Source organism: Enhydra lutris, unplaced genomic scaffold (genome assembly GCF_002288905.1).
Source record: "Enhydra lutris kenyoni isolate GAN:26980312 unplaced genomic scaffold, ASM228890v2 scaffoldscaffold48, whole genome shotgun sequence".
In the NCBI taxonomy this organism is placed as follows: domain Eukaryota; kingdom Metazoa; phylum Chordata; class Mammalia; order Carnivora; family Mustelidae; genus Enhydra; species Enhydra lutris.
Genome location: NW_019154132.1, coordinates 10,886,265 through 11,030,443, shown reverse-complemented (window position 1 = coordinate 11,030,443; position 144,179 = coordinate 10,886,265). Strand labels below are relative to the sequence as shown.

The 144,179-nt window shown below is 40.9% G+C and overlaps 3 protein-coding genes and 1 pseudogene across 3 annotated transcripts in view; 2 read left to right on the top strand and 2 right to left on the bottom strand.

Moving 5' to 3' along the window:
* Positions 1 to 1,359: 1,359 nt before the first annotated feature.
* Positions 1,360 to 27,672, bottom strand: LOC111156698 (small integral membrane protein 13). Its single transcript, XM_022517732.1, has 2 exons — positions 27,224 to 27,672; positions 1,360 to 2,990 (listed from the first exon to the last, which is right to left on the bottom strand). Exons 1-2 carry the CDS (start codon positions 27,297 to 27,299, stop codon positions 2,803 to 2,805), a joined length of 264 nt encoding a protein of 87 aa, XP_022373440.1. The 5' UTR covers positions 27,300 to 27,672; the 3' UTR covers positions 1,360 to 2,802.
* LOC111156697 lies at positions 12,512 to 12,779 on the top strand (annotated as a pseudogene).
* A 27,947-nt stretch (positions 27,673 to 55,619) lies between the features above and the next one.
* LOC111156730 (ELOVL fatty acid elongase 2) lies at positions 55,620 to 116,033 on the top strand. Its single transcript, XM_022517781.1, has 8 exons — positions 55,620 to 55,682; positions 98,609 to 98,672; positions 103,053 to 103,240; positions 107,038 to 107,115; positions 110,453 to 110,624; positions 113,069 to 113,193; positions 113,660 to 113,794; positions 115,551 to 116,033. The coding sequence occupies exons 1-8, from the start codon at positions 55,680 to 55,682 to the stop codon at positions 115,674 to 115,676; spliced, it is 891 nt and encodes a 296-aa protein (XP_022373489.1). The 5' UTR covers positions 55,620 to 55,679; the 3' UTR covers positions 115,677 to 116,033.
* Positions 116,034 to 142,252: 26,219 nt separating this feature from the next.
* LOC111156687 (synaptonemal complex protein 2 like) overlaps positions 142,253 to 144,179 on the bottom strand; it is a 105,798-nt gene continuing 103,871 nt past the window's right edge. Inside the window, exons 29-30 of the mRNA XM_022517716.1 lie at positions 142,416 to 142,515; positions 142,253 to 142,315 (exon numbers count right to left, since the gene is read on the bottom strand). Of these exons, the coding sequence (XP_022373424.1) occupies positions 142,253 to 142,315; positions 142,416 to 142,515 (163 nt within the window). The remainder of the gene's footprint in view (positions 142,316 to 142,415; positions 142,516 to 144,179) is intronic.

The window sequence follows — 144,179 nt, the reverse complement described above, 5'->3', positions numbered from 1 at the left end:
AAAACACTGTACCACACAGATAATTGTGTTACTATTCCTCTTGCCTTTCTCAGTGGCCATAGGAATATGTACTATGTTGAGTGTTACGGGGGGGTAGGCAGGGAGTCCAAGAGAACACCACACGTTTTAAACGAAGAAGTTCGTTTATAGAATTTTCATATTGGCATCAGTGTTTTGACTCTCCGAGGAGAAGTTAAAACATGGTGGGGTGTTAGAGATTAACATGCTTTTGGATTTATTTCCCAAACAAGTTAAACAGGACATTTCCTTAAATTCTACTAAAAAAGATATCCTTGAAACATAAATGTTAATAAATAATACCAACACATACCCGCCCCCCCGTGGATTCGTCTGTAGTTATTGTGATGACCCTTGCAGGTTGTGTGGGGTTAGAGAAACCATCATTCCTTAATACTGAAACAGTACAGAAGCTCACTTGTTATTTAAGGTTTTTCAACCACTATTATCACCTAAACCCAAGGTATCCCCTATAAAGCAGAATCCAGAACTCCAAGTTTTAGACTATGAAAGATCTAATTAAACAGCCTCCTATACCAAGAAGACTTTAGGCATTAATTTTTCTGGGGATCATTTTAAATTTGATATCCAGGTGGTATGAAGCACTAAAATGCATGCTTGAAACTTGGGTCACTGTTCTATTAATCCCTATAGTCACAGAATAAGAGAAAAATGCATCCAGTAAGGAAATGACAGAAAGATTATGCCCCACTCTGGGCTGCTGGGGATCTTTCCCCAGCAAATGTTTAAAACTAAGTGCATGCTCTATAAATTCCCTTTCAGTGTAAGACCAAAGGACTAGTGACAGCAGAGGCATACCTCAGGAGTGCAAGTGGTCTGTTGACAAAACCATCAGCATGGAGTAGGAGGTATCATACACCGTCATAACATAGAGGTAATACCCTGTGATGGCTAGTTCTTAAGGAAAAAAAGGGTAAACACACACACACAAAAAGGAACTTGGATTCATAAAAGAAATGGGCTTTGCAATCCACTCTTGAGCAGAGTGGGAACACTGAACAGGAAGGGTTGTTGAATCCATCTCTCTCTTCCCTGGTGAACATTCAGTCCAAAGTTTAGTGAAGACAAACACGGGTACCTGGCAAGTTCTTTTCCAGTGAAGTGGGCATTTGCACCCATTCTGTTTTCCTCAGTACCCAGGACCTCTGAGGTCTCGTCACTGAATTGTCTGTGAAGAAGAACCTTCTCCACAACACATGCCTTGAGCGTGAAGCCCTCCCATACAAAGGGAGAGTCGAATCCTGCTCTCCTGAAGTAGAAGACCATTCTTAGGCTAAGTCACTACTCTAAAATCTTGAATATGTTGCAAAAAAAAAAAAAAAACCAAAAAAAAACTATCTCATAGAGGATAACTATTTTAACAGCATTGTAAGAGACAGGATTAAGTGTCCCAATAAATAATTGCTACCTCACAAGGAAAAATAAATTTACAAACTCTTTTTTATCTAAGATCCCATCAACTGTAAGATGCACCATATGCATCACTAAGAAAAAACACAGGCGATGAAACTGACACGATGCTTTCATAGTGTGTAGAATGTTTGTATTTATTGAAATGGTTTTTAGAGTTAAGCAGATTTTTAACACATCAATCTTGTGCATACTGAAAGAAAGTGTGAAGTAAGTGGTTAGGTTGTAACTATAACCTCATATTCGGAGTCCAACTCTTCTGAATCACTTCTCAGACCACAGCCATCGACGTCCACATTCTTCCACAGAACAGCACTCTTGGTGTCACCGAGCACACTGGGGATGCCGCGTTTCTTGAAAGAGTGCCCCACCCCCGTCTTCTGTTTAGTGTCAGCAGAAAGTCTGGAGCAAAACGATGTTTGATGCCTTAAAGATAACCCTGCTCGGCGCATAAACCGATCGCACCAGCCTCTTGTCGCTTTGAACTTTGTTTCGTCTACCCCCAGGGTTCTGGCAATTTCTCCTGCCTTCAATCGCATTGCTTGGCGCGTGACAGGCAATCCTTTTGCACGCATCTCACTGACAAAACAGAGTACGGCTTCATCCACTTGTGGGTATCTTCCTTTCTTGGGTCCCGTAAAGCATTTTGTTGTCGCTTTACAAGAAAATATGGAATGGCGGTCATTCCTCCAGCGCCGGACGTTTGCTTCACTAATTCCGAACGTACACCCCGCAGCTCTGTTTCCATGCTTTTCTGCGTACACAATCACTTTTCGTTTCAATGCTGAATCATAGTGCAATCTTTTTGAAGACATCTTTAAATGCCAATTAAACCTGACACATTTGGTACCAACAATACCGTGACGATGCTGGGACAAGCTGTTAGTAAGTTCACACACACACAGGCTGGGATAATCAATCACATCATGACCCTCTCCTGGTTCACAGTAATTATGAGATACATCCCAATTTCGGACAAGGTAAAATGTGAAAACAAAACCAAAAACACAACATACATTACAGAATCAATAAAATACGATTTTTCAAGCATGTAATGTTTACCAGATACACACCAGTGCAAGATAATAAGCTGGGAGCCAGAGAGTAAGTATGCAGGTAGAAAGCTAGTAAAGCAAAAGATTACCTTTAAGATGAAGTCTGCAATGGTCTGATTTGGTTTTAATTCCCTTTATTTTCATATGGCTTACATAGAAATCTTTTTTTCTTTTAATTGGACTTAAAATCCAAGTAAAAATGTTCTTCCATCTTTTACCAAACTGCATAGCCCAGTCATTAAAGACAGAGGCTCTCCACTGCCTTTCATCCTTCACTGGTACAGGACTAGAGCGAGGGTCAGTGGCCTTCATCAGCAGGTGCCCTTCTTTGCCGAGCAGATCTGATCCTGTGAGAAGATGACGAAGTGTCTTCTTCCGTCTCAGAGCCCGACGGCTCGTGATCTCCCTCCTGAGATCCTGTATCTCCCACCAGTTCCCGCAGAAACTTGAATTTTGATAAAAATAGATGCCATACGAAATACCAACCTAGAAAGAGACAGAAACATTAAGAAAAATTATTACACACACTATTATCAATGGAGGACATGCCAGTTAATTGGGTATGTGTCAGGGATATATTATAAAACAGTATAGATAGTATCAACAAATAGGTGATTGTAAATGTATTTTTTACTTTTTTTTTTTTTTTTTTAACCATGTTCAAGGCACAAGAGTAAACTATGACATTACACAAGAATGGCAAAAAGTTTCTGCCTTCGAGGAATTTAGAACCCAAGCGTGGTCCATCTACATTAAAATTATGATGACATTATGATATCTAGGCCCAAGTGTTTATTATATTAAAATCAAATCTCTGAGAGCACTTTATTGGGGGAAAAAGAAGATACTTTGCATTTCCCTGGGACAGTTATGTCTCAGTGCTAATACTTACTGAAAGAAAGTCTGATCTGACCGCAATGTGAAACCATTATGCGGCAGAGGTCAAGTACACTTCTCCAAGAGATTCTGTCAGAATCAAGCTATTCGTAAGTTTCTAGAAATAATACATTTTTCAAGGAAATTAATACATTTTCTTTACTTACATGATGAAAGAATAAAGGCAGAGCACCACTACCTAAAGTTCAAGATTTTTAAAAATACAGTATATTTTCAAGTCAGAGTCATTAAAAAGTCTGAACTCTCCTTAAAAATAAAAATTACTGACCATGTTTTGTTTCTTTTTGCAAGGAGTCTGAAGTTCACTACATTTCAGACACACACGAATAAGGATCAATCAATAAAATGAGTAGACAGGATAAAACCTCTGAACCCATGACTAGTTGCTCTGAAATGTTAAGCGCCTATTAAAGCAAACAAAAGTAACCACTGTGACAAAGTTTTCCACGCTGGTGTTGCCTTCTACTTTCAACTCTCTAGTTTAATAGAAAAGCAATGGACCATAGCATGTTCTGAGGAGCAGCATTTTCCGAAGACAAAATCCAAGCAGCTTTTCTACCCCTGTATTACACCAGGTCACCCTGAATGACCACTTAAGGACGTTCTAATTCTACTTGTTTCTTTCTTGCAGTCTCTGAAGAGAAAAAAGAAAAAAGATCTACAGAAGCTCCTTGGTGTTAAAAGACTAAAACTTCAGGGGCTTAATGCGATTTTCTCAAGGGTTTGCTTTCCCTGAAGCTTGAGCGCTGAATGCTAACTGAACCACACCATAAGTGAACTTACGTCAACCATGTGAGTAATGCACTTCACTTCATCAAGTAGTATTTTCATAATATTCCAAGTCAGCACGCTCTTTTTTTCACCCACAACTCTTCGTAAAAGTGGGCACAGCGAATTAGCAGAAAGAACTCTGGAGGCGTCAGGAGCCCCGGTTCTAAGAGAAGATCACAAAGCTACATTGGGAACCAAATGAGAGGGGACCTACAGAGCTACGGCCCCTGGCACTGAGTAAGCATTAGTAAGCTGTGCGGGTCCCTGGGCAGTGGGATCTGACATGGCTTCTATTTTGTTAATTATCTTTTCTTTTAATTGAGATCCAAGTCACATAGCAGAAAATTTGCTTTTAAAGGTTACAATTCAGTGGTTTTGAGTATATTCACAAGGCTGTACAAGCATCATCACGATCAAAGCCCAGAATATTTTCATCAACCCCAAAAGAAACCCCACATCACATCAGCAGTCACTCCATTTCCTCCTCCCCCACCCCTGGCAACAAGTAATGGAACGGTCTCTATGGATTTGTCTATTCCGAGCATTTCCCATCACAGCATGTCATCTTCTGGGTCTGGCTCCATCCACTTGACCTATACTTTCAAGGTTCATCATCCATGTCACAGGTATCACTTCATTCCTTTTTATCATGGAAAAATATCCCATTGCACAGACACATCACATGTGGTTTAATCATTCAGCAGTGAAGGGCCGTTGGGGTAGCTTCTCCTTTGGGGCTGGTATAAAAGAAAACAGTTTCTGCTGTTTGGCTGCAATGACCATTTGTGTACAAGTTTTTGAAGAGACAGATTTTCATTTCTCTTGGGTATATCCCTAGGAGGACAACTGCTGGATCACGTGGTAACTTGATGCTTAACCACTTGAGAAATTGCTAAACTGTTTTCCAAAGCAGCTGCACCACTCCACATCCTGACATCTGGAGCTGCACGAGGCGCCAGTTTCCCTCATCCTCACCAACTCTCTCCATTGTCCACCTTTCCGGTGACAGTCATCTGAATGGGTGTAGCACTGTGGCTTTTCTTTGCATTTCCCTCGTGACTAAAGATGGTGAGCATCTTTTCACATGTTGATTGTCTACTTATATATCCTCTTTGGAGAATTATCTATCCCAGGGGCACCTGGGTGGCTCAGTGGATTAAGCCTCTGCCTCGGCTCAGGTCATGATCTCAGGGTCCTGGGATGAGCCCCAAATCAGGTTCTCTGCTCAGCGGGGAGCCTGCTTCCCCCTCTCTTTCTGCCTGCCTCTCTGCCTACTTGTGATCTCTCTCACTGTCAAATAAATAAAATCTTTAAAAAAAAATACCTATTCCATTGCTTTGCCCATTTTTTATAGCAGGTTGTCTTTTTATTATTGAGTTGTAAGAGCACTTTATATATATACATATATATTTTTTAAAGATTTTATCTATTTATTTGACAGAGATCGCAAGTAGGCAGAGAAGCAGGCAAGGGCGGGGGGGTGGGGCGAGGGAGGAAGCAAGCTCCCCGCCTAGCAAGAACCTGATGCGGGGCTCAATTCCAGGACCCCGAGACCACAACCTGAGCCGAAGGCAGAGGCTCAACCCACCAAGCCACCCAGGTGCCCCAACCTCTTTATATATTTTTGATACTAGACCTTTATTAGATATATGATTTCCAAATATTTCCTTCCACTCTGGGTTGTTTTTTCACTGTCTTGACAATATTATTTGAAGTATAAATGTTTTTAATTATGATGAAGCCTAATTTATCTTTTTCTTTTCTTTCATAAAACCCATCTAATCAATTTTTTCTTTGGCTGTTTCTACTTTTCGTGTCATATTTAGGGAACCACTGACTAATCTAAGGTCAAGAAGTTTTACACCTATGTATTCTTCTAACGGTTTTACTTGTAGCTCTTATATTTAGGTCTGATCTATTTTAGCTAATTTTAGCATGAGAAGATTCAAATTCATTCTTCTGCATGTGGATATCAAGTTGTTCCAAAACCTTCTGTTGAAAGACTGCTCTTCTCTCCAATAAACTGTCTTGACACCTTTGTCAAAAATCAAATGACCTGGGCACCTGGGTGGCTCAGTCAGTTAAGCATCTACCTTTGGCTCAGGTCATAATCCTAAAGTCACGGGATGGAGTCCCACATGGTCTCCCTGTTCAGCGGGGAGTCTCTGTCCTTTACCATACTTGTGCTCTCAAATAAATAAATAAAATCTTTTAAAAAGTTTTAAAATTGAGAGTTAAAGTCTACCATCTTTGTTTTTTTCAAGACTGTTTTGGCTTTTCTGAGTCCCTTGCATTTTCATATAAATTTTAGAATTATACTGTGGATCTCTGCAAAAAAGGCTTGGTGAGAATTGATAGGGATTACAACTGAATCTGCAGATTAATGTGGGGACCCTGCACGGGTTTTTTTTGTTATTTTGTTTTTTTAAATACTTCCCTGTACTTACAAGATTTTTCCACAATAGACAAACATGACTTTGATAAATAAAAGAATCAGGAAAAACAAGTCAGAAACTAATAAGTAAGTCATGAATACTCTATAAACTTACATTGTTTTGAATATGGCTATGCCATTAATTGGCCTAAATTATTACAGCCAGCTGATTTCAACAAACAAGAATGAAAACCCTTAACTCAGGTGAGTTTTGACTCTCAAAGACGACAGTCTTGACCTCATAAAGAACAAACACTCCAACTGTGGCTACAAGGTGTGAAATGACTGTAAAGAAAAATAGGGAGGGGCACCTGGGTGGCTCAGTGGGTTAAAGCCTCTGCCTCTGGCTCAGGTAGAGATCCCAGGGTCCTGGGATTGAGCCCCGCATCGCATGGGGCTCTCTGCTTGGTGGGGAGCCTGCTTCCCTTCCTCTCTCTGCCTGCCTCTCTGCCTGTTTGTGATCTCTGTCGATCAAATAAATAAATAAAATCTTTAAAAAAAAAAAAAAGTAGGGAAGTACTCTTTTGACTAAAGAGACTATGGTGAAGGGCTGGGATGACTGGAGTCCCATCATAAAATTACTAGTGTGCCCCTGTGCTGATGGTTAAGAGAAAGCAAAGTCTCCTAGCACTGAAATCTACACAATAAGGAACTCATAAGGACACCTGTTGCAGTCCGTTTGGGACGGTACAAAAGCATTCAGCTAGATCACAAACTCTCTCTTTCTCAATGTTAATGAAACAAAAAAAAAATTTTTTTTTTTTTAAATCACTGCCAACAACCTATACAAGGGATTCAATCTCAAATCAAAATTCGGAATGTGGTTGCCAATGAGATGCTTGAGTTCAGAGCAGTTAAGTCAGGCTACTACTACCTCCACACTCACACTGCCTCCCCCCACCCCCCACACAGCGCTAAACCACTCCTTTTCGCACCTCTCATTTGTATCCCCAAACCTGGGATAAGAAAACTTTAAAGGCATACTAATCCCCCCCCCCCACCATTCTGAACTATCAGGTATTAGGATATGAAAGGGCTGGGAGTGGAAGGGGAGCATGTGGGCTGTCACACTGCTTCCACAAAACATCATGAAACAGAGAATTCCCCTGACTGAGATACAGAGTTCATCTGCTGGGCAGCCAAAAAGAACAAATATTCACCGTGCTTGTTTTTTATGGACTTAGTGTAATGACAGGGTAGGAATGCAAAGCTAAAAGATAAATTGTAGTGTTGATAAGAACTGCAGTGGTATTTACTAACCTGAGGGAAGTTCAACAAGTTGTTCTCCAAGTAAAATGACTTAAGTTCTAACAGAGCTATAATTTTTCCGAGACAGATGGCAGAAGGAAGTGGGAAAAGGGAGTTCCCATATCACAGTACCTACATTAGTAAGATGTCATGCTTCTACAAAGAGTATTACTAGTCTGAACAAAGGATGATTCTCAACACTCCAGGCAGTTTGATTAAAAAAAAAAATTACACATGTGCTCACTTATTTTAGAAAAAGAACCATTATTAAAAACCCAATAGGTATATACCCAAGGAAACCACGACAGTGCCAGATAAAGCTGCTAGTAAGACAGTTACTACGATGATTATACATTTTTTTAACTCTGGGACAGGTACTGAAAGGAAATGCTTTGCACTTATCATTTAATGGTCAAATTTCATTCAGTTTAACGAAACTGTCCATTCACATACTTCTGGTAGCTACTCTATTCATCTATAGTATTTAAGTTATACTGGTCTTATGATAAAAACAAAGTAGAAAGTCATATACATGGTTCGTAACAGAAACCTTGACTTATCTTCACCAAAGAGAGGGAATTTACTGTTTGCTTACAGGAGAGTAAGCTTTACAGACTACATGGAGCACAACTACAGGTTGCTACAACTAGGAGAAGGCTGTTATGAACCGATGTCATTCTCACAGCAGTATCTGTTTCTCTCTACACACTTGCTTCACTTTCTTCTGCTTCCCCTGCACATAGCTGCTTCTTCCCTGTTCTATGAAAGGCTTTTCAGTTCATAACCTCAAAAAAAACAAAACAAAAAAAACCCAAAACCTGGACTTCCATCCCAACTTGGGTCTAGTGTCAGACCCAGGCCCAGCGTCAGGGTGCATCACCTGTGTTAGGGATCGCGAGCATGGCTCCAGAGAGCTGGAATGCGATCTTAGAGACTGCAGGAGAGTGGAGAGGAAAGCCTACAGAAACAATCCAGGAAAGTGGTCTCCTCTACTTTTTTTTTTTTAGCAACAGTCCTGGAGGATGGTCCCCACGAATGAGTCACTCAGAAACAAAACATCCCTGAGCTAGGCAGGCAATTCCTCTGTTGGATAAACTCTTCAATCTTCTTGCCTTGATTCCTTCAAAACCACAACACAGTGTAACCTTTAATGAATGTCCACACTGCAAGAGGTCCTGACCTCCTGAACTAAGAACTATTTCCGGGGGGGTGGGGGGTGAGGTGAGATCAGAGGAGGCTGGGAGTCACAGTCTCCCTTTTAGGGTAAAGAACACAAATAAATGTAAGGCCAGTTCAAAAGTATTTATTATCCAATGGAATGACCCTAAAGATATGTAATTACCACTTTACAACCATGTACAACAAAATCATTCCAACTGGCTACTCAACATAGTCTACTAGAAAGCTTTGAGGAGTACAACTCTAACTTCCCCTATAACTAGACCAGCTCAATTTGGACTCTGGCCCTGAGTGAGCAACTTCTACCAGGTATGTGTATGTATCTTTGTGGGTCAGTGGGATGAAAAGAATAATAATCACTAAAAAAGCTACCTTTTACTGAAAAGGTCTTACCCCTGTACCCTGCATGCCTACAGCCGACAAGACTGTTGGGAAGTAGAGCTCATTCAGTTCCTCCCACTGAGACCAGATACAAAAACAAGAGAAAGGGCTTACCTGACGTTCCTCTACGGGATGTGTGTCTCCTACCTCGTCCTAGGATTTAGTAAGAAAGAAATGGGAAGGAGGAAGTGGGAGAAGTGGGGAGAGGAGAACTGTCCACAATTTTATGTATACAGAATCAGAAATTTACACTGACTGACGAAAGCAGCCCTGCAGTTTTCCACAGTTTAAAAGGCAATTGAGTGCCTTGCTCCAGTCTCACAGTGGTAAGCACCGTATGTCAGAAACACTGGCTGGCAACAGAGGGTGTATATTCTGGGATAAGCGAAGGAGCATTCACTTGTGTGTGCCAATAACAAAGCATTAGTTCAAAGGATGAGTTTCATGAAACACACTGTACATTATTGTTTTTCTCTGCAAGATAAAGGTGCTGGCAGTGGAAGGGTAGTGATAGCAAGATGAACCCGAGAGATGAACCAACACCATCAACACAACCCAAACCCAAGGGACAGCTGTAATTATAGAGCTCTCAGTTTGCAAAGTGCTTTTCTATTCAACAGCTCCTGTAATCCTCCCAACTGCCCTCTGAATTAATGAGACAGGAATCACTATCACCAATTTCTAGATAAGAAAATAAAGGCTCAAAGCGACTCAGCCATTGAAGAAGGCCAGCTAGGTAAGAGAGCAACAAATTTTAAGTGTATCTAATTTCTCAGATCTTCATGGTGGAATTATGGCTAAAACCTAAAACTCTAAGTAGACTGAGAATTTGACTTCACTCCCCAAGATCTTCTTGGGTCAAAAGCCCAGCTACAGTATAAGCACAAATATCTGTCTTTGGGGCCTCATTCCAATGGAGTTACATAATCCCACCTTCATAACGGCACCTAAGTGGTTAACTAACTGCCTCCATACCAATGTACAAAGCTCTTTTCCATTTTCAATCCTCTGATTTTTATTTTTCTCTCAAGGCAGCTAAGGCTCACTTCCAAGATAATTTATCCAAGGCCACAGACAAGGCGAAGTAAAAATAGAGCCATGCTCCTCTTGCCACAATATCCCCTCTACTGCACGCCCCTTTCGTAATGACACACTGGGCAACACTGGATGATGAGCCCCTGGAGATACCATTACCGAATCAACACGCTGAACTGTAACACACCTCCACATCCAAAACTCTCTGATCCACAAACAGGACATTTTTTAAGTTGCCTCTTAAAACCTCTTCTCTATTTTCTTCTCTCTTTGGTGACCACAACGCACCCACAGATCAAAATGTTACCTCTATGACAAATGATAACCCCATCTTCCCTCCATACCTCCCACCCTTCTTGAACCCCAGACAGGAATCGGCTTGGTTGGCTTGAAGACACCTTTACAAAGTATATATATCCCGCAGCTCCTTTGATTTTCAAATTTCTGTTATGGGTATTACATCCTCTCCCCATCTCTCTGGTGAGAAACAGTTCCTTTTCAGCACACTGCTCCCTCCTCTCCCTTACTGCTAAAGATTCTACCTCAATAAGCCCTCTCCCATCTGTTCCCTTCTCTACATTCCCAATGCCATTTCTAGCCTACACCAAATCCTTACTATCTGTCGACTGGGTTATCAGCATGATGGCTGACAGCTCACATGCAGGCTGGAGCCATGAATCCCAACTCAGCAACTCACCTGCACCTTGAGCCAGTTAACCTCCATGTGCCTCAGTTTCCTCCTGCATTAAATGGAGATAATAGTACCCACTCTCAAAGGGTGACACTGAAGAGAATGCATGGCACGTTAAGAAACACATATCAAATGTTACCCACTGTCACTGTCTCCTAGGTTCCAGTCCCTTCCTCTCCCGGGCTCACTACAGACACAAGGCTACTACCACCGTTATTAAGAATTTTGAACGTCATTTGTACATAACTTCTATACCTTTCTACTGCACTCTCTTCAGTATAATGTTGTCTTGGGCGACTGCTTTAGCACTTCACACTCACTTCCACCCTTCACTGCATTAATAACTGTCTCCCATTCCCCCCAAGACACAAGTTTCTGAAGACAAGGAAATGTATGGTTTATCAATGTCTTCCACTTTGTTCCCTATGTCTTCAACAGTACCTGGCACAGAGGAGACACTCAAATCAACCAACCTCTATGGTCTCAGACCCCCAACACACAGACAAAACTACCCATGAACTTAAGGGTATAATGACTTTCACCAATTAACCCATTTCAGAGCCTGAAGATGCCTGCTACATAATATAGTTATAAATGGAGAGAACTGCTTTAAGACACCAAGCAACCTTATCAACCAAGTTGACCTGACACATACATTCTATTCAATAACTATAGAAGAATCATTCTTTTCAAGTGTACATAGAACATTTACCAAAATATACCATTAATCAGTCTCATTAACTTTAAGGGTAAACCTTATTTTTTTATACAAAATATATTTTCTGACCACAACAAAATTAAACCAGAAATTGATGACAAAATAGTATTGGGGAAAAAATTCAAATATTCAAAGTTTAAACAACATACTCCTAAATAATCCATTCCAAAGAGAAATCACAAATGAAACTAAAAAATAGTTTGAATGGAATCTTTTTTTTTTTTAATTTAAATTCAGGTTAGTCAAAATATAGTGTAGTAGTATTTATTTCAGGAATAGAATTTAGCGATTCATCACTTACTTACAACACCTCATGCTCATCACAACAAATGTCCTCCTTAATGCCCATCACCTACATAGCCCATCCCCCCATCCAGGACTCCTCTCCCCCACCTCCCGGAAAAAAATTTTTTTTTTTTTTTTAATTTTATTTATTTATTTGACAGACAGAGATCACAAGTAGGCAGAGGCAGGCAGAGAGAGAGGAGGAAGCAGGCTCCTGGCCAAGCAGAGAGCCCGATGCGGGGCTCGATCCCAGGACCCTGGGATCATGACCTGAGCCGAAGGCAGAGGCTTTAACCCACTGAGCCACCCAGGCGCCCCCTTTTTTTTTTTTTTGATCAAAAGCTATACCCATGACTTCCGGCATAGCCATGGCAGCAAACACTACCACTTAACCCATTGCAACTGCTGCCTCTAAAGCTTGTGGACAAAAGTATAGGATGAAGAATTCACTGTGATGTAAAGTGACAAAGAAATGGTTGGCACTCTTGGGATTTAAGGACTTTGTCAATATGGTACTGGAGGATGTCACTGAGTGAAATCACACCAGAGGGAAGAAGGATCACTAAATTAGATCAAATTCTGCTAAATGGAAATAATACAACAATGCTGGTTCCTAGAGAAGGTCCTGAAGTATGAATGGATTTCCTGGACTTACTCTGTTTTGTCCTATAATAACAAAATAGAAAAAAATTTTTTAACCTTTTACTGTTTGGATTCTATAAAGCTAAGTTTCACGTTAAAGGGAAATATTTTGAAGATGCATTTGTAAATGCCCATTTTTGTAAATTAACCACTATTATCTTGGAAAAAGAAGAACAGTTTGTTCTTTGAAGACTAAAATAAAAATGTTTTGGGTTAAAAAAAACATAAAATAACAAAAGCAATATCCACAAAGAAATTTATTAACTATTTAAAAAAAAAATGGCCTAAAATCAATATCCTAAGCTTCTACCATGAGAAACTAGAGAAGTACAAATTACACTCAGAATAAGTAGAAGAAAATAAAGAGAAAAGCACGAAGCAATTAAATAGAATATGGACGAATAATAAAGGGGGAAAAAACACAAATCAAAGTTAATTCTTCAAAATGATCAGTAAAATGTATACACCTCCAGCCAAACTGATCATGTGGGGGGGAAAAAAAAAAAGGACACACAAATAAGGAATGAAAAGGAAGACATCACCATAGATCCCACAGATATTAAAAGGGTAATGACAATATTATAAACTTTATTCTTAAAAATTACACAATTCAGATTAGAGTGCTTGAAAAGCACAAACTATGAAAACTCACAAAAGAAACAGATAACTAGAACAGCCCAGTATCTAGCAAAGAAATTCAATGTGTACTTAATAAAAGAAAAGTCCTGGCCCAGATTAATTCTACCAAACATTTAAGAAAGAAATCATACAAACTGTGGCAGATATAGCTTAGTAACCTCAATGAACCAAGCTATGTGTACCTTTTGTGTGACCTTTTCCGTGAGTGTAGACGGAACCTGTGATCTACTTCCAACCAATAGAATACAGCAAGGGTGATGGGGCAGGTTATGTGATAAACGTAAAAGGATTTTGCAGATAGAATTAAGGTCTCCATCAGTTGATTCTGAGTTACTGAAAACAGAAATTACAGTAGGTAGACCCAACTTAATTAAGCATAAATCTTTAAAAGAGAGACCGAGACCTTCCTTGGTATCACAGAGATTCTCCTGTTGACTTTATAAAGCAAGCCACTCTAAGTCTGAATTCTGTCATTAGTCCTAAGAGACAGGCTAACACTCTGAATGCACTTGTGAGATGGAGAACAGGGGACCCAGCTTAAGCCATATCCAGACTCTCAACCTGCAGAAACTGAGCTAATAATTATATGTTGTCATAAACTGCTAAGTTTGTGGTAATTTGTTATGCAGCAACAGAAAACTAACATCCTAATTCTGAGCAAACTCTTCCAAGAAATAAAAGAGGAACACTTCCCAACTCAATGATTAGGTCTTACATGACCTTTATGACAAAACCAGATAAAGGCATTTAAGAAAGCTACTAATATTCCTCATGAATGTAAATGGGAAAACCTTACATTTTTAGTAAATCAAATACTGCAATATATGTAAAGCATAACCCATCAATATATAAAAAGGGTTTATCTGAGGAATGTTGTAACATTCAAAATTCAATGTAATACACCATACAAACAGACTTAGAGAAAAACACCATGATCATTTCAATGCAGAAAAAACATGTGAAAAGAAATCCAACATCCACTGCTAATTTTAAAAAAAATTTCAAAGTAAGAAGGAAAGTTTCCTTTTCTGACCTGATAAAGAATATCTACAAACTACAGCTAACATTAAACTGAACAGTGAGAGACTGTTTCTCTACAAAAGATCAAGGAGAAAGATCTGCTCTCACCCATTTCTTTCAATGAGGCAAAAACTAAAAGACATAGGCACTGAAAGGAATAGGTAAAACAATCTTCATTTGCAGTTGGTATAAACCTCTGGGTAGAAAATTCTATGGAATTTACAAAAAAATAAAGGTCATAAGTGAATTTTGCAGTTTTGTAGAATATACTGCCAATACACAAAAGTCATCTGTATTTCTACATATTTACAGCAAACATTAAATGAGTACCACGTACAACAGCATCAAAACTATGAAACCTTTGCAGTTACATTTGACAAAATTAGTGCAAGAACTGTATTATATACTGAAATACATAAAATGTTGCTGAGAAAAATTAAAGTCCTAAGAAAAAAAAACAAAATAAAAATAAAGAGATACAATATGGCCATGGATTGTAAGATTAACATGTCTATTCTCTCCAACTTCAATAGATCTATTTTAACAAGCTGATTCTAAAGCTCATAAGGAAATGCAAAGGATCTAAAACAGTAAACATTTTGAAAACAATAACACTGCATAACCTACACAATTGGCATAAAGATATATATATGTCAGTGGAAAAGAACAGTCCAGAAATAAACCTATACAGAGATGATCAAATGATTTCCAACAATTGCCTTTTCAATAAACGATGCTAAAACACCCTTATGTAAAAAGAACCCTGACCCTTAACCTATACCAAACACAAAAAAATCACTTCAAAGAAAGTATCTACAAAACATATATCTGATAGAAGACTGTACCCAAAATAAATAAGAACTGTTACAACTTGATAATAAAAAGACAAATGCAATTTCTTAAGCGGGCAAAGAATTTAAACAGACACTTGACAACATGGCTGTTGGCAATGGAAAATAGTTGGCAATTTCTTATAAATTTACCCAAGAGAAATGAGAACATATATCCCCACCAAGACTTATAAAGGAATGCTAACAATAGCAGTAATACTTGTAACAGCCCCAAACTGAAAACCCTAACATCCACCAGTAAGCAGCTGGATTAACAAACTGTGTATACCCATCCAATGGGATATTAACCATCAATTAAAAAAAAAGGAATCACTGATATATACAACAATACAGATAGATTTCAAGAGCATTATGCTAAGTGAAAGAACTCAAACACCAAAGACTTGCTGCATGATTCCATTCAAATTAAATTCTACAAGAGGCAAAATTATGGTTATGGAAAGCAGGGCAACTGTTGCAAGGAGCTTGAGGATGGACTGCAAAAGGACATGAGGGAATCTTCTGGAGTGCTCAAAATGTTCTGGTATCTCGACTGTGGTGCTGGTCACACCACTGCATAGACTTGCTTAAACTTACCAAATTTGTACTTTCTCTCCACGCTTTTCTGTGATGAACACATTTTACCTTATTCTCTCGTTATCTTTGAAATGTGTATCATCCATATTGAATTAAGGACAGCTTCTAAGACCAGATTTAATCTTTGAAAAACTATTTTCCACACACCAGTTAATTCCTATTTCTTCACTTGTACCTGAATGTGAGCTACATAAGCAGAAACACATCAACGTTCAGTACTCCCAGGTTCTATCACTTGCATTTTTCTGCAGGCTGAAATTAAGAGGTTGCGCGCGCTGCTCAAGTCACACAGCTAGTAAGGGGCAGCGCTGGCAGTCCGTAAAGCTAGATCAGCCAGAGTGCAGCTCTGGTCACTAACTCCCTGACCCTGTTTGGCACAGCAGGAACCCTGAACCGGGCACTCAACAAGGCCTGCAAATCTCAGTCTGTCCACAGTCTGGTAAGCCACGTTGAACTAGGGAGCACAGCCTCCCCCTGGAGGAGGGGGAATTTGCACACCAAGACAACTACTTCTCTCTCATGTAGGCCTACATGGATGCTCTCCTGTGATTTAAAGACTTCAATATCCTATGCTCTGTAGACACGGGGGCAGGCAGAGCAGACAGAAATGGCAGGCGTTGCTGGGTCAGGCTACAGTCTGACCAACACCACTCCCAGCCCCAACACAGTTACCTCCTTGTTTCAAACTCTGATCAACCTTAAGACCAACCTACCTGGTTTCCTTGCTTCTAGCCTCCCACTCTTCACACTGTATGAAGGTGAGCGTACAAAATTCTAAGTTCCTGATAAAAACTCTTAGCTCCCCACTGCCTATCAGAAAGCATAAATTCTGCAGGAGATGCGTATAAAATGCTACAACCTTTGTGCTTCCTGCCTCCATCTATAACTTGATCTTAGCCAATTCTTCAAGGACCAAAAATTCATTCATCTGAATATTCAAGCAGCACCTACTATGTTCCAAATACCAATCTCACTGAAACGTATTTGCCCCTTAAGTTAGAATTCTAGGCAAAAATAAAGCATTGTAAGGGGAAAGGGGGCAGATATATGGGAGGCTTGTGTCTTACAGAGAGGTCAGGGAAGCCTCAAAGACAACTGGAATGGCCGTGACAAAGTTGCCATTTACCGAGATGGAGAAGGCTCCTAGATCAAGAATATGGCTTTAGATACGTTTATTATACTTATTCTTCAAGAGTGTTTATAACCCCATCTCCAGACCCTCTCCCTCCCTGGAGGTCAGGGGATGGAGCTGAAACTTCTCATCCTTTAATCCCGTTTAGTCTTTTTAGCGACTAGCTCCAATCCTCAAACCACCTAGGGGCCCCACCCTGAGCCACAGCCTGAGCAGAAATCCAGGCATGGTCGGAAGAGGCTTGCTATGAATAACGGAAGACACTACTATCACTCAGTAAATTCTTTTTCTTTAAAGATTTTATTTATTTGACAGAGATCACAAGTAGGCAGAGAGGCAGAGAGAGAGAGAGAGAGAGAGAGAGAGAGAAGCAGGCTCCCTGCTGAGCAGAGAGCCCCATGTGGGGCTCGATCCCAGGACCCTGGGATCATGATCCAAGCTGAAGGCAGAGGCTTAACCCACTGAACCACCCAGGTGCCCCTCACTCAGTAAATTCTAAGGGTTTGGGGAATTTTTTGCCAGAGACCAGGGACAAAGACCAAATATAGCATTATCCCACAGAGATGAAATCAGTACTTGATGATTGCTCCTGAAGCCATGGGCAAAGAAAGTTTGTTTCTGTTTAAAATAAAGGTAATTGTATCATAAAAGCCATATACAAAAAGTTCACAGCGAATATCATTCTCAATGGGGAAAAACTGAGAGCTTTGTTTTAAGGTCAGGAACACAACAGGGAGGCCCGCTTTCACCACTGTTGTTCAACATAGTACTGGAAGTCCTAGCCTCAGCAATTAGACAACAAAAAGAAAACGATCTGAATAGGCAAAGAAGTCAAACAGATGACAGGATACTCTACCTGGAAAATCCAAAAGACTCCACCCCAAAATTGTTAGAACTCATACAGGAATTCAGCAAAGTGTCAGGATACATAATCAATGCATAGAAATTAGTTGCATTTATATACACAAAGGAGAAAGAAGAAAAATTTAAGAGTTGATCCCATTTACAATTGCACCCAAAACCATAAGATACCAATGAATAAACCTAACCAAAGAGGCAAAAGGATCTGTACTCAGAAAACTACAGAGCACTCATGAAAGAAACTGAGGAAGACAAAGAAATGGAAAAACATTTCATGCTCATGGATTGGAAGAACATTGTTAAAATACCTATGCTACCTAGAACAATCTACACGTTAATGCAATCCCTATCAAAATACTATTAACTTTTTTCACAGAGCTGGAACAAATAATCCTTAAATTTATATGGAACAGAAAGGACCCCAAATAGCCAAAGGAATGTTGAAAAAGAAAAAACCAGTGGAATCACAATTCTAGACTTCAAGCTCTATTACAAAGTTGTCATCATCAAGACAGCAAGGTAAATGGCACAAAAACAGACACACAGATCAATGGAACAGAATAGAGAACCCAGAAATGGACCCTCAACTCTACGGTCAACTCACCTTCGACAAAGCAGGAAAGAGTATCCAATGAATCCAAAAGAAACAGTCTTTTCAACAAATGATGTTGGTAAAATCGGACAGCCACATGCAGAAGAGCGAAACTGGACCATTTCTTTATACCATACACAAAAAGAGACTCAAAATGGTTGAAAGACACAAATGTGAGAGATAGGAATCCATCAAAATCCTAGAGGAGAACACAGGCAGCAACCTGTGTGACTTTGGACACCAACTTCTTGCTAGCCAAGGGAAACAAAGGCAAAAATGAACTATAGGACTTAATCAATATAAAAAACTTTTGCACTGCAAAGGAAACAATCAACAAAACCAAAGACAATCAACAGAATGGGAGAAGATATCTGCAAATGTCTTATCAGATAAAGGGCTAGTATCCAAAATCTATAAAGAATTTATCAAACACCCAAAGAACAAATAATCCAATTAAGAAATTGGCAGAAGATGGGAACAGACATATCTCCAAATACGCCCAAATGGCCAACACGCACATGAAAAAGTGCTCAACATCACTCATAAAACCACAATGAGATACTACCTCACACCAGTCAGAATGGCTATAATTAACAAGACAGGAAACAAAAGACGTTGGCAAAGATGCAGAGAACGGAGAGCCCTCCTAGGCTGTTGGCGGGAATGCAAGCTATGGAGGTTCCTCAGAAAGTTGAAAATAGATCTACCCTACGACCCAGCAATTGCACTATGGGGTATTTTACCCCAAAGATACATAGCAGCAATGTCCACAACAGCCAAACTACAGAAAGAGTCCAGAGGCCCAAGGACAGATAAATGGGTAAAGAAGATGTGATAGATATATACATACATATCCATATATACACACATGTACGTACACAATGGAATACTACTCAGCAATCAAAAAAGTGAAATCTTGCCATTTGCAATAACGTGGATGGAACTAGAGGGTATTATGCTAAGTGAAATAAGTCAATCAGAGAAAGACAACTGTCATATGATCTCACTCAGAGACAGAATTTAAGGAACAAAACAGGATCATAGAGGAAGGGAGGAAAAAATAAAGTAAGACAAAATCAGAGAGGCAGACAAACCATAAGAAACTCTTAATCACAGAAAACAAACTGAGGGTTGCTGGATGGGGGTGGGGGGATAGGGTAACTGGGTGATAGACATTAGGGAGGGCACATGATGTAATGACACTGGGTATTACACGAGAGTGATGAATCACTGAACTCTACCTCTAAAACTAGTAATACACTATATGTTAATTAACTGAATTTAAATTAAAAAATGATGGAAATTCATTTAAAAAAAGGAATATAATTACCAGGGAATGAATACACACACCTAACTTGATGAATTTCTCATAAAATACAGTATACCTACATTAGTAGGCTTTTCTTAGATTCTTATAAATTTGTTGTTGGAAGTAACTACTAAATTGTATCCTCTTCCAGGATTTGTGATTAAGTGGTAGAACCAGATTTTCCTTATCTTTGTATCTCAGAACCAAGCTTCTAAGAGATGCTCAAATATTTGGGGGATGAATGGGTATATGATATACGGCCCAATAACTGGGAATGAATAAGAAGGTAAAACAATGCCCAAGATTTCACACATAACCTAAAAACAAGGAGTTGTTTTAGGTAAAGATTCTGAGCTTCCCTGTGAAACAAGAAAAAGGAGTCGAGTCGTGTATGTGAAACTGGAGCTCAGAAGCCTAGGTTGTACTGAAGTTCCCATGTATGTACCTTCCTTACTGGAGTATAAGGTCCTCAAGAACATGAATTACACTTGTTAATTTCTGGGTACCCATGAGCACCGCCACAGCATCTGATCATGAGTGCACTGAGTAATATAAAAGTCATCCATCTTGAGACAAACTTGGTTTGTACCACACTTAAGACTTATTTGTAATGTGTAATGGGTATTGAATAATTTGTACTGAGGAATCTTTCTTCGTTCTTCCTTCAAATATGAGGACCTACTAGATGCCAGGCACTACTCTAAAATCCAAGGACAGAGCAGTGAATTAGCCAAACAGGGTCCCTGTCTTCATGGAGCCCATACTCTGATGGGGGCAAAAACACATCAACAGCTCATTTCAGAAAGGGCTGAGTGCTCAGAAAACCAAGGGTCAGTAAGATAAAGAGTAACTGGATGAGTTGCCCTCGGTGGACAGGGCGGTTGATGTGAAACCCGACTGAAGAAGAACCAGTCACATGAACAGCCAGAGGAAGACTGAGGGCAAAGGCCCTGGAGAGTACAAGGCTGGCCTGTCAGTGGAACTATGAGAGTAGTTCGTGGGGGGGAGGGGCATGGAGAAGCAGGAGGGACTCTATCACTCAGATCCTTGTAGCCACAGCAAGGATCTAGATTGTATTTCAAGGGAAATGGAGCCACTAGAGGATAGGTGTTAAGCAGGTTTAAAAGAGTGGTAAATGATCTAGCAGACCAAAGGAGACAAAAGTCTGGATGGCAGGAAAAAAGGGTAGCAACTGGAGCCAAAATCCAATCGAGAACTAAGGAAAGATCAGGATTTCAGGCAGGAAGAAGGATTGAGAAAGGAAGAAAAAAGGATTGGCTGAAAGTCTATTTACAAAACTGTCATGCGGGCAGCCAAGCTTGTAACACCCGAAAATGAGAGGATTCCACTCTGATAAGATGGAGTAACACTGACATTTCCAGATAGAGGCCAACCTGCCGCCAGAATTGACAAGGGAATTTATTACCATCTTTTACTCCCTCATCCATAAATATGAATACAGAACAGAGCACTGGCCATTTGTAAGAATCTTGGCCTGGGTGGCTCAGTGGGTTAAAGCCTCTGCCTTCGGCTCAGGTCATGATCCCAGGGTCCTGGGATCCAGCCCCACATCGGGCTCTCTGCTCAGCAGGGAGCCTGCTTCCTCCTCTCTCTCTCTCTGCCTGCCTCTCTACTTGTGATCTGTCAAATAAATAAATAAAATCTTTAAAAAAAAAAAAAAAAGAATCTTCAATTACAAAGAGTCCAAAGCAAACAAACCATAAGAAAATAAATGGAAGAAACAAAGCCAATTGCGCAGGGAGAAGAAAAACACCTTATTAAAAACTACAATGGACCCTTAAACAACACAGGTTTGAATTGTGTGAGTCCATTTACAGACAGAATTTCTTCAACAAATATAGTACAGTACTATAAATGTATTTTCTCTTCCTTATGACTTTCTTAATAACATTTTCTTTTCCACTTTATTGCAAGAACACATTATATAATAGATATATAAAATTTGTGTTAACTCTGTTCTCAATAAGGCTTCCAGTCAACAGAAGACTATTAGTAGTTAAGTTTTTAAGAAGTCAAAAGTTATCCATAGATTTTTAACTGTGCAGGGGTGGGGTGGGGGGGGGGGGGTTGGCATCCCAACCCTCATGTTGTTGAAGGGTCAACTGTGTAACTAATACGGTCATAGAAACAACATATTACATAATGCAAAACAGATGCTGGCAAAGCAATCAGAAAACAAAGTTCTGAAATTAAAAACTGGATAAATAAAAACGTAAGAGAAGCTAAAACCCAAAACGTATGCCAGAAGGGAGAGGAGACATATGATAGAAAATAGGAGATAAACCGGTCATACTAGAGAAATCAGCCCATAAGGTCCAACCACCAACTAAAGTTAAGTTTTTTTATGGGCGCAGGAAAACAGAAGGAAGAGAAATATACAAAGACATATCAGTATGATATTTCAGAATAGCAATGACAGAAAAAACTACCAGAAAGCATCTAGAAAGAGAATCAAGTTACTTATAAGGACAAAGAAAGAGAAGGCATTAGATTTCTTAAAATCAGGTCCAGGAAGTGAGATATCAGTGAAGTTATCATTTCTAAGTTCTGAATGAAAATTATCTACCACTTGAAACTTATTCAAATTATCAATCAAGTACAGAGGTAGATTTTTCTAGAAACTTTGACATCAGTAAAAGACATCTGACATCAATGAAAGACATTTTCAGGTAAACATTAGCTCAAAAAATCTTTCACGCTTTCTCCCGCAGAAAGCTAACAGAAAATGTGCTCCTGCAAAACAAGATTATAAACTGAGCAAAATGATGAAATGAGATACAGAAAACAGGGTCTGCAGCAGAGAAAGTGAAGGGCAGGCCGAGAAGGAAGGAGAGCTCTAGGATTGGGCAGTGGAATGGGACCAGGGAATCAACAAGGGGCAAATACAAAAAAGTAATACTAGGTAAATTAAAAAGGAAACTGTTAACTTCAAGAGAAATGAAGAACCACATAAGTAAGTGTAGTCATGTTACACTGCTTAACCAGCAGGGACTATTTACACAGTTAAAATATAAATCTTGGGGCGCCTGGGTGGTACAGTTGGTTAAGGGTCCGACTCTCAAGTTCATGATCTTAGGGTTGTGAGACAGTCTCACAAATGAGCTCCAAAAGCGCATGGAGCCTGCTTAAGATTCTCTTTCCCTCTGCCCCTCCCCACCTCCTGAAAAAAAAAAAAAAGAAAAAAAAAAAAAAGGTAAAATTTAAATCTTGACTCTCCAGTGAATCACAAGCTGTCATTACTTATGGCATGCAGGTAAAGAAGCGGGGACTCCACCACAGTTAATAAATAAAGTCTAAAATTGCAAAATCAAGAACTAGCTGTGAATAAATTATTTACAAATATGGAAGTAAATAGGTAGAGGAAACAGTGGAGGGGAGGACTGAAGGGAAATACTTTATGCCTTTGCTACTGTTAACTTTTTGAAATTTTCTTTCATTAAAAACATTTGAGAAAACCCGGTCTTAATATAAGAGTCCAACTAATATGGAATATAGGTGAGGTTGGGTAGGGTGAGGTTCTGAGCTAAGCGCCAAAAAAGAACTCTTGGACGTCTCTGATGCAAAAAGATGGTTTTATTAAAACATAGACAGGACCTGAGGGCCGAGGAAGTTGCACTGGGGTTGTGAGGAGCAATTGATGATATACTCTGGGTTGGGGGAGGTAAGGAAAAAAGGCAGGTTTTCAAAAGAACTTTCATATGCTAAAAAAGACCTGCGAGATACCTGAGGCCTTGCCATTTTCAAGTTAAGCTTGTTTTCCCCTCTAGCAAGGTATTAACATTAAGATAGCTGGGAGCTTCCTGGAAGAATGTCACACACACCCCATGGCGGGGGACGGGTTGCAGAGTGTCAGCTTCTGCTTTGTCTTTAGCTAGCCTTCTGCTCCCTCATCATAAAGAAAAGAGGGGGTGTCAAAGGACACTAGTTAAGAAACCAATGCAAGCCGGAGATGAGGATGGTAGTGGTGATCACAGACATGGAGAAGAGAACATATTTGACATTTCTTAAAGACCTAAAACTGAAGACACTTCCAGATAGAGCTGGTATTTGTAAGGGAAAAGGGATGGGACCAAAGGAAAGGGCAAAACCAAAGACACCCACATCCTTGGGTGCTGGTAACATCTGAGACAGGAAGGGGGCAAAGGAGAAAACAGGGGCCAGAAATCAAGAGTTCTGTTTTAGGGGTATAAAGTTTGAGATGCTTTTTATATCTCCAAGTGGGGCTATCAAGAAAAAACGGTTGATACATGCATGAGCCTAGGGTACAGGAGAAAAGTGAGAGCTGGAGATGTCAAATTGAGTCATTAGTTACAGTTAATATTTAAATCTCCAGGGCTGGATAAGATACCATGGGGAGAGAAGAGAAGGAAAGGGAATAGAAATATGTATTTGTATTATAATGTTACAGAAATATAATGGAAAATTATATCTCATGGAATAAGGGCAAGTACTAGTCCATAAAATTTTTATTTCAGAGACAGAAAGATGATAGCTAGATTGATAGATGTATAAATAAACAGTTATATGTAATTTATATACTTAAGAATGTACTGGGGAAAATGTATTTCCTATCAAAGACTGTGGTCCAAAAACATTTAACAAAACGTTCTAGTGAGGGGCACCTGAGTGGCTCATTCGGTTAAGCGTCCGACCCTTGGTTTTGGCTTAGGTCTTGATCTCAGGGTCATGGGATCAAGCCCCATGTTGGGCTCCATGCTCGGTGCTGTCTGCTTCTCTCCCTCACCTCTCACTTTCTCTCTCTCTCAAATAAATTTTTTTTTTTTAAATAAATAAATTCTAAGGGATGAGAAGCCAGGAAAAGATAAACAATTAAGCACTATGGGACTAAGGTTTTATTAGACAGTAATAAATGACCTTTTCCCAACCAAATGTAGCCCCCTCAAGGTCCTGGAAATCTTGCCTCCAAAATTCCTTAGAGACTTACCTATCCCTAACCCCTCCCAACTTCAAAGTATATGATGGAGCACCCTTCCTGACCCCAGTGCAGCTCTTTCTGCCCTCAGGTCCTGTCCCCGTGCTTTAATAGAATCACCTTTTTGCACCAAAGACATCTCAAGAATTCTTTCTTGGCTGTTGGCTTCGAACCCTAATGTCTTTCCTACATCAGGAAGATACTATGAAAACACAGTGTACAAAAGCCAAGAGAAATACTTCATAGAAGGAATGTTCACCTGTACAGAATGAGTATGAGAGGTTAAATACAATTAGGACTCAGTGACCACAGACTTGGTAATGTGGAGGCCAGTTGTTACTGACCTTGACAAGGGCCACTTCAGTGAATGGTCAGAGTGGAAAGCATTTTAGCATGGACAAGAGGCAAGAAAGTACACACAACCAATACACAAAAGAGAAAGAAAACCTCCTGAGAAACCTGAAAATTTGGAAGTCAGCACTGACTGTGTCAAAGAGACAGTCAGTTCCACAATAAAGTAGGTAATGAGTTTCTCGGGGCAGGCCTGTGTCACAGGTTTCTAATCTCCAACCTGACTGTATTTGGACAGGGCTTTTAGAGCGTTAACTAAGGTTAAAAGAATTCATAAGGGTGAGGCCCTAATCCAATATGACTGGCACTCTTTAGAAAAGATTAGGGCACAGGCACACAGAAGAAAGACTACATGAGGACACAAGGACAAGACAGCCATCTTCAAGCCAAGGAGAGGCCTCAGAAGAAATTAACCCTGCTGACACCTTGCTCGATCTTGGACTTCTTGCCTCCAGAACTGTGGGGACATACATTTCTGTTGTTTGTATTTTGTTACGGCATCCTCGCAAACTAACACAATGCCCGAGATTCTCCAGTCTCAAGTCTAGTTGGAGCCTTCCCTCCACTCCCCATACCCCAGGTCCAACCCAGTCAAAACATGAAACTACTCCATCATTAGCTCTCCCAACAAAACAGTGCTTGAATTACTTTCTTCATTAGGTCTGGACCACTCCAATCAAAATAAAATGTGTTTTACTTACCACACCTCACCTCTCATTCCACAATATTTTCTGAAACCAAAGGCAAGGCATTTTTAGAAAAATGAGTAAAATCAAAGTTAACTAGCTATTGGGAGCTGAGAGAACAAATAAGATGTTAAGTAGCAACAGGGAATTTGGGTGCCCCCAAAGACAGATTCGGCAAATATTCTATACAGGGTTCTGTATGATCTACACGCCACCCAGATCCCCACCTCCAGGCAGCTCGCATCCTCCTTCCTCACAGGCAAACAAATCACACAGATCTGGTTTTCCTTACTTTCAGCATCCTACATATCTACAATTAGCCCCAAATCCTGCCCTCACAAGCAGGAAACGGAGAAAGACGTTCAATTGTTTTGTCATCAGAAAAGAAAGGCTGTTAACTCTGGTTCCTTCCCATGGCAAGAAAATTTAAAATACACATACAAGTATGTAAACACAAATATATATAATAAAATGCAACAGTAAATACAAATATATATAAAATGCTTTTGCGTAAGTGCACACATCTTTTCCAAACACAGCTGATACTGAGCAGTTAGTACATTAACCATGAAATGAATAAGCCCTACAGTATTTACTTTTATTTCTGACAAATTATTGCATCGAAGGCTGAACTAGCCTTCAATACATACTGGAATTGTGAAAAATGAAACTCACTGACACCGGGTTCTCAATACTTCCCAAATTTTCACAATCCCCCAGTCATTCTGCTATGGGACTTGTGGTTATTGGTTACTGTATATAAAGAAATCAAGAAGGTCTAAAATTGTGCTAATATTACCCTGAAAAAGTTTTACATCCTCCCATCCCGAGAAAGAAAGAAAGAAAAAAAAAAAATCACGGCAAACAAAATAGCACCATTATTACCAGAGTTAGGCTACCTGACCCTGTAAGTTTAATATACCCGGTGTATTTTAAATTCTGCCTTGCCTCGACATTTCTGCCTGGAATTCAGTTTAAGCCTGAACTCGAAGTAAACAATTTCCCGGGCGCTTTCAACCCAACTCTGTCCCTACCCCTGATTAAGTGAAGGAAGGGAAACCTCTCATCATCAGGGTCAGAACCTCTGAAAAAGGAAAAGGAGTAACCAATCACTTCACCTTCGAATACAGGCCAAGGTTAAAATCTGGGCGGCCAGTGTTAAGAATGGCAATCAGGGGCAGACGCTGCCCGTGAAGCAGTCTCTGGCTGAACCCCGAGTCAGGATGCCCAGCCATGGATCCCGCTCCTTCCCTCTCCAGGATGCCGGCGGGCCTCTCCTAGGGAAGGGACACGTCTCCCCCGGCTCAGTCCTTAGAGCTAGGTGGACAGCAGACGATTTTAATACAATTTTCCGTCCACGCCATTAAAAACAAAAACAAAAAAAAAAACCAGAACAAGTGAGCACCCGAGTCGCGCTGGCGTGTGTACTGGCGTGTGGACGTGCCCCGCGGCGGATGCCCCACTCACCGCACACCATCAGCAGCAGCACGATCACCAGCGTGGCCACGAACACCACCAGGGTCAGCCCGATGTTGTGCCACATCTTGGGGGAAGGACGGCGGTCGGCGCCTGGCTTGCCGAGCGGCGGGCACGGGCGGGCCGGTGGCGCGTGCTGGGCTTCAGCGGCGAGCGCCGGGGGCTGCTGGGCGGCAAGGGCCGCTGGAGCCCCCTCGGCAGCGCCCCCAGGGGGCGGGATGGGGGCGGCGCGGGGGCTGTGCGGGGATGGAGGGGGCCCTCCTTCGCTCCCCGGCCCGCGGAGCGCGCGGCAAGGCGCGTAGTAGGGCGTCCCTACCCCCTCATCGCTCCGGGGAGCCGGGAACGCGTAGCCCGGAGACCCCGGCGACAGCCGGATGTGCTTCCATGGCGGACGCCGTGCTCCCGTGGACGGGAGAGAGGGCGAGCACAGGGACGCGCGGCGGCCACACGGCCCTAGTCGTCGTCCGCCCGGGGCTGATGAGGATGGGAAGTGGGAGGCCCCTCAGCTCCCTGAGACAGCTGCTAACGTCTCCGGCGGCGGCCGCCGCAATTTCTCGACCCCAGTCCCCTCCCCCAGCAGTAGCTCAGCACCGAGCACGCCCACCGCTCTCCTCCTCCGCGGTGCGGGGCTGGCTGGGAGACGAAGTGCAGAACCCAGTGGAGACTACTGGAGGCCGCCCCGCGGGGACTACAACTCCCACAATGCACCGCCAAGTCGGACGCTTTGCTTCTCCCTCCCTGTGCCTTTGGTTTTTCTGGAGCCACAACCTCTGTCTACCGACTGCAGTTTGGTCTTCTCGGAACCCGCGTTAATTGGCTGACTGTGCTGCGCTGTGCGAAAGCGCCCTAGTGATTGCAACCCTTAACCCACAGATGAAGTTGTTTTGTTCCACCATCGACGGAGCGCCAGGAGGCAAGAAAAGGGGAGGCAGCTGCCTGGAAAACTGGTTGCATGCGAACCTAGCCTATTGCTGGGGGTGCGTGTTGGATACTTGGGCTTTTGAGGAAATACTCACCTCCGTGCCAAAAAGGCGAGCCAGAGGCACGGAGTCTCCCTTTTCCTCCCGTAACAGATGTTGGTCTGTGTTTTCATGAGTAATATAGTTCAGAAATGATCCGCGAGGGACTTAAGTACATCTGCTTACCCCTTAATTCACCTGAGTTGTAAATTCGATTCAGGGACTTAATTGAAACCAAGCTGCCCATGACCCAGAGCTGAGGATTCTGCCGCACTGGCTTGAACAAATCACTGTGAAACAAGACGATTTAAATACACTCAAGTACTCTATTTCTACCTGCAATCAAAACTCTTCAACGAAGAATATAATAGAAGGAATATAATCTGGCGGAATTATATTCCTTCGTTAAAGATGTGCCCCAAGAAGAGAGGATAAATGTGTAGCAAGGTACCGTAATAGCTTTCCCGTTCTCCTATGTCTCCGTTGCTCCCTGAAGTACCTTTCTGTTCTGCTAATTCCTTTCATTTGTTCTCTGTCTCCAAAAACAAGCCAACAAAATCTGAGCAGGAATCTCTTGATTTCACAAATATATCTTGGCCGTAACCCAGCTGCCCCACTGTAAATTGTATTCCCTAAGCAGCAGTATTATGAATAAATACCGCGTATGAAAATACATTAAGGGATAATGACTGCAGAAGATTTAATACAGGGTTCCTATGAAGAGAATGAATCCAGTGCAGTTATGATATATTGATCAAAAAAGTCAATTCTGTTGCATAAATGAAACACATTTTATTAAAGCCCAATTAAATAGTTGAAAACAACACAACAGCAGGAATAATTTATTTTAAAGCTTTTTATCTTCCCTTCCATTCCCATGTATTGAATATGTAATAGAGGCCCGAATTCTAAATGCTAAGAATACAGCAGTGAATGAGACAAAGGTGTTTATACTCAAGATGCTTATATTGGAAGATTGAATAAGCATAACTAGCGAAATCTCCTACCGCTCATTCCTGTAATGAAAACAAACAGGAGGGGCCCCTGGGTGGCTCAGAGGGTTGAGCCTCTGCCTTCTGCTCAGGTCATGATCTCAGGGTCCTGGAATTGAGCCCCACATCAGAGTGTCTGCTTGGCAGGCGGCCTGCTTCCCCCTCTTTCTCTGCCTGCCTACTTGTGATCTCTCTCTGTCAAATAAATAAATAAAACCTTTAAAAAAAGAAAGAAGAGAAAACAAGCAGGAGAGCATGATAAGAAAAAAAGGGGGGGTGTTATTTTATACTGGGGGGATCAGAGAAGGCCTATTTGAGTAAGTGACATTTAATCTGAGACCTAAAGGGTCCAGCCATGGAAATACCTAGAGAAAGAGTGTACCAGGTAACAGCAGCAGCTAGAGCAAAAGGTACAAGGAGCAAACAAACAGCCATTCCTGTAGGCCTTGGTAGTGTTTCTCAACATTTCAGAGCACCTAGGGAGATTTAAAGATTACAAATGGTCAGAGCTAATGACTCAGATTCTCTAGAGGTCAGTCCCAAGCACATACTTTTTTTAAAAAGCTTCCAAGTGGTTCTAATGTGCACCCGTGGTTAACCACTGCTCTAAGTCGTTGAGTGGTCTCTGGACCAGCAGCGTTAGGATCCCCTGGGAACCTGCTGGAAATGCGAGTTTTCAGGACTTACCCAGACCTATTGAATCCAAAACTCTGGGGTAATCTCAGGGAAGGAAGGAAGAAAAGAAAGAAAGAAAAGGAAAGGAAAGAAGAAAAGGAAAGGAAAGAAAAGATATGTTGGATTAGGGTAGTAATCAATGGAATAGTGTCAAGTGGAAAGATTTGGGGTTATGTTCTGGAAGGAGAATCCTATCAGGATTAGCTGATAGACTAGGTGTGAAAACAGGTGAGGAAAAGAAATAAAAAATGACTCCCAGGTTTGTAGTCTGAGCTTCTAGGGGAATGGCTGTGCCCTATCTTGAAGTGGGAAAGACAATGCAGTCATCTCCCTAGAATGCTTTATGAACTTCTCTCTTTACAAACGATCCTTCACTGTCCAGGTAAAGAATGTGGTGACTGTGGTGAAGTCCCATAACCAAGAACGAAAGTCTTTTAATTCGCAGAAGTCCAAGGGCTTTTCCACTAAACCCTGCTGCCATATGTCTCATCATTTGCTATATGAGCACAAATCATGTTTCCAAGGATAAATTCTGTAAGGATTTTCAAGGGTAAGGTCTTGAAATTACTCTTAAGCTATGATTATTTCTTGAGTCTACTTACTGTTCTCATCCCTGTATAAAATGCCCCACCGCCCTTCTTTCTGACCTCAAGCCTACTAATCCTTCAGCGTCTGTCCAGCTTCCTCCTCAGTAAGACCTGCCAGCTTCCTATTCATTTGTCTGTCCAGCTCCTCTAAGCCAGTGGCTCCCGGCCTTACCTGTACATGGGAAGCTTTAAAGGCAGATTCTCAGGTTTCATGCCAGGCATGTGAAAGGTGGGCAGGAGGGTATAGAGAATTTCTAACTGTTTAATAACCTCTAGGTTTTTAGAAGCACTAGTGCAAACTATATTTAGAAATTAATTAGGTACCTATCTTATGATATTCCTCCGATTATTTTGTTATTTATATTTCACGCATACATATATATCATTTAATATATATATACACATACACACATATGTACACACACATACACACACACGTTCTGATTCTTAGAGGACAGCATTTCCTCCTCCCCTGCTCTTTCCTTGGGAGGAAATTCAATTGGTAAAGTCTAGACTCTCTGTGCTCTTTTATTCCCTGTGTCCTTGGTCTGGGGAGGAGTAACTTACCTAATTAGTGCGTTTAGGAAACATAAATTGGGTTTGCTGAACTTGTCTCCTCCCACATTCCTCTTGGGTGTGAGCTGCCCTAAGCCTCTTGTCTGTGTAGGCTTTCAGCGTAGGGAGGGCCCCACTAGTTCAGCATTGCCTCAACTTAGGGTTTAATTAGCAGGCCTGACTGGCTCTCACATTATTATTTGTTCTCTGACCTAGTCTTTATTATTAATAAAGGTGACATTTGGCCTCCATGTGTCTTACTGGTTTTTTTTTTTTTTTTTTAAATTTCTCAACTGGGCAACATTATTCATGGTTCCCTTTTAGCAATTCCAGATAATTAAGATAATTAAGGGAAGAAGCCTTGCATTCAGCATTTATGTAGTACCACATAGTAGGTGCTAGTCGGATATTTAGTGGTCGAAATATTTGATCTCAAAAGCCTGGAAATAGCCCTGAATTTTAGTCATTTGATCTCTAAATATTATGAGAAGAATTATGCTAAATGTATTACTGGTTACAAAGGAACTAAGAGATGAGATTCCTGCCTTCAAGGAAAACCCAATCCTAAGGTAAGTTTTTAGCAAATACTACTTTGTACCAGGCACTGTGTTTGCCAGTAGCAATACAAAATAGATCAGATATGTTCTCTTACAAAAAAGAACTCAAACTGGCTTAGCCTTTTTCAACATTGACCCTTCTGAGCTCCATAAAATCAGTTGAATAAGTCATGATCAGTACTTTAAAAAGTAGAATAGAAAAAAGATATCACTGTGTATTATAAGTACTAGGGGCAAGCGCTACTCATGAAATTTGTTTTAGTTATCCATGTATGTGTGTGTGTGTGTGTGTGTGTGTGTGTGTGAATCGAATTACAATGCAAAATATATTCTCTATAGGTTTTAATTTTACAAAGTGAAGACCTACTGTCTAGCAGAGGAAGCCAGACATGCATATAAGTGAATATATTGAATATTATTGTAGTGGTAACAGGCATTTTACAGATGAGATCAAGGCTCAGGGAATCTAAAAATTTGGGAGGAGGTAATGGGTAGAGCTGACATTCAAACCCAGATCAGTCTGATTTAAAAGAAAATTTTATTTCCATTGGACCACAAGACTGAAGGTGACATCAGGCTAGTTCTTAGGAAAAGGGAGAGATATGGGAAGAAACATGAGCAAAGTCTTGATGTCATTATAATATATTTTGTGAGTATACATAAGGGTGCGTCAGGGTCCTTAAGATTCCATGGACAATATACAATTCCTTTCAGTTCTAATGAACTTGGAGTGGAGGTATAATATGGTGGTTGAGAACTCCTATTCTGTAATTAGACTCTGGATATAAAACCTGACTTGGTTGAATTAGTTCATTCTCTAAAAGTTTAAACCACTACCACATTTGTAAACATTTATAAAATAGGCATACTAATAGTCCCTTCTTTGGAGGGTTGTTTTGAGAATTTAACGAGATGCTATAAAGAGTTTGCTTAGCATAGTACTCTGCCCTTAGGAGGTCTTCAACAAATGTTAGGTATTAATTTTAATAACCCAGTGTATTCCAATATAATGGAAGGAACTGGATTACAGAATTGGTTTCATTTAGTTCATTTTTACTTACTTTGGAAAACAGTCTGTTAGTGTTTCACCAGAGAAGTAGAACCACAAGTATGTCCGGTATGGAATAAGGGAATTACTCTAAGAATTAAGGGCAGTTGAGTGAGTGGTGGACCGTCTATGCAGGCAGTTGCCTCCATGTCTAGTGTTGATCCTACAGTTGCTAGACTGGCAGATGAGAAGGAAAGTTGAATATGAAAGAGAGCAAAGGGCAAACTAGGACCAACGAGCACAAGTGGTACCCAGAAAGACTAACTAGAACCCCTGTCTGCCTCTCCCTGTCACCATCCTTGACACCACAAGTGATGGTAGGAGAAGCTGGCGCCCCTCATTATGGATCCGCACACGCTCTCAGTCCAGGACAGAAGAGAACATTGTTAGGAGCCGGAGTGTCTGGGTGTCCAGGGGCTGCCATGACAAAGTACCACAAACTGGGGGGCTCAAACCCTGGGAAATGTATTCTCTCACAGTTCTGGAGGCTAGAAGTCCGAAGCCAAGGTGCTGGCAGGGCCACAGTCCCTCCAAAGGCTCTAGGCAAGAATCCTTCCTCACTTCCGGGGGTGGCTGGCCAGCCTGGGCTTTCCCCAGCTTGTAACTACATCACGGAATCTCTGCCTGTCTTTCAGTGAGGCTTTCTTCCTACGTGTCTGTCTCTCCTGTGTCTTCAGGTGGCTTTCTTATAAGGACACTAGTTATTGAATATAGGGCACCATCTAGAAGGGCTTCATCTGGATATACATTTGAATATACAATATGATTATCATCTGAATATACAATATGATTACATTTGCAAAGACCCTATTTCCCAATAAGGTCACATTCTGAGATTCCAGGTGGACTTGAATTTGAGGAGGGGGAGGGGATGACCCCATTCAGCTCAGCAGCCCAGGAATACTGGGGTTGGATGTTTCTCCATGACAGCAGGTGGGGTAATGGCAGGTCAGACCCAGTGTGCCTGGCACCTCCCACCAGCCATTAAAACATTTTTTAAAAATTGGCAGCTGCTTCATTTCTGCCTCCCAAGTAGCATCCAAAATGTCTCTGTTGGCCAACAGTGATCCAGAAACATACCAGAAAGGAAACTCTGGGAAATCCCAGCTTAGCTAAATTGACATAGTACAAAGTCACAACTCAGTAAGTCATTAAGGACTTTTTTTTTTTTTTTGGAACAGGGAAATAATGGAAATGTTTTAAATACATTTATCTGGGACACCCAGGTGGCTCAGTCGGTTTAGTGTCTGCCTTTGGCTCAAGTCATGATCCCAGTGTCTTGGGATCAAGTCCCGGAATCAGGCTGCCTACTCAGCTGGGAGCCTGCTGCTCCCCCTGCTTGTGCAAAATCTCTCTCTCTGACAAATAAAGAAATAAAATCTTTAAAAAAAAAAAACAACTGATCTGGGGTGCCTGGGTGGTTTAGTCGGTTAAGCGGTTGACTCTTGGTTTCGGGTCGGGTCATGATCTCTTGTCAGCTCTGCACTCGGTAAGGACCGGGTTTGAAGATTCTCTCCCTCTGCCCCTCCCTCCACTTGTTCTCTTGCTCTCTCTCTCTCTCTCAAATAAATAAATCTTATAAACAAACAAACAAAAAACCTTGCTCTGGCAGCAGAGTGGAGGAGCGATTGGGGGTGAAGGAGATTGAAGATGTTAAGAGATCATGGGCATAACCTAGGAGTCCCTAAACAGTTTTTGATCATGCTTTTGGTAATGGTATGTGAGCAAAATAGGGCCAACATTCTGGCAGAATACAACTTAATAATCTGCATTGAGAAAATCTCTAAATATTTAAAAAAAAAAAAAAAACCTGATAAGATAATGAAGAAGACCAGTCCAAGATCAGAGAAGAGACAGGCTTGGAAATCCAGAATCGAGCACTAGCATTTAAGGGCTCCTTTACCCAGAGATGCCTCCAGAGGTCCTGAAGAGAATGCTGAGTGGCTGGGACCACCACTCTGGGTGGGCGACGCTGGAGTCCCTGGCTCACGGCGCTGGAAGACTATCACGCCTGCGGAGCTGAGACACCAGAAAGTCACACCATAGGAGTAAGGGGGGAACCAAAAATAAACAGGCAGCCAGCCTGGGTCAGCTTTGCCTGATCTGGCTGACCCAGAAAAGTTCAAATCCTGAAATGGGATTAGAGAAATCCCCAAGGCCTGGCAGAAACAAATTAAGAAACTCAACATTCTTGGACTCAAATTATTTTTACAAATAACTTTTCAAACACAACTCCCAGGGCATACTCAAGCTATTTTCCCCCTTTTATGGCTTACCTTTTTTTTTTTTTCTTTTTTAAGATTTTATTTATTTGACACAGAGACACAGCAAGAGAGGGAATACAAGCAGGGGGAGAGGAAGAGGGAGAAGCAGGCTTCCCACCGAGCAGGGAGCCCGACGACGTGGAGTTCAATCCCAGGACGCTGGGATCATGACCTGAGCCGAAGGCAGATGCTTAACTACTGAGCCACTCAGGCACCCCTCCATTCTTAGTCAAAAAAAAAAAAAAAATTAGCTCTCCTTTAATCATGTGTATGTGCTTCCAAAGAGAGACAAGATAAAATATGTAAGTGTTAAACATTTTATGTCTAATGGCTAGAAAACATTTTAGTATCACTGTTTCGTTTTCTAGGGCCACCATAACACAGTACCACAAACTGGGTAGCTTAAGATGTCAGAACTGCATTTTCTCACAGTTCTGGAAGTCAGAAGTGCCAAATCAATGCATTGGCTGGGCCATGCCCCCTCAGAAGCCTCTAGAGAAGAATCCTTCCTTGTCTCTTCCAGCCCTGGGCACAAATTAGCTTGAGGCAGCGTACATGTAATCTCCGCCAACTCATCACGTGGCTGTCTTCCCTCTGTGCCTCTGCCTTCTCTTGTAAGGACTTGTCATTAATTTAACCAATGTTTATCTTCAACAACCTTTTCTCCAAATAAAATCACTATGAGGTACTAGAGGTGAGGATTTCAAATGATCTATTTGTGGGACACAATTCACCCCCATTAATGATCACCAAACAGTCCTCATTGCTACAAAAAATCTTTTGAAAACGGTTAACGCTTTGAGACTCAGCAGCTCTGTGATCTAAGTTCACTGTATCTTATAATTAATTTAAAGTTTGTCATAATTGTAAAAGATGCCTCAAAAAAGATCCAAGTGAAAGCAGAGCATCTCGGCCTGACTTTCTGAATTGTGATCCACATTTGTCAGTCCCATCCACTTGGCATACAAAGATTTTCATAAATATTCAGTTAGCAAATTTCCATCTTTCCTATGTTCGTTGTTCTTGAACCTTCATTGGAAGATGTTGCATTTTTATCATTTTTACAAGTAAGTAAAAAACCCATGAGGACTCGGAAAATTTTGGACAAGTGAAAAAATTCTGGTTTCAATTCTGTGTGTGACACAACTGTGTAGTTTTTGACAATTAAGTCATATAATGGTGGACGTGTTTTCAAAATGTCGTCTCCGTAGCGTGCATTTCTTTTAAAAATAACTACTTTCTCCTTTATTAAGATATCCTCTTTATCTTGAGATAATAGATTAAATGTGGTTATTTTTCCAAACTGTCAGCTATGTACTATGTTATAGAAAGCTAGTTTATCATTTCATTGCAGAAAAGACCAGCAAACTCGGTATAGTTGGCTTCTGGGATGGACACCGATCTACCACCCCTATTCACCCACCTCTCAGTGTCTTACACTATGGCTCCAGCTGTAGGGCTGGCATGGCCACATCCAAGGACTGATCCACACAGGAACACAAAGATCTGGCCATCTGAGCACAAGTCAAGACAGCTCCAGAGCTCCCATGAGGTCAGCCCCAGAGTCACTGGCCTGCAGTTACTTCTCCCTCTGATGGCTCCTGCCACTTTCTTTTCCTACCTTCTACTCTGGTCAAAACCAAGGGCACAGCCTTCATAATAATCATCCTACAAGGCACCCCCTTGTTAAACTGTTTTATGTCAGTTTAGTCCTTAGGCCTATCTGGAGACCCTAAGAGAGCAGAGAAGAAATTTCACCTCACTTCAAGCCTCAAGGTGACCTCAAGAAAGCTGCAGAGATGTGACTGTGGGCTAATGAAGTCCAAGGCCAGGGCATGGGGAGGGCATGGGGAAGGAAAGGAGAGGATGGGTTCAAGAGATATCACTAAGAAGGGTGAACTGTGTGGGTAAAAGGAGTGAGGAACCTGGAAGAGGAAAAGAGTTCAAATTTTCCCTCTAGACATTACTTGGAAAAATATCTTCATTTCAGGTACATTCTCCCCTACTCTTATCCTGATCTCCCAGAAATCTATGTAAGTATGGCTGAATTTTTAGAAGTGGGTGAAGTTATATAGTTAGGCACTGAACACACCCCAGCTTCTCTATGGCAACTAACCCAGCTAACTATAGGAACAGATTTTTATCTATGCAGATAACAGCAACTGTCACAAGCAAGAACGTGCCTATGGTTGATGCTCATTTCCTTCCTTGGTCTAATCATGACAAATAGAATATTTGACTTTATAGATTACCAGATTAAAAGATTATATTGTGGGAGTCTGGGTGGCTCAGTGGGTTAAGCATCTGGCTTTGGCTCAGGTGATGATCCCAGGGTTCTGGGATCAAGTCCCGCATCGGGCTCCCTGCTCTAATTCATCTCCTTGTTCATTCCCACCTCCTCTCCCTTTCTCTACTTTCGACCTCCCTCAACCCGAGCAAAACATTAATTTTGCCCTTTCTGCTCTTAGGATTGTGCGTCTAAATGTATTTTTCTGTACACGTATATCCTTCTTGGTGTGCATCTACAGTACATTTAATAAAAATTTATTAAGGGGTCTAATGAAATGGATAATGAAGTTTCACTTTAAAAGGCATTTATCGGGGTGCCTGGGTGGCTCAGTGGGTTAAGCCTCTGCCTTTGGCTCAGGTCATGATCGCAGGGTCCTGGGATCGAGCCCCACATTGGGCTCTCTGCTCAGCAGGGAGCCTGCTTCCCCCCCACCTCTGCCTGCCTCTCTGCCTACTTATGATCTCTCTCTCTCTCTCTCTCTGTCAAATAAATAGACAAAATATTTTTTTTAAAAAAGGCATTTATCAAGTTTAGCTGAATGATCCAATAAATATGGGGAAGAAATCCAAAGATGAGGAGGATATCATTCCTATCATTTTTTTACAGTTTCGTGGAGAAAGAAGTGTGAAATGTGTTGTGTAGAAATGCAGATCCTATGTTACGGAAGTAGAAGGAGAATTCCTTTTGAGAAACTCAGAGAAAAGTTTCCCCAAAGAGGTGGTTTTTCCCTGGGCTTTTAAGAATGATTGGTATTTCGGGGCACCTGGCTGGCTCAGTCAGTAGAGCAGGTGGCTCTTGATCATGAGTTGGAGCCCGAAGTTGGGTGTAGAGATTACTTAAATAAACTTTTAAAAATTATTGGCACTTCTATAGGTGGAGAAAGGAGAGGGGGAAAGAAGAATGTACATTTCAAATGAACATAGGGGGTCTTCTCAGGGAACAATAAGTAACCATAGAACCCATTGAAAGGTGTGATTGGAAAAACAATAAGTAACCATAGAACCCATTGAAAGGTGTGATTGGAAAAACAGACAGTGCCTAGCATGGAGAACTCTCATGTCAGGCACCAGGTTCAATTCTAGAGTCTAAGGGAGATGACTCTCATTATATCCAGTGTTATTACCCAACAGGAATCATTTCATTTTGCGACACAGAGCTGATGGTGTCCTGATGATAGCATCTACCCTACCCACCCCCAACCCCCATTCACCAGCCCCCAGCATTCTTGAGCCCAAGAGCAAAACTCCCTCCTATGACCCACAAGCCCTTGGTCTGACCCTGCCTCCCGTCCCTCCCCCCTCTCCCTTGATCTCTTTACTGGAACCTTGTTGTCTTTCACTCCTACAACCAGTCAGGCTCCCTCTGAACATGGAGTGTTACACCTGTTGCTTGCCGTTCCTGGAATGCCCTCCCACCTCCTGCCCACCTTGCTCTTGCGCTGGTTGGTACCTGCCCGTTGGCTTCTGTTCATCTCAGCTCAGTCACGGCTCTGTGACTTAACGCATGTCCATTGGCTCTCCCCGCTGCATAGTCCCAGCGAACTGTATCCTTTGAAATCACATGTTACAGTCCATAATTAAACACTCATCAATCTCTTCATTTGTTGGAAAGTCAGCTCTGCAATAAGATTGTAAACTCTCAGAGGACAGATTTGACATCCCTTTCGCTGAAAATAGAACTTCTGCCCTTAGCGCTGTGCCTCTCCCATGGTCTGTTGAATGACTAATTGGGAATGGCATAATTTGTAGTGGGATTTGGCAAATAACTCAGAAGACATTATGGAGGGATTGGAAGCTCTTAAGCCCTATGTGAGCATGAGGCAAAGGGTGTTGCCGGGGAGAGAGTATGGTATTACAAATGTCCAGTTTTCACCAGGTGTACTTTTACATTGTAAATGTGTAAATTATACTCATGTTGACGACTGCATGTGCGTCTGCATTTCCTTTGCTCCACGATTTGCAGAAGACACCATTGCTAGGTGGATAGTTTGTCAGAAGGGCAATTGTTTAAAGGAGAAATTTCTTTTAGTAGAGTGTAAATAATATATTCTCCAGAGCTTATATTTGAAAAGCACAAGTCAGAAAAATCACAGAGGCAGGAATCACCATACCGATCAGAGGCACACATAATTTCTTCAGCAGAGGGTGCTAAAATGTAGCTTGGGTGCAGGGAAGCTTGCTTAGCAAAAGTTTGTTTAGTTGAGTAATACACTTGCCTGTTCTAACTCTCAAGGATAGCAAATATATCTGAAAAGTGCTAGTCTTGTAGAATATGGGCATAAGAGGTCTTAAGAACCAAAGTCTAAAAGTTTTTTCAATATCAAATACAAGGTTAATTTCCTCCATGTTGTCTTGTCACTTCATAACATTTTTAATGTTCTAGGGGAAAAAAGCTTATTATACGGTGCCATATATGTTATATAACATATAACACCATATATGTTATATGTGTGTCATACCTTATGCAAGTTACCAGAAGATTGGACAGTGAGCCTTTTTGGAAAGCTTGGCAAAATTCTCTTCCGTCCCTCAAATTTGTAGAGGGTGTTTTATCACACTCATCAAGCCAAAAACTTTTTGAAAGCTATCCTGCAGGTTATCTGGAGGCTCATTTCTTTAATCCTCAGAAGCCTTTAAGAAACCCTATGTATCAGTCTAGCAAGGCTGGGTAATGCTGCCATAACGATCCTGGGGTCAGAGACTTAGCACAGGTTTATTGTTAGCTCATGTTTGTGTCCATTGTGGTGTTGTCCTGGGGCTCCACACAGTGTTGTCATTATAAGGGGAATCTGGTTGACAGAGTAGCCATGACCTTGAAAGTCACCAGCCACCGTAGCAGAGGGAAAGAAAACCTTGGGCGGTCATGCATTGGCTCTCAAAGCTTGTCTGGAGGTGGCATCCGTTATCTTTGCTCCCATTTTCTTTTTTGAAAGGTTTTATTTATTTATGTGACCAAGAGAGAGCACACACACAACCAGGGAAGTGCAAGCAGAGGGAGAGGGAGAAGCAGCTCTCCGCTGAGCAGGGAGCTCCCCCCAACAAGTGCTGGTTTCCAGGATCCTGGGATCATGACCTGAGCTGAAGGCAGACGCTTAACCTACTGAACCACCCAGGTGCCCCATTTGCTCACATTTTCTTAACTAAAGCAAATCACATGCTGTGTCATCTAATGCAGAGTTTTGGAAGTTGGATACGTGCATAGGGGAGGAAAACCAGAAATATTGGATAGATAGCCTTAGTCACTACTACATGCTACAAATGTTGTAATAATAAAAGTCACTGGAAATAATTTAGCAACAATGACTTTGAAGTTCTTTGATCTTCCAAGTACAGGATGGTAGGCAGTGTTGTTAACTTTCCTCATTAATTGTAGGAACTGTTAGCACGGATAATTAAACTACTTTGCTTTTGGCTTTTAAATTCATTGCTCCATATGCTTTGGAGGGCAGGAGTGGATAGTAGTAGATTTACTTCTCTACTTAGGGTTTGCTTTGATTAATATTAAAATCCATCTGTCTTTTCTGAGAACACGATCGCCACTGTAGCTGGGAGGAGATGGGAAAGGGGAGCAACCAGACTGGGGAAAAAGGGTCCAGCAGTTAGAGGCTAACCTTTTGCAGTTGATGGTGACAAAATAGAACAGAAAACTTGCTGCTCAGCTATCCCTTCTCACTTAACCTTCTAAAGCCAGAGAAACAGGTTTCTCTAATAAAGATGTAAAATGAAGTAGTCCTTTCAAGAGCTGGAAAAAGGGAGTTCTGTTTCCTAATGTAACAGACCTAGAGGAATCTCTGCCAGATCTGCCAGGAAGCAGAGGGTTTGACTGCCTCCCGTAGTGATAGTGACAGCGGTCACTGCTCACCAGGAATAATCCAGGGTTGTAATCAGGTTGTAATCAGAGAGGCACAAAGCTAGTTATCCAGGGAACCCAGGCTCTCCTCCCAAGGTGGAGCTGGCAAGTTGCCTGACCTCAGCAAAAGCTGAAGGATGCTTTAGGTCAGAAGCAAGCTGATAAGATAAACGGCAGCCCAGGCCACGAGGATCACAGCCACTCGTAATCCTAACACTATCTTGGGCTTTTTAAAACGGACCAGGAGGGGCCCCTGGGTGACTCAGTTGGTTAAGAGTCTGCCTTCTTCTACTTCTTTTTTTTTTTTAATTTTTATTTGTTTTTCAAATTTCTTTTCAGTGCTCCATAATTCATTGTTTATGCAGTACACCCAGTGCTCCATGCCATACGTGTCCTCCTTAATACCCACCATCAGGCTCACCCAACCACCCACCCCCTCCGCCCCTCCAAAATCCTCAGATTATTTCTCAGAGTCCACAGTCTCTCATGGTTCATCTCCCCCTCCAATTTCCCCCAACTCCCTTCTCTCCATCTCCCCATGTCGTCAGTGTTATTCCTTATGCTCCACAAATAAGCAAAATCATATGATAATTGACTCTCTCTGCTTGACTTTGTTCACTTCTGCTCAGGTCCTGGGTCCTGGGGTCCTGGAATGGAGCCCTGCTGTCAGGTCAGGCTCCCTGCTGAGCTGGGAGTCAGCTTCTCCCTCTCCCTTTGCCCCACCCCCTGCTCCTGCGCATGCTCGCTTTCTCTCTCACATGCGCACACTCTCTCGCGCAAATAAAATCTTTTAAAAAGGAGGGTGGGGGATGAGCCAGAGTTGATTAGCAGTTGACATGGATGATGGAAAGGGGGTGGAAGCGGGTGAGGGGTTAGCTCCCACCCACCTATGGTACAAGGTGCTGAGTTGCCAGGAAAGCTGTAAGCTGTTTTATACATTTACCCAAAATCAACAGGGGTAAACAAAGGCCCCAAGAAAACGTCATTAGAATGCAGTATTATACTTTAATACTCATCATCTTTACTCTCCAGCCACCTAAACTTTGTTAGCTAATATCCTACTACTCATTCAGGGGCACTGAAGCTCCTATGTTCTCCAAAAGCTTTTTCGAGTCTCCCAAATCAGAATTCTTTTTCCCTCTCTGTTCTGCATCACTTCTCACCAGTAGCTCCAGGGTAGCCCGCACCGTGGCCCACTTTTCATTGCATCTGCTTGTGTCCACCTCCTTTGCCCCTGCCTCCGGATTCTGAGCATCTGCAAGGCAGTGATCAAACAGGGTTTCCCCGCTGATTCTGCCCAGCTCCTACCCAGTTCCGTGGACGCAGAAGTTACTCAATATAGGCCTGTTGGTTTAGATAGACCACATGGACCTTTTACGCTGGCATTCCTTTTCTGTCTTTAACCTAAGAAATATTTTGAACATCCATGAAAGTGCCACGTTCAGAATCAGAATTATATGTTATTGGACCTCAGCTGTTTCTTATTAATTACACGTTCCCAGGCAAATTATTTCATTGCTTGATCCCTCAGGGTTCTGTTTACAACACAGAGATGTTGATACCTAACTTGTTGGCTTAGTGTAAGGATTAAATGAAATAATATATGCAAAGCCCTTGCCATGTGCCTGGCTCATAACAAGGCCTCAAAAGGCAGCATTAGGATCATATGCAGTACCACAAGCACTCGTGGCCCCAAGCACAGAAGCCATGCAAGTCAAAAGTATACTATTGGGGGGAATGCAAGCTGGTGCAGCCACTCTGAGAAACAGTATGGAGGGTCCTCAAAAAGTTGGAAATAGAGCTACCCTATGACCCAGCAATTGCACTAATGGGTATTTACCCCAAAGATACAAATGTAGTGATCCGAAGGGGCACATGCACCTGAATGTTTATAGCAGCAATGTCCACAATAGCCAAACTATGGAAAGAGCCTAGATGTCCATCGGCAGAAGAATGGGTAAACAAGATGTGGTATGAATATACAGAGGAATACTATGCAGCCATCAAAAATGAAATCTTGCCATTTGCAATGACATGGAGGGAACTAGAGGGTATTACACTAAGTGAAATAAGTCAATCAGAGAAAGGCAATTATCATATGATCTCTCTGATATGAGGAATTTGAGAAGCAAGGCAGAGGATCATAGGGGAAGGAAGAAAAAAATGAAACAAGAGGAATCCAGAGAGGGAGACGAACCGTAAGAGACTTTTAAGCATAGGAAAGAAAATGAGGGTTGCTGGAGGGGAAGGAGATGGGGGAATGGAGTGGATTGGGTGATGGACATTGGGGAGGGTATGTGTTGTGGTGAGCACTAGGTGTTGTATAAGACTGATGAATCACAGACCTGAACACCTGAGACAAATATTACCATGGGTGTGGAGTCTGCTTCAGATTCTCTCTCCCTCCCCTCTGACCCTCCCCTTGGCTCACGCTCTCTCTCTCTCTTTCAAAAAAAAAAAAAAAAAAAAGGCTAGGATGGGATTAGGGGAAGTCAGTGAGGGTTCAGATAAAATTTAATTGGTTATTGGTTGATAATTATCGAAAGTGTGAACTGATAATTATTGAAAGTGGGAACAACTACTTGATGCCCATTCATTTGAAATTTTGGAGTTTTCCACAAATATTCAGCTACTCCTTCCCATGGGACGGTTTTCCTCTGGGAAGCAGTGTCTGGGGAGAAAATTCTCTGAGTCTGTGAGGTTGTGAAGGAAGGAGCACCAGGCAGTGGGAGGAGGATTCACTTGACCACAGATAAATATTGGTCAGTTTTTATTCCATTTGAAGTACAATGCCTGCATTTTTTATTCCATTTTTATTCCATTTTTTAATTCCATTTGAAGTACAGTGCCTGCATCTTTCATATCCTTAACAAAGATGGCTTCATAGCAGTGTCTTGTATGTCTTTCTGGAAGCCACTGTTCTCTTCATCATTGTGTCTACCAGTTACAGCTGGACGAAGACATTTCTGTCATTCCATAGAACAAATGCAAGGAAGAGAGGCATGTGCATTTCTGTGCTTCTTCTTTGGGTTGATGAGTAGCTTTCTCCTGAAATCCTCCTGGCAAGGGAGCCAGAGGAAGTCAAAAAAAGCACTGAAAACTCCTAGGTAGTCACATTAATTAACACATTTTTCACAACCAGTTTTGTTTTCGACTAAGGCTGAATGGCAGGCTTCTGATTTCATCTCACAAGGGAGTCTCCTCTCACCGAAGCCTTCTGTGTGCATAACTAGCTAAAGGCCAGAGAGCAGGGACTCTCTTTCTTTCTTTCTTTTTTAAAAGAATATTTTATTTAAGAGAGAGAAAGCACATGAGAGAGGGAGAGAGAGAGCACAAGCAGGGGGGAGGCGGAGAGGGAGAGCAAGAAGCAGACTTCTTGTAGAGCAGGAAGCCCGATGTGGGCTTGATCCCAGAACCCTGGGATCATGACCTGAGCCAAAGGCAGATGCTTAAATGACTGAGCCATCACAGGTGCCCAGGGACTCTGTTTCAATGAAGGAGAAAGCTAGTCCTTCCTTTCTTCTGCTACAGTATACTTTAAAGTTTGAATGGAGGAAAAAAATGAAAGTTTTCTTTTTTTTTTTTTTAATTTTATTTATTTGTCAGAAAGAGAGAGGGAGCACACAAACAGGGAGAGCTGCAGGCAGAGGGAGAAGTATGCTCCCTTCTGAGCAAGAAGCCTGATGCGGGACTTGATCCCAGGACTCTGGGATCATGACCTGAGCTGAAGGCAGATGCTTAACCCACAGAGACACCCAGGTGAACCTAGATTCACATTCTGAAATGCTTCCACAAATTTAAAAGAATTTTGAAAAACCACATGAAGTATATTTTCTAGCCGCAGCAGAACTGAACTATAAATCTATAACAATGAGATAATCTGGAAAATCCCCAAATCTTTGGAAAAGAAAGATTACTAAATAGTACATGGGTAAAAGAGGAAATCACCGGGGAAGCAGAAAATATTTTGAATTGGGTAAAAATGAAGTCACAACATATCAAAATGTATGGGGGATATAGCTAAAGCAATGTTTAGAGGAAGTTATACTATATATGCTAGTATCAGAAAAGAAGAAAACTGTACGTCAATAATCTAAGTTTCTACCTTAAGAAAGTGGGAAAGAAAAGTAAAAAGTAAAAAAAAGTAAATTAGTAAAAAAGTAAAAAGTAAATTAACTCAAAGCAAGAGAAGGAGGGAAATAATAAGGAAAGAGCAGAAATCAATGAAATGGAAAACAGAAAAAACAATAAACAAAATAGTGAAGCCAAAAGCTGATTCTTTGCCGGTGGGTTTTTTTTTTCTTTTTTCATTTCTCATTTATTTATTTGTTGATATTATTTTTTATTTAAATTCAATTAATTAACATAGAATGTATTATTAGTTTCAGAGGTAGAGTTCAGTGATGCATCAGTTGCATATAACACCCAGTGCTCAGTACATCACGTGCCCTCCTTCATGCCCAACCCCCAGTTAGTCCATCCCCTACTCCTGCCCCTCCAGCAACTCTCAGTTTGTTTCCTATGATTAAGAGTCTCTTATGGTTTGTCTCCCTCTCTGATCTCATCATTTTATTTTTTCCTCTCTTCCCCTACGATCTTCTGCCTTGTTTCTTAAATTCCACATAGGAGTGAGATCGTATGATAATTGTCTTTCTCCGATTGAGTTATTTCACTTATCATAGTACCCTCTAGTTCCAACCACATTGTTGCAAATGGCAAGATTTCTTTTTTTCCTTTTTTTTTTTGATGGCTGAGTCATATTCATATATATATATATATATATATATATATATACATATGTATATATATATGTATATATATCACATCTTCTTTATCCATTCATCTGTCGATGGATATGTGGGCTCTTTCTATAGTTTGGGTATTGTGAACATTGCTGCTATAAACATTCGGGTGCACATGCCCCTTCGGATCACTGCATTTGTATCTTTGGAGTAAATATCCAGTAGTACAACTGTTGGGTTGTAGGGTAGCTTTATTTTTAACTTTTTGAGGAACCTGCATACTGTTTTCCAGGGTAGCTGCACCAGCTTGCATTCCCACCAACAGCGTTAAGAGGACTCCCCCTTCTCCACATCCTTGCCAACATTTGTTGTTTCCTGACTTTTTAGTTTTCAAAAGATGGTTCTTTGAAGAGATCAATAAAGCTGGTAAACCTCTAGCCAGAATGACCATGAATATAAGACAGAATTCAAATTACCAATATTAGGAATGAAAAAGGGAATATTGTTGCTGATCCTGCCAACACCTAAGGGACAAGAAGGGAGTATGATCATGTACAACATTATGCTGATAGACTTGACAATTTAGATAAAATGGATGAATTCTTTGAGAGACACAAATTACCAGAGCTCCCTCAAGAAGAAACAAATGACTGAATGGTCCTAGACCTTAAGGAAATTGAATTCATATTTGTAATTTTTCTTTCTTTTTTTTTAAAGATTTTTTTAAAAATTTATTTATGAGAGAGAGAGAGCACACAAGCAGGGGGAGAGGCAGCAGGAGAAGGAGAAGCGGAATCCTTGCTGAGCTGGGAGCCTGATATGGGGCTCCATCTCATGACCCAAATATCATGACCTGAGCCAAAGGCAGACACTTAACCATCTGAACCACCCAGGTGCCCCTGAAATTTTTCTAAGAAAGAAAACTTTGGGCTCAGATGGGTTCAATGCTATATACTACAAAACAATTTTTTTTTTAAGATTTTATTCATTTACCTAACAGAGATCACAAGTAGGCAGAGAGGCAGGCAGAGAGAGAGAGAGGAGGAAGCAGCAGAGCAGAGAGCTGGATGTGGGGCTCGATCCCAGGACCCTGAGGTCATGACCTGAGCTGAAGGCAGAGGCTTAACCCACTGAGCCACCCAGGCACCCCTATACTACAAAACATTTTAAAGAAGAAATAGTGCCAGCTCTACACAAAATCATCTAGGAAATAGAAAAGGAGAGAGCACCTCCAAAATATTTAATCAAGCCATCTTCATTCTTTTTTTTTTTTTAAGATTTTACTTATTTATTTGTCAGAGAGAGAGAGAGAGAGAGAGAGAGAGAAAACGCACAAGCAGGGGGAGCAGGAGAGGAAGAAGCAGGCTCCCTGCCAAGCAGGGAGCCGGATGGGGGTCTCAATCCCAGGACCCTGGGATCATGACCTGAGCCAAAGGCAGATGCTTAACCAACTGAGCCACCTAGGCACCCAAGCCACTTTCATTCTGATACCAAAACCAGATAAAGACATTAGAAGAAAACAACAAAATAATAAATCTTAAGAGCACAGATGAAAAAAAAATCCTCAACAAAATATTAGAAAATGGAATCCAGCAATATATAAGACCTGGGTGGCTCAGGTCATGATCCTGGAGTCCTGGGATCAGCCCTGCATCAGGTTCCCTGCTCAGAGGGAAGCCTGCTTTCTCTCTCCCACTCCCTCTGCTTGTGTTCCCTCTCCCGCTGTCTCTCTATCTCTCTGACAAATAAATAAAATCTTAAAAAAAAAAAAAAGAGAGAGAGAGAGAGAGAGAGAGACCATGGGGCACCTGGGTTGCTCATATGGTTGAGTGTCTGCCTTCCACTCAGGTCGTGATCCCGGGATCCTCAAATCAAGCCCTGCGTCAAGCTCCCCCCTCAACAGGGTGTCTGCTTCTCCCTTTCTCTCTGCCTCTCTCTCTGCTCAGCCTCTCTCTCTGTATCTCTCTGTATCACATGAATTAAAAATATATATATTTTACAAAAAGACCAACTGAGCATTATCCAGGAAATGAAAGGTTAATTCAACATTCAAAAATTAGTCAATAAAATTTACCATATTAGCAGATTTAAAGAAGAAAAAAAAAGTATGATGATCTCAATAAACATGGCAAAAAATTTTACCAAATTCAATATCCATTTGTAATAATATTGCAAATGTAATGTTACAAATTGTGATATTATTACAAATGGATGTTGAATTTGGTAAAATTCTCAACCTGATAAAGAACATCTACAAAAAAACCCCAAAACCATCATCATAATTAGTATTGAAAGCCTGTAGGCTTTATGCCTCATAAAAGGAACAAGTAATGAATGTCTGCTGTCATACTCTTATTCAACATTGTATTAGAGGTCCTAGTCTGTATAATGAACTGAGAAAAGGAAATAAAAGGAATATAGATGGGAAAGAAGAAATACAACTGTCTCTATTCACAGGTGACATGATCACATATGTAGGAAATCTCAAAGAATCTAAAAATAGCTTCTAGAACTAATAAGTTAAGCAAGGTTACAAGATACAATGTCAATCTACGAAAATCAGTAGTAATTCCCTGTACTAGCAACAATCAAAAATTGAAATTTTAAGAAATCATTTACAATAGCACCGGTAAACATTAAACACTTAGTATAAATCTAATGAAATATATGCCAGATACGCTTAAAACTAGAAGACGGTGATGAAAGAAGTCAAAGAAGTCATAGTAGTCAAAGAAGATATAAACAAATGAAAAGAAATACTAATTCATGATTGAAAAACTTATTATTAAGGTGTCAGTTCTCAAATTGATCTACAAATTTAACACAATCCCAATCGAACTTTCCATAAGAATTTTGGTGTAAAATTAATAAGCAGAGAGAAAGATCACAAGTACTCAGAGAGGCAGGCAGAGAGAGAGGGGGGGAAGCAGGCTCCCTGCTGAGCAGAGAGCCCGATGCGGGGCTCGATCCCAGGACCTTGAGATCATAACCTGGACCGAAGGCAGAGGCTTAACCCAGTGAGCCACCCAGGCTCCCCTAGAATTCATTTTGATGATTATTCTAGTAATCAGAACAAGTGAAGATTATTCTAGTACAAACACACATACTAAAGCCAGATAAAAATAAGTTGTAAGTATCTTTATCTCTGGACCCTTCTAGTAGGAAAAGTAATTTTTTAAAAATTAGCTACATTAAGGTAATTTGGGCCATGTCTTCAACTTTCTAAAGATCTGGCTTAATGCAGGAGTGGATGTAGACTATTCCAATAAGACTACAAAAATGATAAATTTCCATTAGAAAATTCCTCTCTCGGGGCGCCTGGGTGGCTCAGTGGGTTAAGCCTCTGCCTTCAGCTCAGGTCATGATCCCAGGGTCCTGGGATCGAGCCCCGCATCGGGCTCTCTGCTCAGTGGGGAGCCTGCTTCCTCCTCTCTCTGCCTGCCTCTCTGCCTGCTTGTGATCTCTGTCTGTTAAATAAAATAAAATCTTTTAAAAAAAATTCCTCTCTCAATTAAACTTTTGATGGATACTCGGGACCGGCGAGTCCAGATGACACTACTAGAGAAATAAAAAGTGTAGCTGTGAAGGCCACCCCACCACCGCAGCTTGGCTGTAATAGGAATTTCTGCTTTATTTCAAAGCTAATAGTTTGTTTCTTCAGCACTCCTCATCTGCAGAAAGTAGACAAGAATTAAAAGTTGTTATTACCTTCTCTCCATGAAGACTTCATTAGATGTCCTTCAGAGGTCTCTGAGAATATGTATTTCTTCCTTGGTCTCTAGTATTTCACATTTTACATTTTGACTTGAACTCTATCTTCTGGAAGAATAAAGGATCTTAACTTAGTCCCATTAAAACATGTGGGTTTTTTTTTTTTTTTCTATTTGTTTTTTCATTTTCCTCAAGTAAAAACTATTGACCTATTAACTCAGCCAGTTCCAAAGGATATCAGTTTGTTTTAAACTATTTGTTTAAGGAATTCAAAAGGTGGTCGGGCCTTTCTGTTTATTCCTATGCTCTGATAGGTATGAGAGCATATGATAGGTATGATAAATATGAGAAAGCATGCTAACATCCCAAGAGATAGTCTGGTTCCTGAATACAGCTTAGTCCAGATGATAAAATTATGTATACTCAGTGGCAAAAGTTCATTTAACAAGGTCCAAAGCCATGCAGGACTTGCTAGAGTTTGGAGGTGAAGGTGCAGATTAAGGGAGCAGGACGAGTCCTCTGCATGGTAAAAGAGGCCATCTTCCACATACAGGGTCCTTAATGACTACTCTGTATCAAAGTTAAGAATATAGAGACTTTGGGGCGCCCTGGATAGCTCAGTGGATTAAGCCTCTGCCTTTGGCTCAGGTCATGATCTCAGGGTCCTGGGATTGAGCCCCACATCAGGTTCTCTGCTCAGCAGGAAGCCTGCTTCCCCCCTCTCTGCCTGCCTCAGCCTACTTGTGATCTCTCTCTGTGTCAAATAAATAAATAAAATCTTTAAAAAATAAAAGAATATAGAGACTTTGGTTCCCTAGAAATGAGGGAAATTGATGCACCAGGAATTCTAGCTATGGGCATATTGTCTTTTAAAGCTGTAGAGCTTAATGCAAAAGGGCAGATGAGTACAAATTCAATTGGACCCATTGCTGTGCTTCATTCATTTTCCCTATGGGGAGGATGACAAGCACAGGTACACATGAACTGAAGTATGTATCTTTTTAAGGACCAAAAATAGAGAGAAATGCAAAGGGCTACACATTTGCTAGCCAGCCTTATCTCACGCTCTAACATATGTAAGTTTCCTGGAGGTGAATTCCTAGTTCACTGAACTGCAGCTATTATGAGAACTCAATAGACCCGGTGGGCACGAGTTCAGGTAGGGTTTCTTCACCACTTGTATAATGTTCGGGCCTCCCATCAGATATGCGGAAATAATGCTACAACCTATGAAACTCCAACTCTTAATGGCAGCTGTCATTCTTAATATGTGATAGCTAGAACTACGTCTCCCATTTTTTAAAAAGATTTTAAATAAAATCTTTATTTAATTGACAGAGATCATAAATAGGCAGAGAGACATGCAGAGAGAAAGAGGGGAGGGGGGAGCTGGCTCCCCGCTGAGCAGACAGCCTGATGCGGGGCTTGATCCCAGGACCCTGACATCATGACCTGGGCAGAAAGCAGAGGTTTAACCCACTGAGCCACCCAGGCACCCCAAAGATTTTATTTGAGAGAGAGAGAGAAAGAGAGCATGAGCAAGGGGAAGGACAGAAGGACAAGCAGACTCCCCACTAAGCAGTGAGCCGCAACATGGAGCTCCATCCCAGGACTCCGGGATCATAACCTGAGCTGAAGGTAGACACTTAACTGAGCCACCCAGGTGCCCCTTCCATTTTTTTTTTTTTTTTTTTGTAAACACTGTGGTGTTGGCATGGTGCAGGCCATGACAAAGTAAAGACCACATTTTTTTCAGGATATTGCTAATATCAGTGATATCATTGCTAAGGAGCTGCAATTCCATTAGCCAATAATACTAATATATTTTTCAAAGGCCTTTGGATCCAATGAGATTCTCATTAGAATGTCACAGAAACCATAGGTGGCTTGCAGTAACAAAAAAGGGGGGAGGGTGCCTGGGTGGCTCAGTGGGTTGAAGCCTCTGCCTTCGGCTCAGGTCATGATCCCAGGGTCCTGGGATCAAGGCCCACATTGGGCTCTCTGCTCAGCGGGGAGCCTGCTTCCCTTCCTCTCTCTCTGCCTGCCTCTCTGCCTACTTGTGGTATCTGTCTGTCAAACAAATAAAATCTTTAAAAAAAAGTGGGGGGGAGAGATAGGTCTGTATTAAATATTACTTGAATGCTTACTGTGTGACCGAAGCTAAAAAGACAGTTGAAATGAACATTTTTCAGGCAAATTCTGATCTAAGCTCAAGTATTTGTAGAACTAAGGTAATTACAAATTACCTTTAACAGAACTAGTTACAATGCTGACCATGTACACTCAAGACTATTGTTAAGGGAAGCCTAGGTGGTTTGGTTGGTTAAGCATCAGATTTTTCATTTTGGCTCAGGCCATGATTTCAAGCTTGTGAGACTGAGCCCCACATCAGTCTCCACGCTGGGTGTGGAGCCTGCTTCAGATTTTCTCTCTCCCTCTAACCCTCCCCCCTCTAAAAAAAAGGTTATTGTCATATGTACTTTTCTATCCAACTAGTTTAATGATAGAACCAAATATGATTCCAAAAATATTCTTCATAACTCATTCTCCTGAGTTCTGACCTCTTCCCTTGGAAAGGATCAATCACATTAAAGTCTTCTGTTAATTTTTTTCCTTTTCAGAGCTTGGATAAATAAAGAAATCTGTGAAAGTCACTCTAGTTAAGATAGAACTCGGCATATTTAGATAAGCAAGTTGGGCAACAACAGTTAAGGTGTCTTTGTTGACACTGGCAGCTAGCCTGGGTATTTCCAAATGCGATTTATTTTTTAACTTATCTTCACGTTTAAATTTTGAACTGAGTTTTTACATCCATAAGGAACCGTCTCTTCATTTTAAAGTTCTAATTTGTCTTTCTCGTATGAACAGCACCATAGGTAGCCAAAGAACACATACAGGCAATTTTTTGGAAGTATTTTAGCGAGTAAACGAAGAAGGAATGACAGAGCCAGAATGTCACAATTTTGCAATCCCTAATGAATCAGTGGATGTAGGCTCTGAGCATCACCTGATGCCTAAGCATCACAGAAAGAGTGACAATTGGATGGCAGGTGCCTCCTGATGGAAACACACAATCACCTCTGAAGTATTCCTGCCCCAGGTTTCTAACCTGAGTCTGATCAAGCCCCTAGAGCTAGTTACAGTTATCAGTTTACAAAAGCACAGAGGTCAGAAGCACATGAGAAACTGTTCCGTGGGGGTGTAGTCCACAAAATCCAGACTGCAGGAAATCTACAGTACAAGTTGCAAGAAAATCAAAAGAGATGGAGGGGAAAAGTGGAGACGAAAGAGACACAAGAGATGTAGCAACCCATGGCTATGTTAAAAAAAGACAAATTTTGGAAATTTATAAACTTGATGTCCATAGTTAATGCCGTTAATAAGTTATGGCTAACGTTTAAGAAATTACAATGGTTTTGTCACTTTGTGTGTTTTCTTATTTGTTTGTTTAAGTAGGCTCCATGCCCAACTCTTGACCCTGAGATCAAGACCTGAGCTGAGATCGAAAGTAAGATGCTTAATGGACTGAGCCTCCCTAGAGACACTTATGTGTATTTTTTAAAAGATTTCTTTAGTGATACATACCGACATATTCAATGACAAATTATTACATCTGGGATTTGCTTCACAGTAACAGAATGGAAAAAAAAAAAAGACCAAAATAATAGAACAGGGAAAAGTAGGTAGGGGTATAGATGAAACAAGATTAGTCATGGGTCGATAATCTCTAAAAAAGGTGATGGATGCGTTGGAGTTCATTAATATGTATACCTTTTTTAGATGTTTGGAATTTTCCATAATTAAAAAAATTCAAATTGCTGTGAAGTTTATACTTCATCTGCTTTTCCAAACCACAGAAAGGAAGTTTCTCTGCCAAGTTTATAAGGATTCTTAAAGATAGGATTATTCAAAACAGCATGGTGTCATAGAAAGAATCCAACAGGTTTCAGATGGCGCTCTGGCTTCCCCATTTTCCAACTGTCTGACCATGTGACCCTGGGTATACCATTTCCCTTCTTTGGGCCTGAGGTTCCTCATCTGTACTGTTGTAAGCCACACAGCATTTACGTTATATTATGTTTATGTTAGGTTTATGTTAGATACCCAGTAGTTACCTACAAATACCACATTTGAGCTAAAAGAATGATGAGCTTATAAATTGAGGCTGCCTTCTATAACTTCTGGGTTAATCTTAGGATCCCTTTGGTTTGCTTCCCAGATGTTGAAGAAGTTGCCCAGGTTGCATAGTTTGAAGTCTGGGTCAAGAAAGCTCTTCAAGCATCTGAACCTCATTTAGGTTCTTCTACTCTATTCTTTCTAGAAGGCCCATTCATTAATATACAGATGAAATAAAATGTTAACTATTTCAGGGTACAGGCCTGTCTCCTCCTTCATTAAGTTTATGCTAGGTATTTTATTCTTATTGGTACAGTTATAAATGGGATTGTGTTGAATGAACAAAGTGAATGAATGAATGGAACTGGCCACAAATTGTCTATTTGGTTTCAGCCTGCCAACAGTAAGTAGAATATCACTTTCTGATTTCCACAGGCATTAGATAAAAAACAATATCAATAATTAGTACTTTTGCTGCAGGCATTTTTCTAGTGCTTTATTTATATTAATTTAATCCTAATAGCCATGTATAATGCATCATTTTTATCCCCATTTTATAGACCAAGAAACTGAAGCACCGAGAATTAGGTAACTAAGCCAGTATCACATAGCCACTACGTGGCAGGGCTGACTCCTGAGCCCATCGATGGTAAGTTATTTTTTTTAAAGATTTTATTTATTTATTTGACAGAGAGATCACAAGCAGGCAAAGAGGCAGGCAGAGAGAGAGGGGGAATCAGGCTCCCTGCGGAGCAGAGAGCCCTGATGCGGGGCTTGACGCCAGACCCGGGGACCACGACCGGAGCCGAAGGCAGAGGCTTTAACCCACTGAGCCACCCAGGCGCCCCTGATGGTAAGATTTTAAGACACTTGGTTAACAAATTCCTACCTGTTCATGGTCTAAAGCTACGCACTCCTTATAAGCAAATATGTAACTGACTTTTTACACTCCAACGACAGGAAACTCTAAATACTAGGAGATTCTGTGACAACAGTTAGCCCTGACACCGATGGCTAGTCACTCTGCTACTTCACAAAACTGCAAATACACCTGCAGTCCTTCAGGTGTGGAGTGCTAAGTGTATGCGGCAGGGATCTCCGTGTACATGCAGATGTGGTGTACTGACTCCCAACAAACACGTTTACCTTTGCTGGAATTTCAGCGTACTACATCGGCCACATAAAAAAGCAAGCATTCCCAACGCTAAAGAGCGGGAAAGGTCATGCAGCACGCACAAGTCTATCTTTCCTAACATCTTCCACCTGGGTGACAAAAACTTCAAAAAATCAAAAGCCCAGCATCTAAGATCCCATAATTCTTGTTCACGCTTAAGTGTTCAACTAACCATTGGTGGTATTAACTAAAAAGTCCCTGGAATGAGACCTCTGCAGGCACCGTCTTGTGAAACAAGCAGTTGCCTGCCCAGACTGATCCGCTCCCGACTTGAAGCCAAAGAGAGCCCGACTTCTCCCCGAATTTAAGACACCCACACCCCGCAAATACGCAGGAGCATAAGCCATTCCCTTTGACGTGTGCTTGAAAATCGCGCAGCCCAGCTAAGAGGAGGAGCAGAGCCCTGGCCTCTACAGCCGCGGGTCCTCGCAGCTCCCGCAGCCACAGCCGCCTCGGCGGGGGCGGGCAGCCTGCAGCTGCCGGCGGGGCGATCCGCGCGGAGGCTCTGCGAACGTTGGCCCCCGCACGCGACAGGCATCGGCTGCGCCTGCAAATCACCACCCGGCCGGCAGGGGGCGCCGCGGACGGAGCCGGGCGTCCGGGAGGGGGCGCGCTAGGCCGCCGGGGGCCCCCGCTTCGCCGGCCCCCGCCCCTCCCTCGCCGCCCTTCTCGCGCCGCGGCCCGCGAGCCCCCGGCGAGCGGAGGGGGTGGGGAGCGGCGGGAGCCCGAAACGGCCCTGGAGCTCTGAGCGCCGCGCGGGAGCGGCTCGAGCCCGAGGGGGCGGGGAGGCGGGCGGGCGTGCGCGCGCCGGGCGTGGGTGTGGGCGTGGGTAAGTAGAGCGGGCGCGGCGGGAGCGCGGGGCAGAGGGACGCTGGCTACCCTGGACAGCGCATCTTCGCCCGCCGGGGTCGCCGCGCCTCAGCGGATCATGGTGAGTGGGCGCCGCGCGCCGCCGCCGCCTTTCTCCTTTCTCTCCTCGACCAACGCACTGGGCGGGAAGGGGTCGGGCGGACGGCGGCACCGCGGGAGCCGCGGGTTCGACTGCTGGAACCCATGGCGCTCGGTGGGCCTGGGGAGGGGACGGTGAACGTTTGGGCCGGGGGCGGCGCGCGGGCCGGGGCCGCGGGCTCGGGATCTTTGTCTGGGGGTCGCGGTCCCGCCCCGGCACCTCGAGGCGCCGCTCGCGTCCAGCCTCCTGTTGCAAGCGCGCAGCCGGCCGGGCGCCCGGGATGCCCGACGAAACCGCCCCCCGTTCCCGCGGCGGCCATTCCCGCTCGCCTCCCGCACCGTGCTTTCCTCCCGGCCCGACCCCCGGCTGGGGGCCGGCGTTTCCCTCGCGTGGTCCCGACCCTGCCTCCGGAAATTCTGGGGGTTTTGTCTCTAACGGTTGAATCCATGCCTCCTCTCGTCCCCGCGCCGTGCCTGCAATCCCGGGGGTGTGTCTGCGTGCTTGCCCCGGCCTCCCTGGCTTTGCATCGTGGAATCGGGGAGGTTCCCGTTTGTTTACGGAGATTGGGGGGGTGGGCGGTCTGGTGTGTTCTTTGCGGCGACGACGACTCTCCCAGTTTCCCGGGCCAGTACTCGACTCTGAATTCACACCGCTTTTTGCTGCCCACGGGGCTCTGTCCTGGAGAGAGAGGGGTGCGTGTGTGTCCGTGGGTATCCCATGAACTGCCTGAGAGTTTTGGCAGAAGAACCTGGTTCTGTGACTACAAAAAGAGAAAGTGATGTGGTTTCTGTATGGTTCCTTCCCCACTATGGGGCTTGTTAAAGTATGCTCATCTCCTTTCTTTTTCCCCACTCCAGCTGACACTGATCAGGCCCGGATTTTGCTCTCTCTCTCTCCACCCTCTCAGGCTCACACCATCTACCTGATTATACGTGAAGTAAAGCCTTCTCCGCCTTCTCTGGCCACCCTAAAATTTCGGCCTTTCCTACCCCACCCACCGCAGTTCCTATCACCCTTCTTGCTTCATTTTTTTTTTCCTTTATAGCATTATTTAACAGACTCTTTTGTTTATCTTGTTTACTGAAAGTGTTCCCCACTAGAATGTAAATATCAGCGCTGAGATTTTTTTTCATTTTGTTCACTGCTAGTATTTCTAGTACCTATAACAGTGCTTGGCATATAATATGTGCTTGATAAAGAGAAAATTAACCCCCAAACCCAGCCTACTAATGCTGATGTACAAATGGGAAGCAGCAGGGTAACTACAAGGATTACCTATCCAGTTGACAGTCCATAAGGATGAGAAGCTCAAGGGAAGTTTGAGAAAAGGGATGCTCCTGGAAATGAGGGACTCAGTGTGGCGACTCTCAATGAGAAGAGTAGAGCTAGCCATCTCTTAATGCCTGGGTCTATCACTTCATGTCCTTGACACCTTTGCACTTGGATGGATAAAGCAGTTTTAGAGCTAACTGGCTCCTTGGGGGCCTGAACCTTTGTTACAGATTATTATGAATTGTAATGAGTAAGAAAAGTCCAAGGATTTCACCGTAATTGGAATGGAAGAGTCATGGGAATTAATCTCAGCCAAAATAAAGGGCTTGCTCTTGTTAACTCTACCCTGTACTGTTGTGATACTGCCTTTTCAGAAAAGCATTTTTCAGAAACTTTGGGTTTTCCGAGGAGGTATTTTTGTGCCTATGTCCACATAAAAGTCCTGTCGCTTTAAAAAATGATGCTGGCAGTGGAAAGGTTTCTGAGGGTTAAATTCCAAAATAAGCTACTGGGTCCGTACAGAGAGATACTGCTTTGAATCCATGTCCAACGTGAATGTAGTTTTTCTCGATGTCTGCTAATTAGTCTTATTCCAAAGCTTATATTTTTTCCTTCAAACTCCCTTTTGCTTTCCCCTTTCTATAGTGTAAATGTTTACAATCCTTTGTTTTAAGCCTGGGGACATGTGTTTTTATAATCTGAGCCGAACTGCCTAGTAAAATTTACATGGGCAAGTTCCTGAAAAATGAGGTAATTTAGCTGTTACTCTTCATGTTTAGCAATTCTGTGATAACTGCTGTCATGGCCAGATAGGTAGTAAAGATGAAAGATGGAAAGGAAGGAATGATACATTTGTCTTTAAAATTAAATCCAACCACCAAGCATAAATGAAAAACACCTCATTCTTTTGGTCCCAATTTATATTTGTAGGAGATTTTATTTTATTCCAGTCAAAATATCAAGCCATTTCCCCCCTGTCTATTCCTCAAGGAATATATTTTTTAAGGAATATAAATCCTCTTTCAAAGCTATCCAGTTGGGTAAGCTTAGTTCTTGTTCTTTCAACAAAAAGTTGCAATTTCATCCAGCTCCCTTAAAAACACTTTTTAAAAATTGGTGTATAATTGATCCCTTCAAAACATTTTAATCACAGTTTGGGAGGTTCAGGCACTTTCATAGTCCGAAAGAGGGTTTTTAAAATTTAAGTAGCTCCGTATCATAAATTTGTTATATACAGAAAACAGGGTCCTATTATTGAGGGTTGTGCCCAGAATCCTCTCCCTTGGACAGTCTGCCGTCTAACCTGACCGTTTTGGATATTTAGGAGTAGATGTTGTTAAGGGACAAGAGGTTACACCAGTAAGCTATTATTTAAGCTCAACATGGTAAAAATATGCCAACATGAGTAGCTCAGCAAAATTCTGAAGTTACAAATTTATACATTTGTATTGTAATCGAATTAGGACATCTCTGGTATGTCTCTGGCTCTTGACAGTGAACCATTCTAATAAATTGTTAGTTTAAATATAGCCATTTAAAATCTAACAATTGAAGAGTTGCAGAGTATAAATTGTTCTGGAATTGATGATGTGGCGGTTTAGACCTTGAGATCTGGAGTGAGTCATGGATTTGAATCCCAATACCAAGATATAACTTTGTGACCTTGGGCAGGTTAACTTGTTTTAGGACTTAGGTTTTTTTTTTTTCTTCTTCCCTATAAAAGAAGACAATGATACCATTTCATAAAGCTGTTGGAAGGAACAAAGAAGATAATGCACTAACTCTGGCCAGTATAGTTCTTTGAGCATTCAGTGAATATTATCTTTTATAATGACATGTGTTCTTTCTCCCATATCTGGCTGTTTTCAGTTGAAAAAAATCTCAGAATAATGTCTGTGATTTACTCATGGATCTCATCCCCTTCTGTGATCCTGCAATGTATCTAGTATTGCTCTGTATCAACACCGTCCAGTAGGAATATGCAAACTGTATATGTAATTTAAAATTTTCTAATCGTGGTGTTAAGAAGTAAAAAGACAGGTGAAATTAATTTCAGTAACAGATTTTGTAACCCAATTCATGCAAGTATTATTCCAACATGTAAGCATTGTAAAAAAAAAAAAAAAAATTAGTACACATTTTTCCCCCGTATGAAATCAACATCTTGTTATGTGTTTTATACTGACAGCACATTCGGTTCAGGTGAGCCACAATTTCAGGAGTAGCCACCTGTGGGACAAAACAGGCCCAGATGACACACATCTTCCAAATTTACCTCCTGTGTGCTGGGCCCTTCCCTCTCGTGAGAACCTTACTGCCGCCTTAAACCTAGTGTTACCAAAAGTCAGCTACTCAGCTTTCAGGCTGTCCTCTCTGTTCCCTTCGGCTGCTAGTAATTCCACCAGCTCTCACGTCTACTGTGTCTGAAATCGGATTCTTACTTGCCTTTTTCTTTTATATTGTTCATTGTATATCTTCTCACATTTTGAGACTCTCTTTGTATCTTCTCTCTTTTCCAGCCCCCTCTCCACTATTGTCTTTCTTACAGATTTCCTCCTTTGTGACGTCTTAGTTTTTAACCTTTGTACTTGAAGCTCATTATTTTTTCAAGGCCAGAGTCCTCATTGTCCTGTAGTAGCTTAAAGCTAGGGGTGCTCTGGTCCTCACATGTTTCCAAGGTCTCCTTCTTGCCTCCTCCCTGTGTTGCACTTCCCTTCCTGCCTCTGGAGAGAGGTCGCTCTCTAACTTCCCTGTCTTTGGGATCCGCATTCTCACCATTCTCTCATAGCTCTTTCGTATGTTAATTTATGAATGCTTTCTATTTTATACCTTATTCTTGTGTTTCACACCTTTATCAAATATCCAAAGAAATAGAATTCCTTTAACTGAAAATCTGATATTGCAATGACCCACCCAAGGAAAGAAGCACAGATAAAGGAAGGGGGAAAATAAACCATGAGAAGGAAAAGTGAAATTATTCTTTGAGCTTTAACTATCTTTCAAGAAGTATCAGTGGACCTGATTACTAATAATAGCAACAACCACCACAACTCTGGTAACACCTTACTCAGGGCTTTATAGGAAACAGAACAGCTTTCCTCTAGCTTGGTGAACAGAGGCAGGAGACAACAGCAAGGTGTTGGACCAAGAGTCAAGAAACCTAGTTTCTTTCTAGTCCTAGCTTTTTTTTTTTTTTTTACTGACTAGCTCTATTGCCTTAATCCCATCACACTGAGACACTATTTACTCATCTGCAAAATGGGGTATTCTCCTTTTACAGGGTTATTTTGGCAGAATCAGTGGAGCCTTTACACTGGCTCTTCTCTCTGGCTGCCTGGCTAGATCTTTCTGCCAGAAAGCTGTATGGCTGTCTTCTTAATATGTTTTTTTTTTTTTCTTCTTTCGTAAGTGGTAAGAGAAAACGATCTTAGGATCAAAAAAATTGGGGGAAGCAGTAGTCAAGACAGGTTTCTTTTTTTCTTTTCTCTTTCTTTCTTTCTTTCTTTCTTTTTTTAATGTTTCAGGAGTACAACACAGTGATCCAACAAAAGCTATACCTTATGCAATGCTCACTAGAAGGGTAGCTATCATCGGTCCCCAGACAGTGCTATTACAATATGATACAAAACGGACTGTATTCCCCAGGCTGTACCTTTCATCCCTGTGACTTCTTCATTCCTGAACTGGAGTCCCACATCTCCCTTCACTCATTTTGTTTGTCCTCCAATCCCTCCTCCCCCTGGCAGTCACCTGTTCTCTGTATTTATGAGTCTGTTTCTGCTTTTCTTTCTTCATCTGCTTTTTTTTTTTCAGGTTCCACGTATACATAAAATCCTATCGTGATGGTCTTTCTCTGTCAGACTTATTTCATTTAGCATCATACTCTCTAGGTCTTTCCATGTTGTCATAAATGACAAGATCTTTTTTTTTAAAAAAATATTTATTTGTCACGGAGAGAGAGGACAAGCAGACAAAGTGGCAGGTAGAGGCAGAGAGAGAAGCAGGCTCCCCCCTGAGCAAGGAGCCCGATGCGGGACTCGATCCCCGGACGCTGGGATCATGACCTGAGCCGAAGGCAGCCGCTTAACTGGCTGAGCCACCCTGGTGTTCCTTTTTTGTTTTCGGGGTTTTTTTTTTTTTTTTTTTGACTAATATTCTATTGTGAGATATATATACAAATATATCACACATCTTATTTATCCATCTATCTATTGATGGACACCTGGGTCACTTTCATATCTTGGCTATTGGAAATAATGCAATAAACATAGGGGTGCTTATATCTTTTGGAATTCATGTTTTCCTTTCTTTTGAGTAAATACCCAGTAGTGGAGTTGCTGGATCATATGGTGGCTCTATTTTTAATTTTTTGAGGCACCTCCTTACTGTTTTCTACATGGCTGCACCATTTTACGTTCCCACCAGTGGTGCACGAGGGTTCCCTCTTCTCCACATCCTCGCCGACACCTGTTATTTTTCTTCTTTTGGAGACTAGCCATTCTGGCAGGTGTGAGGTGGACTCTCAGTGTGGCTTTGGTTTGTATTTCCCTAATGCCGAGCGAAGTTGAGCAGATTTTCATGTGTCCGTTGGCCATCTGGATGTCTTAGTTGGAAACATTTCTGTTCAGGTCCTCTACCCATTTTGTAATTGGATATTATTTGGGGGTTTTGGTGTTGAATTGTGTAAGTTACTTACATATTTCAGAAATTAATCCTTCATCAGAGATATCATGTGCAAATACATTCTTCCACTCAGCAGATTGCCTTTTTGTTTTGTTGTTTCCTTCACTGTCCAGAAGCTTTTTATTTTGATGTAGTCCCTGTAGTGTATTTTTGCCTTTGTTTCCCTTGCCTGACAAGACAGATCTAGGAAACTATTAGTAAGGCTGATGTCCAAGAAATTTCTGCTTGTGTTTTCTACTAGGATTTTTATGGTTTGGGGTCTCACATTTAGGCCTTTAATCCATCTCGAGTTTCTTTTTGTGTATGGTGTGAGAAAGTTGGGCACCTTCCTTCTTCTGCATGTAGCCGTCCCATTTTCCCAGCACCATTAACTGGAAAGATGGTCTTTTCTTCATTGTATATTCTTGCCTCCTTTGTTATAGATTGAATAACCCACAAAAGCATCAGTTCATTTCTGGGCTCTCTATCCTGTTCCGTTGATCTATGTGTCTGGTTTTAATGCCCGTACCATGCTGTTTCGGTTTCTGTAGCTTTGTAGTATATTTTGAAATCAGACTGTGATGCCTCCAGCTTCGTTCTTCTTTCTCAAGATTGCTTTGGCTGTGCAGGGTCTTCTGTGGTTCCAGGCCAACGTTAGGATTGTTTATTCTGAGATGTGTGAAAAGTGCTGTTGTATGTTGATCGTGATTGCACTGAATCTGTATATTGCTTCGGGTAGTATGGACATTTTAACAATATTATTCCTCCAACCCATGAGTATGATGTATCTTTTCATTTGTTTATGGTGTCTTTAATTTCTTTTATCTGTGTTGTATAGTTTTCAGAGTCTAGGTCTTTCACTTCCTTGGTAAAGTTTATTCCTAGGTATCTTATTCTTTTTGGTGTAGTTACAACTGGCATTGTTTTCTTAATTTCTGTTTCTGCTTTGTTATTAGTATATAGAAATGCCCCAGATTTCTGTGTATTAATTTTATATCTTGCAACCATACTGAATGCTTTTCTTTGAACAGTGTTTTGGTGAAGTCTTTAGGGTTATCTATAGTATCCTGTCATCTGCAAATAGTGAGTTTTCTTTTTTCCCTCCCCATTTGGATACTGTTTATTTCTTTATAGTGTGATTGCTATGGCTAGGACTTACAGTACCGTGTTAAATTAAAGTGGTGAGGTGGACATCCTTATCTTGTTCCAATCTCAGAGGAAAAGTTTTCAGTTTTTCACCATGATGTTCGTTCTGGTTTGTCATGTATGGCCTTTATTATGTTGAGGTATGGTCCCTCTAAGCATACTTTGTTGAGCATTTTTTGTCACAAGTGGATATTAAATTTTGTCAGATGCTTTTTTGCATCTATTGGTGTGATAATATGATTATTATCCTTTGTTTTGTTAATGTGGTGTATCACACTGACTGATTTGTACATAGTGACCATTCTTGCTCCCCAGAATAAATCCCACTTGATCGTGGTGACTCTTTTAATGTGTTTTTGGAATTGTTTGCTAATATTTTATTGAGGATTTTTGCATCTGTGTTCATCAGGTATATTGGCCTATAGTTTCTTTTTTTTTGTAATGTGTAGTTTTGGTGTCAGGGTATTTTTGACCTCATAGAATGTATCTGGACATTTCCTTCCTCTGATGTTTTTTGAAATAGTTTGAGAATTGATGTTAATTCTTGAAATGTGTTGTAGAATTCACCTGTGAATCCACCTGGTCCTGGGCTTTTGTTTGTTGGAACGTTTTTTGATTACTGATTGAATTTTGTTAGTTTCATCTGATTAGATTTTCTATTTCTTCTTGACTGCTTTTGGAAGATGGTACATTCCTAAGAATTTATCCATTTCTAGGTTGTCCAGTTTGTTGACATATAATTTTTCTTAGTAATTTTTATATTCTTTTGTATTTCTATGGTGTTCGTTGTCACTTCTCTTTCATTTCTGATGTTACTTATTTGGATCCTCTTTTTTTTTTTTTTCTTAATGAGTTTGGCTAAAGCTTTATCAATTTTGTTATCTTTTTGAAGAAACATTCTTGGTTTCTTTTTTTTTTTTTTAATCTCTATTTCATAGATTTCTGCTCCAATCTTTATTATTTCCTTCTTTCTGTTGATTTTTCTGCTTGGATGACCTACCCATTGTTGTAAGTGGGTGTTAAAGTTGCCTGCTATTATTATATTACTGTCAATTTCTCCCTTCATATTTTTCAGTATTTATGTATTCAAGTGCTCCATTGTTGTGTGTGTAGATATTCACAATCATTATATCCTCTTGTTATATTGATCCCTTTATCATTATGTAATGCCATTTTTTGGTTACAGTCTTTGTTTTATTGTTTTTTTTTTTAAAGAATTTATTGATATGAGAGAGCACACACATGCACACACACAGGGAGAGGAAGAGGGAGAAGTAGACTCCACACTGAGCAGGGAGCCCCGATGCAGGGCTCAATCCCAGGACCCTGAGATCATGACTTGAGCTGAAGGCAGAGGCTTAACCAACTGAGCCACCCAGGAGCCCCACAGTCTTTGTTTTAAAGTCTGTTTTGTCTGATACATGTATTGCTAGTTTGGCTTTTATTTTATTTTTGTCTCCCTTTGCATGAAATATTTTTTTCCGTCCCTTCACTTTCAATCTCTATGTGTCTTTAGATCTGAAGTGGGTCTCTTGTAGGCGGCGTATGTGCTATGTGACTTTTATTTTTAATTCAGTCATCCTGTATATTTTGATCATTTAGTATTTATTTATTTAACATATAATGCATTATTTGTTTCGGGGGTACAGGTCTGTGATTCATGTCTTACACAATTGACAGCTTTCACCATAGCACATAACCTTCCCAGTGTGATTGGGAAGGAACATTGTATTAATTTACATTTAAATTAATTATTGATAGGTATGTACTCGCTGCCATTTTGTTAATTGTTTTCTAGGTTTGGTTTCTTTTTTTTTTTTTTTTTCCCTTTGTAGTTCTTCTCTGTTCCTTTTTTTTCTTGTTCCCTTTCCTTGTGGTTGATGACTTTCTTTTATGTTTGGCTTTCTTAACGTACTTATTATTATAGGTTTTTTGTTTGTGGTTTCCATGAGGTTCATATATAACATCTTAAATATGTAACAGTACTTAACGTACTTATTATTATAGGTTTTTTGTTTGTGGTTTCCATGAGGTTCATATATAACATCTTAAATATATAACAGTCTGTATTAAGTTGATGGTCACTTATGTTCACACACATTCTTAAAAAAAAACTATTTTTACTCCCCCATCACATTTTGTATATTTGTTACTATAATTTACGTGTTTTTATTCTGAATTCCCTTTAACTAATCTTTATGATATAATTGGTTTTGCTACTTCTGTTCTGTAACATGCGTAGTAGCTCTGTGATTGTTCTGCTGTCTTTACTGTATGTTTGCTTTTACTCATGAAGTTTTGTTCTCTCATAATTTTCTAATTTTGAAAATTTCATAATTTTCCTTCCAATTATAACTTTCTTTTTCACTTAATGAATTCCCTTTAACATTTCCTATAGGGCCAGTTTAGCGGTGATGAACTCCTTTAACTTTTGTCTGTCTGGGGAAACTCTCTCCTTCTATTCTGAATGGTAATCTTGCTGCTGGGTAGATATGTTGTTGTTGTTGTTGTTGTTTTTCCCTTTCAGGACTTTGAATATATTATACCACTCCCTTCTGGCCTGCAAAGTTTCTGCTAAAGAATTAGTACAAGGCCTTTTCCCTTCTTCTTTTGTAATTAGTTGCTCCTCTCTTGCTGCTTTTAAGATTCTTTGCTTATCTGTGATCTTTAACATTTTAGTTATTATGTATCACGATGTGGACGTCCTTGGTTCATCTTGTTTGGAGCTTTCTGTGCTTCTTAACCTAGGAGTCTGTTTCCTTCTCTAGGTTAGGGAAGTGTTCAGCTATTATTTCTTCAAATATAACTTCTGCCCCTTTCTTCTCCCTCTGGGGCCCATATAATACAGTGTTCCTTCCCTTGTTGTTGTCCAAGAGATCCCTTAACCTGTCCTCCTTGCTTTTTGCTGTTCAGCTTGGGTGCTTTCTTCCAGACTGTCTTCCAGACTGCTGTCTTCCAGACTGCTGATCTGTTCTTCTGCATCTTCTAATCTGTTGTTGATTCCTGCTAGTGTATTTTTCCTTTCAGTTATTGCTTTGTACTTTCTTAACTACTCCTAGCTTAACGACTCTATTTAAAACTGAGACCTGCCCTGCCATATTCACATATGCCTGGTCCCCTTAAACGGCTATATTTTTCATAGCACTTGGATTTACTCATTTATGTAGAACTTGGTACCTTTTAATTATTATGTGATTTTTGTTTGTCCTTTCATGTCCCCTTTTGTTTGCAAGCTTCAAAAGGACAGATTTTTGTTTGCCTTGCTCAGGAAAGTATCTCAAGCATCTAGGCTAATGCCTAACCTATAGCAAATTCTAAACAGTTATTTGTCGATAAAACAAAGGCCAGTTTTGCTGTTTCCCAGTGCAGTGTTCTTTTCTCATCAATCCCATTTACCAACCATAAAGGATTAATTTGGAAATGCACATCTGCTTTGCAAACATATCCACAGCACCATTCTTTTAAAGACCAGTATCTCTTAAGGCATTTATAATTATTTATCACAATTGAGTTTGGCATGTTTCAGTAACGTAGCTGTTTCATCCATGCACATGTGCTTGTATAACCTTTCAGTAAATGATGATGTATATGTATTCTTACAAATTATGTTTATATTTCACAGTCATATTTGTGGAAGGGGTCAGGTTATTTCATTTCTAAGTAGTGAAACCTATAATCTTATTATGTTATTGAAATTAGTAAGTGCATATACATTTCCATAATTATATTTGCTTTTCATAATATAATTTGTAGATGGAACCAGATTATGTTCTTATTTTTACATAGTGAAATCTATAACTAATAATATATATTTCTCACTGAGATTAAAAATGAATATCTTTCTTTTTATTTAAAAAAATAAGATTTTATTTATTTGTCAGAGAGAGTGAGCACAGGCAGACAGAGTGGCAGGCAGAGGCAGAGGGAGAAACAGGCTCCCCGCTGAGCAAGGAGCCGGATGTGGGACTTGATCCCAGGATGCTGGGATCATGACCTGAGCCGAAGGCAGCCGCTTAACCAACTGAGCCACCCAGGCATCCCAAAAATGAATATCTTAATAGTAATATAAACAAAGCTATCATTTGTGAATTTACTGAGTGATTATTTTGATTCTTACATATGCATTGTCTTTTTTGGCTCACTTTGTATCACTTAAATACACTACAAGTGTAGTCATGTTATTTTATATTTATTAATCTGTTAATGTGTGTAAAAGTGCACTGGAAAACACTTACCTTTTTTGAAGCCTTACAAAAACTTGAGAGAGGCAAGTCCTACACCAGTATACCTACTGTACAGGTGAGAAAATAGAGTTTCAAAGAATAAATGATTTATCTAAGGTCACATACTAGAGGTAGCAAAACCAGGTATAGATCTTCTGATCCAAAACATGTGAGTTTATCCATGAATCAGTGTAAATGCACTCTTCTCATATAAATGTGATGAAAGCCATAGTACTCTTCTCCATTATCCTACATGAGAATGGACAATCAGAATGACTTCCCCATGTAGTTTCTTCCCTGCAAATTATAAGAATAGATAGGTAAATATATATTTATATACATAATATCTGCATTTACATATTATATAGATTGTGTGTATGTATTCACATATATAAAGCAATACATAAAATCTAAAGATGCATTTCAAATATATGGAAAATGGAGCAAGGAAAAATATGGTTTTTTTTTAATGTGTGGTTGTTTTTGTTTTTTTTTTGAGAGGGAGAATCTAAAATAGGCCCCTAGACAATTAAATAATAAATATGCAATATATGCAATTAAGTAAAGCAGTCGCTGTTTTTCAATTGTAGTATTAAGACATTGATCAGAGGAGCACCTTAGTTAAGCATCTGATTATTAGTTTTGGCTCAGGCCATGACCTCAGGGTTGTGAGACTGAGCCTTGCTTGGGCTCTGTGCTTATGAGCAGTCGGAGATTCTCTCCCTTTCCTTCTGCCCTCCCCCACTCAAATACATGAATGAATAAATAAATCCTTTAAAAAAACACGTTGATGAGAGAGACCAGTGGTAGATTTGCACATAAACTTTTGTTTCATATTGACAGTTTGTCATTTGAGTTTACTTGTAATACTTAAAGATTTAAGTTACTGATTTTTTCACATTGCTAAACAGAATTTGGTTAATAGAATCTTTGAGTTTAACAGACATTATGACTACTTGGGGACCCTTGTTTTGGCAGGGTCAAAAGTTTATCAACTGTTACACTGAGGTTAGATTAGTTAGAGTTAATTAGTTAGAGTCAGATTAAAAATTAACTCAAGCCTTTAAGAAGCAAACAGAAGGTGTCCATAATGCAAAAATAAAATTAGGACATTTTCAATTTTCCAGAAAAATTACTTCTGATTACCTTATTTTCTTTGCCTCTGAGAGGTCTGTGCAGTGTTCTCGGACACGGTAGGAAGAAAGAGGGAGCTTACACTTTACATTTTCTGTTCTCATTGCAGAGGCTTTCCTTAAATTGTTACAGGGAAGATTCATCCTCTTGGGCCAGCAGCTTCCTTGGTTTTTGGAAATTGCATCTGTGGGAGTGTGTTAATGTCAGTGATGCCGTTATGCTTAAGCAGGGTGCTCTGGCTTATCAGAGTTCTGATAACCTGATTGCCCTTAGATGCTATTTCACATCCCTTTCTCCATAGGTTAGAGAATTGTTACTTCTTGGTATTCTTCAGGGTAAGCATTACGCCCTTTCCCTTGGTCTTTTCTATACTCAGACTCCTAAAAAGAAATGGCATGTATCACAACTTTGAGATTTAACTGCCTGAAGTCTGTTTCAAACTCACTAGTACAAAGCAACCATACCAGTTAAAAAAAAAAAAAAGTCCAGACCTATAGCATGGGTAACTTTTACTTCTTTATTGAGCCAAAAATGTGGTCAGGACCAGGAGGTGGTTGGTAATTGAAGAACCAAAATCCTCAGGATTGATAAGGCTGAGATCAAGGTTGTGTCTGTGACACCGTAGTACTCAGAAGACCAGTCAATTCAATGAGAGGAGAGAAAAAAAATCAAACCCGTGGTCTGAGAGGTAGCGTGAGTAGGAGGAGTAAGAACTTGGGAATTGGCCAGAGATGTTTAAATGCACATTCCCAGACTAGATGATGCCAGACCCTCCGAATCAGAACCTCTGTGTGAGGGGCTTTGGAGCTCACGTGCCAAGAATCAAGTCCACAGAACTCTGAAATCCAGCATTCTAAGGGCTAAGAGGAAAGAACTAACAAAAATATTTAGTATATGCATCTTGAAGGGGTTGGGATTGACACTAGATCTTGACTAGGTTGGATTTTGATATATAGGAAAAAGGAGGAATGTAGAATCAAACAGAAGATTCCATTCAGGGGAAATAATTGGGTAAGGAAGGACCCAGAAAGCAATAACACGTATTTGAGAAACACTATACTGTGAGCAACTTACGGACAAGGCCACATGTCCTTGCAGAGCCCAGCTTACAGTTAGGTGCTCAGGAAGGGTTTTTTGAACTGTGAATGTTGTGCAGCAACAGGAGTATGGAATGGATGGGTCAGGGCAGATTTTTGAAGAGTGTTGAATCTGAGGCCAAGAAGTTCCTTCTGGATTTTGTAAACCAGGTTTTTGAAATGGAAAGTCAAATGATGAAAGGGTCATTTAGGAAGATTAACCTGGTTTCCATAATACCTAGATTGAGAGAACCTGGGTAAGGAGGTTATAAAGGGGTTGAACTAAGGAGTCAGTACTCCCTCATGTTGTCAACATTTGAAAAAGTGATTTCTTGAACTACACACTCCTGGGTTCAATTCTCTGCTCCATATATCTCCCCTCGAAGATGGGTAACTTCTTGCTTTATCTTTAAGATAGTAACCCATGGTGAAGATTGGGTCACATAAGATAACCTGTATATAAGTTCCTCATAATAGACCATCTATTTGGTCTATTTGAACACTCAAAACTGGTTGCTGTCACCCAGAGAAATTTAATTCTATTCATCTTTATAAACCTAACAGTTTTTCTATGTCTGGAAGAGAGATTTTTTGTTTGTTTAACTTGATTAATGTACATTTACTTACATTTTAAAAATCTCCATGTTCCCGTGACTGTGGTTTTTAGTTTAACATTCAGGACTTTTTCTGGAAAGACTGAAAAAGTAATAAAGATTTCATTCTCTGCTATTTAGTTCTCTTTCTTCAGGTTGCACGAATTCTGTTAATTAGCAAAAAATGAAAAGCCAAGCTACGTGCTAGTTTCAAAACCGGTTTTCCTGCTGAATAGTTCTCACCTTTAGATGCATGCATGTTAGGAAACTGGATGTATTTTGAAAATTGTTTCAAGGATTTGAATCACAATTTTAGAAAATCCTTAGAGCTCCCCATAATCAGATTAAACCTTAGCTATTTGCCCAACTGCCTACATCAAATTGCTTGTGTCTTGAGCTTCTTAATAGTGCTTAATCTAATGCCTTAACCCTTAAAAATTTACCCTACAAAAAAACATATCTTCCACTCTGTGACTTTCCCACTGGGTCATCATTATTTCATTATTAAAACCTTAAATAGAGCAGATTACGGATTCATATATTGTATTTGAAACAATGAGGAAACAGAACGCATGTGTGTACATAGTTTGTTTTCCTACGTTCTTCCTGTCGGTTTGGAAGTAGTGAAAATTGATTACAAATGTATAGGTGTATGGGTAAAAATGAAATAAGTGGACAATATCGGGCTTACTTTGCATGACCTAGGAAGAGACAATGTTAGAAAAGACTAAGATTAGGTGGGAAAAGTAGAAGACCCATCAGATGTGTTGAGGGCAGGAGAGACCAGCCTGGCTGGTATGCAGCTGTTGCATCAAGGACTGGTCCCAGCAAGGCTGGAGGACTGCTTTGGACCAAATGGAATGAAGTCTTTGGGTTTCTGGTTCAAAGTCCATGATGTCCTCCAGCATAAAAGGTCATTCCTATGTGGTAGACTTATTGTGTCTTGTATGGCTTGATTCCCTATCAGTTCATTTTCAAATGAAGTAGAACAATTGAAGCTTCATTTTGTGAGCCCCTTCGGAGGAACTCGGGGCAGCACCCCCAATGGTGATAATCGGAAAGTCCTATGCCTGTACACTTTCCAATTTGCAGAACATTTCACAGCATCCTCTCAGTTGATGTCACTAAGTTGCTTTTGTATAATCTTATTATTTGCCCCCCTCACCCCACGTACTGCAGCATAAGCTCTGTAAGGGCACAAACTTTGTCTGTTTACCCCTGTACTTTCAGGGCTAGGCTTGTGCCTGCTGGTAACAGACACTCAAAGAATGCTTGTCAGATCACTGGACAGCGTGGAGAGTAGCTGTCCCTTGTCTGAGGAAACTGAGACTCAAACTGTTTTATCTGGAGTCCTACAGCTAGTAATGGTGGATTGGGGATTCAAGCCCTTTTTATACCTGTGTCTTTTGCTTTCTACCCTATTGCTTATTTCTTTATACCAGTTGCCTTTCCTGATACTCATTCTGTTTTCAGCATGACTTGCAAAAACAGATCACAAAAAGTGATAGGTTTGACCTTATCCAAATTAAAAATTGAGACTATAAAAGACACCACAGTCAGAGATTTTAAAAAACCAAGCAATAGGGGGCATCTCGGTGGCTTATTTGGTTGAGTGTCTGACTCTTGATTTCAGCTCAGGTCATGATCTCAGGGCAGTGAGATCGAACTGCGCGTGGGGCTCTGTGCTGAGCACGGAGTCTGCTTGCAATTCTCTCTCCCTCTGCCCTTCCCCTCCCCCTACTCATGCTTGCAGTAAATAAATAAATAAATAAATTATTAAAATCTTTTTAAAAAACCAAGTAGCAGACCAGGCATTTGCCTAGTCTTCTAGGAGAAGGCATTTGCAGTCTATATTAACAATATAGATTGTTATATATACAAATGACTTTTATAAATAAACAGAAGACAAGCAATTCTTAGAAGCATACATTAGAGTTAATAAATGGTAGCTCACTGGAGAGGAAACCTGCACAGCCAGGGAACTTTTAAAGACACATCCCATTGCAGTAGTAATAAGGAAATGCCAATTAAAACCATGCCACAACCCTGAACCTGGCAAAAATTTAAAAGATGGACAGTAGCAAGTCCTGAAAGTTCATAAGAGCAATATGGTAGTTTTTACTAAAACCTGTATTTGTCAAACAACATAACAATTCCACAACTACACCTATTTTCAGAAAAAGTCTCAGTTGTGAAAACAAGGAGATTTGTATAAAGCAGCATTGTTTGTAATAGAAAAACTGAAAACAACCTCTGATTCCATCATAAGGAAATGGATAAATAACAATACAGAATATTCCCATGATGGAATATTACACAGCAGCTACAATGAATGAACTAGATCTGCATGTGTCCTCGCGAAGAGATTGAGCTGCAGAAAGAGAAGTGTGATATAACATACATAGCTTTAAAATGTGTAAAACGGTACTGTTTTTGTTTGTGAATATCTGTACATAAATGTATAGAAATACAAGGACTGAAATCAAATTGATTACAATAGTTCTGTTTGAGGAGGGAACGAGGGCCAGAAGATGATGGAGATTTGCAAAGGGAACGATGACTTCATCAGTTAGTTCCCAGTACCTAGTAGGTACATTTGATAAATATTTATTGAATTAACTCGAAAAGATGTGAAACAAATATGACACAATTTCAACACAGGTGATATATTTATTTCAATACTCTCTACGTTTTTTCCCAAGTTAAAAGTCAGCTTGGATTTGGCACCTGCACCATAGTCTCAGGTCAGAGATCTGTTGAGTACAGCACAGTGGGACAGATGAGTCACAAGGCAGGAGGGCCTTCTTCGGTTTTCTTAAACCCTAGTCCTTTCCTCTTGGCCGACTGAATCAACCTCAGGCCTTACAAAGTCAGACTCTAGCATCTATGCAGTTTTAGAGAATGAAAGGACTTCCTGGGTAAGGGCCTGTGTGTCATTGTCAGTGCCTGTTAAAGGAATAAGGATATTTTCCCATGTGCAAAAAGAGAGTGAAGAGCTGAATACTGACAACAGTAGCAACTAAGTTGAATTCTTACTGTGTCCCAGGCTCTAAGAACATTTCCTGTCGTCACTCATCCCCACAGCAGCCCTGAGTGTCAATTAATTATTTTCTTCATATTCCAATTAATAAGTAGAAAAGAAAGGAAAAGAAAAACCACATGATCCTTATTACTATTGGAGGCAACTTACTTTTCTGAGGGAGATACTTTGGACGGAAGTTATCCAGTCACCAGTCAGCCCATTTGTCTACACCTGCTTCTAGCTGATGATAATATCTAGGAAAAAACCTAGATATCCATCAACAGATGAATGGATGAAGATGATGTGATATATATATATATATATATATATATATATATATATATATGTGGAATAGTATGCAGCCATCAAAAACCAAAAATCTTGCCATTTGCAACAGCATGGATGGAACTAGAGGGTATTATGCTAAGCAAAATAAGTCCATCAGAGAAAGACAATTATCATATGATCTCACTGATATGAGGAATTTGAGAGGAGGGCGGGTTGGGGTCATGGGGGGAAGGGAGGGGGGAAAATGAAACAAGATGGGACAGGGGAGGGAGACAAACCATAAGAGACTATCTCAGGAAACAAATTGAGGGTTGCTAGGGAGATGGGGGTGTAGGGATAGGGTAGCTGGGTGATGGACATTGGGGAGGGTATGTGCTGTGGTGAGAGCCGTGAATTGTGTAAGACTGTGGATTCACAGACCTGTACCCCGAAGCAAATAATACATTATATGTTAATTTAAAAAGTGGCCAGACTGAAGAGTCAATAAATAGTTCAGTCAGTAGCTTATCAGGGCAGTCATGACAGGACCGATTTTAATCTATCATGGAGTTAAAATACTACATTCAATCTAAAGCAAAACCAAATCCTCAAAGAGGGAAAAGACATTCTATAACTAAAGCAATTTATACATTGTTATAAAGAAACTTTATGGTCCTCATTTGGTGGATGGAAGAGAAAAGAAATCCATGTGTCTGTAGATTCTCCCCATCCCTTCAAAGAAGTCCAAATTAGGGGAAATGGTGTGAGAGGGAAAGTTTTTTTTCTAGGCACAAGCAAAAGGAAGTGGTTATAGTGATAGAAATATGGCTTTCAGAGTGTGAGAGGTAATAGTTCTGCCACATTCTGAAAATGTTCACTTCTCTGCGATGCTGACAAACGAGAATAAATCCAAAGGAGAATGCCAAAGTGTGAGGGTCTAGAGCTCATGTCCTGTATATGGACATGTGTCTAATACCTAATATATTCAACTAATGTTTGTGGAAGGAGGAAGGAGGGAAAGATCAGAGGACACAGTAGGGAAGAGACGGAAGGAAAGGAGGATGGGAGACGTTGAGCGCACTGAGACTGTAACCTCACTTAGGAAAGGTGAGGCACGGTGTGAATTGCCTATTGTCGATGTCTGAAGGGCTCTCAGGTGAAAGAGAAAACACCAGCTGTGTCTGATTTCAGAGGAGAGTAGGATTGATGGATAATAGAAAAAGAGTTTTAGCTCAAAATAAGGGTTTTCCAAAAAACATAACATTTTAAAAACAGAAGACTTTCTGGAGTATTTTGCAGTAAGGTGGGTGAATTTCTATCAGAATTATTGCAGAAAGTGATTATTTCTGGCTTTGGGTGCAAAGTTGAGTTAGATGTCTGTGATTCTCTGATATTGTGAGAACCAGCAAGCTGCTCGTTGATTCATCTGAGGTTTAAAATATCATTCTGTATTTTTCCTTTCTATGTTTCTATTCATCAGAAAAAGTCTGGATTATGTAGGGCTGATTCTATGGCTTTATAGTGCTCTGTGATGGGAAAGGAACTAATACTACTGTAGTATTTTAAAAGTTATTTTTCACAAAGCAAGTGTAAGTTTAAGAAATGGAGAAGTAATCACATAAAATTTTCAGATATTTTAAAAAGTTATTTTACCTAACGATGTTAGATCTCCGTGTAAGGAAGGACAGTTACTTGTCAGAAGGATAGTTACCCTGCTTGATATAATATGAGGGCTCCATACAGCTTTGTTAAAGTTCCTATGAAGAAACCAGGCTACAGTTTATAAACTGGCAGGAAATCCTGGTATTTCTTCAATTTTTGTATGGGGGATACATACAAAGCTAGAGGCTCTTTTGTAGGAGTTAAGAGTGTGGCCACAGGTCAAATTTCATATTGTTAACTACAGATTGTGTTGGAATTACACATGGATAACAGGACAGAGGCATACTTATTGTACTGATTCTAAAATGAGGTAGGACACCTTGAAACATATCAGTGTTCCATGAATACTTGTCATAAAATCTCTGTTTCTAGGTAAATGCACTCAACAGCAGCTGATTCAGCCATCAGAAGAAGGGAGGGTGGTTCCCCCCCCACCCCGTATTATGTAAATGAGGTCCCAGATGACAGAATTTATTGGTGCCAGAGTCAAGATGAGAACCTGGGTTTCTTAATTCATATTCCAGTGCTTTCTGTCTCATTATAACAATTACTGGCTTTGTAGTGAAGCAGTTATGTTTACTAGGTGGCTAAATGTGTGGGCAGTTCCCTGTAAGAGATCCTATGGAATTGGGAAAGCTCATGTTTGTTAAATAGGATTTTTAATTAATATATATAACACTGATTTTTTTATCCTGCATTCTGGACACTGCCAAGTACCTGCAATCTCTCCTTACAGGTTTGGCAGGAATAGGTTTTATTCTAAAAGATTTAAGCTAAAGTAACCATTGCTGTCATGGCATTAAATAACTTTCTCTGTGAATACATTCAAGTGACTCCTGTGTTAGAGAATTCTAGAGATTGAAGGAATAGTAAGGTAGAATGAACAGTTAGGTGGCAATCAGACTGCTCACTTCAGTCCTTCAGAAGGAAGAGCTAGAGGAAATGGCAAGTCAGTGTTGTAAGGTTTTCCTTGAAGCTGGAAGGAAACACTGTAAGATGGGTTTTGTTTTGTTTTGTTTTGTTTTGTTTCCCTCTGATTGTTCCCAACTGCGTCTTCCTAAGTCTCTTGGACTCGAGACTGCTATATTACTGAGACAATGGACTTGAAGAAAGTACTGATAAACAACTTCCATTTCCCACAGTTCCTAGTTTGTCTGGTGAAACAAAGGAGGCTCTCTGTTTAAGAATCAGGTCCTTGGTGGCTGTCCCAGATATCTGCATCATAACTCTTCATTCCCAAGTCCAGGATTAGTATAGGAGTTGGCTGTTCCTCCTGTTATAGCCGAGAAGGATCACCAGGGATTTCCTACCACATGCCACCCCACTATGTGGGTAGCCCAGCACAGCATCACCTGACCTTTATGCACAGCTTCACCTGACCTTTCTGCACAGCATCACCTGACCTTTCTGCACAGCATCACCTGACCTTTCTGCACAGCTTGCCTTTGGCTGCTTTTGCTTTGGCTGCACTTTCAGTCCTAGGGCTGTTTTAAAGCTATGCAAAGGGCGCCTGGGTGGCTCAGTGGGTTAAAGCCTCTGCCTTCGGCTCAGGTCATGATCCCAGGGTCCTGGGATCCAGCCCCGCATCGGGCTCTCCGCTCTGCAGAGAGCCGGCTTCCTCCTCTCTCTCTGCCTGCTTCTCTGCCTACTTGTGATCTTCATCTGTCAAGTAGATAAATAAAATCTTTAGGGGAAAAAAAAAAGCGATGCAAATGAGTCAGTTTGACTCTCTCCTTTTAAATAACAAAAACTTCATAACCTAACATCTTTAACTTTTCTAATTTGTCTAAAGGCAACATACTTGTTTTCACACAGTCAGGGTAGAAAACTTTCCTTAAGTCTTTACTTCTCCGGTGACTAATTCTGGCTGTTATTTGAGAAAACACTGGAAGCAATAATCAGCCAAATCACTAGGGGAAGTGGAAGCCAGGCTCTCATAACTGCCGTTCAGTTGCTACTTCCACTGTATCTTCCTGAAAACATGCCTGCATCCAGGGTCTTCTCAAAGGAAACTCAGGACTGTTTCTCACCCACCCCTTCTGCTGCCCAGGGTCACTGTTCAGTAGTGTCACTGACTTTATCCTTTCCTTTAAAGGGTTGGGAGGGAAAACACTATATTGCTGTAGTAGTCAATATCTCTAAAAAGCTGTATTTAACAAGAAAACAAGCTTTGAGTGCTGAAAAGCTAAAACTGGGTGAAGACTTCTGCCAAGAAAGTATTTTTAAACTCTAAGGTCATGAAGTTAACTGTATTTTGTGTGTGTTTATTTTATAGAAGTCAAAGGAATAAATTGACATGCTCACTTTTTAAAGAAAACCTGGTAATAGTCTCTTAAATTATTTATATGACTTAAAATGGCCGTGCTTCTCTAACTCAATTCTAATTTTTATGATGCATCTATAATCATTTCAAATAGGCATTTATTCACTTTAAAATGTTTTTTCTACCCTAGTAAAAGATACATTGAAGATAAACATTCAAAAGAAGACCTTGCTTGCTTACAGGCAGTTGAACTAAAAAAAATGTGTAATGAATGAACTGACTGAAGTAAGCCAGCTTACCGAGCAGAAATTATCCTAGTAATTTAGAAGGTGGCATTGGGTCTTACCTGATTTCAGTCCTACCTGTGCAGTTTACTTCCAAAACTATGCATCCGTTCTACATACTTCAGACATACATGAAGCTAAAATACTTTATCATTTATTTCCTTATGTGTTTTATGTTTCCAGTAGTGGCTTCTTCAAAATTTTTATATGGGCCCAGAATGGGATGGCCATCTGGTTGTATGGAGGATAGGGACTTGGGAAGGAAGCTTGAAGCTTCTAATCTGCTCTTTAAAGAAGATGAGAAAACATGACAAAATGCTTTCTATTCTCCATTGTATAAAAGTGATTTATCAGTAAGAAAAAAGGTAGTAATGTTTTATAAAAGTGCTCATTTATCAGGGTTCAAACAATAGCTCAAGAAGAACCCAGAGAGAGCACCTGGGTGGTTCAGTTGGTTAAGCGACTGCCTTCAGCTCAGGTCATGATCCTGGAGTCCCGGGATCGAGTCCCGCATCAGGCTCCCAGCTCCACGGGGAGTCTGCTTCTCCCTCTGACCTTCTCCTCGCTCATCCTCTCTCTCACTGTCTCTGTCTCTCTCAAATAAATAAATAAAATGTTTAAAAAAAAAAAAAAAAGGAGAACCCAGAGAGAAGATTTTGTCATGCAATGCTAACAGAAAAAAATGGGAGCCAGACACTTATATTTCCTTAATTTTATTTTGACACAATACCTTGGCAAAGGCAGTGGGCTGAGCCACATGTGGTATATAATTGTGATCATTTTGTCTTCTGCCTCTTATCTATAAAATAGATAACACTTATCACCTCTTCATCCACCCCCATCCACTTCCCCATAGAATTATCTGTCTTCATCCATTAGCTCTGTGTTTTGGGAGACCAAGCTGGGTTGATGATTGAATGTTGATGAATTACTTCAGGTGAACTAAGGCAATATCCCAGAAGATGCTCAAAATAACACGAGATTTACATATATAAAATTAGTTTGTAAAATTTTCTGACCATCAATAAAGGTTAAGTGGCCATCAACAAAGGCCTTTTTTTTTTTCCCCCTCCCACACAGCTCAGGCTGCATTTTGCCTTTCAGTGATTTATTTTCTTCTTAGAGCCTGCCAACTGTGCTTAATTTGATCTTCCATTATCTGGATTAAAATGCTAAGGGAAGGGTGTGCTTTTCCTTCACCTCTTAGAAAAGACTTCACTTAATGAAGTGTGGCTCCGACTGTCACTTTATGATAATATATTGCCAAACAGCAAAGTGTGTGATGAAGGATTTCATTCAACAGGGAAAGAATCTAGATTGCTCAATAAGTCCCCTTATTGGATGGGTTTACATACTTTGAAAGAAAGATATAGAATCGTCCATATGACTCACATTCTGTCTCTTGCTCAGTATTAGCAATGAAAGAACACATCTTTTGACTTTACCGTAAATCTACTGTAAACTATAGATATTTTGAGAATAATAGAAATAAATAGAATGCACAGAAATAGATAGGTATGATTATTGCTTAAAAAGTTAGAAATATAGGGGCACCTGGGTGGCTCAGTAGGTTGGGCCTCTCCCTTCGTCTCGGGTCATGGTCTCGGGGTCCTGGGATCGAGCCCCACATTGGGCTTTCTGCACAGCGGGGAGTCTGCTTCCCCCTCTCTCTCTGCCTGCCTCTCTGCCTACTTGTGATCTCTCTCTCGAATAAATAAAAAAGAAAAGAAAAGAAAAAATTAGAAATATAACCTGGCTCATTTTTTCTCAAGAAATCATTAAAAACTTTCCTTGTTTTCATTCAAAAGGAAACCACTTACACATGCAGAATAGCCAACCTGTTTCCCCTCTGGTCAGTACTTGATAACCAAGGCACATACAAACAGAATCTCCTTTCATTGCTGTTGTTAATCGTGAAAGAGCTTTATTCTTCCCCATGTCCCCAAATTCAGAAACTGGTACAGTTCCAAGGTGTCCTGAATACAACTATCTGGCTTTGGATTAAATTTCCAAGGAGTTTTGTATTCACTCACTACTTCCTGTGGAAGTAGAAGTTGTAATAATCATTATGAGGATCTTGAAGTGTAACCTTAGCATCATTATTAGCTTTTTTTCGTTCCTTACGTATTCAGTATTGAATCTGTGAATGACTTTATTCTGTAGTTGTGAAATTGACACACTGTTTCCTGTACAGCAGATTTCTTTTTTATTCCCTCTACACTGGCAGTTATTTAATATCTTTTAATGGGCCCAGAATGTCATAAAAGAAGTATGGTCTCGGATTTTATTTCCATACTCTTGGAGAGAAGGCCATAATTTGCAAAGTAACTGGAAATAAACTAATATTATTGTATCACTATTAAGAAAATATATTTGTCTAGTAGAATTTCAGTCTCCTTAAACTTGGTAAGTATCTACGGGACTGGTGAATTAATTCACAAATCATCTAAGCATTGTGAATACATTTTTAAGGTGTTTCAAATCTATTTTTGAGAGTTAACAAATCAGGTATATTTATCTCCTGTCTTTGTTAGCCAGGGAATGTTCTGTGTGCCAGAGATAAACATCTAAGCACTAGCTCGGAGTAATTTATATATATGCTTTTCACGTCTCACCAGTCTTTTCACCAGCACCTGACAAATTTCCTGTAGTATCCTCTATCTTTGACATACACCCACCCAGACAGTTTTTTCAGGAGTTCTGTATAATTCATGTCCATGAGTAATTCTGGTCCGTTATTTCAGGACATCTGTGGGGATACCTCTCTTGTCTTGCTCAGATCCCCTTTTTTGGGGGGAAGGCCAATGCCACCATACCCACCAGACATCTGCCACTACATTGAGAGAATGCTGACAGCCAGTGGTGCTGGCTGGCAGAGATCAGTGGTGCTTACGGCAGGTATCCCAGACTCTGCTGGGTGTCACCACTGATGCAAAGGAGCCCTGCAGGTAGCAGATTCCATGCCGTATTCTGCGGAAAAGTTGAGAATGCGGGTCTCTTGTTTTCTGTTCTGTGCGGGAGAGATGGCAAAGCACTTCTTTCCTGGAACCCCAATATCTTATGTAGCTTTAAAAAATTTTTTAGATAAAAACTTCTCAGATTTTATGTCAAAAAGGATGCAACATTTAGCTGGATGCCAAGAAATGGAGATTAAAATGCCTAGTATACTTGTCTGGACTACTTTAGTGTGGTCTGCTGATAAGGTGGACTTGACTTCCTCTGAGCTTTCTACTGTGTGTGTACTGTATTAAAATACCAATAATAACAGTAAACACTTGTAATGATAAAAATAATGAGGTTGTCACTAGACTAGGCTTGCTTTGGGGCTTTGCTTTTTTATGTAATTTTAACCTACTAGGGGAAAAAAATACTATTTTACTGTTAACAAAATTGTAATTGGACCAGTACTCTGAGGAGAGTACTGCTGCAAACCCATTGAGGGAAGTCCTAGGTGAGCTTATTTGTTTTGATTGAAGGAAAATCTTTTTAGTAGGGAGTAGGTCATTCTTCAGCCAGACCTCTTTTCCTATGGTGTGTTTGTGGACAAAACAGAGCGGAGTAACTTAAGAGTTGGAGGGTCCTCTTGGACCCTTCTCTAGTCATCTCTAAAGCCCTATAGAGAAAATATAAGTGGTGACGCTGCTGATGTTACTGATCTTTTGAAGATAGTTGAGTTTTGGTAGCTTAACGTGTTTTGTTTTGTTTTGTTTTAAAGATTATATTTTTGTTTCTTTGTCAGAGACAGAGAGAGAGAGAGCGGGCACACGCGAGCACAAGCAGGGGGAGCTGCAGGCAGAGGGAGAAGCAGGCTTCCTGCAGAGCAGGGAGCCCAATGTGGGGCTCGATTCCAGGACCCCAGGATCATGACCTGAGCCGAAGGCAGATGCTTAACTGACGAAGCCACCCAGGCGCCCCAGCTTAACGTGTTTTATACAAGATTCAAGATTTAACCAAACATGGCCAATTACTGTAGAGAGTTGGGCTGATGACTTTTTTCCCCCAGCTTTGAGATGTAATTGATGTATGACGTTATGTAAGTTTAAGGTGTACAATATGATGATTTGATGCTCCTCTATTGCAAAGTGGTTACCACCATAGCATTAGCTAACGCCTTTATCCTGTCTCAGAATCTTTACTGTGACGAAAACATTTCAGATCTACTCTCAACAACTTCCAGGTATTTGATACAGTATTATTAACTATATTCCCAGCGCTGTGTATTAGAGCCAAGAATTTGTTAGTTTGTACCCTTTGGCTAGTATCTGCCCATTTTCTGTACCTCCCAGCTCCTGGTGACTACTACTCTATTTCTATGATTTAGCTTTTTTAAGATTCCACATAGATTCCATGTCTTTCTCTGACTTACTTCCCTTAGCATAATGCCCTCGAGGTTCATCTGAGTTGTAAGGGGGAGGATTTTTGTCTTTCTTATAGCTGAATATTATTCCTTTGGATATTTATACCACATTGTTTTTATCCATTCATCTGCTGACACTTAGATTGTTTTCATGTATCGACTATTATGAATAGTGCTGCAGTGAACATCGGGGCACAGATATTTCTGACATCTTGTTTTCATTTCATTGGGTATATATCCCAAAGTGAGATTGCTGGATCCTGGTAGTTCGATTTTTAATTTTTTGAGGGACCTCGGTACTGTTTTTCATAATGGCTGCCTCAATTTCCATTTCCACCAACAGCACACAAGGGTTTCCTTTCTCCACATCCTGGCTAACATTTGGGAGCTCTCTTTGAGGAGAGCCATTCTAACAGGTGTGTGGTTGGGTCTCAGTAGAGTTCTGCAGTTCTCTGATGACTAGCCCTGTTGAGCACATTTTCATGTGCATTTTGGCCATCTGTAGGTCTTCTGTGAAAAAATATTCATTTCCTCTCTCCATTTTTTTTAGTCAGGTGGTTTTTGTGCTGAGTTGTTTGAGTTATTTATATATTTTTGGGTATTAACTCTTTACCAGAGCTACAATTTGCAAATGTTTTCCCCCTTTCTGTACTTTGGCTTTTCATTTTGTTACTGTTCTATTTTGCAGAAGTTTTTCAGTTTGATATAGTCCCATTTACTTATTTTTGCTTTTCTTGCTTGTGCTTTGGTGTCATCCAAAAAATGTTACCAAGAGCAATGTCAAGGAGCTTTTTGCTTGTGTTTTCTTTTAGGAGTTTTTATGGTTTCAGGTCTTAGGTTTAAATCTTTAGCCCATTTTGAGTTAATTTTTGTGACTATTAGAGAGGTCCGATTTCATTCCTCTTCATGTAGTGACTCAGTTTTTAGAACACCATTTATTGAAGAGATCATCCTTTCTCTTTTGAGTATTCTTGTTCCCTTGTCAAATGTTCATTGACTATATGTGAGGGTTATTTTTAGGCTCTTGTTTCTGTTCCATTGGACTATGTGTCTGTTTCTATTCTGGTACCATACTGCTTTGATTACTATGGCTGTGTAGTAAAGTTCCTAGTATGGTTCAAGATGTTTGATGCCTCCAGCTTTGGTCTTCTTTCTCAGGATTGATTTGGCTATTTGAAGTCTTTGAGGTTCCATAAAAATTTTAGGATTTTCTTCCTATTTCTGTGAAAAATATCATAGAAATTTTGATAGGGATTACATTGAATCTGTAGATGACTTTGGAGAGTATGGACATTTTAACAATATTAATTCTTCTGATCCATGACTGTGGGGTATCTATTTGCATCTTCTTCAGTTTCTTTCATCAAAATCTTATAGTTTTCAGTGTACAGATATTTCACTTTCTTGATTAAAATTTTTCCCAAGTATTATTTTTTATGCCATTGTGAATGGGATTATTTTCTTTATTTCTTTTTCAGATGCTTTTTTGGTAGTGTATAGAAATGCAATTCTGTTGATTTTTGTAATCTGCAACTTCACTGAATTTATTGATTAGCTTTAAATATTTATATATATTTTTTACAGGATCTTTAGGATTTTCTATATATAAAATTATATCCTCTACAGACAAAGATTTCTTCCTTTCTGTTTAGATGCCTTTTCTTTTTCTTGCCTGATTGCTTTGGCTAGGATCCAATACTATGTGCAGTAAGAGTGGTTAGATTGGGTGCCCTTGTCTTGTTTCTGATTTTAGAGGAAAACCTTTCAGCCTTTCACCATTGAATATAATGTTGGCTGTGGGCTTGTCATAATGGCCTTTATTGTGTTGAGATGTGTTTCTTCTATATCCAATTTGTTGAGCACTTTTATTGTAAATGGATGTTGTATTTTTGTCAGAGGCTTTCTCTGCATCTATTGAGATGTGATTTTTATCTCATTCTGTTGATGTGATGTATCATGTTTACTGATTTGTCTGTATCGAACCATCCTTGCAACCTAGGGATAAATCCCACTTGATCGTGTATGATTCTTGTAATGTGCTATTGAATTCAGTTTGCTAGTACATTTTTTTGAGAAATTTGCATCTGTATTATCATCAGGGATATTGGTCTGTAATCTTTTCTTGTAATTTTTTATCTGGCTTTGGTATCAGTATAATGCTGGTCTTGTAAAATGAATTTGGGAATGCCCTGTCTTCATTTTTTGGAAAAGTTTGAGAAATTGGCATTAATTATTCTAAATTTCTGGTAGAATTCATCAGTGATACTATCTGGTCCTAGGCTTTCCTGTGTCTGAGGGGTTTTGATCACTGATTCAGTGTCCTTACTCCTGTTAATTTGTTCAGATATCTATTTCTTCATGGCTTAGTCTTCATAGGTTGTATTTCTAGGAATTCATCCATTTCTTCTAGGTTAACCAGTTTGTTGGTGTATAATTATTCATAGTAGTCTGTCATGGTTGTGTGTCTGTGGTATCAGTTGTGATGTCTTCTCTTTCAGTTATGATTTTAAGTGCTCCCTTTTTTCCTGAGTTAGTCTAGCCAAAGGTTTGTCAATTTTGTCCATCTTTTTGAAAAAACAAAACAAAACAAAAAAAACTTTGGGATGATTACTGTAATCACTAGTCTTTTTGTACCAATACAAAATAATAAAATACATATTTGAAAATTTAGGTTACCTCTCATGTACTTGGTCAAGAATTTTACATAGGTTTATATTTTTTAATTGTTTTACATCATGATGTCATCTATTTCATCTCATTTTTTATTTCCTATGAATAGGAAGAGACAAATCTATTCAAAAGTATGATTAGGTTTTTAAAGGAAATTCTACAACTTTCTTTGATAGTCATTCCATTAACAATACTTCCTTTTAGTTGTAATATTTTTAATTACACAATTAATATATTGTTAATGATTTGTTAAAAACTAATAGACATATACAGAGTAAAGGGTGTCTCCCTTTCCCTTTACCCACTCCCTGCCCCATGTCATTCCCTTTCCCCCCAGAGATAATTGCCATTAAAAATTTAATATGGGTCCTTCCAAAATTTTCCTTATATATATGTCTCTGTGTGTGTGTTCACACACGTGTGTGTATGTACATATACATGCATAGGCAAATAAATTGAGGTTTCTTAAACTGTTTATTTAAACCAAATCCAATAATGTGAAGTTTGTGTTTTCCTTTACATTAGATGAGTTCAAGCCATGATTTCTTTTCTTACAGTTATTCTATAAGGCAGTCTTCAAAGCCTGTTTTTTTTTTTTTCCCCCTTTTAGCCAGTTCAAATACTCCAGACAAAATAGCATAGACTGGGTAGCTAAACAATAGAAATTTATTTTCTCACAGTTCTGGAGCCTAAAGTCAGAGTTCTGGTGCCAGCATGGTCAGCTTCTGGTGAAGGTGCTCTTCCTGGCTTGGAGACAGCTGCATTCTCATTGTGCCTTAACATGGCTGGGAGAGAAGGCAAACTGGTGCCTCTTCAGATAAGGGCACAATCCCTCATAAGGACTCCATCCTCAAGATCTCATCTAAATCTATTTCCCAAAACCCTCTTCCAAATATGATCACACTGGTCATATGAATTTTGGCGGGGGGGACATAAACTTCCCTAAATCCTCCTCTCCAAATATGATCCATATATGAATTTGGGGGGAATGTAAACATTTGATCCATAACACTCAGACTTGTGCAACTTTGTTTTATTGGTATTTTGAATAAAGGTGCCAAAACTTTAAGATACACTAAACCTAAAAAGAAAAAATATATTTATTTTTAGGATTTTTAGGATTTTTAGTATTTAGGAATTTGGAAAACTGTTTTTTGAAATTCCAATATAATTAATGTAAAGTGTTATATTATTTTCAAGTGTACAATATGAGTCAACAATTGCATACATCACCCAGTGCTCATCATGATTAAGTGTACTCTTTCATTCCCTTCACCTATTCCACCCCCCCCCCCCCACTCTGGTAATCAGTTTGTTCTCTATAGTTAAGAGCCTATTTTTTGGTTTCTCTTTTCTTCTTTGTTTCCTTTCTTAAATTCCACATTTAAGTGAAATGTGATATTTGTCTTTCTCTGACTGCCTTATTTCACTTAGCATTATACCCTCTGGATCCATCCACGTTCTTGCAAATTGCAAGATTTCATTTCTTTTTATGGCTGAATAATATTCCAGAGAGTGTGTGTGTGTGTGTGTGTGTGTGTGTGTGCGTGCGTGTGTGTATTACATCTTCTTTATCTATTCATCTATTTATGGACATCAGGAGTGCATATATCTTTTTGAGTTAGTGTTTTGTTTTCCTTGGGTAAATACCCAGTACCGGAATTACTAGATCATATGATAATTCTATTTTTAATATTTTGAGGAACATCCATACTGCTCTCCACAGTGGCTGCACCAGTTTGCATTCCCACCAGCAGTGCCCAACAGTTCCTTTTTCTTGACATCCTCACTAATACTTATTGTTTCTACTGCTTTTGATTTTAGCCATTCTGACAGGTGATCCTCATTGTGGTTTTAATTTGTATTTTCCTAGTGATGACTGATTTTGAAAATTTTTTCATGGGTTTGTTAGTAATCTATATGTCCTCTTTGGAAAGTGTTCATGTCTTCTGCCCATTTTTCAATCAGATTTCTGTGTGTGTGTGTGTGTGTGTGTGTGTGTATAGAGTTGTATAAGTTCTTCATGTATTTTGGATACTAACCTCTAATTAAATGTATCATTTGCAAATATCTTCTGCCATTCAATAGATTGTCTTTTTGTTTTGTTTATTGTCCTTTACTATGCAAAAGCTTTTTATATTTGTGTATTCCCAGTAGTTTATATTTACCTTTGTTTTCCTTGCCTTAGGAGACCTATCTAGAAAAATGTTGCTATGGCTTATGTCAGAGAAATTGCTGCCAGTGCTCTCTTCTATGATTTGTATGGTTTCAGGTTTCATATTTAGGGTTGTTGTTTTTTTAAGATTTTATTTATTTATTTGACAGATCACAAATAAGCAGAGAGGCAGGCAGAGAGAGAGGGGGAAGCAGGCTCCCCGCTGAGCAGAGAGCCCGAAGCTGGGCTCATTCCCAGGACCCTGAGATCATGACCTGAGCCGAAGGCAGAAGCTTAACCCACTGAGCCACCCCCATATTTTAGGTTTTTTGTTTTGTTTTGTTTTTTAGATTTTATTTATTTATTTGACAGACAGAGATCACAAGTAGGCAGAGAGGCAGGCAGAGGGAGAGGAAGGGAAGCAGGCTCCCTGCTGAGCAGAGAGCCCGATGTGGGGCTTTTGATCCCTGGATCCTGGGATCATGACCTGAGCCGAAGGCAGAGGCTTTAACCCACTGAGCCACCCAGGTGCCCCCATATTTAGGTTTTTAATCCATTTTGAGTTTACTGCTGTCCATGGTATAAGAAACTGGCCTACTTTCATTCTATTGCATGTAGCTGTCCAGTTTTCCCACCACAATTTGTTGAAGAGACTTTTTTTCCCCATTGCATATTCTTGCCTCTTTTCTCATAATTAACTGACCATATAATCGTAGGTTTATTTTTGGACTCTCTATTCTGTTCCATTGATCTATATGCCTCTCACTGTGTTAGGACCATGCTTCTTCAAGATTGCTTTGGCTCTTTGGAGTCTTCTGTGGTTCCATGCAAAATTTAGGATATTTGTTCTAGTTCTGTGAAAAGTACTTTTGGTATTTTAATAGAGATTCTTTATAACTATAGATTACTCTGGATAGTATGGATATTTTAACAGTATTTGTTCTTCCAATCCATGAGCATGGAATATCTTTCCATTTATTTGTATCATTTTCAGTTTCTCCTATCATTGTTCTCTAGTTTTCAGAGTACAGGTCTTTTATCTCCTTGGTTAAGTTTATTTCTAGGTATTTTTATTATTTTTAGTGAAATTGTAAATGAGATTATTTTCTTAAATTTCTCTAATTTATTATTAGTGTGTAGAAATGCAACAGATTTCTTCCATATGTTGATTTTGTATCTTGCAACTATACTGAATTCATTTATCAGTTCTAAGAGTTATTTGGTGGGGTCTTTAGGATTTTCTATATCGAGTATATGACATCTGCAAATAGTGAGTGTTTTACTTCTTTACTGATTTGAATACATTTTATTTCTTTTCTTCTCTGATTGCTGTGGCTAGGATTTCCAGTACTATGTTGAATAAAAGTGGTGAGAGTGGACACTCTTGCCTTGCTCTTGATCTAGGAGAAAAGTTTTCAGTTTTTCACCATTGAGTATGATGCTAGATGAGGGTTTTTCACATATGGCCTTTATTATGTTGAGGTATGTTCCCTCTAAACCTATTTTGTTAATGGTATTTATCCTTTCTTTTGTTGATGCAATATATCCTATTTGATATATGAATATTGAACCACCCTGGCAACCCAAGAACAAATCCCACTTGATTGTGGTAAATGGGTTTTTTTTTTAATGTATTATTGGAATCGGTTTGCTAATGTTTTGTTGAAGATTTTCCCATCTGTGTTCATCAGAGATATTGGCCCGTAATTCTCTTTTTTTGCTAGCGTTTTTATCTGGTTTTAGCGTAAGGGTAATGCTGGCTTCATAGAATGAACTTGGAGGCTTTCCTTCCTCTTCTGTTTTTGGAATAGCTTGGAAAGAATAGGTACTAACTATTTAAATATCTGGCAGAATTCACCTATGAAGTCATATTGTCTTGGACTCTTTGTAGGGGATGTAAGTTTCTTTTTCAGATGATTCTTTCTTCCAAAAAACCAAAAAAAAATTGTGTATTTTTAAAGTAAAATAAAACTCATTCTATTTTGCATTTAACATGAGTCCAGTGGACTCTTTTATAAATTTAAGGTACATTGTGCGATCTTAGTGCTTTTATATTTTCTATATTTTAAAACATCTTGTTATTTATTCATCCCAGAAATTATCTCATTATTACTCAAGCATTTAAAGTTGTGCAAAAAAAAGAAAAAAAGAAAAACTGTGAAAATGTAAGAATGTTCTTGGAGAAGTCTCCTAAATATCCCTGCCTGTCCAGCACACGCTCTGAGACGAGTATAGAAATCTCCCTCCCATATATCCCAGGGGTTTTCAAACTGCTGCTTCTACACTGTATTTCTGTGGGCTGTTTGTTGTGCTGTCTTTTTAAAGGTAAACTTAGTTTCCTCTCACCCTCTGGTTCTCCCAGAGCCAGCCTGCTGACTTAGAATGTTAAGCCTCACTGATTGTAAGAACTCATGAAGTTAAGTCTCTCTGGTTTTCAAAGCCAAATGTTAGGGAGCTTTGTCTACCCAGTGTGGGTCTCCTGTGACTGGGGTGCCTGGTATGGGATCTACTCCTCTCCCCTCCCCAAACCTGCGGTGTCCCTCCCTCCCAAGGACAATCTCATGGGTCACTTTTGCTCCCGACTGCGTTCCTGCCCTTCCTACCCTTTTTGATGTGGCCTCTTCTCTACATTTAGCTGTGGAGAGTCTGTTGTGCCAGTCTTTGGGTCATTTTCTGGGTTATTTACATGGAGGTGGGTGTTTATCTACTTGTATCCATAGGGTGAGGTGAGCTTTGGGTCCTTTCATCTCCTTACTTGAGGGAAACTGTCCTGCAGCCTCAGGGATCCCCAGGATGCAGAGAAAATCAACCCCTCCTTTCTCGGTCCGCTTCTTGTTCTGAGATGTCCTGCAGTGCAGGAAACCTAAGTGGGAGCTCTACGAAGAACCCTTCCTCTGCCACCCAGCTCTGAAACCTCTCACTCGGAAGGTGTAGAAGACACTGATTGTTACTGAACTTGGTTTGCATTTCACACAGCAGTGCCAATCTTGAGCTCACAGTCTCAATTTCCACATCTGTAAACTGGGGAAAACACCCAACTTGCAGGACTATTGTGAAAATCCTAGATAATATATGTCCCATGCCTGGCACACGAGTGTTTAGTAAACAGATGTTGTGTTTTGTTTTGTTTTTTAAATTAATATAGTGTATTATTTGTTTCAGGGATACAGGTCTGTGAATCATCAGTCTTATACAATTCACAGCGCTCACCATAGCACATACCCTCCCCAATGTCCATGAGCCAGCCACCCTGTCCCTCCCCCAGACCCCCCAGCAACACTCAGTTTGTTTCCTGAGATTAAGAGTCTCTTACGGTTTGTCTCCCTCCCTGCTTATCGTTCCTCATCACTATGGTTCATTTATAGTTCTCTTCAGATGGGGTAACCAAGTATGTTCAATTTCACTGTTCAAATATGCTTCCGTACCTCACTTAGATGGTTTAAGTCTCATGAAAATTACTCTATAGGAGAAACAGTAACAATTCAGTTCCTCTAAATGAGTGAGAATTCTAGGGAGTTCTCACCCATTTCGTGTCCTTGGCCGCTCCCTCCAGAGCACCGTGCTGGGAGATAGATGGTGAGTGGGTTCACGTATCAGTGTGAAATACAGATAAATATACATTCTGGGAAGTCAGCTGCATGGAAGTCAGGGAATTTCATATGTCCACTTCTAGCCATTCTCTAAACTTTCTAGTTTCATTCACAAATGTAAACACATTCCTGTTCTTCAGACACATGACAGACTGGCGGGGAGCCATCCCTCAGGGGCCGCCAAATAAAGTGTCAACATTAGACAGCCATTCCGAGCCCTGGGAATAGCACAGAGGCCTCGCTGTGTAACAGTACTCTGGCTTGTATCCCTTGTCTCTGGAAGGAGATGTCATGTCCCTGTCTCTCAGTTCTGTACAGCTCCGCCTTGACCCTGAGGGTTCCAGGAAGGTTTCAGAATTGTGTCTGGTTAGTCTGAGAAGGATCCATTCCTGAGCTGGTTGGATCCCATTTCCAATCTCGCATTATGGAATGCTTCAGACTTCGTTTTCTCTGAAATGCTTTTTTTTTTTTTCTTTTCTTTTTTTTTTCAGGCAAGGATTTAGGTACTGTATTTTTTTTTTTTTTTTAGATACTGTATCTTCTTACAAACTCAGCAGTCTATCTCAAGACCTTAATAACCTTTGCTCATTTACAAAGAAGTGAGGAAGGACTTGGTGGTGGGAAATAATTATTCTGATCAAATAAGTGTCTTCAAAATGTTCTACAAAACAGTGTCAACAAGAGGACAAACACCAAGATCTTGAATCACCACAGTATACAATATAATGCCCATGATTGGTAAATGCTAAAACCCACAAAATGCTTAAAACATAAATGAAGGGACGTGAAGAAGGAGGAGTGAGTGAAGGCAGCGGGGAGGGAAGAGAGGAGGAAGAGGAAGGACAGGGAGGAAGAAACTGAGCTCCAGCTGACACAGCTCGGACGAGGTGGGAGTCCCACTCAACATTGTGCTGGCAAAGAAGTAGGTATGCTTTTCATGGCTCTCCTGTTTCCAGGTACTCTCAGAAAAAGGTAGCTGAGGCAGGAGTGCCTGGCCAGCCTGTCCCCCAGCATGGCGAGGTGCATGGCATAGAGCCGGGAGACCATCTCCGCTTTGTGTAGGGAGTCAGCCTTACACAAAGGCTGTGGGTTTGCCTCCAATGGGTCACCACTGCCTCCAGGTGGCCATAGAACAAGGAGCAGGGGCAGGACATCACCTGAGGGTTAGAGCCCTCTGCCTCTGTAGGGAGGAGCACGGTGTGAGGGGTGAGGATGGCGGGTGTGGCGCATGTCATGAGGTGGGTGGAGGCCACCTTGCTATGGGTTCTGGCTCATCCATTAGAAAGATCTGTTTCTGGTGCTCTTGATTCTTTCCTGTAAAACCTTTCCATATGGAATCATATCCCTTTGGCACAAAGAACATCTTCAGCATACATTGTAGTGCAGTTCTGCTGGCTACGGATTCTCTTACTTAGGCATCATACAACAATGTCCTTATTTTACCTTCATTTTTGAAGGATATACTATTCTACCTTGCAGTCCCTAAGCAACCACTGATTTGCTTTCTGTCACATATCTAAGTTTGTGTTTCCTAGAATTTCATGTAAATGCAAACACATGGTATGTTCTCTTTCTGTGTCTAGCTTCTTCATAATTTTGAGAGCCATCCGTGTTGTGTGTGCATCAGTCGTTGTTTTACTCTGTTGAGTAGTCTTTCGTTGTATAGATACACACAATTTATCCATTCACCTATTGATGGACATTTGGGAGGTTTCTATTTTTTTAGCTATTAAAAATAAAGCTGCCATGAATATTTGTGTACAAGTCTTTGCAAGCATACATGCTTTATTTTTTCTTGGGTAAATATACCTAGTAGTAGTATGCTGGATCATATGGTAGGTGAATGTTGATGTTTTTACCAAACTACTAAACTGTTTTTCAACATGGTTGTACCATTTTATATTCTTAGCAGCTGTGGTAAGCAACTAGGGATACACAAAATAAAGCTTACTTCCAACCTTTCCATCCTTCATCCTTTGTTATACACAGCCATAAATTAAATTTAAAGTCATGGAACATTCCACTGGGTAGTTACCCAAAGAAAACAAAACACCTACTCAAAAAGATATATGCACCCCACTGCTTCTTGCACCACTATTAACAATGGCCAAGATACAGAAGCAACCCAAGTGTCCATCAATATATGAATGTAAATATACCTATAGTGGAATACTATTCAGCCATAAAAAATGAGATCTTGCCATTTGTGACAACGTGGATGGACCTAGAGGGTTTTATGCTACATGAAAGAAGTCTGATGGACAAAGACAAATACCACATGGCTTCACTTAGATGTGGAATCTAAAAAAACAGTACAAAAGCAGGAACAGACCCACAGAGAACAAACTGATGGTTGCCAGAGGGAAGGTGGGTGAGGGGATGGGCAAAACGGATGAAGGGGATTAGGAAATACAGGCTTCCAGTTATGGAATGAAGAAGTCATGGGCTCAAAAGATAGCACACAGGGAATATAGTCAGTGGTACTGTAATAGCACTGTGTGGGGACAGATGGTAACTACACTTGTGGTGAGCATAGCATAGCCTCTAGAGTTGTCAGATCACTGTGTTGTATGCCTGAAACCAACATAGCATTCCGTGTCACCTGTACTTCAATAAAAATAAAGTCCCAGCACGTGGACTTTACTATGTGGGCAAGGGGAAATCCCTGAAGTTGTTTTAGAAGTGGGGTTAGAGAATTGTTTGGCAGAGAATTACTTGGCCTGGGGAACTTGGAACATAGTCTGCAGGGGAAGCCAATGCCATTGGATGGGTGTCTTTGTTGGCTCATGGGGTTTCCTGCGTAGAGGGGCATGACTCTGGGACGGCTAGCATGGGACCCTCTGAAGTATGGTGTTCAAGATGGCATTCTTCTTGCTGAGGTGTAAGGGCAGTACTGTTGCCCTCTTCTAATCTGTCCAAATAACCATCTTTAAAAACGCACCTTAAATCCTTACTCCTGCAGGGTCCTCTGTCATTGTGGCAGTTCTGTGTATCTCCTCCTTCTCAGGTGTTTGCTGTTTGCCTTTCTCTGTATGTGTCACTTTCACATTTTGTCTGTAAGCTTTTGAGTCCTTTTTGTCCTCCTTTGTCTGGCAAAGTGTTAGTACCTAAGGGTTGTTCCAAATGTTGGCTGAGTGAGCGAAGTGTGCTGCATGTAGTGTAGTTTGTTGATTTTTCTTAGCTCCTGGGTTATGATGTTCCTCCTAGGAAATCACCCAACATGCTTTTACCATAGCCCATGCTGTGCCAAGTGTTCATCCTTAGTTGACTAACACTACCCAATTTCTACTTAACAATTAATGTTTTACTAATCCGGGATAAATTTTCATTTGTTCTTCTGATCTCTCATTATCTCATCAACTTTTTAGATTGTATCCTTACTAAGCTGTATTAAATAACCCAGAAATAGAAGAGTTTATTTTTATTCAAGTTTCTGATTTTCCCAATATTGGCTTTATTTCCACCTGTCATGTGGGTCCGTAGAGACCCTGGTTGTAAATATTCCCCAAGTGAGTCCTGTCTCAATCTGTGTGTATGTGCTGATTCTTCTTCCTGAAATGATCTTCCTTCTCCATCTAGAAGGTGTCCTAGAGTCTTTCAGAACTCAGCAGCAATAACATCTCTTCCTGGGAGGCTTCTCTTTTTAAAAGAACTATATTAAATTTGCTACCTCTATGTTCTTCATTTCAGGGGCACAACATAATAATTCAGTATGTACATAATAATTCAGTATGTGTATGTATGTATATATATATATATATGAAATGATCACCACAATAAGTCTGATTAACATATATAGTTATACTTTTTTATTCATTTTACATAGAAGTTTGTAGCCATCTTGCCCACCCTCATATCACTGCCTCTGGTTACCACCAAACTCTTCTTTGTACCTATGAATTTGGGGTTTTGGTTTTTGTACTTTTAGATTCCACATTTAAGTGAGGTCAGAAGATATCTGTCTTTCTCTCCTATTTCATTTAGCATAATGCCCTCGAGGTCTATTCATGTTGTCACAAATGGCCAGATTTCCTTCCTTTTTATGGCCAAATATTTTTTTCCTTTCTGTACTTACAGCACGTCCCTGACGTTTCTCTCATATTGAAGACATTAATATCGTAATTATTGATTTGCTTATCAGTATCCTGTGTCAGGATGAGTACCGGGTCTTATTTGACTTTGTATTTCAGCTCCTAAGATTGTGCTAGCACATAGTAATGGTCAGGTAATTGGTTAATGAATCACACATGAATGACTGAAAGATTGGAGTATTCCTTCTATTTTATTTATTTAAAGTACAATTTAGATACAGTGTTATGTTAATGTACAATATATTGATTCAATTTGATAATTACTCAGTGCTAATCAATGTAGACACCATTTGTCACCATACAACATTATTACAATATTATTGACTATTCTCTATGCTGTACTTTTCATCTCTGTGACTTATTTCTTTTATAACTGGGAGTTTGTACCTCTTAATCCTGTGTATTTTGCCCATCTCCTACCTGTTTCCCTGCTGGCAACCACCAATTTTTTCTCTGTATTTTAGAGTCCATTTTTTTTTTTTTTTTTTTTAGTTTGTGTTTTAGACTCCACATGTTAGTGAAATCATATGGTATTTGTCTTTCTCTGTCAGACTGCTTTCACTTAGCATTATACCCTCTAGGTCCATCCATGTTGTCGCAGATGGCAAGATCTCTCTCTATGGCTCAATGATAATCCATTGTATATATACACCACATCTTCTTGATCCACTCATGTGTTGATGAATAGCTGGGCAGCTTCCATAACTTCGCTGTTGTAAATAATGGTGTAATAAACATAGGGGTGCACGTATCTTTTCAAATTAGTGTTTTTGTTTTCTTTGGGTAAATGTCCAGTAATGGGATTACTGGATTGTATGGTATTTCAGTTTTAACTTGGGGGGAACCTCCATACTGTTTTTCACAGTCGTTGTACCAATTTAATTTCCCGCAGTGTGTGAGGGTTCCTTTTTCTCTACATTCTTACCAACACTTGTTATTTCTTGTCTTTTTAATACCAGCCGTCTGACAAGTGTGAGGTGATATCCCCTTATGTTTTCAGTTGGTTACCCCTGACAGTTAGTGAGGTCAAGCACCTTTTCATGTGTCTTTTGGCCATCTGTATATCTTTGGAATAATGTCTGTTCACATCCTCTGCCCATTTTTAAATTGGAGTATTTGTTTTTGGGTGGAGAGTTAGGTCTTTATATATTTTGGATACTGACTCCTCACTAGATATATCATTTGAAAATATCTTCTCCCATTCAGTAGATTGTCTTTTTGTTTTGTTGATGGTTTCTTTTGCTCTGCAAAATCTTGTTTTATATAGTCCTAGTTTATTTTTGCTTTGTTTCTCTTGCCTAAGGAGACAGATCCATAAATATATTGCTAAGGGCAGTGCCCAGGAGATTACTGCCTATGTTTTCTTCTAGAAGTTTTATGATTTCAGGTCTCACATTTAGGTCTTTAATCCATTTGAGTTTAGTTTTGTGTATGGTGTAAGAATGTGGTACACTTTTACCCTTTTGCATATAGCTGTCCATATTTCCCAGAAGCATTTATTGAAAAGACTGTCTTTTCCCACTGTACATTCTTGCCTCTTTTGTCATAGAATAATTCGCCATATAGGTTTGGGTTTATTTCTGGGCTCTATTCTGTTCCATTGATCTCTGTGTCTGTTTTCATACCAGTACCATACTGTTTTTGATTAAAGTTGCTTTGTAGTATAGCTTGAAATTTGGAATTTTGATACCTCTAGCTTTGTTCTTAAAATTTCTTCAGCTGTTTGAGGTCTTTTGTGGTTCCATACAAATTTCAGTATTTTTCTATTTCTGTGAAAAATACTATAGGTGTTTTGATAGTGATTGCATTGAATCTATAGATTGCTCTGGGTAGTATAGACATTTTACTAATATTAATTCTCCTAATCCATAAGCATGGTGTATCTTTCCATTTGTTTGTGTCTTCAGTTTCTTACCAACTTTCATCAGTTGACTTTTAGTTTTCAGAGTATAGGTCCTTTCACCTCCTTGTTTAAATTTATTTCTAGATATTTTATTCTTTTTGGTGCAACTGTAAATGGGATTGTTTTTTTAGATTTCTCTTTCTGCTACTTCATTATTAGTATATAGAAATGGAACAGTTTTCTGTTAATTTTGTATCTTGCAACTTTACTAATTTATCCATTTTAATGGATTTTGGTGGAGTCATTAGGATTTTCCACCTGCAAATAGTGACAGTTTTACTACTTCTTTACCAATCTGGATGCCTTTTGCTTCTTTTTCTCTCCTGATTCCTACAGCTAAAACCTCATAGTACCATGCTGAATAAATGTGGTGAGAGTACACGTCTTTGTCTTGTTCCTGATCTTAGAGGAAAAGCTTTCAGCTTTTCACTGTCGAGGATGATGTTAGCTCCTTGTGGGTTTTTCAAATATAGCCTTTATTATGTTAAGGTATGGCCCTTTGAACCCACTTTGTTGAGAGTTTTCTTCATGAATGAGTGTTGTATTTTGTCTAATGCTTTTATGGTGCCTATTGAGATTATCACATTTTTTTTTTTAATTTTTCCTCTTGTTAATGTGATATACCAGTTGATTTGCAAATATTGAACCACCATTGTATCTCTGGAATAAATCCCACTTGATTGTAGTGAATTATCCTTTTAATGTGTTGCTGGAATTGGTTGCTAATATTTTGCTGAGGATTTTTGGGTCTATGTTCATCAGAGATACTGGCCTCTAGGGTTTTGCTGTTGTTGTTGTGTTGTTTTGTTTTTGCAGTGTCCTCTGGTTTTGTTATCAGGGTAATGGTGTGGAATGCCCTTTGTTACTCATTTTTTTTCCACTCTGCTCTCTCTCCATATCTTCCCCTCTTTTATTTCTGGTCTTCCACTGTGACTAAATTTCTGCAACCTCATAGAACTAATATAAGCTCTGTAACCTTTAGTTAAGAGTTTTCTTAGACCTATAGGTGTAAGAAAATGGATTTTGGACAATAGCAAACAGACTGAAAAAGCTTGAACATGTGTAGGTGGATGTGGCAATGAAAGGAAGATTTCATTGGTGCTTGTTAGGAGGGTGGGTTCATCAGTGAGGTTAACATTCTTTGCTCAAGACAGAGGCCTCAGGACAGATCTGCTCTTTTCTAACGGCAACACAACTCTTACTCTGTCACACTGACATGTGAGGTAGGTGACCATTCTCAAATCTAGAGGTCTCCCAAGATGTCCTTCATGGAAATCAAAACACTAGAAACTTCCAAGCTTGATTGAGCCCAGATACTTTTTATAGAGCTACAATGAAATAATAAAGGTCCTAATACATGGCCAGCAGGTATAGGTGCTAACAGATGTCAGCACTAATCCTCATCTACTCTCCCAAGCTTCCTAAAGTCCCCAAAGATCTAAGTTTTCTGGAAATTTTCTCAGGATCAAAGTCACAAATAAAAAATAGGTCTAAATGATAGGTGCCAATCACCAAAAGTACAGATCTTCTCAGATGCCAGTAAGTTAATTCTCCTCTTTGGCACTTAGACTTTCTTTGAGAATGAGATGCTTTGACTGCATTCCCGCTGTTGATTATACAGAATGTTCTAGATGAACGTCCTGAGGGCTGTCACACTCAACTCACCCATCTACTGACCCCAGAATTCTCTTCAAACATCCCTTTGCTAGGAACACTGGGGAGTGCTTTGCCTTTTCTTCCCTTTGCTTGAGGTGGTGCTCTAGACCATTGAGCGGGGGTAGGGAACACCTTAGCAGGTATTTTGAGCAGTGTAATAGCACAGCAGCATGAATAGGAGCTAAACCAAGAGCCTGTGGCCAATTTAGCAACCATAAGATTCTTAACAGAAATTCTCCTGTCTCAACCTAAATCCAGTTAAAGTGACAGTAATAATCTGATGTACCCTAGTGACACTGTTTACTATGGTATTAAGTAAATATTCATGTAATAGAAAAGGTTTTGAAAACAAAATATGAAGGTTATGAAAAAAATAGCTGTACTGCTTAATTTCCTTAATTGAAAAATTAGTCCCCTTTAAAGCTTTTGATTCAACTTTGTAAAATACAATTCAGCTGAATTTTCATTTAACAATTACATTATATCCTGTAGGTACAGACCCTCCATGTTGTTTGCAAACAACCTCTGTTAATAGTAACAATAGAAGTTGCTTATGGGAAAGCTTATGTCTCTAAGCATTTTAGAGGGAAATGAAATTAAGCTCAATAACCCTTCAGTGTTTAAATGTACCAAGCCTGTTTTCCAGGACTCCTGTTGCCTAAGGAAAGGAAAAAGGAATTATTTCCTTCCAAATCCACACAAGCTCCTGAATGGTGAGCCTGCGTTTAACTCGTCCATTTTCCTTAAGTTTTTGCATCCGAGAGTCCCTGAAGCTAGGACTGGGAGATTCTGGTAGCTGTTCTGTTGGTAGTGGTCTGTTTTGAGAGTTCCCCCCCCCCCCCAATAAAAAAACCCACTTTAATCATTTTTTTTCCTTTTCAGGAGCATTTAAAGGCCTTTGATGATGAAATCAATGCTTTTTTGGACAATATGTTTGGACCTCGAGGTGAGTAAGCTACTCGAGAACTTCACGTGCAGGAGCGTTTCGTCACTTCTGGTGTCTTAAACAGGATAGTGCTCAACTTTTAGAGATTTAAGTTCCCTCATCTTTGATATCCTTCTCCCAGGACATCAAGAAAGCCTCAGTTCTCCCCCGTCTTCCTGGGGTGAAATTACTGGGAGCCGCAAGCAAGGGCACACTGCAGTGCGGTTGTGGCTGTCCTTGTGCCCTCCACGACTTCCATTCTTTTCTCTGTCACCCACTCACTACGCGCTCCTTCCGCACATGCGCAGTCAGCAGTAGTCTGTGCGCTTGCGTCTCCTCTGCGCTCACTCCGCCCGGGCTGTGGCTGTCGCGCCTGCGCACCTGCGCACCTGCGCTCTTGCAGGTCCCGGTCACCTCCACCTCACCACGGAGCACCGTCTTCTCCAGCGCCACGGACATCTTAGTCACACTACACAGCTTGCAGATGAATGAGCCCGGCTGGTTCACACTGTGGGAAATCTGTAGTTCTCTGGTTCTCTAAGTTATTTCCCCAGACCTGCTGGGTAGAGGTGGAGGGAAATGGCGTTTTCCTGTCTCTCAAAAATCTAAACAGAACCATGTAGGATTACTTAGGCCACTTCAGTCTCTGGGTAGGCTTTAGAAGCTTTCCTAAATGAATGACTGTTTGTATAGTTTTATTATAATGATACTGTGCATTTGTTCAGAACTTAAAAAAAAAAGATTTTAAGTAATCCCTACATCCAGCCTGGGGCCTGAGATCAAGAATCACCTGCTCCACTAACCAAGGCAGCCCAGGCGCCTTTGTATGGAGCTTTGAAAAACTTCTCACACTATTCCCACCGCCCCCCCCCCCCCCTTTTATCTTTGTGACAACCCTGTGTGGGTAGGCAGGGCAGGATATCTGTATCTCAGAAGCTTGACTATGTTCTCTGCCTCGCAGTTCTCGTGGGTGGGAAGGGGAACAGTTCAGGCAGAGGGCACAGTGCTCTCACTTGGGCATGCGGGGTTTCTTGGAGACTGTGGCTTTCTATATTTGGCACTGCCACTAGAGAGTGGAACAGTCTCTCTGACCCGGGTTCACACTGAGCTTTGTGTTTACGAAGATCACGGTGATCGGGAGTTAGGTGGATGGGGGTCCCGGAAGGATAGGGTTGCAGTCGTATACTCAGCTCTGAGCATTTTTATGGGAGGTCCTTTTGTGGTGAGGGGATTGTAAGATGGACAGCTGACAACTGGATCAGGTGACCTCCACGAATACAGGGAGGCTAGCATCTGGGCCATCAAGAATCCATTTTCCTTTTCCTAAAAATGGCACAAGCTTAAGGTGACTGGCAGGCCACCTTGTAGACTTCTGGGTGTCCCCTAGTCTTTACCGTACTTACTTATTCCATATTCCCATCAAGGGCTATTGTTCGGGGCGAATACCTAAACCCAGATGCAGAGCTAACCCTCACATCCGAAAGATAATCAATCTTATAAGTATTTGTTTCTGTCTTTTGGTTGGGACAGTTACTGTCTTCCTTGACAAATGTGACAAACATTTACAAGACAATGACAAAAGAAAACTTCAGGTGTCTTTATTTGTTTTGTAATATGTGCTTGACTCATTGTGCCAGTTGATCTATATTTAATAACTCGGAACTAAGTAGATGCGTAGGTGAGACAGAGTAGAAGGCCTGGGTCCTGTCTCACAGAGCATATACCATGGGGGGAAGGTCAAACTACCCCATCCGAAACAAGTGGAAAACAAGGAAATAAACCGTGTATCCCGGTTTTCTAGGGCCTCAGTAACAAAGCCCCGCAAGCTGCATGGCTTAAAGCAACAGTGATTATTCTGTCACAGTTCTGGAGGCTACAAGTGTGAAATCAAGGTGTTGGCAGGGTCGTGCTCCCTCCGAGGCTCTAGAGAACAGTCTGTTCCCTGCCTTTCTCCCAGCTTCTGGTGTCAGTAATCTTTGGCATTGCTTGGCTTGGAGATGTATCTCCTCAGTCTCTGCCTTCATCTTCACACGGCTTCTCTTCCCTGTGTCCCTGTGTCCTAATCTCCCCTCGTTATATAGGACACCAGTCACTGGGCTAGAGCCCCCCTGATCTAGTATGACATCATCTTAACTTGGTCATACCTGCAAAGACCCTATTTCCAAACAAGGTCACACTCACGCAGGTCTCAGGAGTTAGGACTAGAACCTGTCTATTGGGGGATACAGTTCAATCCACAACACTGTAACAGGTGGGGTAGCAGTTTAGGGCAAATATTTAACCTTTTTACTCTCTGTGCCTCAATTTTTCTCAGACTTTAACTGGGGATAATATTATCTCCTACATGGTGGATATGTCTGTGACTTTGACTGTGGTGATGGCATCATGAGTGTTTGCTTAAATCCAAACACATCAAATTGTAAATGTTAAATATGTGCAGGTATATCAATTATACCTCAGTAAGACTGTTAGAAATGTCACCTGTATCATTAGATTGTTTTGAGATTTAAATACACGAATGCATATAGAAAGACTTAGTGCTCATAAATGTTAGTTGTAATAACAGTTACAGCCGTGATATCTTAATCCTAAAATGAGAATTGTTACGCAGATGAGGAACTGCAGTGATGAGAGAGCGCTAGGAAATAGTTCCCTTCAAAAGGCAGGACCTTTATCTGGTCTTGAGAGGCTGCGTAGGATTTAGATAAGGAGGCAGGCATTAGGAAGTGGCAGGCACATAGCACAAACCTTTACGACCAGTGCTCACCAGCTAGTTGTATGACAGGTAATCTCTATTAGTCACATGGGCACTGAAATGAACCCCTTTCCTTCCTTGTTATCTCTGCCACAATTGGAGCGGTTTAAAGAACAGGTGATAGGACAGTGATGGCTTGAGAAGGCATTTTCCTCAGTACTGTTTGTCGGGTAGGGTGGAGTAAGGAAAGCTGGGGTGTGCGGGGTAGGTAGAATGGAGCGGAAAGAGGGGCAGAGATGGGGGAAAAGCAGAGACAGGAAGGAAGGGCATGATCTGCTAGAAAAATCCGCCCCTTCCGCCTCCATTTGCAGAGATTAAAAATAGCACACTATTTTTTTTTTTAAATTTGTCAGGGAGAGAGACCGAGAGCATAAGCAGAGGGAGAAACAGGCTCCCCACTGACCAAGGAGCCCAGAGTGGGACTTGATCCCAGGACCGTGGGATCATGACCTGAGCTGAAGGCTGCTGCTTAGCTGACCGAGCCACCCAGATGCCCCACAGCATGCTATTTTTTATAATTGTGGGCCAGTTTATTTTCTTTATGTAAACAACAAAAAAGAGCAGAATAGAGAACTAAAATCACTTTGTGTCTATAGTTCTTTTCAAATGTTACTAATTATATTATAGAGCTATTCTGTGTATTTTATTTAGATTTTTACGTTTTTGCTCTCCAGAGTAAGGAACACTTGGTGTGTCTTGGTCCTTACCTCCTGGCTGTTTATACTTCTAGTCCATGGTCAGGTTTAGGTCCTTGGTTGTATTCTCTGCCCACTCATCTGCATCATCAGCTCCGAGTCTTTGCCTTCACCTTCTTGAGCTTCCCCTGTTTGCTCTGCGGTCCCACCGCTCTGGCTGGGCTGAACTCTGAGCTCTGCCTGGCTTACCTCACGAGGTCCTTGGCAAGCTCCGAGGAATGGAGGTTTTATGCAGTGTTATATACTATTGCTATCCCTTCTCTCCTGCCTGCTCCAGACTTCCCCAGAGGAGACAGCAGCAGGCCTCGTGGGCTAGGCATCAAACAGGAATTCAGATCCCAGCTCTGCTGCCCACTACTGTATGGTCTTGGCAAGTTACTGTGGCTTTCTGAGCTGGTTTTTGCCCGCATATGGCATAGTAGTACTTCCTATTTATTGAGTTAGAGTGAATAAACATTGTAACTCTTCCAAAGAAGTTGCTAGAACTACTGCCTCCCACCTTAGTTACTTGTCCCTATCGCTCCGTGTTCTCTTTGCTCCATGAAACCTTCCTTAACTACTCTCGCCCCCATGGGGTGGTTCTTCCGAACCGTAACCTAAATCCAGCTTAGTCAGTGCTGCGTCGTACTGTTCCTTGTTGGATTGAGTGTGTACAAATAAACGTGACGGTAGATCTTTAAAGTTCTCATCAAAGAAAAACATTTTTGTAACTAAGGTGATGGATGTTAACTAGACTTTGTTGTGGTCATTGTTTTGCAGTGTATTTGCAAATGTTGAATCCTGTTGTACTTCTGAAACTCTTAAGTTGTGTATCAGGCATACCCCCATTAAAAAAAAAAAAAAAAGACCAACCCCCCCCCCCCCCCCCGCAAAATGTTTTCAATATATGTGGTAAAATTTTATAACTAAACAGAAGTACCGCTCTTCAGAATTCTCACTGTTTCTTTTCAGATTCCCGAGTCCGAGGATGGTTCATGTTGGACTCTTACCTTCCCACCTTTTTTCTTACTGTCCTGTATCTGCTTTCCATATGGCTGGGTAACAAATACATGAAGACCAGACCTGCTCTTTCCCTCAAGGGTATCCTCACCTTGTACAATCTGGGAATCACACTTCTCTCCGTATACATGCTGGCAGAGGTAAGTGATCCCAGTGGAGCCGTGGCCACTGAGGCAGCGCCCTGGCAAGCTGTCCACACTCGCTCTCAGTACCGTTCTTTAAGGTCTCCAGAACTGTTTCAGCGGTTGCTTATATTCCTTCTGGAAGTTTTGGAAATCTCTGTTTCTAACTTGAATTTTTCTCATCCCAACTTAGGCCCCTTTCTTTAGTTCTTAGTCTTCCATTGTAATTTAAAATCACAATTTAGATCTGAATGGGTCTTTAAAGCTCAGATGTTCAGATTTTCTCCTTTTACAGATTTATACTGAGGCTTGGAAAAGGTACATGATTTGCCTGAGACCAGATCGCTATTAAATGACTGACAAAGTAGTTTCTAAGTCAACTTACATATCAAATGCAGTTGGTTTGAAATACAAATGCATAGTCCCTCCAATACCACTGCCCACATCTTCGGGTCCCTGTGTCAGCGACAGTGGCGGGGCTGTTTCTCGGGACTGATGGCGGAGGCTGGCTGCCATTCCAGCCCGGCTCCGGCTGCCCCCATTACATCACGCATCACCCATTCCTTTGCAGCATGCCAAACCCAAGTAATTCTACAAGAAAACAAGTAACAATTGTCCTGCCTATAAACCAAAGGCTGTTTCAGATCCCTGCGAAGGAGAATCAAAAACTGCTAAATAGACCCGCTCCAGCGAGCAGCCTCAGGGGACACCAGCAAACCTGGGGGAACAGCCAGGTTAGTCATTCGTGTCCAGGTGTAAATGCCTGATTATGGCACGAGTGTAGTTGCCTTCCTGGTCCTCGAATTCTAAAAGAACATAAACCCCTGCCTGACATCGGGAGCCTCCACAGAGTTTAATCTGTGCCTTGTTCGGGTTTGTGCCGTTCTGAGAACGGTTCGTAGCCATCACTTTCCACGCCAGCGCCCCGTGATCAGAGACCGGCGATGGAGTCCAGGGTCAGGAAAGCCACTCTCCAGTCCTGTCTCATCGCTTCTCCTGATTTACCTCACTCTGAAAGGGGAGTTCTTAGTGAGCTTGTCAAGTAGGTAAGTTCCCCTTCATGGGATGAGCTCACAAGATTCGTTTCTCTGGGAAGAACCAAAGGGAAAGATAGTCTTTCCTGGATTGCTTTCAGAAGCAGCCCCTGTGGCAGAAGAACAGACTGAAAGTCTGACGACACCAGGAGCTCTAACACTTGCTGGATGTGTGGGTCACTCACTCCCTGTAATTCGAGAGCAGTTACTTGGGCTTTGACCCTTAGGCAACTTACCCTTAAGATGGAGATCCCGTGCTTATCCTCCAGAACTCAAGAGGGGGCTATAAGGATTTACCAGTTCTGCTTGGCCAGCGTTCGATGAGCCCCCGTTCCCTACTGTGACTCGTACTAATAAGCCAAAGAGATAGGAAGATGGGTTACATGCTATTTCTGGACTTGAAAACCTCAAAGAATAGTACGCAGTAGGAGTTAGTAAATATGAAAATTCTGTATAAATATTAAAGTGCATAGTATTCACCATTAAAGGAACAGGACAATACGGTAGTGTTCAAGCAAATAAATGGTTTCTGTTCCTTTTTAGGCGGGGACATCTGCCCAGAGCCCATTCCCTGCTATGAATTTTATCTATTGCTTATCCGCTGTTGCTCTGTGCACACTTCTGTACCTCGTGATTCAAAATTGCTACTGTTGATTGCCCCCTAGTCTCCTCTGATTGTAGACTCTTCCCGGGCAAGTGTAAGGTCTTGGACACTTTTGGGTTATATTTAATAGCCGCTAGTTGAGTAGTAGGTTGATTTAACCTTGCTAACTTGTTAGGCCCAGTTCAGAGGTTAATGTTAATAATTTTAGCAGTACTGCTAAATTTATTAACGTTCTTTAAAGAAATACGTGTGGAGTTCCCACACTGTCAGAGTCTATTCTAGATTCTACAGCATGGCCTTTCCCTTGTGCAGCAGTGAGTGCTGGGCTGCTGGCGGGGCAGGAAGACCTGTCTCTGAGCAAGTGGTACTTGACATTGAATGATGAAAACCAAGCATATGAAGATTTGGGGAGAGTGTGTTTATGCAGAAGGAGCAGCAAACATAAAGGCCTTGAGACAGGAACAAACTCGGGGTGTTCAAAGACCATAAAGATGCATCTAGAACACCCTGGACAGAGGAGGGAACGATCCACAATGTGGAGAGGTGGCAGATTCATAGAGGGTCTTGGAAACCGAGTTTGCCTTTTATTCTGAATATAATGGCAAGCCACTGGAGGATTTTTTTTCCTCTCTCTTTTTTTAAAATAGAGCCTCCAGCAGAGAGGGGAAGAGGGAGAGAGAGAATCTCAAGCAGATTTTCTGTTCAGTGTGGAGCCTGACAGCTGGCCTCCATCCCACCACCCTGATGAGATCATGACCTGAGTCACTTAACCGACTGAGCCACCCAGGAGCCTCAACTGCTTAATTCTATTTAAATTTTAAATTGTCAGGTAGTTTTAGACAATCTAAAATTTTTTTTTTAGTAGTTCAGCTGTTCCTAATGTTCAGTTTTAACATCCCCTTCCTCCGTACTCTGTATGTATTTCAACAGAGCTGTACCTTGACACATCTCTGATAAGCAGCCACAAATAGAGGCCTTTGGGTACCTTAACTGGACTCCTGTGATCGTTTCACAGTATACACAATTACTGAATATTCACAGGCCCTGTCAGACTCGTCAGATGTACAGGTTTCTTTTCATATCCAGAGATATTTTTCATTCAGCAATTGCAGATAATTACCTGCTCCATATTACTGAAGTTGGAAAGGTTAAACATTCTCTCATAAATTAAGAAAAAGTTTTCCCCTAAATAAAATTTGATAAAGGGGAAAGTAACTTATATACATGCTTTATATTCTAGGATTTTGAGTTTTTGCAGTAATAGCAGGAAAGAAAAGACAGAATTTCTTTGGCAGAATTTTCCACAAAGAATTTTAAAAGTTCTTTTTCTCATATATATGTACTGAGTGCCTTCTATGGAGTAGGCATTGGGCAAGGAACAGTGGATTCAAAGATGGGCAAAAAAGGCACAGACCTTCGTAGAGCCTTTTGTTTTTTCAACATGATGAGGGATATAGATATTAATCAGTTATCACACAAATGACTGATTACCAAGGAGCATAAATACAATAAAGAAAATGACTTAAAAATCTTTGAGCCCTGGTTGTCACATCTGTAAAATGGTAATAAGTATGTACTTCATAAAATTATGGAGATGATCAATTAAGATAAGCCAATACAAAGTATTAAATAATATTAAATAATTATTAAAAAATACTCGGTGGCTCCATTGGTTGGGTGTCAGATTCTTGATTTTGGCTCAGGTCATAATTTCAGTCATGAGATCAAGTCCCATATCAGACTCCGTGCTCAGCAGAGAGCCTGCTTCAGATTTTCTCTGCCCCTTCCCCCACTCTCTCTCTTACTCTCAAACAAGTAAATAAATCTTTGAAAAAATTTTTAGTGTTTCCTCAGATGTTTACATGTAATTCTACATTTCACCTGTAGAAATATGGGAGTAGATATTGTTACTCAAATGGTAGCCAAATTCTGTTCCTTTGGGTCACTGTAAAGGTTAGAAGTAAATTATACCAAATCAGAAATACAACCATTGGTATCTGTTCAACAGCAAGAAGGAAATCCTTTGATCACATGTGTTTGAGGACAGGATTGAGAAACTCAAGTGCTGGGGAGTGCCTACTCCGACCTTGCATAGACACCAGTCAGGAACATGAATAGAAAATTCAGTTCCCTTCCAAATCTTAGCATTAATTTTTCCTCCTCTGTTTCTTTGGCAGCTTATTCTCTCCAGTTGGGAAGGAGGCTACAACTTACAGTGTCAAGATCTTGCCAGTGCCGGGGAAGCTGATGTCCGGGTGAGTCCTGAGAAGCTAACTGACCATTTGCAGGCATCTCTCCTGGTAAGGAGAGGACGTTTTCTCCTTCCAGATATGAGGATGGGGCTGGATTACATAAGAAAAGGAGTCCTCCTAATAGAAACACTTGATAACAAAAATATTTTCCAAATGTCCCAGTTAACTATGGGGGACTGACTGAATAAACCAGGGCACATCCAGAAATGGACCCTTTGCAAAACAGGAGGAGGAAGACCTCTATGCTGTTAATTTCCGAGACATTCTCTAAACAACAAAACAAAAACAACTTGCAGACTGTGTTTATAGTATAGTACAAGAAGTGATACAAATGCGTGTGTGTGTTTGTTTATGAAAAGAAACAGAAGAAACCAAAACCTAACAAAGTGCTGTTTTGAGAGAAGGAACTAGGCAGAGGGGGATAGGAATGGAAGCTAGACTTCCCTGAATGTACCTTGTGTCATATTTGATTTGGGAACCATTACATGTTTTACATAATATGAAACAAAATTAAGTTTGAAAAGAAAGCAAGACAGCCTTCCTTCCAGAACTTGGAAACTAAAATAAATGAATAGAGCCATATATGAAGCCGGTAACATAACCACCTACAGAATTATTTCAAGTGACTTAAAAACATAGTGTTTTGACTGAAATTCCTGAGGGGGATATATCTTAACAGTACACCGTATTTTTTTTTTGTTGTTTCTATTAATGAAAATATTGGTATTGCTTTTTGGAGACTGTTATAGGTACACTGTAGAATAAGTACATAATGTTAATATCATTACAATTACTATTTGAAACATAGTTTAACTTTTTTATTAGTATCTCTTTTCTAACATTAATCAGATTCAAAATGGAAATGTCAGAATTAATTTTATTCTAAAAACAAATGTGTTTTTTAGCTTTTATCTCCAGAAAAGGCCTAGTTAGTCTCTGACAACCCAGTGCAATGAGCATGAATACCCAGATTGTGCTTTCTAAATATAATTTTCCACCAGAAGGGATTAGGGTTCTTAGAGAATTGGCCAATTCCCGGTTTGGGGTGGGAAAAGTGTATAAGCAGAATCCAGGACATCTTGTGACAGAAAGCAAGCAAGCTGTCCAGGACTACTCGGGTCGTTACAAAAAGATCTAGGAGCCACCTTGAAGGGGACTCCCAGTGCTCACCATGGGACAATTCAAAAAGATTACTGACTGGACTGGATTGAGATACATTTACTTAAAAACCATGAGTTTAAAATGATACTAAAAAACACATTGTTGCTGTCTGAAGGTTGCTAGAACACCAGCTCGTTCTAGGGGAAAAAAGTTAAAGGGACAGAAACATTTATCTTTGCTTTTCATATGTGAATTTCCAAATAGAGGAAGAGCTCTTCTCTATAGAAGAGGGAAAATACCTAACGAGAGAATTAGAAAATCGTCCTTTTGCAAGTGTTAGTGAAACAGTGGATGTGTTCAGCAGTCATCCATAAGTGATAAAACTGTTGAGTGAAAAGTGAATGGAGAAACTTCTTAATGGGGCACCTGGGTTAAGCGTCTGCCTTCGGCTGAGTTCTTGATCTCGGGGTCCTGGGATAGAGCACCGTGTCCAGTTCACCGGGGAGCCTGCTTGTCCCTCTGCCTTTGCTTATAGTAATGCTACACTCCCGTAAAAATGTTTAGAAATAGAACCGATTCAACAAATTGGAATCATATTGAAAACTCTGAAGCTTAGATAGGTACACAGGTTCTTTATACTTAACTGTCCTTGAATTTATGGATGTTTGATAAATTTCCATAACAAAAAAACATGCTTATTAGATAGAAGTCTTTTATTTTTATTTTTTTTTTTAGCAATTTTTTTTTTTTTTTAAAATTTTTTTTTTTTTACAAAAAAAAGTCCACAAGTAGGCAGAGAGCAGGCAGAGAGAGAGGAGGAAGCAGGCTCCCCGCCGAGCAGAGAGCCTGATGTGGGGCTGGATCCCAGGACCCTGAGACCAGGACCCGAGCCGAAGGCAGAGGCTTAACCCACTGAGCCACCCAGGCGCCCCGATAGAAGTCTTTTAAACTCTTTAAAAAAATCTTCAAAGCTAGAATACAAAATAGGGATAATAGATTTCTTGGCACCCATTTTTTTTGGCACCCATTTTATTTCTAATTTATTTCTATCACTGACTATTACATTTTTGGGTTACCATACAATTCTCTAAGGGTTGTTGTTTTACATTTCTATTTGGCTTGATGTCTGTGAAGTTTAACTAGACCCTCAAACATTAGGGTGGAAGCCATCACACCTTATTATGTTCTTGGGAAGCAGATAGTCTTGCTTCAAAGTCCCTGTTCTACACACTCCCTCATATGTTTCGTTGTTAGCGCTAAAACCCCAGCGCCTTTCAAGTATTTGCCCTGTACCTGAGACTTTGTAAGGGGCTCAGGAGGGAAGGGAAGGGGGAATCCGGACCCACCACTTCAGTGAGGAGGAAGAGCATTTTGATTTTAGGTTTTTATTTGAATTCCAGTTGGTTAACATACAGGGTAATATTAGTTTCAGGTGCACAGTGCCGTGGGTCAACACTTCATACGCCATCTTGATTTCAAATCTGAGGAGAAGACGTGAAAGATGTAGTTTGTGTGTACAGACGGCTCCAGGCCCTTGTAACAGTTAAGAGATAAAAACATACATCGGTTGGAGGAAGAGGGGAAAATGTAAACCCAGTGTTGAGGAACAGTAGTGATCTGTTGAGTGCCAAGTGTGGAGCAGAGATGGGCAGGTTCCTGCCCTGTGTGGTGGGCCGGCTGTGCCTAATCCTCGCCTCACTGTCCTCCTTACTGAGGGCAGAGGCAGAACGTAAGTGGGGAATGCAATGAAGGAGCAGCTGATGAGGCCTGAGAAAAGCAAGCAGAGGGTTAGGTAGAGTTCCAGAGGAAAGGAACATGGATGGGGGGAGGAGGGTGCTAGGAAGCCCAGTTAGAGGAAGCAGAGCACCTGGACAGCATAGGGTGGTGTGCTCAGAGAGTAGGGGTGTGCCCCGAGAATGGGGGAGTGTGGCCGGAAAGGGGTGCTGGAAATAGCATCCAGGGCAAACCAGGGAAAGAACCTGTGCTCTGCAGGTGCCCAGGACTCCCTTGATCAGATCTGCGTTTTGGAGGCCTGACTCATTTTCACTAGAGTGGGGGGGATTGCTGGGAATAAGGAGAAGGTGGAGGTAGAGAGGCTAGGAAGGTGCTTGTGTGATGGAGGGAGAAATGCACACTAGTGAAACCCAGTGTCCCCCAGGTTGCTGAGAGGTAGGTAGGGCAGCAGGATGGACATTTTCGTTGCTCACCTTTTCTCTTTCCTGTTTCCACATCCTTACAGGTAGCCAAGGTGTTATGGTGGTACTACTTCTCCAAATCAGTAGAGTTCTTGGACACAATTTTCTTTGTTTTGCGGAAAAAAACCAGCCAGATTACTTTTCTTCACGTATACCATCATGCCTCCATGTTTAACATCTGGTGGTGTGTTTTGAACTGGATACCTTGTGGGCAAAGTAAGTGCTTTCACTGATTTTTCAGGTTTTCTGTAGTTGGTCTTCTAAGACCTCTGTAAGTGTCTTGAATATTGCACATGGATCAGGAGAGAGAAAAGGGAGGCCACGGGGGTGGGGGGTACAGCGCTGTTACACAGAGAAGCACCTGTTTGCCAGTGGCGATTTAGCTATCTGGTCTTTGATTCTGGCAAAATCTGAGTATTACCTTAAATTTTAAAAACATCTTTTTTCCATGCCCAAAGGTCTGAGGGCCAGGAGCATGTACCCCAGCTGGAGCAATTATCGTCCAACCCTGGGGGCTCAAGGACACCTGTAGAAATAAATCTGGCACCTTCCACAGTCCCCACCTGGCAGTGCTACAGATCGGGGTCACTTCAACTCCTAGGGCTCTTTCCACTCTGAAGAATTAAGGTCACATCTCTCTGTGGCTTTCAGTATTTTTTTTTTTTTAACTGAGAACTACAATACACATTATATCCCAGCCTCTTTACATGTATATACTTTGTATGAAACAAGAATTTCAGAAACTATTTCACCTAGTTCTGGGGGATGCACTTTTGGGTTCTGTTGTGGTTAATTCTGTTGCACTTTTTAATAAGCTTATGACTCTCACCACAGCAAGTTCATGGTTCACTAATGGGTCCATTGTGACCTGCAAAAGAGACAGCAGTACTTTCTGATTGTCTTATATCCCCCAATCTGAAACTGTCCTATGAAAATTCAGTACAGGTAAAAACTTAAGTCAAAATGATTTTGGGGTCGTAAAGATGTATTCCAAACATTATTGACATTTTAAAAAGTATCAGTGACCATGAAGACGTACACCGAAACCAGAGTGTAAAGGAAATTGCTGGGGGTGTGGGAATCAGAGGTGAGTTTTTTATACCTCCCCTAGACTGAATCTACTGTCTTCAGTTTTGTTAGACTTATGCTGTAAACAGTATCAAAGAATTATTAAGGTTAAGTATTTTTTGTGTTTATCAGCTATCTCATTACAATCACTAAGCATCTGAAAGACAGTCTCACATAATCTGTTTAAAGACATCAGATTCCTGTCAAGATGCTGTGTGTGACCATTTCTCATGAACCTAAAATATTATAAAATTGTAAGCAACAAGTAGTCATTTCCATGCATTCATGGTAATGAAAACTCAGGTGAGTAAAGAAATCCCACTGACATGTTATCTGGGTCTCTGAAACTGTTTTCATGTAAATCCGAGCCCCATACAAAGTTATATCCAGTAAGTCCTTCACAAACGCTGACTGGAATGAGTGTTTTCATTTCTTATTCATTGATTTGCGTTTATCTAACCAGATCTCTGATCTAGAATTGGAAAACCAGGCTGGAGAATTTAAACTGGTTAACCGGCAGAGGTGCAGAACTTTTCAGTTTATACAGTATTATTCAGTCAATCACGTCCTGCCCCTTTTCCAGATGACAAAATTTATAAAGGTAAAACAGATACATCCAAGGGAACCCAGCTTCTAGGGGTCCTCTAGCTCCACAGCCCCTCCAAGTGCAGGACTCAGCTCCATCTGGATCCCGAGGTGGCATGTAAGTAGTAGTCACTTTGCCGGGCACGTTGTAAGCACTGGGCATGGATGTATGGATTTAATCCTCACGACCGTGAGTATCCCGCTCTCCAGCAAAGAACCCGTCTCTGACATCTGACCTCTTGCAGCTAAATTCTTTTGCTTCCTAGTTGAGCCAACATAGAACTTAGTTTTTCCTTTGGTTTCCTGAAACACCAGTCACCCCCCTTGATGGCAGCTATAGGGACTTCAGGAAGGAAGGGGCAGGGAGGGCACAGCATAGATCCTAAAACTGAAATTTAGATATTCCTTGTCCTAGAAGTCCATGAGATGGCCCAGCCACTGGGAAATTTCACTGATCCCTCTTCTGTCCCAGCCTTCTCTCCTGCAGGACCTTCCCCCTTGCTTTCCCCCAGCACTGCCTGCTTCCTAGGTCCCTTTCAGGTTGAGTCCTAAATATAAACAGCAACATACCCTCCTGGATACTTGGGGGCTTTGTTCAGCCTCGTACCGCAGCCTCTTCCCGCAACCAGAATGGTTCATCACAGGTTTAGCGAAAGTGGAGGCATTTCTCTTTCAAAGGAACTCTGCCGCCAGGTTTAAGCAAACGTTTCCTTTTCTTCCCAATTTGTGGACAGTAATGATGGTGTAAGAGAGTAAAACCTTTGCAGATCAGGAATTACCTGTTTGGTTGACGCTCTGGCTGAAAAACCATCCCAGTTTTGTCCTACCTCGGCGACTTTTGCCAAATCCTGCTGGACTAATAACACAGAAACGAAGGTGAACTTATCAGTGTGAAATTCTGGTAGGTGATGGTACCAGAGTTGTTACTTATCTTCCCTGATGACACACAAGAAGAACCAGTCTCGTTCGATGAAAGTGAACAGTAAATTTCCACTGTACTGTTACAGGCTTCTTCGGACCCACCCTGAACAGTTTCATCCACATCCTCATGTACTCCTACTATGGCCTTTCCGTGTTCCCGTCCATGCACAGGTATCTCTGGTGGAAGAAGTACCTCACACAGGCTCAGCTGGTATGTCACCCCTCCTTTCTGCTCTTCTCCATGGGACACATCTAAGTATTCTCAGGGATGGAGGAAAGGAATCGGTCATCCTGGACAGAGGCTCTTCTGGGCGAGGAAGCTGCCCATTTTTCTCTAAAATTAATCTTTTAAACATTAAACCTGGTGTTTTAAAATGTCCTCTGTGGATACAATTAGCTCATTCCTTGCTTGGAAATGTAGATGCCTTAACCCAGACATTAATTTTAACCGATTCCTTTTTATCTAAAGAATTCAACTGCTACTCTTCCATGAGAAAACAAAGGGGCAATTGTATCTGCCTACTAGTGTCGTTCAGATGAAATGTCTGGATAGGATGGGGGGTTGCTTCAGCATCTTATTTTTGCAAATCTTAGTACTAGAAGTCGAGTTCTCAACATACAACATTGCAAAATGGATTTTCTGTGGCTTACCCGGTCGCCCCCCCTGCCCCCACCAGGTGCAGTTCGTGCTCACCATCACGCACACCATGAGCGCAGTGGTGAAGCCCTGCGGCTTCCCTCTGGGCTGTCTCATCTTCCAGTCTTCCTACATGCTGACGTTAGTCATCCTCTTCTTAAATTTTTACGTGCAGGTAAGTGACCTGTAAGTCTTCAGCGGCAAAACATAGTAGACTGGGCTTTTGTCTTACATAAGAGCAATTAAATAACAGAGCACAGACTTGTGTGGAACAGAGGCACCCAAAGGAACCAGAGAAACCTGCATTCCTAATTCCATGCCCCGCATCCTCCCCTTGAAGGATAACCCCTATTCCAGCCTAGTGGGCATTTTATTAGAATTCAGTCAGGTCACACGTTTGGTTGATGTATTTGCACCAAGCTACCAAAGTCTTCTAAGTGAATGCAGGAAATCTGTTTGAATGGAGAAAAACAGAAGCTAAATGAGTTTAGTATTAAAAAAATTGTTTCCCGGGGCGCCTGGGTGGCTCAGTGGGTTGAGCCGCTGCCTTCGGCTCAGGTCATGATCTCAGGGTCCTGGGATCGAGTCCCGCATCGGGCTCTCTGCTCAGCGGGGAGCCTGCTTCCCTCTCTCTCTGCCTGCCTCTCTGTCTACTTGTGATCTCTCTCTGTCAAATAAATAAATAAAATCTTAAAAAAAAAAAATTGTTTCCATATCAGCACTGTGATATTATAAACTCACTATTTGGAAAATATTCTTTTGAGGCCAGCCATCATGGAAAGGTCACATTGGCTTTTTCTTCATGGTCATTTTCTTTTTAATCAACAATTTAAATGAACAGAGCTTCAAAACACAATTTCAAAGAAACTCCGTGAAGACAAAAAACTGATGAAAGCCAGAGCAGGGCACCGGCCTCAGGTGGCTGTGGATTTTAAATTACTCTCCTGTGTGTGTTTTGGGGGGGGGGGGCGGTGCAGGGAAAGTAAGCTCCATGAAAAAGAAATGAGAATATACATTTATACTCAAAACAGCACTTTCGAAATTATAATCAAGGATATTTCTTCAGACAACAGGTTCTTTCCTTTTTAGTTTGTGTTTGATGAAAGTTAATCCATAGAGGCTTAGAACAGAGCCCAGTGGTAGGAGCCTGAGCCTCTGACAGGTTTTTAAGCCCCTATGTTTCTAAAATTGGACGGGGTAGGCTTTATCTTTTAGAAGAGTTACAGGTCTCCTTTGAGAATCTCTAAAGAAATAACCACTGACAGAACCAAACAAAGCCCCCAAACAAAAACAGACACAGACCGTTCCAGGAAAGCTCACGGAGTGCACGTGGTGCTTGGTGTCGAGGAGCCGCCTGTGGCCCAGCAGGGTGGGTGATGGGCACCCAGGACGTCATCCCTACTTGTCGTTCAAATGGAGTCTTACTCCTTTAATTTCAGTCTTGACCCTTGTTGATACCATTGCTTTAAAAAAAAAAAAAAAAAAAAGGCAAAAATAAGATGAAATCGGGTATTTTGTCAGAATTAGGAAGGATATGCCAAAACTCAAATCAAGCCAGAATCCAAGGTACTAGTACTTTCAAAATAACATTTTTTCAGCTTGAATTGGAAAGTATCTCAGTTTTAGGAACTAAAAGGAAGCAACTAATGCAGAATAATTTGGGCGCTCATCCCATAACACGTGAATCCTAACCAACATGGATAAGGTGAAAGAAATAACCTTTCATGGAAATTCAGATTTGTCTTGGTTTTTACCCTTTTATTTTTAACCATTAGCTTAAAAATTGTCATATTACAAAAATTCTTATTTGTCCATGATGTTATCATACAATAATATCATGAGCTGTTTTAGATTATACACCATGTCAGAGACAAAGTCTTATTCAAGAATCCTTTTTCCTTTTCCTTCTTTGAAATCTACACATCCAACAGACATACCGGAAAAAGCCAGTGAAGAAAATTATGGAAGAGCCACCTGCTGGGAAAGAAGTGAAGAATGGTTTTTCCAAAGCCTACTTCACCGCCACTAATGGGGTTATCAACAAGAAAGCACAGTAAACGTCAAGTGACAAAGCATATATAATAGCCTAACAGATTCGCTTGTTTTAAAGCAAAGACTGAATTGAAAGTTATATATGTTTTAGCATAAACTAATTTCTTTTGAGTTTATAAATCATTTGTACCTGGAATGTATTAATATATTGCTATTAGGTTAATCTGTTAACTGAATGCTTCCGTCAGCACACCGCGTCACCTCAGACCTGGTGCAGCTTCTCTGTCCTCCTCCCCATAAACTGAACCCCTCACCAGAAACTGTCTCTTAACGCCTTACACACACGCAAAGCCAGGAAACATGGAGCCTTGTGTTCTGAAGCCAGTCTTCAAATAAAATGTTTTCTTTAAAATGTTGAAAACAAAATGTCAATTACCTTCTAACTACAGGGTCTTCATCTATATTAAGCAATAATCTCTTAGTCCTTATTAAGCAATAAAGTCATCAGTCCATTTGTCCCAACCCCAGAAAATATTAAAATGGATTATACACAGAAAACAGGAAAACCTAGCAAAACTTTGAAGGTAGTGTAGGAATTTGACAGACTCTAAGTCTCAACTTAGTGATACGGTAATGAAATCTGTATTTTGACAATTCCTTTTTCTAAGGAAGAAAAAAACCTTCTGCCAAATCCTCCTAGCTCAGGGGCTTCGGATAGGAATCGTTCCTCTGTTTTATTTTGGTTTCCGTGACTATTCATATATTCCTGTCTAACTCCTATGTTAAATTTCCCCAGGTTATGTTGTGAACAGACACCCTGCTCAGCTCTGAAAGCAGGATCTAAATCTGGCTGCCTGTTTCCTTTCTTATCAAGGAATCTTCCCTTTTCCCTAGAAGGAGAAGGCACTGGAATATTTATAAATCAGAGCCGTTGGGGCAAAACAGATGTTGAGTTGGCCCGCTACTTCTTGTGAGCCTGCTTGTGGATAATACCCCCAAACACTGCTGTCACTCTTTGTAGGTTAACTTTTTGAAAACGGGAAGAGGAGGATGATGCAAAGATTCCAGCGCTGAGCCAGGGACTGGTAATGAACCTCAGTGAAAAGTGCCAGTTCGGCGAACTCTGCACATCCCTCCCCTGCCCAGGTAACACGCTTTTCTCCTGAGAACAAGCACAAAAGCAGAGGAGAGCAGCAGTAATATTTTTTTTTCTAAGTATTAAACCTTTACTGTTCACTTGCACCAAGAACGGAAACAGTTTTTGAAGATGCGAGGAAGATTTTTACCCGTAAGACTTGCCACTTTAGACATTTTCTTTTTCCTTCCTTTTCTTTAAAACAACTTGTAGTTCATAATGCTGAGGTCAGATGTGCAAGCGCCAGAAAGGCGCGCTTACCGCTGTCTGGGCCCGTCGGTCTGTCCGGGAGTGCCTTTCTGTCCTTCTTGGGCCCTCGATTTCCAGTGTTAAAATTCTTTTTCCTGTTTAAAAAAAGAGCGCGGACTCTGGTACGACACAGACCCCGATGGTGTTTTCCCCCTTCCCGCTCCTGTCCGCTCCCCTCTCCGGACCTGGCCTGCTTTGCGGAAGGTGATGGCTGGTGGGCGGGGCAGGTGCGCCGCGGGCCCCTGGTCCGTTTTTACCCAACACGCATTTCTGACGCCCACTTACTCTGTATCTACTCTTCTAAAAAGTTGTTGAAAACTGATTTTTCTAGGGCGCTTCATCCCCACTTCCTTCCATCCCGTCCTAACAGTATTGCTCTGAGTTTCGTTCTCTCCCAGAAACTCGTTCCAAAAGAAGGCCCAGCCTCTGGCTCCTCCTCTGCAACAAAACGCGGGTTGGACTAAGCCCCTCAGAGGAACTGGACTCTAGTTCAGTTTTAGGTCCCAAGTGAGGGCTAAAAATCTGTTCTCAAAGTCCATCCGGGGGGGAAGTGGGACCCAGGGAGAAGCCGGACCTCACCGGGCGTGCGCTGTTTGCAGCTGGTTCTCCGGTTCCGTCTCCCGCTCTAAGTTTACCTGCCGTTTTGCGGCTTCCCTGGACTTGGTCCTGGCGGAGAAAGGTGAGAAGCCATCCTTCAGCGGAGTGACCCAGCCCACCAGCCCTAAGTAGAAGGCAGGGGGAAACCTCTCAAAGGGAAAAACTTGGGTAGTTTGCACTTCCCAGCTCAACCTAGAGGCTTCAGGACCCTGCTTCCCATTAGGTCTTTAGTTCTAATCAAACACTTCTAGCCTTAAACCGTTCAAGGGCTGATACAAATACACAGAGCTCTGAGATCTTAGCCACAAAAAACTGGATCAGGTGACTATTGTAACTGGTCATTAAGTGTTGAAACTTTAAAAAGCAAAATGTCTACACTTAATGTGACTTTCTTAAAGTAGTTTAAAAAAAAAATAGCCTATATATACTGTTAGAAAAACGAAAACTTTGTTCCCGAATTTCCTTTTACTCTTAATAAGAATGAAAATATATAATACTATAAGCACATGTTAAAAATTCTAATTTTTTTTAAGCAGAATGTTAAATGGAAATAAAGTGACATTTTCAACCCATCACCATGATATATTGAAGCATGTAGGCATATTGAGAGAGAACGTCCTCCCTAACCCCATTAGAGAAGTATTCCTTTTTATTTGTGAAACAAAAATGATACTCATTGTGATGGGCAGAACAGCACTTTGTAGGTAAGAGACGATTCTGATTCTGTTTCTGGGGACTTCCTTATTTAGAAAATGGGGATGTCACTTTTTGGTTTTCCTTTGAAAATACTTGAGAACATAATATGATTGGGGTGGACAGGGAGGCAGGAGAAGCCATTTTTCTTTGTAGATAGATAAGCATTCTGTATGATTGTATAATAAATTGATTTTTACACTAAAGCAAAGCATGTTGAGATTGTTCTTATTTGGTTCAAAGACATTAAAATGTGTGCCTGCGTGGTACTCCAAATGACTTATTACTCAGGAATTTTTTTTAATAAAGGGATATTTTAGCAATTTTAAATGTTTAGTTCTTCATTTCAATAAGCAATGCATGGCCTTTTATGTAACATTATGACCTTTACATAGTATTCATCTACCAAGTTAAACGATTTCAGAAAACGGTTATTACGAGAAAAATTTTAGACCAGTTAGATGAGCAGAGGATATAATGGTCATAAGGAACAGATTTGCTCTACAGAATAACCCGAGGAGGAGCCCTGGCCTGGCTGAGCAGACCGCGTAAGGCAGAAACCACATCAGCTGCTCTGGGGCCGCAGCCTCCCTGCCAGGAGCGCCCGGACAGGCGGAGGGGAGGCTGCTGCGGCTCAGGACTGGAGCTGGGCTGAGACTTGACCACAACGAAGCCCCACAGGGACGGAGGTCAAGGTCATCCGGCAGGATCACGGATTGGGGCGGTTCTGAACGGTGACATTAGAATAAGCCAAGTCCAAAAGATGTGCTCAAAGTCCACTTAGGAAACTGCTTACATTCCTGGATAGTAACAGGGATGGGACAGGAGGGGGAAAGGGAAGGGGAGGTGACACAGAAGGGAGAATTTCAATTTAGCTCTCTGAATGGGGCCCAGAGCTTTCAGGCGTGGGGATGAGCACACATTCTGAACAGTCTCCTCCTAACCCACTGGGATTTCATTTTAAACGGGGGAATCAATTCATGCTTAAAAAGAGGGGCGCCTGGGGGGCTCAGTGGGTTAGCCTCTGCCTTAGGCCCAGGTCATGATCTCAGTGTCTTGGGATCGAGCCCCGTGTCAGGCTCTCTGACCAGCGGGGAGCCTGCTTCCTCTGCCGCCGCCCCGCCTGCCTCTCTGCCTACTTGTGATCTCTGTCAAATAAATAAAATCTTAAAAAAAAAAAATTAAAAAAAAAAATCCTTCTGTCTCTAGAACAAGGCCAAATAATTTGTTGCAAAGTGAAAGAGCTGCTTGCACATGGTAAGCGTTCACCCAAATACATTTCCTAGTTTCTTTATATAAGTGTTATTATTACAGGGGGCTTTTCTCAAAATCAGTTACATTCACATATTTAAGGAAGAGTTCTAGTCCAAGGCACACAAAGAAATAAGCACTCTCATGAGACTACAGTCTCCTAAAATATCCCTTGACTTTTCAGATATGGGAGAAAGTAAAGGCGATCGATTCGTAGGTCCTTTTTCCTTTTTAAGAAACTAGTGGGCGGGGGACACTGGAATAACAGCACAAGGGCAAGCAGTTGGGCTCTTAGGAGCAACTCACTGGGAGTGAAGGCGTCTTCTGAGGTCAGGTCACGGTTGGCAGCCTGCGGGGAGACCAAGCTCGCTCCAAGCTCCTGGGACCTGCCTACCTTAGCCGAGGGCGTGCACCACAGCGTGGAGCCTGGGGAGGAGACCGGCGCTCGCATTTGCCAGCCACAGTGAGGACCCACCCATCTGCCTCCAGCCAACATACCCAGCTGGCCCCGAAGGCATTTGGGGCTGTGACTCCTGAGCACTGAACAACAAAAGGAAAATTTTTGCAGTTTTGCCTGGCTTGATGCCCTTTGCTAAGAGGGAAATGAACTTCATATTCCTTAGTAGCTAATATTAGAAGTTGCAAATTTCTCAAAGATTTGAGCAGTCTACCTAAGCTAGCTCATGTAGAACTAGGTTTTTGGTTTTTTTTTTTTAAAGATTTTGAGAGAGAGCGTGTGTGCATGTGCGCACATGAACGGGGTGAGAGCAAGGGAGAGGAAGAAGCAGACTCCCCGCCAATCAGGGAGCCTGTCATCACGCCCAGAGCCCACGGCAGACGCTGGGCTTAACCGATTAAGTCACCCAGGCTCCCCTAGCCTTCATAAAAGCTACTTTAGTTCTATGGGAGTTGGATAAACTCCAGAAATAGTAATGTTCACTTAAATATTTCTCAAATCTACCCTCCCTGGTGCTGTGTATGATGCTGGAGATACAGAAGTGACCCAGTAACATATCTGCTCTTAGAGTTGAGAGTCTGGTAAAATAGATGGAGGAATGTTTAGTTATGAAATAATGGAAGTATTAAAAATAGCTTACTGGGGCGCCTGGTTGGCTCAGTCCTCAAGCGTCTGCCTTCGGCTCAGGTCATGATCCCAGGGTCCTGTAATCGAGCCGCATCTGGCTCCCTGCTCAGCAGGGAGCCGGCTTCTTCCTCTCCCACTCCCCCTGCTTCTGTTCCCTCTCTCTGCCCCTGTCAAATAAAATATTTAATTATATATAATAAAAATAATATCTTACTGAGAAAACTTGGAAAACTAAAGGAGGCAATACCTGAGTTTAGTTTTGATGGATGAGAACTTCTCCGTATAGATGAAGGGTCTTTGGTCAAGAAAATTCCAGAGGTTAAACTCTTAGGATTCAAAGGGAGTCCCCATTCCCTCAGCAATCATTTGAGTATTTCCTATGTGTCAGGCATTGCCCAGGGTTTGGAACAGAACGTAAAGAGAACAGACAAGTTCTCTGCTGTTAAGGAGCTCGTGTCTGCTAGTAGACAACTCTTAGAGGGAAGACAGGCAGTTACCACAGTCCGTAAGATGTCTGTTTATGCTGTTAAACGTGTCTGGGCTCACAGACTCCTATCACATACGTGGGGACACTGACTACGAAGGCTGAGCACCTAGTCCTGAGTTCATGACACCGGGATTGAGAAAAGCGGCAAAAACCATCAAAACATCGCTAAGTGTGAATTATTCTTTTGAAACATATGTTAAGTTCTTGTGGGAACAAAAGGACTGTTGCCCTGTGGATTAGAGCCCAGGATTCAGCAGCAGAACCACAAAGGGGATACCGACACATGTCCGTGAAGGGGTTCGTCCCAGAGTTTTGACCCTATGCAGCTGTGGCAGTGATTAAGCAGGCTCTGTCTGGTAGTAGGGCTCAAAGTCCACGGTTGGCGGTGGGGGGGGCAGTCAGGAAGGGAGGATGGAGAGAAAAATGGGGAGATCAAGAGTGAGCTGGAGGGGCAGCTGGGTGGCTCAGTTGGTTAAGTGGCTGCCTTAGGCTCAGTTCATGATCTCAGGGTCCTGGGATCGAGCCCCGCATCGGGCTCCCTGATCAGTGGGGGGCCTGTTCTTCTCTATCCCCCTCTGTCTGCCGCTGCCCCTGCTTGTGCACTTGCTCTCTGTCAAATACATAAATAAAACCTTAAAAAAAAATTGAGCCGGAACCCCCAGTGTAATTTGGAGCCCACAAAAGAATCTATAGATTCAATGTAATCTCTATCAAAATACCAACGGCATTTTTCACAGAACTAGAACAAATACTAAAATCGTATGGCACCAAAGATGACCCTGCGTGACAAGAGCGATATTGAGAAAGAAGAACAGAGCTGCAAGTATCACAATTCCAGATTTCAAGACACACTACAAAGCTGTAGTAATCAAAACAGTGTGGTCCCGGCACACAGACACTGACACATAGATCAGAATAGACCAGAACAGAGACCCCAGAATAAGCCCCCATTTGTATGATTCCTTAATCTATGACAAGGGAGGCAAGACTATACAATGGTGAAAAGACTGTCTTTTCAATAAATGATGCTGGGAAAACAGGACAGCTACATGCCAAAGAATGAAACTGGACCACTTCCTAACACCATAGGAAAAAAATGAACTCCAAATGGCTTGAAGACCTAAGTGTGAGACTCCAAACCATAAAAATCCTAGAAGAGAACACAGGCAGTAATTTCTCGGACGTCAAAGGTAGTAACATTTTTCTAGATAGGTCTTCTATGGCAAGGGAAACAAAATAAAAAATAAACTACTGGGACCACAAAGTTTTTGCACAGCAAAAAGAACCACCAACAAAACAAAAAGACAACAAATTGAGCAGGAGAAGATATTTGCAGGTGATCTAATAAAGGATTAATATTTAAAATATACAAACATACAAGGAACTCATACAACTCAATATAGAAAAAAAAACTCCACAGCAATCCATTGGGGAGGGTATGTGCTGTTTGGAGAAAAAAAAAGTTGGGGGAAAGAAAAGGCAGAGGACTTGAACAGAAACTTTTCTAAAGTAGTAGTACAGATGGTGGACAGACACATGAGGAGATGCTCAACATCACTCATCATCAGGGAAACGTAACACAAAATCACACCGAGACATCACCTCACACCTATTAGACTGGCTAAAATCAGGAAGATGAGAAGCAGGTGTCGGTGCGGATGTGGAGGAAAGGGAACGCTCGTGCACTGCTGTGGGAATGCAAACTCGTACAGCCACTGAGGGAGACAGTACGGAGACTCCTCAAAAACTTAAAAATGGAGATACCATATGATCCAATATTTCCCCTGTTGGGGGTTATTTACCCAGTGGAAATGAAAACACTAACTTGAAAAGATACACACACCCTTGTGTTTATTGCAACATTATTTACAATAGCCAAGATGCTGGAGCAAGGTAAGTGTCCTTTGAGAGATGAATATAAGGAAGATGTGCTATAGAAATAGAGCCAACAGAATAACACGTGGCCATCAGAAAGGGTGAGATCATATCATCTGATACATGGATGGACCATGAGAGTATTATGCTAAGTGAAATTAGACTGAGAAAGACAAGTGCCATATGATTCTACTCACAAATGGAATCTGAAAAAATGAATAAATGAACAAAAAACAGAATCAGAACTGTAACAGATGGTTGCCAGAGGGGAGGAGGTGGCGGGGGGTTGTGCAAATTGGGTGAAGGGGAGAGGGAGATGCAGGCTTCCAGTTATGGAATGAGTAAGTCGTGGAAATAAACAGCAGAGCATAAAGAATACAGTCAATGATACTGTAATAGTGATGTGTGGGGACACACGGTAGCTACAGTTGTGAACACAGCATAATATAATGAGTTGTCGAACCCCTAAATCGCACACTTGAAATGAATGTAACATTGTATGTCAACAACACACACCCCCCCACACACACACAGTGCAGAGGCCAGGAGATAATCCACAGGGAAGAGGGGTGCAGATCACAGTAAATACTGGGAAGATCCGATGTGGAGGACAGAAGGTTACAGTGCGGAGGAATGTCGGAAACATTCATAGGGAACTCCCAGAGTTCCCTAAGGTGGGCACAGGGGCTCTTCTTAGTAGAGAGGAGGTGAACTCAGGTCCAAGCTGCTTTCCGTGTTTGTGTCATTGCCCCCATCAGACAGCTAGCTCCCGGAAGCCTTTAACAATAACAACATTGAACCCTTAGCACCACGCACAGAGCTTGGCTGTGCATACAGTTAGTGCTCAATAAGGATTCGCAGACTAAGACAATGTTGAATAAAGACTTTCTGGGGAGTATTTCTAAAGAGATATCCCCCAATATCTCAAGTTCATGGTTTTTGCAACCTACATCAACTCATCCTCAAGCTTAGCCCTTAAAATCCTCTACCTGCCGTGAGCTAGCACACTTGTTCCTTTGCATTCTGTCCTGGGGAGACCTCACTGCTGTTAAAACCTCCAGGTAGATCCCATTCAGTCTTCACACTACTGGTGGATTAATCTTCCTAAACCACTGTGTTCCTTTATCATCGTCTGCTCAGTCTTCAGTGACTCATTCCCACCAAAGAATAAAGTCCTTCTAATCAAGGCAGTAACAGCATTTTGGGCCTTGATTTCCAATAATGCCCCATAGTATTACAGCTTCAAACAAATTCTGCATCCCTTTGGCTCAGTTCCACCAGTCTTGTTAGACCGTCTCTGCCAACCCTAGAAAAGCCCTCCCCATCCTCCCAGAGCTCAGATGGTGCTTTTCCTCCAAGAAGCTGTCCCCAATTACCCCCACGACAAGGACCTCTCCCTCCTCACACCCCTGCTGGTGCCTCAGTTTACACCTCATTTATGGTGCTTGTCCCACACAGCCTGGAGATTTTTCAGTTACCTGATGTCTTAAGACTAAGTTCTTACTAAGACCACACCTTACCCATCCTAACCTCTACCACATGAGCTCACTGAAGGCTTTGGAGAGGACAGCTCTCCAATATATGTTTACCCGTTACCGGAAATCACTATTACTCTATTACTCTAAAATATACTATTACTCTAAAATATACTCTTTAGATGTCCTTCGTTGAAGGCAGTCAGTGTAACAGGACTGAAATCCACAAAACTCCAGGTCACTGGGAATTGTGAGCCCTAAACCGGATATACCCAAATGAAATGAGGTTAATTAGACCCTTTGGGCTTAAACAAAAAAAACCTTCTTACACTCTGTAAAGCTTATAACAATATACTAAACTATAGGTCATTAAAAAAAAAAAATCCTAAATAGGGGCGCTAGGGCGGCTCAGTGGTTTAAGCCTCCACCTTCGGCTCAGGTCATGGTCCCAGGGTCCTGGGATCAAGCCCTGCGTCAGGCCCTCTGCTCAGCGGGAGCCTGCTTCCCCCTTTCTCTCTGCCTGCCTCTCTGCCTGCTTGTGATCTCTCTCTCTGTTAAATAAATAAATAAAATCTTTTAAAAAAATCCTAAATAAAAAAGATGACACACTGGAGTTATAAATACTTGTTTTGGCAGATTAAATACGTAATACATAGCTATACTACATCACTAAGTTATATTATACAACAAATAAACCGTTTTGGTTCCTGGTCGTTAACTGTACTTACCCAGTTCGTGAATAGTTACTTTGTAAATGGCCTCAAATTAGATTTTATTTTTCCAAAATAAGTTCACTCAACTGTATATGCCAACTCCATGCACTCAGACTTTATTAGAGCTTTTAGTAATTACCCCATGAGTCTTTCTCCTCTGCTCAAGCTGGCGGTTTTGTGAAAGTGCTGAAGAAACTAGAATATTTGCAGATCAAGTGAAATAATAACTATTTCAAAATACAACGCCATTTTTATCTGAGCTTTTTATCACAAATTAAATCCTCCCTCCGAGAGATATACCAAATGGCATGTATACAAATGTTAAGATTTTCTTTCCCCCATAAAACCTGAGGACCCTTCTCAAACAAAAATCAGTTTTGCTTTGAAATCGTTAAAAAAAAAAAAAAAGCAACACTATGAGTTGGTAAACATCCCAAACTTGCTAGTTTCTGGCCAAATTTTGACACAGAAGGTTAACTTTCGTGAACAAAGGGACAATAACACAACTGGAAACTACCAACAAATTCTGTTCTAGTCCAACTCAGGGATTCCATTTGGAGTGAAGAAAAAGGAGTAAGGCAGACCACTAAAGCACCATCGTGTGGCCCAAGCCAGCTTTATCGTCCTCAGGTGGCTCAGACCGCTAGAAAGAAAATAAAAAGAACTGTAGTTAGCTCCACCTGAACGACCCATCCCTTGGTCCCTCAGAGCTCAGTGGGCGGACACGAAGTCAGCTTTTCATCAGCTACGTCCCTAACTCAGATCATTCTGTGAGGCTACATCTTCTGTGGCCAAGAGCAGCTGAGGTCAGGGCACTGGTTGAATGCTGGCCAAAGTCAAAACCACCCCCAAAAATGGCCGCCTGGGTGGCTGGGTGGATGAAGTGGCTCGTTCTAGATTTGAGCTCAGGTCATGATCTCAGGGTCCTGGGATCGAGCCCCGAGTTGGGCTCCATGCGCAACGGGAGTCTGCTTGGGATTCTCTTTCTCCCTCTGCTCCTCTCCCTGCACACCTGTGTGCTCTCAAATAAAGGAATACCTTTAAAAAAAAAAAAAAAAAGAAAAGAAAAGAAAAAGTTTTAACATGCTGTTTGAAAATGTGCTGCTATCTCAATAGGCAAACACAGCAGGTCATTTTTTCCTCCGATATTGGAAAGAACACATTTATTTCTTGGGTGGGGTACTGTGGGTAGCAGCTGGGCTGGCTTTGGGGGGCATGCTGTATGGAAACTTCATTGTCTTTAACAACCGGACTGGGATTGAGCCCCGTTTGATCTTCATAAAACAATGAGGGAATAGATTTTCCCATCCTAATGCAAACACTAGGCATGCTCATCACAGAGAATGGCAGGCAGAGTGACCCTTGCGATTTATTTATTTTTTCCTCCATTCAGCACATGTACTTTGATTCAGGCTCGACAGACATTACTAGATACCTATTCAACCTCTATTCTCCCTTTCTTACGTACCGATCCCCACACAAGAAGACAGCAACAGTTAAATTCTCCCCATATTCCCTTTCCCCTATGGAGGGCCACGTGACCCAGTCCAGGTCAATAAAATGGAGAAAAGTGTCTGTAGGTTTGGGCTTCCATGAAAATTGTTTTCTTTTTTTTTTTTTTTCCAAAGATTTTATTTATTTATTTGACAGATCACAAGTAGGCAGAAAGACAGGCAGAGAGAGAGACGGGGAAACAGGCTCCCTGCTGAGCAGAGTGCCCTATGCTGGGCTCAATCCCAGGACCTTGGGATCATGACCTGAGCCGAAGGCAGAGGCTTAACCCACTGAGCCACCCAGGTGCCCCGAAAATTGTTTTCTTAATTCAGAAAAAAAAAGGAAGGCAAAGGTAGATTCTGCTGGTACCCATCTTTTACCTTTCACCCACCCCTCCTTTCCTACCTGGAGCACAGACAAGAGTCCTAGAAGTAGAGCAGAAAATCACTACAGAGCCCAAAGCCATATGAAAGATGGCCGAACATGAAGCTCAAAGAACCTGGTCTCTGATGGCCACTCAATGCCATTACATCACCAGCCCTGGAAAATCTCCTTCCCTCTTGCTGCTGCTTACGGGGGCGGGGGGGGGGGGGGGGGGGAACAAACCCCAATTTGGCTTAGCTGTGGGAGCCTGATTCCTGTTACATGCGACCAACTGTAACATGTACATTTAATTCACATGTGACCCATGTGAATTCTCCATTAGGTCTGGGAATTGGGCTAATATTCTTAACCCAAATTAGTCTTTTTTTCTATATCCTCTTTTAGTACTATCTTGAAGCCTTGCTATTTTTGTTTTCCCAAAATAGTAATTTTTTTCCTGGGGTAGCTGGGTGGTTCAGTGAAGCATCTGCCTTCAGCTCAGGTCATGACCTAGGAGTACTGGGATCTGGAGCCACATAGGGCTCCCTGCTCAACGGGGAGTCTGTGTGTGTGTGTGTGTGTATGTGTGTGTGTGTGTCTCCTCCCTCCCTCCCTCCCTGCTCACACACATGCTCTCTAATAAAGTCTTTTTAAAATTTATAGTAACTTTTTCCTGACAAGTAATTCAGGATTTATGTAAAAGGATATTCACTACAGTTATTTGTAATAATAATTCAAAATAACCTGGATGTACATCAATGGGGAACCTAATGCATGAGTTATAGTATGTCCATGAACTAGAATACTTTACGATTAATAAAAAAAAAAAAAAGTAGATCCATATTATGGACTTGGAAAGGATTCCTGCTTTTATTGCTCAGAGAACCAAAAAATGCCTATTTTAGTATAACATTTGTGTTACTTAAAAATATACATATGTACCCTTACACAGACATGTGTATACATTCTTCTAGAAGCCTTGGCAATGTGTCTGGAAGAATGTGTACTGAACTGAAAAGAGGTAGTTACCTCTGGATCACAGATGAGAAGGAGGGTTAGGGAGAGGGGAAAAATAACTCTATATAAATGTTATGCAGTTTGAATTTATTCCACAAAAGTAATTCATATCTTGGATTAAATTCTAAAAGTACAGAAGTAGCCTAGGATAAGAAGATTCACCTAAAATGTCACCACCCAGAAATAACCGCAGTTGACATTTTGCTAAATAACTTCTAGACTCTAGACCTCTCACTGTATATACGTGCACATATATATATATACACACACAAACTCTCTTTTGTAACACCACCCTCGTTATCTCAGTGGTCAACCCCTCCTCCCTCCCCTCTGCTGGCCTTATCTCCCTTACTTTAACACACTGGAACAGCCCAAGGACTCTGTCCTGACACTTCTATATTCAGTGTCCAAGTCAACTCAGCCAGTCCTACGCTCAGCCCTCTGCCGTGAGTCTTAGTCTCAGCTACCCAGTTACCCCCTTGCCAACTCCATTCAGATGCTGAAGTCACACATCGACTATATGTTCCAAATTACACTTTTAACATCTATCTACAACCTCCCCTGCACCCTACCAGCTGAACTATTAGCTCATTAAGTGACACCAATCTCCACGAGGTGGCTCACACCCCAAGCTTGGAAGTCGTCCTTTACCCTTCCCGCTACACAACTTATCAGCAACCCTTCCAGTTCCCTCTCTGCTGCTCATGTCATCGTCCCCCAACCTAACACTTGCACAGAGGGCTTTAAAAAGGGTCCTTTACTATGACAACGTTCATTGTCACTGGAAGATCCTTCCACATCCCACAAGGAGACCACCACCACACACAGCACCCCCAACCTCACCTTACACCCCTCTGCCCTCATTCCTGTTGTTTGGCCCTCACTGAACTCCAAGAACATATCAAACTGTTTACGGCCCCAAACACTGGTCCTGGCCATTCCCTCTGAAACACCCTTCCCTGCTCTCCCACCCTTCAAGTTTTAGCTAAAATGTCACTTCGAGAGGTTAGACTGGATTCTCCATTCACACCATCCGTCTCAGTCATCCCACTTTTCCCTTCTTACCACTTACCACTGTCATGAATTCATCTGTTTACTCTTCCCTGCCTAACCTGAACTGCACTCCCCTGCGGGCCAGCCCTCCTGGGTCCCGCTCCAGCCCCAGCATCGAAGCTAGTACCCGGCACCTCATAGACTCAGCAGTCTTTTAAGTGAATGAACACACACAGCTAAAACATATTTTGTTCCATCCCAACTCTAAAGTTCTTAGAGCTTCCATTGGGAGCGAAGCAAAATAAAGACGCCACAGTACTAATGCACCACTGTGTGGCCCAAGCCAGCTTTCACGTTGGAATGAAAACAAACGCAATTATGTGGTTTACGATGCTTTGCTGCAAGCTTTTACTTTCACTCGCTGTTAAAGGTCTTCCCAAGTCAATCGAACCATTCTTTTTAATGGTGATGTGGTGTATCATGTAAATCTGTCCATCTGTTTAACCGAGCTCTAGCTAGACATTCAGGCGATTTCCAACATCGCCTTATTAGAATTGTTTGTGATACACAACCCTGTACGTATCCTTGCACAATCCAGTTTAATCTTTAAGATCGTTTCATAGTCGTGGAATTGTTGGCTCAAAAATCACCAAGCACAACTTGGGACACTAGAGTTCTTAAAAATCACCCACTTCAATTACTCTCGAATTAAATGAAACAAAATACATGTGTTTTTTTAAATAACACTATAAGATACATGGAATTGTATTCTTATGAAAATGTACTTGGATCTATGGTCTACTTAGGGAATATACTTTAGACCTCTAATTTGAAGAAGATTTCAAGTTGATAGCTGTATAAAAAGCCTCATTATTAAATATGGTGGGAATGAATAAAATATTCAAAGAACCCAACTGAGCAAGAGGGGTGCTCTCTCTTCAGTGACCGTATCGAAGAACAGAATAGTTGGTGGTGGTTCTACACATTCCGTATTTATTTACTCTCTGGGACTCGCAACGCTGCCGGAAAGCTTGCGGAGTGGTAACCCCAGGAGCTGCTGAACCTTCCAGGGAAGGACTGCAGCTCACAGTAATCATTCTACAAACTTTTTCCCTTAAACATCTCCGAATCAGGGGAGCGTGGGTGGCTCAGTAGGTTAAGCATCTGCCTTCAGTTCAGATCATGACCTTGGGGTCCTGGGATGGAGCCCCACATTGGGCTCCCTGCTAAGCGGGGTGTCTGCTTCTCCCTCTCTGTCCCTCTCATGCTTTGTCTCTCTCAAATACATACATAAAATCTTTAAAAAAAAATCTCTGAATCAATCTCCTCCTGTCTCAAATCCCTCTTTGCCTTAAGACCCGCTAAAAGGGCACCATTATCACACACATTCTCACCTAAGGATGCCTTTACCTATCTCCTCTGTGCTAGTCTGCCTCCCAGTATCCTCAGACTCTTATTTTTTTTTAAGATTTTATTTATTTGACAGAGAGACATGGCGAGAGAGGGAACACAAGCAGAGGGAGTGGGAGAGGGAGAAGCAGGCTTCCCATGGAGCAGGGAGCCTGACTCAGGGCTTGATCCCAGGACCCAGGGATCATGACCCAAGCCAAAGGCAGGTGCTTAACAATCAAGCCACCCAGATGCCCCACCTCAGCCTCTTCTTGAAAGAACCGGTCTCCCTGCCCCATCCTTTTAACTAAAAGGTGGGTGACTTCTGAGGGTACCACTTTCCCCAATACACCCTGCCAGTTCAGAGCTTTTCTCTTCTCTGCTATCCCGTTAGTTTTCCCGACCAGGTGGAGAGGCAGTATTCTCCTTGCTCTGAACGAGCAAACACAGGACCCGCTCCCTCTCCTGCAGACACCTCTCCGATGTTCATACCGGTCATCTGAATGATCGTCCGTCAACCTGGCCCCTCTGGTCACCTGGCCCAGGTTCCCATCAGCCGTAGTAGTAACAATGTCCATTGTGAGGACCCACGTTCCTGCTCTGGCTTCTCGGTTCTTTCGCCTCCTCATGGCCGAAAGCATTTCTTCAATCCCGCCACAGCTACATGCTCTCAGATTTTTGTCATCACAGACTTCCCACCTCTGAGATCTTGATTCTCAACATCCATTTTATAATCGCAAGTATTGGGTCTTTCTAACCACTTCTCTCCCTTCCCTCACTGTCCTAACTTTTGCTTCCACTGCAACAGCCAATCCATTGACACCATTTATGGATGGAATGTGTCACCCCACCCCCATTCAATTGTTGAAACTCACCCCTCACCCTGGCACCCATGTGATGTAGGAAGCAGAGCTTTGGGGAGGTGATCAGGATGACTTAATGTCATGAGATGGAGCCCTCACAAGTGGGATTTGTACTCTCAGAAAAGTCAGGAAAGAGCTTTGCCTTCTCTGCTCTCCACTCTGTGAGAACTGGCATCTTTACGTTACTGAGTTTCCCTGCTGATTGTTCCTGAAACTATTAATAATGCTTTCCTAGTTTCTCCATTAACATAAGAGTGGCTTTTGGACTGAGATTTATCATACTACAGAATATCTAGTTATGACAATTTTATGTGGATTTGTGCAAATCTAAACACAGATGTAGAATTTTTTCAATGCCTTTTGAAAAATACGGAGAGAATCATAATGATTTTTCTCCCTAGATCGATTAGCAATTAGTGTATTAATGGATTCCCTAATATCAAACCATCTTTGCATTGCTGGAGTAAATTTCACCTGATCGTGACATATTAATCATTTAATAAGCTGTGAAATGATGTTTGCCAATATTTTAGTTTGAATTTTGGCTTAGTTATTTCGAGTGAGATTGTTCTGTGGTTCTCCGTGCAATTCTCATTGGACTTTGCCATTGAAATACAAGATGCGTAAGAAGAATCTGAGAATTTTCATTCCTCTATGTGTTGAAACAGTAATAACGTTACACTTTAGTCCCATTTAGTCACTAGCACTGGTTATCCTTTGATAAAGGACCAATAGAACTCTCTGTGACACAATCTGAACCACTCATGTCTACATGGTAGTTCATCAACTCTCTACTTCTATGAATATCTCCCATCTATGGAGTTCACTTTATTAAATTATTTTCTAGAAAATTGTTCATTATTCCAATTTCTCATCAAAACCCTAGACATGCATAGACCTTTGAAAGCTAACACGTTACCATATAAACTCTAGTTCCTACTTGACCCACATATTCCTCCCATCCCAAGTCTTCTCCTTATCTCCCTCATCGGGAGCACCATCCACCCAACTTCTAGAAGACAGAAAGCCAGGAGTCATCCTTACTTCTTCTTCCCTCACCCGTTGCTTCCATCTGTCAGTGATTTATTAATTCTGGCCCCCAAATGTACCTGGAGGGACCCCATTTCTCACTATTTCCAAAGCCCTCCATCCAGTTCAGCTGCCCTCTTCTGTTTCTCACTTCTCCAGTCAATTCTCAATATGGCAGCTAGGATAGTTTTCTTAAAATATGAATCGGATTATACTATCCTGACCCCCAATGCCTTTGTTCAGAACCCACCCATATTTTCCTTCACCTCTAATATAAAATTCAAACTCCTTAATGTGCTCAGTGAGGCCTTTCCCTCACTGAGAGTCAGTCATGGTCCCAGCTTCATTTCAAGTAACTGTCCTCTCAAATATCACCCTAAGTAAGAACTTTCAGTTGTTCAAACATGTCATCCTCTCCCCTCCCAATCTTGTTGCTTTAAACTCTTAAGTCTGGTTCCTTCCTATGCTTGAAACTCCACCTTAAAGGTTGTTTCCTCAGAAAGATCTTTGATGACCGTCCTATCTGAAACCAGTATTTCACACCATTGCTCTCCACCAAAGCACCCCTCGTCAGTATCCCTCAAAGCACTAGTCAACTTGTAATTATTTTATTTCTTCATTCATCTTTTTCTGTCTCCTTCAATGAATTTGTTTTTATGATGGAGGCAGGAACAGGTCTCTGTGTTAACCATTACATCTCCATGTGTGGTATGGTGCCCCATGCAGAGCAAACCCTCAATTATAAATATTTACTGAATGAAAAGACCAGACCCAAAAGGATAATTTCTAGACTGGGAGATACTGTGAAAGAGGAGAAAACGTCATTGAACATGAACAAAGTATTAGAGTATCTTTCAGTGCCTACATCCACCACCCCAATTCCATCAGAGTAAGCCTTTGCACCTACCCAAGGAATACAGTAGTAGTGACACTGGGCTTTGGCGTTCCTTATGAAGGCTGGTCTGGATTCAGCCTGGAAGAGATTGGTCCATCTCATTACATTTACACTAGACCACTTAAAAATAAGAATATACAAATATACATTTACACTAGACCACTTAAAAATAAGAATATACATATGTAAGACCACTTAAAAATAAGAATATACACATATACACCAGAGAGTTATTTCATAGATCATTGTGTTACTAGACATTACCCGAGGAGGGTCAACGGTCAATGGTCAATTCAGAATATCAACCTAAGCAATTCATATTTTCACTTGATTCTATTTCACATGTTGTATCTGTCAATGCCACTAGCCCACACAACATAAGTAGAAGTATTTTGTGACAACCACTCAAAGTATTGAATCACTTTCTGATGCCTTGGTTGGTTAGACAGATTAAATAAATTTAAATTAAATTTAAAAATGTATTGAATCCCTATCTCCTTGTAACACTGCACTAGAGGCTGAAATAATCTTGTCTGAGGAATGTCCTTCTCATACTTCTCTAGCAAAGTATGTAAAACCATCACTGATGTGCAAACATGCCAAAAGGACACTGGGTACAAACCAGGTCCAGATACTGGATCTCAACCAAGCTCATTAACCCTAAGTCCCATAGACACTTCCCGCCTGGTGCCTTCTAAGCACCCAGCATGAGCTACAAGCATCGTCATCATCTCTCCCCTGCAAGCCACAGTGTAGTTTCCTTAGGTGTCTGGAAGACAGAAGAGCAAAGGCAAAACCCAGGGAGATATATATTTCGGAGGAATTTTTGTTCTTTGAGGTACTCTAAAGTCACACAAAGGGCCTATTTTCAGGTGATGAAAGCAAATAGTAATTAATATCCTACAGTGTAATCTGTATGAACTAAAGAGACAGTTATCTAAAATCTGGGCTTTAGTCAAAATAATTCTCCAGGTTGCAGAAGACTAGGGGATATAATCTTTCTTAATTCTTAATATATCATGGCTTTATATCAGCAGCTCTCAAAGTATAAACCTTTAGGACCCCTAAGTAACCCATTTTCTTAGAGACCCCTAAGCTTCCAAAGGTTCTGTGAGTCCAAAACTATTTTGGTAATCATGGTAATACAGAGACTTCATTTGCTTTTTTCATTCTCTCACAAATATACAGTAGAATTTTCCATTACATGATGTGTGGTATCACAACAGATTGGATTCTAAGCAGATATGACAAAGGAGCCACCTTCTGTGAAGCCTGACATTAAAGAGATTTGCAAAACCAAAACAATGCTACTCCTCTCACATGTTTGTTTTGAAAAGTCTGGTTATTTTTCATAAAAATCTGTTACTTACACCAACATGTAAATGTTTTATTCATTAGTCATTCCATTTTTTAGAAATCAGTCTTTTGAATATGTTCAGCCATGAGTGCCAAAGACTCATTATCATCCGAATTGTGACCTCCATATATTGTGACAAAACTTTTTAGAGGGAACCCAGAACAAACCCATACCAGTAAAACAAAAACCACAAAAAAACCCCTCCCAAACAATAAATGTATTATAAACAGTCACATGTTAATATAAAATAAATTATTGGAAATGATCCTGAGTTATTTCCTTGTGTCACAAATTCTATTTTTTAATTGTTTTCACATTTTTTAAGTACAGTTGACACACCGTGTTAGTTTCAGGTGTACAACATGGTGGATTTAACAACTCTGCGTGATGTTAGGCTCAGCATGGTATAGCCACCATCTGCGACCTTACACCCCTACTATGTACCATGGACTCTATTTCCTATGCTGTACATTTCATCCCTGCGACTTCTTCATTCCATAACAGTAAGCCTGTATCTCCCACTCCCCTTCACACATTTTGACCATCCCTCATACCACTACCCTCTGACAACCACCAGTTTCTGTTCTGTACTTAGTCTTTGGGATTTTATTTTTTAGATTCTACATACAAGTGAAATCATATGGTATTTGTCTTTCTCTGACTTGCTTACTTCTCTTAGAACATCCTCTAGGTCCAACCATGTTCTCACAAACGGAAGATTTCATTCGTCTTGTGACCGAGTAATGTTCTGGGGTGTGTGTGTGTGTGTGTACCCCACATCTGTATCCATTCACCTATCGATGGACACAGGCTGCTTCCTTATCTTGGCTACTGTAGATAATACTGCAATAAACACAGGGATGTGTGTGATCTTTTGAATTTGTGTTTTCATTACATACCCAGTAGCAGAATTTCGGGATCATATGCTATTTCTGTGTTTAATTGTTTTGAGGAACCTGCATACTGTTTTCCACAGAGGCTGCACCAATTTACTTTCCTACCAACAGTACATGAGGGCTCCTGTTTTTTGCCCCCCACCCCCGCAATCTTCACCAACACTTATTTCTTGCTTTGTGGTACTACCCATTTTGACAGGTATAAGGTGATATCTCATTGGATTCAGAATTGCATTTCTCTAAACATGAGTGATGTTGAGCCTCTTTCCATGTGTCTGTTGGCCATCTGGATGTTTTCTTTGGGAAAACGACTACTCAGGTCCTCTGCCTATATTTTAACTGGAGTATTTGGTTTTTTGGTGTGGAGTTGCATAAGTTCATCATATATTCTGGTGGATATTAACCCCTTATCAGGTCATTTGCAAATATCTTCTCCCATTCAGTAGGCTGCTTTACATTATGCTGATAGTTTCTTTTGCTGTGCAAAATCTTTTTATTTTGGTGCAGTCCCAACAGTCTATTTTTTTTTTTCCCTTGCCTGAGAAGACACGAATGTGATGTCCAGGAGATTACTGCCTCTGTTTTTTCAAGCGTTTTATGGTTTCAGGTCTCACATTTATTTAGGTCTTTAATCTTTAGTACATTTCAAGTGTATGTGTATGTATGGTGTAAGACTGTGGTCCAGTTTTTTCCAGCACCATTTATTGAATTTTTTCCCTATTGTATATTCTTGTCTTGTCATATGAAATAATTGACCATACAAGCATGGATTTCTGGGCTCTCTATTCTGTTTCATTGATCTAGGTCTATTTTTGTGCCACTACCATACCATTTTGAATACTACAGCTTTGTAGTATAGTTTGAAACCGGGATTGTGATACCTCCACCTTTGTTGTTTTCTCTCAAGACTGCTTTCGCTATTCAGGGTCTTTTTTGTTTCCATATACATCTTAGGATTATTTGTTCTAGTTCTGTGAAAAATGTTGCTGGTATTCTGAAAGGGATTCTATTGAATCTGTAAATTGTTTTAAGTAGTATGGACATTTTAACAATGCTAGTTCTTCCAAACCATGAGCATGTATATCTTTCCATTTTTTAAAAATTTTTATTAGATTTTATTTATTTGACAGAGAGAGAGAAATCACAAGTAGGCAAAGAGGCAGGCAGGGTGGGGGGAAGCAGGCTCCCTGCTGAGCAGAGAGACCAATACAGGGCTTGATCCCAGGACCCTGAGATCATGACCGGAGCTGAAGGCAGAGGCTTAACCTGCTGAGCCACCCAGGCACCCCTTTCCATTTGTTTTTGTCTTCAGTTTTTTTCAACAATGCTTTATAGTTTTCAGAGTACAGGTCTTTCACTTCTTTGGTTAAATTTATTCCTAGATTTTATTTCTTTGTGATGTAATTATAACTGAGACGGTTTCCTTAATTTCTTTCTGCTACTTGATTATTAGTGTATATGAAGGTAACAGATTTCTGTATATTAATTTTATCTTCTACAACTTTGCTGAATTCATTAATAGGTTCTAACAGTTTTTTGGTGGAATTAGGATTTTCTGGATATAGTATCAGGTCATCTGCAAATAGGGACAATTCTACTTTTTCCTCACCAATTTGAGTACCTTTCACTACTCCTTCTGATTGCTGTGTAAGACTCCCATTGTTATGCTGAATAAAAGTAGTGGGTGTGGACATCCTTGTCTTGTTCCAGATCTTAGAGGAAATGCTCTCAGTTTTTTAAAACCATTAGGATGTTAGCTGTGCTTGAGTTATTTATGGCCTTTGTTATGTCAAGTATGTTCCCTCTAAATGCACTTCATTGAGTTTTTAACCAGTAATGAAATTGAAATTTGTCAAATGTTTTTTCTGCATCTACTGAGATGATCCTATGATTTTTTTAACCTTCATTTTATAAATGTAGCATATTGTTGATTAATTTGTGAAAATGGAACCATCATCGAATCCCTAGAATAAATTCCACTTGATCTTGATGAACGATCCTTTTAATATTCTGTTGAATGCTGTTTACTAATATTTTTATTGAGAATTTTTTTAAAGATTTTATTTGACAGATCACAAGTAGGCAGAGAGGCAGGCAGAGAGAGAGGAGGAAGCAGGCTCCCCGCTGAGCAGAGAGCCTGATGCAGGGCTCCATCCCAGAACCCTGGGATCATGACCTGAACCGAAGGCAGAGGCTTTAACCCACTGAGCCAGCCAGGTGCCCTGTTATTGAGAATTTTTGCATCGGTGTTTATCAGGAATATCAACCTACAGTTCTTTTTTTGGTAATGTCCTTGTCTGGTTTTGGTAACACAGTAATGCCGTAAGCATTTGGAATATCAGTATTTGGAAGCTTTCCTTTCTCTTCTGTTTTTTAGAATATTTTGAGAATGATAGATATTAAATCTTTTAAAAAACATTGTTAGAAGTCACCTGTAAATCCATCTGGTCCTGGACTTTTGCTTGTTGTTTTAACACTCTGTTATTTTCATTTCGGGCGTACAACATAGTGATTCAACAATTCAACCTATATTACTCAGTGCTCATCAAGATAGATGCTTTTTTTTTTTTTTTTTTTTTGAGAGAGAGAGAAAGGGAGTGCAAGCAGAGGTTAGGGGCAGAGGGAGAAAGAGGAAGAGAATCTTAAGCAGACTCCATGCTGAGCAAGGAGCCCAACGTGGGGGCTCGATCTCATGACCCTGATCATGACCTGAGCTGAAATCAAGAGTTGGATGCCTAATCCCTCTGGTAACCATCAGTTTTTAGTTTATGGTCAAGAGTTTATTTTTTGTCTTTTTTCTCTTTGTTCATTTGTTTTCTTAAATTCCACATATGAGGAAAATCATATGGTATTTGTCTTTCTCCGACTACCTTATTTTGCTTAGCACTATATGCTCTAGATCTATCCATGTTGTTGCAAATGGCAAGATTTTTTTTTATGGTTCAATAATAATCCATTAATGTGGTAACATCTTTTTTCTTAAAGATTGTTTATTTGACAGAGAGAGAGAGATCACAAGTAGGCAGAGAGGCAGGCAGAGAGAGAGGAGGAAGCAGGCTCCCCGCTGAGCAGAGAGACCGATGGGGGATTCAATCCCTAGACCGAGATCATGACCTGAGCCAAAGGCAGAGGCTTAACCCACTGAGCAACCCAGGTGCCCCCAGTAACATCTTCTTTATTCATCTATTGATGAATACTTAGTTTGCTTCCATAAAGGGGCTATTGTAAATAATTGCAATAAACGTTGGGATGCATGTATATCTTTGAGTCAGTGTTTTTAATTCTTTGAACAGATGCTCAGTAATGCAATTACCGGATCATAGGGTAGCTCTATTTTTAAGTTTCTGAGAACTTCTATATTGTCTTCCATGGTGGCTACGCCAGTTTGCATTCCCACCAATAGTGCAAAAGGGTTCCCATTTCTCCACATTCTCACCAGTATTTGTTGTTTCTTGCGGTTTTGATTGGTCATTCCAACAGGTGTGAGGTGATATCTCATTGTAATTTTGATTTGCAATTCCCTAACGCTGAGTGATGTTGAGCAACTTTTCTTGTATCTTTTGGCCATCTACATGTCTTTTTTTTTTTTAAGATTTTATTTGACAGAGAGACCACAAGCAGGCAGAGAGAGAAGAGGAAGCAGGCTCCCCGCTGAGCAGAGAGCCCAATGCGGGGCTCCATCCCAGGACCCTGAGATCATGACCCGAGCTGAAGGCAGAGGCTTTAACCCACTGAGCCACCCAGGTGCCCTACATGTTTTCTTTAGAAGAGTGTCTGTTCATGTGCCTTCTGCCCATTTTTTAACTGGATTATTTATTTTGGGTGTTGAGCTACATAAGTTCTTTATATATTTTGGATGCTAACTCTTTATGAGAAATGTCATTTGCAAAAACCTTCTGCCATTCAGTAAGTTGTCTTCACTGTGCAGAAGCTTTTTATCTGGATGAAGTCCCAATAGTTTATTTTTGCTTTATTTTGTTTCCCTTGTTTCAGGAGACATATCTAGAAAGATGTTATGACTGATGTCAGAGAAATTACTGCCTGGGCTCTTCTCTAGGATTTTTATGGTTTCATGTCTTATGTTTAGGTCCTTAATCCGTTTTCAGTTTATTTTTGTGTATGGTGTAAGAAAGTGGTCCAGTTTCATTCCTTTGCATTTAGCTCTCCCATTTTCCCAACACCACTTATTGAAGATACTTTTTTCTCCTGCATATTCCTGCTTCCTTTATCAAAGATTAACTGACCATATAATTGTGCATTACCTTGATTCTAAAACCAGACAGAGACACAACAAAAAAAAAGAACTACAGACCAAACCTCCCTCATGAACATAGATACAAAAATCCTCAACGAAATATTAGCAAACATAATCTAAGAATACATTTAAAAAGAGCATTCATCATGATCGAGTGAGATTTATTCCTGGGATGCAATGGGGGTTCAATATTTGCAAATCAATCAACGTAATACATCACATCAATAAGAGAAAGGATAAAAACCAGAGGATCATTTCAGTATATCCAAAAAAGGTGTCTGAAAAAGCACAACCTTCATTCATGTAAAAACAAAGTAGATTTAGAGGGAACATACTTCAACATAATAAAGGACTTATATGAAGAACCCACGGCTAACATCATACTCAATGGGGAAGAACTGAAATTGTTTCTCCCTACAGTCAGGAGTAAGACGAGGATATCCACTCTCACCACTGTTATTTAACATAGTACTGGAACCCTCGCCACAGCAATCAGGCAGGAGAGAGGAATAAAAGGCATCCAAATTGGTAAGGAGGAAGGGAAACTTCTGCTATTTGCAGATGACAGGATACTGTATATAGAAAACCCTAAAGACTCCACCAAAAAACTACCAGAACTGAAAAATGAATTTAGTAAAGTTGCAGGATACAAAATTAATGTACAGAAATCTGTTGCGTTTTTAGAATTAATAACGAAGCAGCAGAAAAAGAAAACAATCCATTCACAATTACACCAAAATAATACTTATGAATAAATTTAACCTAAGAGAGGAAAGAGCTGTACTCTGAAAACTACAAAACACGGATGAAAGAAATTGATGATACAATGAAATAGACATTCTGTGTTCATGGGTTGGAAGAACAAATATTGTTAGAATGTCTATACTATCCAAAGCGATCTACACATTTAAAGCAATTCCTATCAAAATACCAAAAGCATTTCTCACAGAACTGGAACAAACAATCCTAAAATTTGTATGGAATTGCAAAGGATCCTAAATAGCTTAAGCAATCTTGAAAAAGAAAAATTGGAGGCATCACAATTCTAGAATTCAAGTTATATTACAAAGCTGTAGTAATCAAAGTAGTATGAGTTTTTAAATTACCGATTCAGGTTTGTTACTAGGATTCAATATCATGGTCCATTCGGTATTTCTATTTCTTTCTGATTCACTCTTGGAAGATTTTAATTTTCTAGGAATTCATACATTTCTTCTAGATTGTCCAATTTGTTGGCATGTTTCTGTTATTTTTAAATAAATATATATTTTAAAATCTCCATCTCAACTTTTAATATGGAAAACATTCACAGAATAGAACCCATGAAACAAAAGCTCTTTTGGGAAACTTAATACATTTTCAAAGTTTGAAGAGATCCTAATTCCAAGAAGTCGGAGAGCCTTTCCCAACCAACCAGGGGCATTCGGTGAAGAGGTTATGAAAGGATCTCTGTTTTAATCATCTGCTGAAAGAGTTCTGAAAATCTATTGACCTACTCTCGTCATTATTAACTGTGTTAACTGGAGTAAAAGAATGGAGAACTCATATTTTAAACTTTCTGCTGTTTGAAATGTACAGTGTCATCAGAATAATAGTCTTCCTAAAACTATCTGACTTAGATCTCTGTGGCAGAAGCGGATTCTGAGCTGGTAGATAAAACTTCAGGCCATTACATATTTCTATAAGGATTCTTTTTTGATCGCTCAAGCAGAAACAAAACAAAACAAAACTCTAGAATTTCTCCCAGGGCAGAAGCGGAGTGGAGGGTGCACTCTACTCTCCATTTCCCCGCTACCTATGCTCCAGAGAATCAGACTTTATTCTACATGAATAGAAGCAACAGCCTCAGAATGTACACGGAGTAATCACACCCAAAGGAAGGTGTAGCAGGATAAACTCATTGGCTGTTTAATATATACACACACATATATTCTTAAATATAGAATATATCTCATAAGACCATAATTTAGCATATACATAAATATTTTTCTCAGAATATACTCATTTTATGAAACAAGATGGGATCAGGAGGGAGACAAACTTTAAGAGACTCTTAATCTCACAAAACAAACTGAGGGTTGTTGGGGGTGGGGAGGGATTATGGAGAGCGTGGTTGGGTTATGGACATTGGGGAGGGTATGTGCTATGGTGAGTGCTGTGACGTGTGTAAACCTGACGATTCACAAATCTGTACTCCTGGGGCTAATAATACATTATATGTTAATAAAAAAAAGAATATACTCCTTTAATTTGTTGAAATATGGCTTAAAAATAAGAGTTTGACTAAAAACACTGATGTTTGTATGATTCCATTTATGCTTTTCAAAATTTGTACTTCTACATTGATACACTAAGCCACATTCTTTGCTCAAGGAGTGCCACGGAAGTAATTCGTTTGAAAAGAGGCCACTTCACAGCTACTCACAGGCAGTTTTACATCAATCACGTTTTACATCAATCATTTGTACTATAGTTAAAGCACTACCCTTATCCTTCAACTAAGATACTTCTAGAAAGAATACGTTGAACAATTACCTCAGTACTTGGAGATCGCAGAATGATTTCAAGTCATCAGACTGTTTTTCCCAAAATTCCTAAAATTGAACAAAAGTCTTAAGTGGTTATCAGTTACTCTACTCTGGAACGGATCCTCTTAAGTCACAGAGAATATTCCAAAAGAAGGGGGGCACTTACCAGAACATCCTTCTCAAGGTGTTTCAGAGTCTGAATTTCCTTCTCAAGACTGTTTAGCTCTTGAAGAACAAAACTGTGAAACTGCTCTAGTTTATTCAGTCTGATAAATGTAAAAAGCAACAGATTTCATTGGAACTGCTTGACCGTAACAAGAGATAATCTTCTTTTTACAAGGATACTCCTTATTCTTCTCTAGACTTTTTCTTTTTTTAACTTAAATTCAAGTTGGTTAACATATACTGTAATATACAGGGGTAGAGTTTAGTGATTCATCAGTCACATACAACACCCAGTGCTCATCATATCACGTGCTCTCCTGAATGCCCATCACCCAGTTACCCATTCCCCCACCCACCTCCCCTCCAGCAACCCTCAGTGTGTTTCCTATAGTTAAGAGTCTCTTATGGTTTTCCTCCTCCTCTGTTTTTATCTTATTTTTCCTTCCTTTTCCCTATGTTCATCTGTTTTTTTTTCTTGAATTCCACATGAGTAAAATTATATGGTATTTGTCTTCTCTGACTTATTTTGCTTAGCATAATACCCTCTAGTTCCATCCATGTCACTGCAAATGGCAAGATTTCATCTTTTTGATGGCTGAGTAATAGTCCAGTGTGTGCATGTGCATCTGTTACATCTTCTTGATCCATTCAGTTGATGGACATCTGGACTCTTTCTATAGTTTGGCTATTGTGGACATCACTGCTATAAACATTGCTAAGCATGTGTCCCTTCAAATCACTATGTTTGTATCCTTTGGATAAATACCCAGTAGGGCAATTGCTGGGTCATAGTGTTGTTCTAATTTTAACTTTCTGAGGAACCAGTTTGCATTCCCACCAGCAGTGTAAAAGGGTTCCCCTTTCTCCACATCCTTGCTAACTTTTGTTTTTAAGAACACACATCTCCTGTTCTTCCTTCCCCTCACTGGATGACCATCCTCTTCTCCAGAAACTATGAAGACTTGAATTTATCCCTTCAAAAGCAGTCCAAAAGAAGCTGGTAATTCAATATCATACTAAGAGCAAAGGAGAGATGACTCCAGGGAAAAGGACACAGAGGCCAGACCTGGCCCAGAAGCCATTATGCCACCAATCATAACTCCCCATCACTTCCAAACTTCTACTTGCCCCCCTCCTCTCTTGCCTTAAGCTGGTCCTGAGAGCTGAAATTGGCTAATAAACCTCGTCCTCTACATGTTAGTTCTAAAGTTTCCAACCTCTGCTTTTGTGGGTCTAACCACCACATAAACTGCTTATTTGTTTTCTGTCTTCTCCATTAGGCTGAAAGTTCTATGAAGTCAAGAAGCTCTCAATGCTTATTGTCACTGCTCTCCTGCACTTAGCCCAGGGCCTGGCACCTCGTGCTGCTCAGTGTGCATTTGCTGAATGGGAATAGATGAATACGTAACCCCTACAACATAACGGAAGTTCTCCACGTCCAAAGTCCTTCATGGGCTTGTTTTGAGAATCAAATGACATTGCATGTATAAAAGTTTGGGAAAAAAGTTATAAATTCCTATTCACATTATATTTTCTGCCCTAAGAAACTTCCTCCTTCATTTAAGCTAACCAACCTGCCATCGTTTTCTTCCCCTCTTCATCTACAGGCCATTCTCTCCAACAAGAAACAATCTATTGTTTCTTCCTATATTGTTTATTCCTATATTTCCTGTACCACCTTCCCTATACCATTCAAACCTTTATTTGCAAAACCTCCCTACAGAAGCACTTCCATTGTAATGGCTCTAGATTAACTCTAATCACC

What these genes read in the sequence shown, in the direction of transcription:
- LOC111156730 (XM_022517781.1), top strand. An exon ending in CAATATGTTTGGACCTCGAG is followed by an intron (nt 98,673 to 103,052) that starts GTGAGTAAGCTA and finishes GTTTCTTTTCAG; the next exon opens with ATTCCCGAGTCCGAGGATGG. An exon ending in CCGGGGAAGCTGATGTCCGG is followed by an intron (nt 107,116 to 110,452) that starts GTGAGTCCTGAG and finishes ACATCCTTACAG; the next exon opens with GTAGCCAAGGTGTTATGGTG.
- LOC111156698 (XM_022517732.1), bottom strand. Translation starts at nt 27,299, where the DNA reads ATGTGGCACAACATCGGGCTGACCCTGGTGGTGTTCGTGGCCACGCTG. An exon ending in GCTGCTGCTGATGGTGTGCG is followed by an intron (nt 2,991 to 27,223) that starts GTGAGTGGGGCA and finishes GTCTCTTTCTAG; the next exon opens with GTTGGTATTTCGTATGGCAT.